We start from the raw sequence: 144179 nt of genomic DNA on the forward strand, positions 1-144179 counted from the left end.
AGTTTTGTGTGCCATCACAGGCCCAGATCATCGCACTTAAAGAAAACTTTAGATGTTAACTTTGTAGAAGTCATGCTGTCATTGGGACTCTGAGGCCGAGTGTCATTTACTTTCTGGGGATGTGAGCTTTTTAATCAGCCCCAGATGAGTTTTCATCCTATGGACAGAATAAATAGATGTATTTCATATTTCTCCCCTGGAATAATAGTCCTGTCAGCTCGATCAAAGCCTTAAAGCTGCCTTTGAACTGACATACTGAAAGATATAATTTTGGGAAAACCACAGCTGATCAGCTGAATGAGCCAATAAATGTAGAAAAGAAATGAGAAAACGCCACTGTCTCTGTTTGACGAGCTCTCAAAGTACAATGCGGTTTGTCAGATTTTAATAAGGGCTTCGGTGGAGGCAGCAACTCTGTTTTACTGAAAATTAGTCACTTCAGCTGCAGACGTCAGGTACTGAAGAATTTGGGGTTTTGCACTTTGAGAAATGTTTTCCTGGAAAACATCAAGTCATTCAAGATTCAGACACTAATATTATCACTGTACATGTAGCTACAGGGAAACTGGTCCAAAAATGGAAGAAACAGGGCAAAAAAGGTAACCACATATAGAATGCAAACATTTTCGCCAAACAGGCATCAATATCATGTTTTTACTTTCAAAAAGTTCAGTTGGAGTAGACAGACATCCATCCACTCAATTTAAACTCAGGTTTTTACATTTTGGAACCGGAGAAGCCTCAAACACACACAGAGAGAACAGAGAAGCACTCAACTAATATAAAGACTAGAAGAGACAAACTTATTCTCACATTTTAGTGCATTTTCTGAAAAAGAATCAGTTCAGTCAATAATTCTTGTAACAGATTGGCTGATTGATTTAAATTAAAAACAGGAATTGTACCCAGAATAAAAAAATAAAAAAAGAATAAGCTAAAACAAATCAATGCAATCATTTTACATTGCAGTTTTTAATCCAATTTAAACTGAATAAAAGTAGAATAGAAGTTACTCTCAAACACATACCCACACACACGCTCACAGGGGTAAGATGGGTCTACATGCATCCTGCCCCCTTCCCATCCATCCATCCATCCATCCATCCATCCTCCATCCCCACAGGGACCCCCGCCCGCCCGAGCTGACACTGGGCGAGAGGCGGCGGCTCGCCTGTCCATCACAGAGCTAACTCAGAGAGACAGAGAGTCTCTCTCTCACACACACACCGACCATTCTGACATAGATCTCTTTGGATTGTGGCAGGAAGCTGGAGAAACAGATGCAGGCACAAAGCAAACTGCACACAGAGCGGCTGTGGCCGGGTTTCAGTCCCCAACAATTCACTTGTTGTAAAGCGGCGCTGCCAACCACCGAGTCGCTGCTCTGCCAGTTCTTTCTCCAACAATCGCTGAATATTTTGCTGGAAATAATCATTACAGCAACAAGCTCAGAGAATGACAAAAAATACTGTTAGTTAAGTCTCTACCAGAAAACCTAAGATGTTTCAAATAAGTGGACTGTAATAAAAATGTCTGGAATTATAAAACACTAAACACCACTGTGAAAACATCTTCGTGAAATGTGTTCAGGAATGAATTCTGAATAAAATGTTTATGAGCTTCGCAATTCAAGAACATCTGATTTTCAATTCAAATCTTCCACATTTTCCCCACATTTTTGAAAGTGGAGTCGAGGAAGCTCATCCATAGTTAGCTTTGCACATTTTTACATTCAATCTGGATAATCTTATAAATAATTTAATACTAAAGGGGGTGAAAAATATGGCCTGCAGGCCAAACAAGCTCACCAGAAGGTCTTTTCAGCATGGTCTCTTGGATGACCTTGCAAACTGTGACAATTCCAATTTATTCACTGGTTTGACTCCAGTTTCAGTAAGAGTAGTGAATTCAACACAACAGAGTGGCTCAGTGTGAGGGAGCAGCCAGGCTGAAAAGCTAAAGGCTGCTGAGGCTGTGCAGCCTTGGAAGTGACAAGGCCTCTCAGCACATCGGGATGCTAAAATAAAGCACCAGGTCGGATATTTTCTTTTTTCTATCTTTGAATGCAGCCAAATTGAAAGAGAAAATTTGAGCTGTAAATGGAGTTTATGACAAGTTTTTATTTATTTTTATTTCTGCATTTATGCATTTCTCTCAGTATTACTGATAAACAAACTAACAGAACGCCATCAGACACTGAAGGAACGGGACTGAATGTGGGCACTCATCATTATCGTTTTATTATCTTTATTTCTTACTCGTGAAAGCTTGTTCGTCAATTACACCTTGTATTTTAAAATGTACTTATTAACTCTATTGATTAATGGAAATGTTAGACGGTGCTTTTAGTTGGTTATTTTGTTTTTATGTGCACTTTAAATGAATTGCAAAGTGTGAATGTTTAAGATGTTGACATCTAGTGAAGTTATTAAGCTAAGACTTAAAATACACTAAAAAGCATTAGAATCATGGCACAATGCTACTGTTTGGGTTGACTAACGATCAAGTTGTGCTGTGTGAGTAAAGAGCTCTGCTGTCTGATGGAGGCGGTCGAGGGAGCGGGGCGCCCGTTGACGTTGCCTCCTCGTCTACAAGGAACATCTAACTGCAGGAAGATCCCCAAAACAGTCATAAAGTCAACTGACTAATAACAGAGAGGGGTGGGTGTCCACACTTCCCAGGTCCTGTGATTGTGATTCTGGCGCCTCTACAGCCTGCGGTCTTTGCTTTATAACTGATTAATTCCAGTTGTTTGTGTGCCAGTGCATACCAGTGCAGAGCAGTGTCTTGCTCGTGTCACATGGGACAAGACTGCAAGAGTGTAGCTCCATTTCTACGGGAATAAATGAAACAAATCCTTCTCCCACGGCCGCCTCTCACTAGACCAGAATGCAGCAGCTCAGGCAGCGTCCATCCTTAAATCCTCACTTCCATTTCGGTTGTTCCAAAGTGACTACAGACAAAAGGTGGTGGAGTTTCTTTGGTCTGCCGGAGGAAATGAGGCTTCCAGAGCTACTGACTGGTTTTTAAATCTCTACTTAAGACACTTTCATTACGTTATTAGTCTCTTGGAAAACGCTATTTTACCCTTATGGTCAAATATATTTAATGATGCCATATATAATTGAATTGCAGTTAATCAGATTCTTTGTCTGAACAGTTCGTGAGCTTTGTCTTTAAGGTGCTTTGTAAGTTAAGAAACTATTATTATAAGTATGAATTAAATATGTTTCCATTGTATTTCTAGATGGTGGTTATAGTCAATCTTATTTAACATGGGCAAATTTAATCAAAACCATCAATTTTTTTTTCATTTACTAACCTTTTTTACATGCATTTTGCATATCGTTACTGTATACTTTACTTTTTTGAACTCTATAACATAGTGCAAGTGCTTAGAAAACAGACACCGCCAGACAAGCCTGGAAAATTAACTTAATAAGACATTTACACCTATAATATCCTAACTATTCTATTATGATAATAGAATAGTGAGTGCATAGAGAAAAAGTAGGTGTTCAGATTATGAAAAACAGTCACGTGCTGCTCATTAAGTCTCTATTTAGAAACCTAAGATGTTTCAAATAGGTGGATCATCTAATTAATTCATTTATGAATATATCCTGGCAATTGTGTTTAACCACTTGATTAACCATAAATAGACACTTCAGTTACAATTCATTGATGATAATAATTCAAACACGACTGTAACAAATTTTGAGTCACAGAAAATACAGTAGAACTCAGAGAAAACATGCAAACTCCACATAGAAAGGATTAGTGTAAACTCAAACCCATGAAGTTCGCAATATGAAGCAAGAGCTATATGTATGTATTTATTATATAAGCTTTAAATTTACACTCTGAGCATTTTCCTTGAGGTGGCACAGATTATACATTTTAAAAGAGTCAACATTTTTCGAAATCCGAATAGTGATTACCAAAAATTTCAATTATGTAAAATACAGTGAAATGTCCAAAGAAGCGCCGAGAGCGCCTTGGCAACGCGCGCACGCACTGAACCAGGGCCAGTGCACGCCACTGAAATGTACGTGCAGGGGGCTGGTAGAACGGCGAAGGGATTTGATTGGTCCACGCCGTACGATTGGAGTTTTTACTGTCCTGTGGCCGCTACAGTTGTCAGATTTTTTCCACACCTTTTTCCGTCCACATAATGTATTGAATTCTCCCAGGGGGCAAGGAGCATTTCAATCAGTATGACAAAAAGTGCTTTAAAAAAAAAAAAAATTAGTGCCATTACTGCAATCTTGACAATTTGATCAGTGGGTTTGCGGTCCGGATTGCATCCTCTCACGGGCCGGTTATGGCCCACAGGCCTTATGTTTGACACTCCTGATCTATATTTTGGAAGACAAATGAGATAAATAACTTAAAAGCTTCACAAGCCATGTCACAAACATTTTTTTTCAACTCTGCTGCTTCAGTGTGCGTGTTTGTTTAAATCCCTGACGAAGTGTTTATTTATCTTATTAATGGGAATTCCGCTGAGCCTGCTCTCCCTTGTGGGACTATTTGACGGGCGGTCCTTCATTCCGGCCGCGCGGAGTGATCCGCGTGTGTGAGCAGGCTCCGCTTGTCAGTCAGACTTTGAACTGTGCACTGGCGCTCATCGCCGCTAATCTCCGACCGCTGCCTGTCACCGCGCCGCCGCTGCTGCCGCCGCCGCTGACACTCATCACCGACCCGCTCAGATACTCAGATTAGGATGAACACTTGCTGAGGGAGCCGAGGAGAACCCGAGGGCAACACCGCAAGGGAGAGACGGACACTGAGCTGCGGCGTTTCACGTCCACGCTACTCGGGGAGTTGCGATGGTCCAGCCACGGGATATTTATCTCGCCTTGCTTCTTGTGGGCTGCACAGGTAAGAACAGGAGAAGAAGAAGAAGAAACCTTTTCATTTTGAACTCTTAACTCTGTAAAGCTCTGTTGTGGACATCCCGTCTGTGCACTCGCTGGACCGCAGGCATCCTCCTCCTCTCCTCCTGTCCTCCTGTCCTCCTCCTCCTCCTCCTCTTCCTCCTCCGCCCGCAGGCTCTGTTTAGCAGGTGCGACTGTAACATTGCTGCGCTGCTGCTAATTAGCTTACTGTGTCTTTTAAAACACGGTCGCACTATTTCCATACACTCAGCGGGGCATTGCGAGGCTCCTCTTCTCGCGTGACGAGCCCGCGCGCTGACTTTACACTATTGCACGTTAAATAAAATATGAGCTCCATGCTTTAAAAAAAAAAAAAAAAAAAAAAAAATGTCATCACGCGGATGAGGGGGGTGGGGGTGGGGGTGGCACAGGAGGCGCGAGGACGACATTTTTTTTTCTCGTCGCGTGAGGTCGTGTCGGTGTGGGCCGTGGGTCTGCCTGCACGGGACGTGTTGTTGTTGATGATGGGTAGTGATGCTGATGCGCGCACACACATCTACACACACACACACACACACACACACACAGCCTCCCGGGCTTACTCACCATCTCAGTTCATGTGTATATTTATGCGGAATAAAACGTATTTCGCTCGCACCTGTCCTTGTGCACAGGTGTGAGGACTGCACTGAGGAAGAGGAGGAGGAGGAGGAGGAGGAGATGTTGACAATGAATGCGCGTGTCAGGGGAGCTGGTGGTTTATTTCTCTGCGAACACAACTTCTACTCTGAATCATCTGTTATGTAATCCCATGCCACGATAAAGGCTTTGAAACGAGATCCTCTAAGTTGGTATAATGTGTCATTATGTAAGTTTAATTGGAGGAGTTTTGTGCGAAATTGCTTCTTTTTTTTTTTTTTTTTTTTTTTAATAACGTCTCGTGCCATTTGATTAAGGTCGGTGAATTGAGGGTCGAGGTGTTTGGAGTGGTTACCTTCAGCCTTGTTCAGCTCAGCTTTGTCGTGGGATAGCCTTTTAATCCTTCATGTACAAGCCGATATGCACAGGGGTGTTCCTCACTGCATCCTAACCGTAATACCACCTCCCTGCCTTTAATGGGAAGCGCCATGCACCTGCACGTCCTCCTTCACTGGACTGGGAAGATTGTTCAACTGTTTTGTTGCACATCTCCTCATCTAGACACACTGAAATATACCAGTCTTATAAATGACAGCTTGCAAATGAACATCTAGACTGATGAAAGCACCACATGCTTCAGAGGCTTCAGACTGTAAAAATATTCTATTCTGTTGGCGAGAGATTGCCTTTTGAAGTTTGTGTGCGGCTGATACTCCCGCCTGTATATCTGCAGCGGTGAGAAATAACTACCAGTCCTGTGATTAGAGTCGCACCAAATTGAGTATGTTGTTATTGTGGTTGTACAATAGCTGAAGAAATCAAAAACGTCAGCTCTGCCGGTATCGATTTTTCTACACAAACAACATTCAAAATGAGATTCAGAATCAAATGAGCCATTAAATGTCTTGTGTACAATTTATTGAAAAAAAAAAGTCATGGAGTATCTCGGGACTGGGATGTTTTGTGCTTGAAGAATTTACTTGTCAGACTTTGTAAATTAGCTGCGAAAATCTTCTCATCATTTCTTTGAAGTGCTTCCAGATTGGGTAGCTGTACTAATCAGTCGTAAGCGGATTTAAAGGTTTCTTTCCATTTCCATTATACATGTTGAAGATGGTTTACCTGAATCATGTCGGAGGCGGTGACCTATATACAGTAGGTATGAGTTCTGAAGCTCCGGTCTCCAGCGGATTTTGTTTCTGAGTGAGACAAAAGGCTCATGATGCTCATATGGTCATGATCTCAGGAAGCTATTTACCTGTAAAGTGGATTACCTTGATTCAGAGCTGGATTATTAACTACCCCACCTTCTGTAGTGACCGCTTTGCGTTGCTAACTCATTAGAGAGGAAAACTATTTATGGAATATCTGCTGCTGCAGCTGACTGGGGCTGAACCCAACGCTATCATTCCACATCTGGCACTGTGTGTAGAGTTAAAAAAAAAAAAAGCCAGGCACAGAGGTAGATGGACAATGTGGGCGTGGTCCTTCGTTTTATCTGCAATCTGCAACCTATGATTTAGGTGCAGCGACGGTATCGTCTTGATCGTGGCAGCATTTCCCCCGACAGTCCCATCGGGAAGGTTGTCGGAGCAGTCGCACGCTGAGGTGTAGCAGGATGTTAATCTTGTCAAAAGATGATCTCAGGCTATCTGTTTTTACAAGATTGTCACCACTGCTTTTTGCAAGCACCCCTCATGGCGTGACTTAAGACCTCAATTTTCATGTCACAACAAGAGATATTGTCACAACTGCTCGTATATTGACTGGGGCTGAGCAGAATCAAACTTGATGGCTTTTAGCAATTTCCTGTTGTGTCTCAACTTCACAGCACATACAACAAATGCTGAAAATGACAGCTGAGAGCATTAGTGAAAATATCTGGTACATAAACAGGTCTTTATCACTTGTGGGCTCACCTCTTTGGGGTGGTCCAGACGGCTCGTCAAGTGGCTACTCAGCTATGCCGAGCATGACCATGCCCCTGAAAGCTGGAGGATGTTAGTGGCCTTCTGGGTCCAATAAAGTCAAATAAAGCTGCTAAATTTAGCATTCACTCCTGAGCTCAGAGTTGTTGACATTTCAGTGAGGCTGCACTTTGGCTTACCGGGGCGTTATTTCAGCACCATTAAAGGACACGCCTCTGCATTTCAGAGCAGGGAATATGGCCCTTTTTTTAATTTTAAACATCATTTTTGACACATAATTTCCATCCTTAAATCTCCTGATCATGCGGATGGTTCCCCTGTCATGTGACTCGGTGCAGACACCTTAGTATGAAATCTGGCGTCATGGCAGAGATTATTTACAGTCTCTACTTGGCAGCGTGTTTAACAAGCAGTTAATTTTCCCATTCAGTGTATCTGTGTTTTGCAGGCGGCACAGGGGAGTTTACCTTTAATAAACTGCTGACACGTAACACATTCGCCATCACTGCCACGAAAATGTTTCAGCAGTCCTTTAATTGAAATGCCTTTTGTTGCGTGTGTAATTCTGTACACAAAACAATGTAAACAGTATATTAAATGGTATTCATATGATCTTTCCCAGTTTAACATGGATTAAAAAAATCCATGTTTAAATAGATGATTATAAGGCACGGTTGCAGTATTAACGATAGCACTGAGATTCAGAAAGGATTAACCCTCTAGCTCAATCCGCTCCCCGTTCTGATGGCTGCATGCTCAGCAGGTCTGTTGAGACTCTTGACATAATTATTAATTGTTTCTCTTTGAACTGATAGCTGGAGTATGGAATAATTTCAGGAAATGAAATATAGCCCGCAGAAATCCAAGAGAGAGAAATTAAACAAAACTAGGCGAGATAGGAGATGAGTCACAGATGACAGCTAGACTGATTAATGACGTGCGGCTCTGCATCTTATCGTATGCATAGCTCTTCCAAACAGGGCGCTGCGTCTCTCTACTTTACAGCAGGATTGTTTTATTTAGCCTGCGTTACATCATCCCTCAGATCATGTGGAAATGATGACGTAGTCCTCGGCTGCTCCATTTACAAAGATGGAGCATGTCTGACAGCAGGACGACTTACTGGAGCTCACACATTTTTTTACTCACCACTTTGTTTTTATTTTTTATTTTTGTGAGGATGGAAAATCAACACAGCCAAAAGCAACAGCTACACGTCCAACAACTCCAACTTGATGAAGCAGTGCTTTGAGGGGAGCGTGTGCACATTGTGTGCTGGCAGCGCCGCTTCTCATATTGAGAATTTATTTGGGAGGACTACCAAAATATACTCCTTTCACCCAAAACACACACAATGTCTTTTAAAAACTGTTGATTGCTCTTCAGCTGACTGCGAGAGCACTACCAATCATCTTGTGCAATTGCATAACCCCAATGAGTACAGGGGCCTTTACAGTTTGTCCCTGGCTGAATGGAACCCATAGTACTTCAGCTCAGTATGTTCCTACCTCACAATGAGGCGTCAGTAGAAAAAAAAAGTTTTTTTTGCTTCAAGCTTACAGATTAACGGGAATATTTTACAGAATTTATCTTACTTTTTTATTTATAACTCACCAAAACTGGTGATTCATGATTTTTTCTGGCACCGGAAACTCATGAAATCACACAGTTTGAAATGTAAACAAGATAACATGCGTTTCTTTCCAGATCTAAGCTGCAGTTATACAAGCATACTGAGAGTATTTCCCATGGTTAGGTGTCATGAGCTGCACATTTAGCAGATCGGCTGCAGGAGCGGGTGCTGTTTCTGCGCGTTTACAGAGGATGCCCTGAGGTACAATGTTGAGTGCAGGTCACTTGCATTTTCACAGAGTCCTTAGAGAATGATACACAAAGACTGCAGCTATGCCTGTAAAAAATAGAACCGCCAGAAAAAAAATGCTTCAGATAATTCCTTCAAAGAACTGGAAAATCAACAGAACCCACCAAATTCATAACATAACTGCAACCAAACAACTATTATGAGTCAGAATAACAACTATTCTGAAATATTGTGGATTATTATTCATCAAATTTGAAATACTGCCTCGCAGAATTGTTCAAATTGTATTCACTCACCATATTATTAGACAGTTTCTGGTGATGAAATGCTCTCCTAACTGGAAAACACTGCCGTTCCTGAAGGAATGAAAACAGAATTTTAAAAAGCCTGAAAAAGCCCAGCGTTACTGCTTTTCCATTTGTGCAAACAGAAACAATCATCAAATGCCTAATTTGACAAGCTGAAGCCATGCTTGAGTTTAGTCGGTCGTTTCATCTTCGCCCGGCTCTACATATGCGCCGTAACGCTGTTCGTGTTGTGCTGGTCCAGTCAGACAAACATTTCATCATCCTCCTGAAAAACACCCAGATATCAAACGTCCGCAGCGTCTCTGAACGTTTGACGTGTGGCGTCGAGACATACTTTTTGAAATTTTATTAAAACTTACATTTTGAGAAAACATATCGCAAAAAAAAAGAAGCAACGAAAGTGAGTAAAAGTTTTATCTCAGCTTTTCAACTACTATTTCTGTTATTTTTGTTTTGTCTTATCAAATAACTAAAGCTGCCAGCATGAGAGTGTCTCCTGACAAGCTGCCGCTAAGCTGTGGAGGATGTTTATTGAACCAGAATCTGTTTCAGAATGTAACAGATGATGGAGACAAACAGCTGTTGCAGTGGGAGACAATTTCAAGAAAACAACTGTCAGCGCTTCACGTTTGAAGTGCTCCAGTATTTTATCTATTCAGACCACACATGTTTAAAAAAATGCTGCTAACTGTGTCACGGTTAACATAACATATAAATCAAACCGCAGCCCCTGTGGCTCTCTCGTGTCTCGCAGTTGATTTTCAACAATCAGGCAAAGTCCAAGGTTTTCATCCGGAATTAGGAAGTGGGGAAGCGAGAGGGCTGCTGCGGTTTTGTTCTCGTCAGGATCATTTGACGGTTTGTTGACGGGGAGCGGATGAGACAGATCCAGGTCTGAGAGGGTTGAGAGGAGATTCACTGCCCAAGGACGCTAAAAAGATGACATTACACGTGCACGTGACCCGGAGAGGCTCTGTAGGAGGAGCGTCAACATCCTTTCCTCGGGGTTGGCTCACAGGAGCTGGCTGTGGGCTTGGCAGTCGTCTCTTTCACTGATTAGCTTCTGCTGTGATTGCATCCTCATGCCTTATCCCTGTGAGGTTTGACTTATTATAACAGGGATTTATATTAATCGGGTTTAATTTGGGAGTATGAAACAGGTTAAACATAGCAATGAACAGAGGCGCCTGGGAGACGAGCGCCCTGTGTGTCTTGTTTCCACTCTATTTGAACACCGAAAGCCCACTTTTCACCTGGAGTTTAGAAAATATGAGAGGACGAGCCCCCCCTCAGAGCTGGAAGCACATTGTGCACATCCCCCAATTCTCAAGGGACACATGCTTTGTCTCACAGTGATGTTTTCGTGCTGGCCTTCCTAATGTTTTTCAGATTTTTGGGATCCATAGGCAAGAGAAAGCATGACTGTTCAAATCTGTCTATGTTTCTTGCAGCCGTCTCAACAAAATGATAAATTGATAAGCGGTATGTTTTACCAAACACTCATTCCTTTTTCATGATTTTCTTTCTAAAATATTTAAATGGAGAAATTCGTGTAGGGAAAAGGCACGATCCAGATCCTGTGGTTTCCCCTGCTGCTGCCCCCCAGCGAACCTCCCCCAGAAGATATCCACTGATCGAACCGCTTCTCAGGTGGTGATTCTCATCCTCGCAGATCCACTTTCCGATCGCTCCTGGCCAAATGAAAAACATGCTTCGGTTCTAAGAGTCTCGGGAAATTAGAGCAGGACGTCCTTGTCATTCATCAAATTAAAAAAAAAAAGAGGCCAGCAGTGTGAACGCTGGGTCCCATTGGACCTGCAGCCCCATACCGATGAGCGTTTAGGCTTCAGACTCATTAAGCTCATCTTTGAAGCTGTTTCTTTGTTTGACAGAAAGAAGGATTATTTCAGATCGGAAAAGTTTTGTTAATTATCAATTTATTTGCCTGGAATGTGGAAACAGCTTAACGCTGATAGTGTTGTTTTAAGTGGTGCTTTCAGTCAGATATGCTTATTAAAAACCTTTTTTTTTTTGAACGACTTCTCTTCACTCGGAATGATTAACGCTGGAAATGACTTTGAACTTTGTCAGCGCTGCAGTTTTAATTTTCATCCTAAGTCTGCCAAAGGTTGGACCAGCCCCTCTCATCATCGCTTGGTGCACTTACAAAATGTTACCTGTCCTCTCTTCAGGCTGAAAATACAGAGAGATTTCTTCTTCTGCTCGAGCTGTGAAGAAGTGAGAACACCTCGCGGCTCGCTTTGGCTTTTCTGGGTCTTATTTGGCAGTGAGAGAAGCAGGAAAGGACAAGACTCCTGTGGCCCAAACTAAGTCATCACAGGCTTGACTGTGGCCCCTGTGGCCCCCTGGAAAAGGAGATGAGTTCATAATCATGTCACCATCGACGTCCGGAGGAGCGGTGTCCCACTTTAGACACGCTGGAGTCTTCTCAAGTCGAGCTTACTGGGTCTTACTGAGCTTACAGTATGTCTGATATAAGGAAAATGAGTGGCTAATCTTACGGAAATAAAGCAACACGCTGTTGGCTAGGATTTAGCTCCCCACTTCTTTTGTGCGGTGTGAAGGGAAGCAGTGTGTGTGACTCCTCATGCATACATGCACCTCATGCTGCATTCATTACTGAGACACTGTAGGATGCAGCATGCATGGAGCAGTGCAAATCTGAATTGCTTTGCCTCGCCTCGGGCTTTCTTTTCATGCAGTCGCTGTAGTGTGTCACCCACTAGCATTATACTTCTCTGCAGGCTCCGCCACCGCCAGGCAACTTCGGTACACTTGTAACATAAGATATTTTGAAATAAATCTATCACACAGGTCCCACTAGGATTGTCTAATTGTTTGGCTTCATTTGGGAACGGTGTCTGTTCAGGATGTAAAAGTTGTAGTTAGGGTGGGTTTTTTTTTTTTTAATTGTTGTTAGAGTCCTTTGAAATCAAACAGAGCAGATGATTTGTGAACCAGGTGTGTGTGTAGGTGTGATGAATAAATGACAGGGGGATGTGAAATGCTGTTTTCCATCGCAGTGTTGTGAATTCACGATAAACATTTGATCTGTCACCAAATATATTTACACTTGCTGAAAAACTAACACGCGCGCACACGCACGCACGCACACACACACACACACACACACACACACACACACACACACACACACACACGCAGTCAGCTTTATCCATCATTGGTTTTCAGTATAGAGTAGATTTCCTTATATTTTAGTGTATGAGGTGAAGACAGACGTAGAGGTTGATACTGGAGATTCACATGGGGTTTGATTCATTCTGGAGTTCAGGCTGCTTTTAAACCCCTCATGTGGCATGACGTCTGTACGCACAGCGTTATTGTTTAACACACCAACACACTGACTTCATTTCACACCAATCCCTCCATCTTCTATACTAATTCATTCAACTCGGGGTCATGGCGTGCTGGAACTGGTCCTACCTGACTCTGGGTGAAAAGGCAGGTTACACAGCGGACAGGTGCATCACAGAGCAAACACAGAGACAAATGATCATATATGTTCGCAGCTCTGGTCAATTTCAAGCCACCAGTTGACCTCAGATACCATGTTTTAAGACTGTGGAAGGAAATCTTCTGTGTCATGGAAGAGAAAAACCTCACACACTGACAGCAAGAACATGCAAACTCCATACAGAGAGGCGTAAAAGACCGAAGTCAAACTGGGGATCTTGTTGCTGCGGGGAGGGAGGCAGCGCTAACGACTACAACACCATGCAGCCCACTTCATTGCACAATCTTGCATAATATTCCCATTATGCTGTGAAGGCCTGCAATTCTACATTGCGCTCTGTATGTAAATAGTCATTATGAAAACGACGAATGGTAAAAATAGGTTGACTTATGAAAAGAAAAAAAAAAAAAGGCTTGAAACGGACAAGACTAATTCCAAATGCAAACCACATGACATTTGGAAAAACTGCGGAGTGAGTCATTAAAGTCCAAGCTGGTGTTGCTCAAGACAGAATGTCAAAGCTGAAGTGGTTGCGCGTAAGTCGCAACTGTTGCTCACAAATAGTGCTTTCCGTTCTGCCCGCCGCGCTCCACGTCGCCACTTTAGCTTCCAACATGCCCCCTATCCTTCATACTCCAGCAAGCACATCTTGTACCTGCTCCCCGGCCGCAAGACGAGGAACGCCAACAATCCCATTTAAACAGAAGAAAAATCACAGTGCTAAAGAAATGCTGCAACTTTAATGTCGGAAAGGGAAGTTGAACTGGCAACCAGGCCGCTGTCTTTCTGCAGCAGCGTGCAGATTTAGATAAGACGGAGACAGAGGCTTTCAGGTCAAATGGGGGCATGTGGGATTCGATTCTGACCCGGGATCACTTCTCAATCGGTTGTGGAAGACATGGATCTGTCAGTTACTTTGTATTGTTGTGACCTTGCTGCGGAGGGGTTTGATGTAACCTCATTTTGTAGCTTTGTATCTATTATAGAAGAGAATCCAGATATCTCCTCACCGGACCTGCCCCCACTCCCAAAGGTGTTTCAGAGCCACGACAACAATATTCCAACCCAAGAGTTGTAGAAGCTTGGAAAACATGAATAAAATGGCCTGTCCTTTGTGTCTCTGATTGTTAGATGAGTAATTCATCTGAAGTGGGAGGATGAAACACTGCCCACCCATACACAGCACATCAGAGATCTATTGCTGATGAACTCCAAAGAGGATCTACCCACTAATTTCATAATGCCTGGCAGTGTTTTATCATGCATGTTGACAACTGCAAATTAGATCTATCATTGTGAGCGTGACGCTGTCTGGGTGAATGATGCTGGAACGTGCTGTGAAACGGTTAATATTTAATGTCGTCCATGCATCTTGTATAAACGCGCCGTCACAAAGGTGGGCTTGCGGAGAATTAATGCTTCTTAACTCTTTTTCCCTCGCATTAACACGTAACCTGGTGAAGTTATTGATTAGGGATGTGCTTATTGACTAATTTCTCTGAGGCCTGACTAGTGGAGGGCAGCTGCAATGACAGGTAATTGAGCAACCTTGAATGAAATTATGGTTCTAAATGTTTCTGGTAGAAAACCAGCAATTATTTGGAAGTTTAATCATTTACTCCATCAATTGCACACATCCCTGTTATTGAGAAAATATGAACAGTAAACAATGTCTGTGTGTCCAAAAAGTGGCCGACTGAAAGTCTGTCCCTAAATTAGTGCAGTGAAAAACTTGGTTTTAATCTCTAATTAGATCACACTGAGACGGCGCTATCTCCTGGGAAGCATTAGCAGCAATAGCTCTATCTCATCCATTCAACAAGCCCGATCCAGTGCTGAAAGGACGGCAGTGAGTCCCACACAGACCAGACCCGGCCCGCCTGTAGAAGACACCGTTCGACGCGTTCACACCAGTGCAACGTGCCATCATGTTCACTAATTTAAAGCAGTGAATTAAGAGTATGAGTACCCAAATGACTCGTGGTTTTCATGAAAATCACTTTTTATTCATGGGAAATGTGCCGACTCACCACAAGATAACCAGCTTTTTTTTTTTTTTTTGTAAGTTTATTAGCCTGGAGCTGCAGGGATGAGCAATGTGTCACACCATTATCAAGTTGATAGTGTTTTATGGGTAAATGTTTTAGCATTAGGACTTCTTAAAGCACTCGAAGGAGTAGAAGAATGTAGAAAGCGATATCACTGCAGCTGGGATTTAACCTCATTTCATTCTCATTCACACGCAGTAATCGAAAAATTATGTAATGAACATGTCCAAAGATAGCGAGGAGGAACTGCTTTTAATATCAAAACTCAAAACTCAGTGTCAGACACATCAGCATCAGACACTACTGCCATAATATGTGAACATTTCGGTTGTATTTTAACACTTTTTTTTTTCTGTGATTTGATTGATACTCCTCTGTGCAGCGACTCCCGTGCGTATATGTCTAAAGACTGGGCTGTTCTGGAGATTTCACACAGTCAAATTACATTTTGCCACAGTAATAATCCTGACACGCAGCTCAGCCTGAGATCTAAGCATCCACTTTGACCTTTTCTATCTGGACAGCACATGCAGGCCTGCGGTGATTGATCCCACTGAATAATGAATGAGTAATATGAAGGAAATTACACCATCCCCTCTGCATTATCCTTATTACTGCCTGGACTCTCGCAACAGGAGTGTTTTTCCTATTTTGATGAGCACTCCACTTTAAATTAAGGTTTTTTGCAACTTGTAACAGAAATGTATTCAGCCGTGTTTCCTCTCTCGCTCTCTCTCTCTCTCACACACACACACAGATTAACAGTCTTGTTTTTTCCTAGAAAAGCAGCATCACGAGCAAGGTGTAACACATAAAGAGATTCCCTCTGTCTACCGGGGACCTTCAATGCACAGGTATCGAAGCCAATTAGACGTAACTGCTGGTGTTTAGGCGTCGGGTAATTTTCAGAGGCTGTGAAGCATCAGTTGAAGGTGTTTTTATCTGGAAGCCCGGATTTCCAACATTAACCATCGGTATCATTAGGAGCAGAAAACAGGACTCCTCTGATTGGCTGGAAGATTCAATAGTCTATTTCAGAGTCGGGGGAGACTGGAGGAGTCCAGTTATGTCCTCGGTGGCAGGCTGCAGGTGATGGATGGGATTTGCTCTGAAATGCTGAGGGCTGTTTGGATGTGGTCGGGCTTGGTAGCAGCTTTTCTGAACCACTGCACGACTGCTTCTTTCTTCCTTCAGCAGGACTGCAGCTAATGGAAGTTTTTTCATTATGGCGTAGTCTGCTGGCGGTTCTCTCATTTAAAATGTCAGAGAAGGTGTTGAAAATTTAAACTGCAACCAAAGTCCTGGATTGCCATGCAACCTGTGTGCTGTTATCATACAAACGTGATATAAAGAGACTTAGAAAATGTGATTTTTCATTGTTGACTGAATCTGCCTGTGAACAGCTTGAGTGATGAGTGCAGCCCAGATTTTAGATTTTTTTTTTCAGCCCACTTGAAGGTGATGAAAATGACCTTGTGGCTGCTGCTGAACCTCAGATTCAAATGTGTGGAAGAGTTGCTCTTCTTTAACCCCCTGACCATGTTTGGAAGGGTTCACAGGAGCGTCTCTCCACCTTCTCACCGACCTCGTGAGAAGTTGCTGCATCTGGACTATCGAGTGTGTGCAGTACTTACTGTCGAGTAAACAGCCGTGGTGCCGATGGGGTCGCTCGGCCTGCAGGGCGCTGAACTGTTCTTGAAGAAGGAGCGAGGAATTCTTTTCACTCATGAATTCATTTCCTCGCTGATGGCACATGTCCATGTGCGAGGGTTCAGCAGTTGTACAGGGAAAACTGGGTGAACCAAAAATTTATGGTTCAAAACTACTGCCTATTTGTAGACTTAAAAATTCTTGAGTTCAAAGGTACAAACAATTGCCTCTCTCTCTCTGGGAAATTGTAGCTGTAGCAGCACTTTCTTCATTCACCAGAAAACATTTGATGTTGTGAACACTTATCTACTCCCCTGTCAAACTTCCAAAAAATATGGTGTTGTGTTTGTTCCAGGAGAGTTCTGTTTTCTTTCCAGAGTGGTAAAATACTGTCAGCATCTTGTGTTTTCCTCTCCGTGTGGCTCAGGTGCTGCGTAAAAACAGCCAGGCAGGACGCCAAAGTCTTCCGCTGGTCGGTGAAATCCTGCACGTATCCCATCCTGCCAGGGTTCACACATGAGTCTGCGTCCTGCAGGCTCTGCCATGGATGACGGCGCCCAGCATACTGGACATTTCTGACACGGTCCTCATAAAAATGAAGATACAATTACATAAATCACCGTGATGGGAGTCTTTTGGCGGTCTCACAGCTGAATTGTTCTCACTGTCATGGTTAAATTTAGAGTTGACTCTTTATTCAATTATGCAGTGCGATGTGCGTCAAAACTCTCAAACCTCACCTCAGCTGTAGCACCACACTGGATCGCTGTCCATGTTTCATCTTTATAAATGCAAACCTCATAACCTTACGGATTTATCCTCCTATCAGCCCTCACATTAAAACTTTTGATGTGATCAAGCAGCTTGATGCCGCTGACTGTGATTAATTGTGTAAACTTTCTTGTTGCTTGGTGTAGTAGTACTCCATAATAAAGCACCATCATTACAACCAAATTGATCCTGGTTATTAAATATTGTGATAATGGTTATTAATCGCAGTAATACCTGTAAAAGCCATTAACCTTCATTCTTTTCCTTCACGTAATCTAAATTAATCATGAATTAGCAGCTGTTGATAAAGAGTAGCAGATGAGTTGAGGAACAATTCTTCACCCCTGAGACAAGTGATACGACAAATCCATTACTTAATTGAATAGGATGGTCCAAGTGTGATATTAAAATTAAAAAAAAAAAAACACTTTACAGATGAGTCATCGGAGCACTACTTTTTCTTTGAATTCTTCTTCAGAGTCTCTTGGTTGTACTGTTTTGGAAACCAGCGCCATGTCGAAATGTTAGTTCTAAACCCTCATGATATCAGTTCATAGTTTAAGTATTAGATGAGAAAATGGAAAGAGCAGATAAAAGAGAAGGAAGGATGGGAAAAACTGTGCAAGGTCACATACTTATGTGAAACATTCAGCTGAATGGGTGTATTTTGTGGACCACTTAGTCGATCCAAGATGGTTTCTTTTCATTGAAAGGAGCCGCCTGAACATGGAATATGCAAACAGCACTTTCACAATGCTCTGCCGTCTTTTTGAGCTCAACATGTTTTTGGAGTGTACGCTGTGTATTTGGCCTCTTGTCTGCTTGTCTGTCTCGGTCTATTTTACCATGTCTCTCACGCTCCTCCCTGAAGGATCTCCTCTCAGTATGACTCATTGACTTCCACTGCCTGAAAGCCCGTCTTGCTCTCTTTGCCAGCAGAAGCCGGATGTGTCATGAACCCCATCGTGCATCTTTTGCCTGGATGTCACAGAGCGCACAAGTAGATGACAGGCCCCTCCGAAGCAAACAAAACTATCTCCCATCAGCAGTCCCAGTGACCATCGGGTTGAGGTTATCTAAGCACCATTAAAAATCTTGGAAAATGAGAAGAAAAAGCCAAATGGACATGAACTTCATTCATTTGACGATGTCTCTGCAGGTTTAGTTTGATCGAAACGAGCTCCGATGTGGTGACTCTCTTAATGCAGTTCATGGGTGGAAGAATAGACATCAGTATCAAATCCTGGTGGGTGCAGAATAACCACCACTTAGTTAGATCGAGGTGTGAAACTGAGCAAAAAAGGAAATGACCAAGAATGGTATCCGACAGCTTGCTGCATATCTTCTTCTGTGACACTCTCGTGTGTTTTATAATCTCTGATAATGCTCAGATGGTCATAAAATCACCAAAGTTGTTCCACAGTTGTATTAAGTATAGCATTGTGTGATTATTCCATCAGATAATACTGTAGATGCTATCTCTGTTTTGAATTTTTTTTTTGTCAGATATTTAAAATATTAATGCAAAATCTTAATTTTTCTTATGTAGCCCTGAGCAAATATTCTGTTTGGTTAAAGCAGAGACTTTCCCCAGACCTCGGTAGGGCTTTTTTTTTTTTTTTCTTCCCAATACTGTTCAGTGTAGAATCGTACTTTTTGATAACCCTCGTACACTCTCCTCCACACTTTTTTTCCAGTGCGAGTGACATAAACGTTTATCTGTCCATTGCTACTTCAGCAGAAAAACCTCTTAAAGTTTAACATTATTCCAAACAGTAATGGGATACATATAGAATAAAGTGGATGGTAGCAGACTTTTACTGAAAAATGGAGTTGAATACAAGTTTATATGAAGCCCTGCAGCTGAAAATGGTTGTTTTTTTTGTTTTTTTTTGTTGTCTTCATCACTTTCACATTACGTTACAGCAATAACAAAAATCACATTTATTTTCATGTGATCACAATTTAGATTTGTTTTAAAATCTATTAATTAATTTTTTAAAATTCCGTAGGACAGTTTGTGCTGGGGAAACGTCTCCCCCCGACCGCCCTCCCCTTCCTGGAAACATCACTCCCTCTGGTTTTGTCACAAATCGCGCCTCGGGTGAAACGCTATTTTCCTCACATCTTATCGCTCTAATTAGGCTTTCTTGTGCTTAAGACAAGTCCAGGCAGAGGAAGGCTGTGCACGATACCAGGCATTTTAATGAATCACCATTTGGATAAATGTTGATCTAATAGAATCCGTGGCCGTGCCACTTGTCAGCTGTTAGCAAACACTAATCATCCGCTGTATCCTCAATGGCACGCTGGCGACTTGCGTATCGACTCCCACCGGAGATTCCTTCACAACAGCCACCATTAGTGCAGAGAGAGGCTGTGAAGGACTGTTCCCCGTCGTGTGACAGCACATGGCTGCTTTCTCTGCCTCAGTGGCTGCGGCAACGCGCCGCTAAAACACATTTTGACTGAACAGGGTCAGGGCGCGGTTTCACCACTGGATCTGAGTTACTGTGCCGAAGCACTGAAGATGTCTGACATCAGCTGCGCCGGCGTTCAGAGCGCCGGCCGGTCTCCAGCATATTGGAAAATATGTTCATGCAGGGTTACTGCTATATTGATACAATAGGGAGGCTGAGTCACAGAGATAAGCAACTATCTCTGTCATATTTTGCCAGGGATTCACTTTGAGTGTTATATTGCAATATTTATAGGATTCAGAAGTGTTTATTACATCCCTCTCTGCCAGGTATATCACAGTAGCCTGCTGGTTTTCCCATTACTTAGGAAAAACTGGCTTTGTTGTGTTGGGTTCTTCTGTATATTCTCATCGATTCACTGTATGTCAAAACTATTGAACGTGTTAATGAATAATGTGTGAAAAATCACATTGAAGAAATTAATCACTTTAGTTGTATTATCTGTTCCAATCATGGAAACTTGATGTGTTAAAATGTTCCACTGTTGTTTGTACCCTAATTTTCTCATGGAAATTAATTAGGAAATTAGCTCAGAGGAACGTTCTGTTGAAATCCTGTCGCAACATGTGACATTGTGTTCGCGGAGCTGCTGTGTTGCCCCGGGCAGTGGCTATTTATTCAATGATAAGGTGACATGTTTTCCAACTCTTCCGGCACGCGCCGAGCCGTGACTGCTGTGGTTAGTTGGTTAGTGTCTCAAAGAGATCACAGTTTAAACAAGCAGAGGACAGCTGCTTTCTGGAAGCAGCGGCGTGCACGCAGGGGTACGATGCACGCCGTGTTTACTCACACAAAATAATTGGGCTCAGGTCTTCTCGAGTTAATCTGTTTACATGCACATTTGATCGGCCGTGGCTGTGTGTCTCTGGCTGCAGGTTACTGCTCTCAGAACAGTGCGGTCGGGACAGAAAAAGCTATCGGCTGCTCACTCACTTTGACCGCTCGTCTGAAATTTCTGCATTTACACATGAAAATTGGGGGAGTAATGAAATTATTTGTGTTTTCACCAAATCACACAGAGAGATTGCATATATAACCCTGCATCATTTTATCCAGGAAACTCAGACGAACATGAGCTGCTCTGAAAACTGTTGTTATTCCTGTAAGTTTGATAATAGATAATAGTAGGGAAAGGTTAATGCTGGAGTGCTCACCTTCAGCTGGGTCAAACCACGTTGTTTTTCTCATTCTTTATTTCCTAGAATGTTCAGGGTTTCTGCTAAAATTTCCAGTTCAGCTGAAGGGAATGAAACGTTTCTCCTCTAAGTTCAGATCGGAACTTTTGGACATTTAAAAATTTTAATAGTATCACTTCTGCAATTTCATTTAGCAGACGCTTTTGTCCAAAGCGACGTATCACTTGCAATGAAAAGATTAAATGAGACTAAACACTTGTTAACAGACACAAATCACTTATCAGATACAATAATATTAATAATTTTCTTTGATGTTGTCAACTCCTTTGGTTTCCTGTAGCTTCCATGTTCAAATTTTTTAGTAATCTTGTGTGTTGGGGCTGAAGTCCAGGCTGTCTTTTAGTGTGAGCCTCTTTGTTTTGGTTGGCAGTTGCAGATGATAAATAGTGTGAAGCTGCTTTTCATGCAGACTATACCACTGTGTAGCAGCCCAGAAGTACAGGTGGTGTTGTGTTGTGAATCCCTACTCCCCGAACCGAACCCAAACCAGGGTATAAGCTGGAAAACTACCTGACTTTGAAAGCACAGCTCATTATTAGGCTTGAGTTGCTATTACGACTTCTGTTTGGTGAAGTTCTTCTTAATATTCCAGGCTGCACTCATTTATAATAAACTGAAATATTACATATTGTAGATTTAAGACCTTGTGAACAGATGATACCCGCATTTACATGAAAACTTCAGCTGAGTACATTGTGCTACGAAGAATAACTTGATTTTTTGGGGGGGTTTGTGAGTTTCCTGGGCTCTTTATTCCCGACAGCATTATTTCAGTCTTGCAGCTCACAGGATTTGTAAGAGAACATGCAGCGGACTGAGGCTCAAACGTGCAGCGTATATTATGTTGGCTCTACCTCAGACTTGAGCTTGCAGGGTTTAGCAGGAAGCGATGTGGAGCTGTTACTTTCAGACGAAGAACTGTAATCACAAGGTCAGATTAATAACATACATTGCAAATTTAGTAATCACCTCCAAATGGTTTTGCATTTCATCAGTTCATGTTCCTAAATATGACCCTCAAATCCATGCGTGTCCACTGATAATTCAATTATTTCAGACCACTTAACTGAAGCTGGACCTTAGCGAGAGTCCTATTACTTGTATAATGAGTAGGCGTACGGGCAGAAAGAAAGGATTACCCCTGTGTAATTTATCACAAACCTGTTTTCTAAGTGCCTGGATTAATGGCAGTGGCTGTCTTTCCTCTCTGTCGACGTCTCTGGAGATTCCAGCCCCAAGAAACAGAGTAGTTAGCTCTCCAGAGGCTAGTCCTGTCCCAGTGTCTATTTTTACCGATCAGCCTCTCATTGGCCAATAAGGTGTGTGTGTGTGTGCGTGTGCGTGTGTGTGTCTGTGTGTGCGTGTGTGCGTGGAGGCTCTCGTTGTGTCATAAGGTGCCTCCGTGCCATCTGTCGTCCTCCGTGGAGCTGTTGTGAAGACCGACCACGCCTCGCCAGTCTGTCTCAAAGAATGCAAAGCACAACCTTGGGCTTTCCTTGCTCTTTTTGTATGGACAGCGATAGCAGGAAGGCTTGTAATGAAACCAAGTGAATGAAAACAGCCGTTTCAAGAAGAAAAGTAGCCCCTTTTCTGGTAGGAGACTGGAAATCGTGCACTGGTTATGTGTTGGTGCATTTGATATGCAGAGAAATGATAAGCTGATGTTGCAGGCAAACGGTAAATACGGAGGGATTTGCTTGGCAGGTGTAGTAACAGGTTGCCCATGAGTCACTGCTTGTCTCGTCCATGAGTGGATTATGATGATGTTGTTGTGCTCGAAGTGCTAAATGACTAAATCACAACATTTGTGTGATCCGTTCATGGCTGACTGAAGAACTTTATCATATTTAACTGACCGCCGTGTGTCATAACTGCATAAAGGCCCTCTGCTTCAGAGGTTTCCCCCAAACATTTGTTTGTGTTTCTCAGGGTAATCATTCTTGATAATATCGTCTCAGTTTATAGATGATGGGAAAAGTTCATCCAAGAAAACAACAGTTCGTGGAGGTAATTATGGCACAGCGTAATGATCAGAGTGGGTAGAATGCTAAAAAGATCTCAGTATTTACCAACCAGGTGACCAGGTTTTCAATGAGTTTCACTTTGAATATAGACCCTTTGATTTCTGACTCACTTTTGCATCCTCTCCAGCCACGACCGTCACTGTCAGCTGCATTCAAGCACACCCTGTTCACGCAGCTGCTTCGTCTGTATCTCTCCGCATCACGTCCACAACCAGAGTTCAGGAAGTGTCACATTAAACAACCACAGGAAAACTATATTTAACGCTATTTTAGCTAACTTGCAATTAGCTTTCCGATCACATGCGTGCGGGAGCGCAGGCTGGAATCCGTACAGATCACGGATCAGATGTGATTTGTTCCCCATCTGGTAACATCGGCGGCGTGACGTTTCAACGGGGAAACAAATAGCCGTCACTGAAAAAAGAGGGCGAGCGCACAGAGCTTCGGTTTCCGTGGTGCTCACCTGGACTAAAAACACCTTAAATCCGTTGAAGAAGGCTCAGCACAGAGGACTGCGCGCCTCGCTCTCCCGTCTTATAGCCTGCTGATTCATTTCTGCTCAGCTACTTGATGAACAGGAGGAGCTACCGCTGCACTTTGTGGCTCTCCATCTGCAGAGAAATGAGCAGGAAGGACCTGCAGCAAGCCGCTATTTCATCTCAGAGACATTTAAACTGACCGAATACTAAAGAAGACCAGGCGTATTTTGACTCGAGCCGCGGCAGACTTCATCTGTTCTCCCTGGAAAGAGATACCCGATCTTAAAAACTACAATAAAGAAAGAAAGAAAGAAAAACACAAAAAAAGCCAAACCAGTCACCAAAAAGCACAGCCTGTATTTAAGACTTGAAGTGCTCGAGCTCTCCCTTGATTTTAATTTGTACTATTCATTGATTTTTGTTTATTATATATTTTATTAATTTCACTTTTGGAGCTGCTACATGTTTGTAGTTGTTTATCCAATGATGAGAATTTCTCCTCTGATTCTGAAAGCAGCTATTTATTTTCCACTATGTGAATTACAAATATTAATCTTTGCAATTTACAAACTGAGGAATGTTTTCTGACTAAGTGCAGGCGAGCTGATTAGTTTCTGCTGAGGTACAGCACCATAACAGATATGCTGTTGCACTTTTCAGTATTGTGTCATTTCATCAGTGATATTCAGACATCGGGATTAGAGATTTTTCTGACAAAAACATGTTGAAAGGCCTTCATATTCTTTCAGATAAATATCTCCCAACCCCAGGTGTTATCAGTTCTCATCCATCCTGCCTGCAGGGTCTCTAATTAGTTAGCAAACGGGAAATAGTTTGGAAGAATGTGGCGCTGTTGCTTGGGAATGCAAATGATCCCGGTGTTATGGCTTAGCACAATTAGATGTGGCATGGATTATTAAAGGACATGAGGGATGGCCTTGAATAACATAAACATGCACCTGGAGTACAAAGCATGTCCTTTCCAGAGCGACTCAAAAGCCCTTTTCAATCGTCACAGACGACTGAATGTGAAGCAAGAATTCATGATATGACCCTGGATGGAAATATTACTAGCAAGCTGTTAAATATGTTACGTTGGTGCTTAAATTCCACACATTTTTTTAAGGCCAAAAGGATATTTCAATTCATGATTCTCTCATGTGAATAGTTACCACTGCAGCCTCATAGTGGTTACTTACAATGCTATCCCCATGTGCTCCAGTTTCCAAGCCCTCAGACCTTCACATTAGTTATTCGGATTGGGCTGACCAAGGCGCCGGCCTCAGAACTGCAGCCAGTCCCACGGCAATGCGCCGTCCCTCTGATTGTGTTCAGACCGGTCACATTCAGAGGACGGATCTCCTAAAGGGAGCTGATGCAGTATGTGTAATATTAAACGGGATGAAACAAATGAGTTTCTTTGCAGGGCACAGATGACTCCTGTGTTGTGATCATAGGACTTTATTCTGATATCGTTAGCAAGAGGCCAATTTTTTCTTCAGTGAAATGCGTTGCACGTACACATCAGAAAGATGAATGAACTGAAGGCATTTCAGTGGGAGCTGTCTGCTTAGCGAGATAGGGAGAGGTCTCGTGCATATAGATTTCATGAGCGCACAAAACAGGTGGCTGAAAGAGTGCGTTTCTCAGTAAGTACGTGAGGGTGAACAAGGAGGGAAATATTCTCCAGGAATATTGTTTTTGTGCAGGGCATTTCGATAATAAAAATCAGTACACAATAGAGTCAGTGTGGGCTAGAAATATACCTTTAGCCACAAGGTGGCCAACATAATGGCACAATATCTTCTGATTATTTTGTTCTCAAAGAATTCAACACCAAAAATATAACCCTCAGAAGTTATTTTATATCTGCAGTCCGATGATTTTTTTTCTCTAATTGAGCTTGTATATCTGAATGTATCCTCATTTCTCTCTGTCGAGGTTGAAGCACAGTTTGGATTAATCTTATAGTGAGTTAATTTGAGCAATTAAAGATAGATAGGACTGAGTTTATTGGTCCACCTGCACAGAACAGTGTGATTTTGCCTTATTGACTTTAAGGTTTAGCTTTGGATGTTTAAATGACTGTCAAGGTATGTTTTGAAGTTTGGAACTTGTTTATTTTTTCCTTCCATTTTGTGAATGTTTCCTTGCTGAAGATGTCCTGGGCTCTGGTGCTTCCTGAGCCGTGGGTGACCGACACGCGGAGCTGTCCTTGAATGCCTCTTCAGCTGTCAGTGTTGCTGCTGCTTAACAAGCTGCTCATGCTGGATGACACCAAAAACAAAAAGAGACTCTCAGCAGACGACTTTTCTGATCATTTGGTGCTCAGTGAAGAGAAATCCATTTTTCATCTCAAGATCAGGCGATGTGAGTGGAACTGTAGTTTCATACTTTCATAATGCAGTGTTCTGTCAACAAATCCTGCAGATTACGTGATACAGGATTTGAATATATAGGGATATTATGGACAATATCCCTCAAAGCACACGCCTCAAACTACTATTTAGATTCCTTCAACACTTGTTTTAACTGTCAGCATAAAAATAAAAATGTCATATAAGATATATCATATTTAACGAAGTGTGACTATTAAGTGTAGTAAATGCCTTCGGGGGGGCTGTGTACTCCACAGTTAATATTCCCACTGCTATGTTTTTACATAGATGTGGCATTCGCAGGACTTGTTTTCCTTGATTTCTTCTGTAGCGCCAGCTAGATAGATACAGGTACATCTTCACTCTTCACTGCATTTCAGAAACACACGTGTCCAAAGTAGGTGTTTTAATGTCTGATTTATTCATTTTTACTTGGAGTGTTTCTGTTTCCATGCCATGATTTATTTCTGTATGGTGCTATTTTTTTGTATGCGCCTTCTGTTTTGTTTACTTTCCACCTCACTGCAGAACAAATTCACAATCTCTGAGAAAGAAATATGTATTTGGTGTTTGGTCAGATTCTCAGTCCTGAACCTGGTCTCAATATTAAGCAGAGCCTGGTTGATTTACTTGTTGTGTAGTTCAATTCCATATTAACTCAGTGCAGTGAAACTCAGCTTCTGCCTCTCTTCTTATCTGAAAACATTTTTTTTGTCTCAAACATAACAGATTACATCTTACTGAATCAGCACAAAATAAACAGGTAAATAACATAAAGTTCATTGTCTGTGTGTGAAATGACAAGATGAAGCAAAAAGCTTATCTGTTCGAGTCCTGTGCTTACAACATACACACTCCTGCAAGAAAAAAGCAAAACGGATTTTATCTTAATCCCTCAAGTGTCGTTGACTCTTTCCATCTGATTTCATCACAAAATATCTCTTTAAAGTTCCCACTTACAATGGGAATAAATACAGTTTAGCCAAAAACAGTTTTCAGAGGAAATGTTTTCATGATGTCTGGTGTTCCTTCTCTGTCTGCAGCTATTCGTTAGGCTGATGTAACCTCTGTGTTTGAGTTTCAGGGCTGTAGTTTGTCACCCTCTGCTCATACTGTAAGACTTCCTGGTTTCTGTATGGGGTTTGCACATTCTCCCTGTGCATCTGTTAAGTTTCTCCTAGATGAAGTAGACTGGTTTGATGAATGGAGGTTCTTTTCTGCAATATGACATGCATGTTCTTTTTTGGTTGTTTTGTTGCGCAGGATCCTCTCGATGTAACGGAGCTGCCTGCAACACAAACATTTCCACTGTTCATTTTTTCATGTTCCGTATTAAGTGAGGAACATTAAAAAAAAAATCAGTCACGAGATGAGCAGCTGGAGGGTGCTTCATTTCAAACTCGGTCACTCCGTGGTGCAGCACGCCTTTTTGTCATTCTTATTCGACGTACCGCACCCGCCTTTTTTTTTTTTTTCTAGTAGCTGTCTGTAAGCTCGTGCTTGGCTGGGAAATCATTGCGTCAACTGGGAAATAACAGCTTAGAAGCTTTTTGTCGAGCCAGCAAAAGAGAGCGCTAATCAGAAACCTGTTTGATGCTCAGCCAGTGTTTGTGCTTTGGTTTGATTGGCTTATGGATACACAAAGTGTGTAGCCGGGTCAGCAGGGACGTAATCTGAAGACAGGAGAAGACCAGCTGAGGCGTCATCGCCTTGGCCGCTGTGGTGGGCGACCCTTGTTTATGTACTGGCAGCGACGGATTTCTCTGGCATTTGATAGTTGGCAGGTGTTAGAGACTCTGTTAGTGTGTGTGTGGGGGGGGGTGGACATCAGTGTGTGATTGACTGCTGGTGGGTGATGTCCAAATGCTCAGCTGCAGCCAACTGTTTCCATGCCAGCAGAGCAGAGAGGAAGAGATGGCCGTGGAGAACATGGTCCAATATTTATCTGGTCAACAGAGGAGGTTCGATCTCCCGGCGATGGCTCTCTGTGCTCGCCGCACGCTCGCCCTCCTCAGCTCCGTCACCTTGATGAAGACACGCTCGTGCCAGGTTTTGTTTTCATTAGCGCTTTAATCCAATTACCGTGTGGTCTGCTCTAATCTGTGAGAGGTTTGCGTCGTCCTCCCCCCATTCATAGACGACTCCAGAAGTGGCTGCACACGCTGTGTCATCCTACACACCATAATGAGTACTCAAGTGCCGCTCTGCCTCCCCGCCCTGCCCCTGGCTCTGTCTGGCTGTATCCGAAATGGAGCGTTCCCTCCTATTGATCCTCTTCCTGGTGGAGTCACGGGCAGGCTTATCCGGCTCGTCCCGGCTTGTCTGCTCTCTGAATGGTCACACAGAGAGCGCTGTGTGTGCGTGCCAGGCTTCGCGGCTCCGTGTAGTCACAGGCATCTTGTGGCTGAGTGGTCATTCTGGCTCCCTCCCTCCAGACCTCCTGCCCTCCCAGTCAACTATTATTTGCCTCTTTGTTGTTACAGTAATGATTAGAAATGCATAAAACTCGCGGCAGTTAGCCCGGCCTCAGTGTGCTCCATTGTGCTAATCCTTAATGGCTTCCTCACAAGGAGCTTGCAGGGTGGCTGCGTTGTGGCTCTTTCATGAGAGCGTGTCGTGACGAGCAGGAACAGCGAAGCCACTAGAGAGCTACTGTAGTGATTAATCTGGAAGAATGGGCCTTTTTTTTTTCTTTGTTTCTTTTTGCTTTGTTTATGACAGGATGTGGTGATTCAGTGTGTGTACAGAGATGTTACCATTTCAGTCCAACTCATTTTTTTATATATATATATATTTCCCAAGCAAGATATGAAAAGGAAAAAAAAAAAAAAAAAACCTTTGCTGAGTCCCCAGAACTTAGCCTCCAAGAATCTTTCCATGTCACTGATTATGCATGTCTTTTTTAGACATAGTGACAGACGGCTCTGCCTCGGTATTTGTACAGGTTGTTCTTCCCCCGCCGAAGCTTTAAAAGGAAGAAAAATCAAACTGTGTGTTTAGAAGTTTTCATTATCTCTGTGTTGTGTGTCGATGGCAAAGCTTGTTTGCGTCCAAAGAATTAACACAATTGCCGCGGCGAGTTATCAATCCACTTCTTGTCTTTAGATTGGAAGCGCCCGTAGCCGCACGACGTCTGCGTTTTCCCCTGGCCTCGTTTTCAACCTTCTGAACACTGACTCATTACAGGAGTACACAGCGTAGCATGATGGGTCACAGACGCTCAGCCCGCCGCCTCCCTGGGCTTTTGTTGTGCGGCACACAGCTGAGGCAGATGCTGAGGGCCACTCACACTAAATTGCCTGAACGAGGGCAAATTCTGTCGGCCAGTGAAGTGGAGTGCAGCGCAGCTCATTGAGTCACAGCTTATCTTCAACACAGACAGGAACAGGAGTGCAGTTCGGAGCGCCGTACACCCATTAGAGAGACAGATTGTTTGAGTGTGTATTTTTGGCTTCAGTTTGAGTCATTTCGTTACCTAAAGATCTTATAGCTCCGTGGCGGTGTTTGCCTCAGTCTTGTGTTTTATATGTGTGCTTTGTCATTGTTATTATTTTTTTTTTCCTTCTTCACTGAAAAACACACTCGTGAGTGCCGTGTCTGGGAGCAAGGTACATTCATGTGCAGCTGGGTAAACTGAAAACATCTCTACCCAAGTGGAAATTATCTCATGAATACATATCATGCATTGCAAATACATTGCAAAAAAAAAAGTAGCCAGAATATGGAAAACGCTACATTGTGCTATATTGGTATTAAAGAACAAAAAAACAAAACATGTGCAGTGCTGATATTTAAATTAACATTTTACCATTATACGACTTAGTTATACATTAAATATTTGATATAAAAATAGCAGTGTTTTATTGATTTGATGAAATTCTTTCGAGGATAGTACAGCATGGTAAATCTCATCATCTGCAGCATTGTTCGAAAAGTGTAGGTAGTGCCTTCCCTGGGGGGGCGCTCAGGAACTTTACAGAAGGGCTGAGAGACTTTCCTACATTCTGATAGAAACATGCCCGACGATTTTGTCGCTACCGAGCTGAACTGTTTCAAATTCCTGCTGTCTAACAACCATCCGACGCTGCTTCTCAGATAAGACATCATACATGCAAAGTATAAAAACCCACTAAAGGTTTTTCTTTTTCAGTAAAAGCAACTGCTCTTCCGAATTTGTCCACGGGGTATCAAAATGTTTTAGTGGAAATCACATCAGGCAGAGATCCCATAACAGGCTGAGTTTATGAAAACATGCTCGCCGCATGCTGAGAAGTGACATGCTTTTACAAACATCAGCGTGGAGAGAAACACTGGCAAAAGTGCATTTGGTCGGAACATTTTCAAGATGCATTTGTACTTTTTGAGCTGTAACTAAGGATGTATTTTGCAGCTGTTGGTTTTTACAGCTTCTCATGCTGATGTTACCAGTCCGGCTCATTTACAGTCAAATTGGGCTGCATTTGAGCTGAAATGAGTCCACGTCTCAGCTTTAAAGCTCTAAATGACTGAATTCGTGAGAAAGATATTCTTTGGGGGATAAAGCAGTTTTTGTTATTGTGGGGGAGCTCATTGTCCTACATGCTACAAACCTCTGATCTGCAGTATAATGTGGAGGTTCTTTGTCACGACAGTACGACAGTATGATAAAGTTAATGTGACGCACAGTGTGACTTATTCCGCCATGCTTCAACGTCACTGCCGAACACCTTTTAAATGGCCACTCTTCAGCAACAGATACAAGTTTAAATCATCTTAACTGTGGCAGCTCAGCTTGGGCTGCCTCCGCCTCTTATTTTAATGTGCGCTGCCCTATTACATAACTCATAAATATGACCATTACGTCAGTATTTCAAGTGATATTTTACACCCTCCTATTTTTTAACATGTACCATTCTGCCGCCATAAAATAAATCCTGTCATCGGCTGACAGTTATTACACTGATTGAATATTTTCTTAGTTTTTTTTCCAGATGAAATTAGCCAGGTATAACTCATAAAAAGGCTCTAAGGAAGTGTGGATTACATTGTAAAGCTCCTTGAGAGCTTATAGATGCCACGGAGAGAAGATTTGGAAATAAGATTTCAAATTTCACAAGGGCAAATTGGACCGGACACTTTGAAATGGATATAATTAAGAAGCGGTCGGCTTCTTTGTGGCAGTGGATCCTTTTGGGCTGCTGCAGCAGCTTTTCTTTCAAAGTTACTGCACAGAGACTTACTGTAAGCTGCCGGCCATCTGTTATGCAGTCTTATGGTTAGAAAGTAATGCATAAACGAAATGCCCCCTGTGTCTGAAAGCTGGTAGATATTGATGCCTCAGCTCGGGGCTATAATAAAGGAAGCGCCAGCTGAGACTCCAGTGAATAGTTAAAATATGCTCTTTAAACATTGTGTTATTTCACTGAATAACAGTGGACAGAGGGTTGGATTTATTGGTTAATGCGGTGCGCCTTTTACTGCCGCAGACACGGGATGCACTGCGCCACCACTGGCTCAGCCACTGGAGGAAGTCCTGGCAATCAGTTAAAATCGTGCGCGTTGTTTTGACAGCGTCTTCAGTGTAAATAGTCACTCCTCGGAGGTTACACTGCTGCGTCCAATCAGACAGCCATACGAGAGAGGGAGCGAGCGGGGAGCGGGAAGGGAGCGAGCGGTGATGTCAAAATGAGAGGAGAGGGGAGAGCTGGGGAACACGTTTCCATGGCAACTGGTAGAAATGAGTATAACTGTGGTTGAGAGGCATGAGCAGCAAGCAAATACTTAGTTCTTCCTTATAACTAGTAAGACCTGAATGCAGGCGCTTTGGCTGGGCGCTGCCACTTTAAGACCGGGATCTCAATGCTCGGTTTGTCCTGAATTACATGCTCTCTAATTCATTTCTTAAAGATTTTTCTCATGAATGCTCAATGTGTGAAGGTCTTGTGCACTCAAACAGTGGAATTATGATTGTGTGTGTGCCGCCATACAACGCACACCTGTTTTTAAAACATAAGTGTCATCCAGCTTTTACTGCAGTTTCCAAAAAGCTTGTTTGTTACAACCGGGATGTGAGAAATGTGTGTTTAGAATTTTAGATTCACAGTGAGGAATCCAATAGCGTAAATGGTGTTATTGGCTCTCTCTCTCTCTCCCTCTCTCTCTGTCTCTCTCTCTCTCTCTCTCTCTCAGGGCATGAGATCAATTATCAATAAATTGTGATGTATTGCGAGTCACCCTCTTGCTGTGCCTTATAAACACAGTGGTGCGTGTCCTCACCGAGGCTGACATGCTTTATTCAACGAGACGTTTGAATCGTGAAATCATGAGAAACTGCTGCTTGAAGACTGTCCCACGGTGGCTTTACATGCACGTTATTTTGCTGTGTGTGTGTCTGAACATTGGTTTTGGACACATCCTGTATTCCAGAAACCTCTGCGTTGTTACCAGAAATATAAAAAAATATGATTTTTAAATATATATTTTTTTTAGTTACGTTGTATGAATTTCTGTTCCCGGGGCTTTTTGCTATTTATTCAGTTTCTTTGAAGGACAGATCAGGCCTTTTGTTTATTTTAGATCGCAGATAGTAAGCTGTGGAATATAACTGTGACCGACAATTTGGCAGGCTTAACTTTAAGAGGTTGGGAATGTGTGTGGGTCTGTGTGTGTGTGTGTGTGTATGTGTCTGTGTTTACGCTGGCAGAATAGATAATGAGCTTAATCCCACATGGCAAGTGAGGCGAGTCACGGCTCGGGTCGAAGCTTACTACAACATCCAGCAGCCCAGGCTGCAGCACCCGAGGTGTTCTCAGATAACCGCGGAGGCTGAAGGAAAAAGGCTGGGCGCTGCATAAACTCACATCTATATGGTGTCCTTGGCCTTCATATCTTATCGGCTCCTTCCCAAATAACAGGGTATTCCTGTGGGCCTTTTACTTTTAAGATACAACCCAAGCCAGTTCAAGCAACGTTGCCCTCTTTAAAGCTCTCCCGCTGCAGCCGCTGATTACGATAGCTCAAGGACATCAATGCACATGATTTCCATTCATGAAATACCCTCCTTCCACCATCATGGCCGGATTGACACTCCCACACACGTGCCAGCACATGTGCATGTACTGATATTAAGTGGTACAATGCCTTGTGGCTGTGCTGAGGAAATCATGAACACAAGCCTTAAATAGACACACACACACACACACACACACACACACACACACACACACACACACACACACACACACACACACACACACACACACACACACACACACACACACACACACCAGTATACTGCAAAGTGGGTATTCTGGAGTGCCTACTGATCCCAGACTAGGCTTTTATTCAGATCTAAATAGTGCTTCATCAATGTTGACGTATTTTGTTCCATGTTACTATAGATCTCACCAGATTATTCTACTACGGAAACCACCAAGGATTTGTTGATGCCTCACAGCAGCATGAATTATTGACACTGCAAGCTGTCTCCTATAGTCATGATCACCCTGCATCCTAAAATGACATTGCCCACAGCCACAGGAAATGTTACACTACAAACGACCCGCTAATGTCAGCCTCGGTAATTTTGTCGGGTTCAAATGTGCCTGTTTGGATACAATAACAGAGACAGACGTTTATCACCTGGGAGTTTGGGGTAATTTTGGCAAGCCATCTTTCCGTGCTCATACGTCACTTATCAAGTTTATTTAACAGAAAAAAGAATATTTTTGACTTAGATCAACATTTCTCAGCCTTTTTTTGCCAGCTGATTGGCAAATTTAAAATATTTCTTGTTTCCATAAATGACACATTTTCAAAATAATGATTATTTCATCAAATTATGCGTTTTTATCTTTGTTCCTTAACTTCCTTTATGAATCAAGCCATCAGCGTGAAAACTGTCTTCTGTGATAACGCTAACAGCGCGATAGCATCATGTTCAAGACTTCATTTATGGAATTTCCGGGGGTCAGTACCACTGACTAGGACAGCCCCCTCCCCAATGGGGATTTTTTTCCTCTCTTTTATCTTCAGTTTTAGCACAACAAGCAGCATGATGGTTAACTGCAGGGAGATTAAGCATTTTCTCAGAAGTAGGTCACTCTTATCTACTTGAATTGTTTATTCCTCAGTAGGTTTCTCTGCCAGCCTGCTGTTGAGGGTCTTGGGAACTGGGGACTTAAGCACAGGTTTAGATATGTGGTGTATATATTTCTTCTGATTCACGTCTTCCTGATTTGTGGTACATACCACCTAATATTCTGCAGTTTGGCCTTTACAGAATTTAATTTTACAGATTTAATTTCGTTGCTAGCGGCTCACAAACACATCGATGCTGTTAAACAGTTTTAACATAACAGCAAAGAGTAAATTTGAGAATATACCTAATATTTCAATCTCACTTTCAGCCTCACATTGTTTTTTGTAGAAATAAGATTTAGGCTTGGACAGTTTCAAACAGCATGTGTCGTGACTGAAGCATTTATAGTCTCAGAAGAAACGGTGGGAGATGATACTGCTTTCTCAGCAAGCCTCGGAGTTACTGACACACCCTTAATTTTAAGTATTGATTGTCAAATGGAAAAGCAATTACTCATCAGAATTTCAAGCAGTGAGCGAGCAAGACTTTGAGGCCCATTTTACCTTCTAATAGACATGCTCTAACACTCATGGCAAAAGTGCACCTGTGCACAAAGTAGGGTGCATGGTTTAAAGAGGCTGTGCTTACTCTTTTGAATTTGAAATTACAGGCGTGTTCTGGGAGTAATGATAAATAAACCAGAGACAGAGTGCCCTTTTCCGCTCCTTTTTAGGAGCCAGGTGCACCTGCACCCTGGCACTCTGCTATTACGGGATCACTGAGGAGTGGAGAAGAATGCTTTCAAGTGCATAAGTAAGATGGAGCAGGTCTGCTACTCCATGAAGTCGAACCAGCGGCTGTGATGGAGCCGAGGACTGAGGACGATGGGAAATGTAGACGGCTCACCTGTCTCAAAGGGAAGAGTTATCTATATCGGTGACTGTTGGATCGTGTTGATTGATGTTGTTTTATGGGATAATTTCTCACGCTGTTAATAAAGTCACCGGCGATGTGACCTGTAAATGAACGAGCACGACTGCTGTGTCCTGTAGATGCACATACTGTACACATCCTGCTGCCGTCTGATGCCGCAGGTATTAGATAAACTCGGAGAAATGGTTCTCGCAAACAGCTGGAGGCAACAAGCACAAAATTGTAAAATTTCACAGCGATCCATAGCTGTGAGCGACATTTCACTCGATCCTACAAATACAGGGCAAGGGGAATACAGATATTCACATTAAAGTCACCGCAAAGTCGGCGAATGTTTACAACAATCAGCTATGTTGATTTTATTACAGCAAAGTGAAAAGTTGCTGTAATCGTCAGTGGAATTCTTTCAGCATGGAGTTCATGACCCTGCCCAGCTGTTGTTCAGATAACTTAATGTGGACCAAACATGGTTGACTCACCAGAACAGCATGCCGTGAGCTCGGCTAAAAATACCACCCTAAATAAGGGAATTAAGAAAATAGCAGGTGTCTCATATCAGCAAAGCATGGTTGAAATGCGGACTTCAAAAGTCCAAGATTAAAAGAAGCATTTTCTTGTGTAATGTTGCTCCATTTTTCACTTGCCCGCATCTGTGGTGATGCGATGCGTCGATCCCCGAGCTGTTCCAGCCTTAAGTGAGTTTGGAAATGAAACATTCGGGATTCATATGGAGATTGAATTTCTACACCGAGCATTTTCTTTTTTGTAATTCGACCACCCCCTGCCTTGAAAGAGTTTTTGCCCTTTAACAAGACTTAAACTACAGTAGCTTGTTAGCCCCTTTAATATATGAAAAGTGAGCTGTTGGTTGGAGAGCAATTACCCTGTCTTCATAACTCTCAGCAAAGAGGAGCCAGGGCTCTGCCTTCAGTCTGAAAGAACCAATTAGTGCTTGGCCTACGGAATAATTTAATTTGGAAAACTCTCAGAGTCTGCAGGTGTGCTGCTGTTGTATTGAAACACTGTACACAGAAATAGAAGAATGAGAAGAAAAGCAGTTAGTGGGGAATGGGCTACAGGATCATGCCATGGAAATCCCCCGGGGGACTTTCATCTTCTCTGAGTGTCAGCTTGCTCTGAGGATATGAGAACGGTTTTGCATTGTTGGTTTTAATGGGAAGCTCAGCATTGTGAAGTATACTGACAGCTTTTGGAATGTGGTTTGCTGCCTTCTGACTCTGTGGCATTAATTCAACGCTCATATTTGATGTAGTTAGATGAAGGGATGCCATTTCTTTACACTTAAAAGTACGACTTCAGAACTTCTTCGCTCTGCTGTTTGCATTTTAACAGCTTTCATTTCATAAATGCTTTCTGATCCAGCAGTTTTAGGGAATACATTATGTGCTCTCTTACAGATTTAGCAGCACACATTCACCTTCCGCTTACCAGCTGTGGCGTTACAACTACTGACGGGTAAAATGAAGTGAACGTCTCGCTCTGAGAGTTGATATGTTGGAAGCAGGAAAGATGGGCAGGTGTCAGGGCTTGAGCAGGCTGACAGCACTGTAGCTGTTGTAGAGTTTAGCTGGTCTTAAATGTCTATCTAAAGTGGTCCAAGGATGGAAACGAGGTAAAAGGATCATTGTAGATGTGAAGCAGTTTGATTTGGCTCATTGGTGAAATTTAATATCCACACAAAGTTGCCTTGCCCTGTGATCTTTGCTCAAAGGCTGAAGGCCGGCCTGTGTGGGCCGACATTCAAGTGACTGCAGAAGTCAATTCTCATTCTGATAGAAAGAAAGAGGTGAGAATATCTACTACAAGCAACTGTACTGCATAAGTTTTGAGTTGTGTAACTGCAGACTAGTCAGGGTCCCCATTCTGACCCCCGTTCAATACTAAAAACACAACGGACATCAACGCGGGACCGTAGAGCAGTGAAAGACGGTGGTCCAGTCTGATAAATCACTTTCAATTTGCTTACCGGTGGAACATAAGGCACAATAATGCTTTATGGAGAGAAGGTCAGCTGGCAGAGGTATTGTGAATCTCTGGGACAGGTTTGCTGGGTAACCTTGAGTCCTGTCATATTGTTGGCTGTTACTTTAAAGTGTTTGACCAACATGTACCACTAAGCATTGCTGCAGACCTTGTACATCCCTCCCATGAGAACTGCATTCCCTGATGGCAGTGGCCTGTGGCCTGTTTCAGCAGGATATTGTGCACTGCCACAAAGGAAAGATGGATTTAAAATGTTTTGAGCAACACAACAGCAAGGTTTCGACGCTGACCTGGCCTCCAAGTTCTCCACATCTCAGTCCGAACAAACGTCCGTGGGATACGCTGAACATAAATAATAAGATAAGCCTTCATTTATCTCCTAGTGGAGAAATTGTCAAAATCACATCCATAGAAGCTCCAAATGGAAACTTCAGGTCTTTAGGGCACTTGGTGCCAGACATCCCAGCACAGCTTGGAGGTCTAATGGAGTTTCAGTAGAGAAAGTAGCATTATACATGGGGTCGTAATGGTCAGGGTGGTTTATGTAAACTCAAACTGAGTACGTCAGTGTTGGCTGTAGTTGGTGCTGCTCTGTTGATTTGTGCTGTTTTACCGAGGGCTAGGGTGCATCAACATAAACATTTCCAGAATATTGGTTTGATTGGGTGCTAAAAGTGTTACCATCCATGCAAAAACAATACATACAAAATATTGAAGCGATATGAGGTGATTTAGAGGTGGAACGTTGCGTCTGGTTTTATGGCATAAGGGGGTAACAGGAACTGTGTCCCTTCGCTCTGCCCTGCTCGCACATGGCCTGCTGTTTAGTGTGTGTGTGTGTGTGTGCGCGTTGCTGCAACATTATTACATTTCAAGCCCGGAGACCTGTATATTCCAATATTCTCGCACATTTTACCCTCTGTTTTGCGAGAACTATTCTATTTTCCCGCACCTGCATAAAAAGGGGGGGGGGGGGTTGTCTATATAAAGCTTTGCCTGTGTAGCTCAGTCGCTGAGTCAATTCCCTCAACACCACCATCACACACCACAGGATCCAGCTCTCACAAGATGGCCTTAAGCCCCCGCCAGAGCAACCGCACCCTGGTTTTTGGTCTGGGGGCCAGCATCACCGGTGCAGATGCCATCATTACTGGCGCCGAGCTGCCAAGTGGTCGCCAGATCTTGCGGTGCTTGCTGTATCACTGCGACACACAACTGCACGCAAAGCGACCAGGTTTGACTGTAAATGGTAAACGGACCGCACTCATATAGCCCAAAGCGCTTCACACTGCAATATCAGATTCACCCATTCACTCCATACTGCGTGGTGGCAAGCTACTACTGCAGCCACAGCTGTCCTGGGGCAAACTGACGGAAGCGAGGCTGCCAACCATTCACTCTCATGCTACTTTCAAACTTGGGCAAGGAGGGTGAAGTGTCTTGCGCAAGGGCCCAATGACAGTTTTACGCCTGCGGGAGCGGGGATCTGGTTCCTTGGTATTTTTTATGTTTTTATACATGCTTCTACATGCTTTATAAAGAATATTTCTAGAAGCAAGCACATCATTACATGCAGTGCAGGTTGTTTCAGAGAGTGACTTCTATGTTCTATTCAAAATAAATGTTCTAAAAATCGATTTCTTGTTGTTTTTGAGATTGCCTTGGCATGTTACGCAAGAAATCAACCAAAAATGCCCATTTGGTATTTTTCACATGCTGTGTTCCACCTCTAAATCTCAAGTAATTTCCCCAAAACTTTGCACAAATCATTTTTATGTGTGTCCGAACAAAATGCAACCCCAATCAGATTGATATGATAATGGTGCTAATCTTAAACAAATACATAAAAAATATTACGCTCAACAAATCTCTAGTATAGGGCAGGCAAGGGGGGCTCTGCTGTTGCGAGGTCACCACCGCCGAGCAGTAGACTCCCAATTCTTGTCTTTTTAATGCACAGCACAGGACACTTTGCAAAGGGTGGTACTGTTGCCTTAGGACTGACCCCCTCTGGCAGCAGGTCCACATAACACCTGGACCTTTGACATCACAAATCTCACCTCTGCTATGCACTAGCAAAATTAATGCTTAAAATAAAGATAAATATAAACTATTAGCACCATTGACTATTGACATATTGAGTATAATTACTGGTGATATTCCACTATATGTTGATATGTGTTGAAGATGTGATAAGGGCGGTGGTGTTGATAATGGTAATAGTAACATTTTTGGATGTATGTGTGTGTGTATTTGTGTGTATATATATATATATATATATATATATATATATATATATATATATATATATATATATATATATATATATATATATATATATATATATATACACACAATGGGGGAAATAAGTATTGAACGCATTAACTGTTTTGTCATTACAATTTATTTCCAAAGATGCAATTCATGTGACATTTCTTCTAGACACTGGTATTAACTCAAATAATACACACATGAAAAGAAATCACAACATTCAAATCCATAAATAGTGATTATGTGGAATTAAGTGCAATAACACAGGAAAAAAGTATTGAACACACCATGGGAAAGCTGTATAGTTTGTCAAGGAAAGGCACCATACCATCTCACACCTGAAAGTAATTAGTCTTTGTACTTCCTATAAGTGCAAACCAACATCAGCTGGGTTAGTGCTAATTGATGGCCCTATAAACAGGTTGTTTTTTCACCAAGTAGTCAAACAAGACACATCTCATGATGGGTAAAAGCAAGGAGCTCTCTCAAGACCTTCGCAGCCTGATTGTTGCTCAGCATCAGAATGGAACTGGTTACAGACTTATCTCAAAGAATCTGAGTATTCCAGTAAGCACCGTTGGGGCCATTATCCGCAAGTGGAAGAAGCATCACCTTATCATCAACAGGCCGCGCACAGGAGCTCCTCGCAAGATTTCTGACCAGGGAGTCAGAAAGATGGTCAGAAGAGTTCTCAAAGAGCCAAGGACCACCCGGAAAGCACTCCAGCAAGACATGGAGGCAGCAGGTACAAGTGTTACAGAGAAAACGATAGGCAATGCACTCCACCGCCATGGCCTCTATGGACGCTCAGCCCGCAAGACTCCGTTCCTCAAAAAAAGGCATGTTGAAGCTCGTCTAAAGTTTGCTAAACAGCATCTGGATAAGCCTGTGGAATACTGGGAGAATGTTGTCTGGTCAGATGAGACCAAAATTGAACTTTTTGGCTGTCATACTACACACCATGTTTGGAGGAGAAATGGCACTGCACATCACCCAAATAACACTATACCAACAGTGAAGTTTGGTGGTGGAAACATCATGGCATGGGGTTGTTTCTCATCTCGTGGTACTGGCAGACTTCACATAATTGAAGGAGCAATGAATGGAAACATCTATCGGCAAATTCTTGAGATGAACCTCCTGCCATCCACCAGGATGATGAAGATGAGACGGGGCTGGACCTTTCAACAGGACAACGATCCGAAGCACACGGCAAAGTTGACTCTCGAATGGTTTAAAAAAAAGAAAATCAATGTGTTAGAATGGCCCAGTCAATCATCTGACTTAAATCCGATCGAACATTTGTGGAAAGAACTAAAGATAAGGGTTCACCAGAGGGCACCAAAGAATATTCAGGATTTGAAGACAATCTGTGCGGAGGAATGGGCAAAAATCACACCTGGGCAGTGTGGGCGATTAGTTCATACATACAACAAGCGTCTGGAAGCAGTCATTGCAAACAAAGGCTTCTCCACAAAGTATTAAACGAGTCTCAGATAGAGTGTTCAATACTTTTTTCCTGTGTTATTGCACTTAATTCCACATAATCACTATTTATGGATTTGAATGTTGTGATTTCTTTTCATGTGTGGATTATTTGAGTTAATACCAGTGTCTGGAAGAAATGTCACATGAATTGCATCTTTGGAAATAAATGTAATGACAAAACAGTTAATGCGTTCAATACTTATTTCCCCCATTGTATATATATATATATATATATATATATATGTGTGTGTGTGTGTGTGTGTATGTATGTATATATGTGTATATGTAGGTATGTATATATGTCTATACTAAATGCACTTAATTCATCAATTATGGCAACCTAAAGATGTGAAGGATGACAAGGGGTGGGAGTTCATAAGTTATCTTCATCAGACTCCTTTTCGAGGTACACTCATCAAATTGAATACAACACATGTCTAGTTTTTATTTATTTTTTTCTTCTGTTGTTTTTCTTATATACTACTTCTATATAATCTGTTTTTTTCCCCTGCCCAGTGTGGGGAATTTTGTGTTAAGTATTGTTCAGTGTATTTATTTTGTGTTGTTTTTCCTGTGCTTCGAAACAAATGCATTCATTCATTCATTCATTCATATGTTGGGATTTCATTTTTGCATTGCAATTTGATGCACCCTACTGAGGGCTGCTTGTAATGCAGGTCTGGCTTCATTATAAATGGGATGGGAGGAAGCGTTTCACACGGCTGTTCTGTTGCATTAATCTCTGTGTTGAATGGCATACAAACTTAAACATGATAAGTTACTTTTGCACTTAATTCGCCCCTCAAAGACAATGCTGCGGTAGGCTTTTAGCTTGTTATTAATGATTCTGCAGCATCTGCATTTCTGTGACACAATACAGGAAAAACCTCGGTTAGTTATCTCCCCTCCTCCTTAACTGCACCGTTTGTCTCGTCCCAGCAGAAATGTCAGAGGAAATAATTGTCTCCCCACACAGAGTCTGCCTATTTCAGTCAGTTTGATTAACATTAGTAGATTCTTGTGATGGTGGTGGTTCTGTGACATTCCCGCTTTGTAATGTAAAACCATCATCTCCTTCTAATTGCCACTTCTCCCCCCCTCCCCCGACACAAGCTCTTTTCATGGCTTTATCTCTGGGGCTTATCCGTTCAACCTTCAGTGAACCGTCTCACTGTATTGGACTCGTTATCAGAGGGTTCATCACGTCAGTGCTGAACCTGTTTTGGTTTTTCTCCCTCTGATCTCTGTGGTCTGATTTTTGTGTTTTTATTCCCCTGAAAGGCTGAGGCTTCTCATCCTTGTTTGAGATGGTTTTTTTTTTTTTTTTTTTTTTTTTGTGGGTTTAGGATGTTTTGCTGACTTAGCTCTGCTTATGTTGGAAACTATTCCGGTTGTAAAACACTTTCATGTACGGAGTGTGATAATGGGCCATAAAAATAAATTTCTCGACTTGAACAATCATCATCAGTTTACATCCTCTGCTGAAGAGTTGAATGGTTGTTTGCTTAAATGAATACCAACCACATTTTTTTTTTCACAGTCCAATTAAAAAGCTAAATCCATGAACCGTCTCTGTAAAATTAGCATAACATTGTTCTCATTAGTGTCTCGTAGCAGACAGAAATCTGAGCGCCGATGTCAGAGTTTGATGTTCCGTCACTTTGAACATCAAGTACGGATGATGAAAATGAAAATAGTTGGACTCATTTAAAAATAAAAACCTTCATAACCATCGATTAAAAAGCTTTGTGGTACATTGACTTAAAATAATCAGACGATGCCAGCAGCTGTGATTTCCACATTATAAATCCAAGTGGTACTGAAGGAAACTGTAGTAAAGACTTTGTTCTGCAGAGCTATAACCCTCGCTAATTACATTTTGTTTACAGTCCTTGGAAGTCAATCATTGCAAAGCTTGCTTTATAAATTTTTAACCAGAAAGAGCAGGCTTTTCCAGATCGGGGTCCAAGACTATAGCTGCCGTTGTCAACAGCATATTTCACGTTTTCCCTTTATCACACGTAAAAGACCAGCCGGGATGCGTGAGACTAGTTGGCTAAAGCATTAAAGATCTGCCGGTTTTCTCCAGATGTAGTAGCTGGTGAGCATTTCATCCGTCCACAGCTTAACTTTCATGCAGTTGGGGCTCCACAGGCATCAGCCAGCGGTCGTCTGGCTCACAGCACACGGCAGTCTGAAATACAGAGATGTTGCTCTGTTAAGCCAGCTGGATTTGTTAGTACATTAAAGTGTAAAATGAAAACCAGGGTAAGAGCAAAAACGAGTTACTGTTACTCCACTGGCGCAATGGACAACCACATTCATGGAAACCTTTTTTTTTAATTTTTTTTTTTATGTTAACCTGCAGCAACCGACGGCTACTGCTGCTACTAGTTGTGCTAACTGGCAACACTCAGGCTTGCCTGACAATGTTTAGCCTCTTTTCTTGGCCGTCCTGTGAAGATAATGGAGACACAGGACCTTCCACGCTACTGAGTCGAAGGTAACAGCTTCAAACAGATAAAGGTAAACGTTGAGACTGAACATGCGGAGCTCACTGTGCACAGTACCCTCTAGAGTGCTGCCTGCTACAGAGCTTCTGCTACGGAATTAGCATTTAAAATCTGATGCAATGCACACAATATCTTCCAGGGACAGCGATTCCAAAACTTTACTGTGGCAAATTCTGACTGTTTTCCCTTTTTTTTTTTATCCATTCAGTTTGCGTGTAGGCAGCTTACCTAAGTCACACAGGACACCAAGATGCATCATGGAAAGAAGGCAAGCCAGCAGAAGCAGTGTGATGGCTTGGACTGTATTCAGACAGGAAACCTTCCTCCCATCCATCTGGATGTTACTTTCACCCCGACCAGCTCCCTAATCACTAGTGCAGAACATGAACATCTTCTCCATGGAAATGGCGTCATTGATCTGTCTCAGCCATCAGGATAATTAGAGTGGTTTGACGAACGCAACCATCAGTTTAAGGTCTTGATTTGACCTCTGAATTCTGATTCTGGATTCCAGAGCGAATATCTCACAGCTACCAGCGCTAAACGCTCCAGAGGTCTGGTGGACTCCTTGCCTTAATAGATCAGGACGATATGGAAATAAAAGGGTGACAGGAACATCATTTTAATCAGGCAGCCGTGAACATGGATACCCACAGCGATTTACACGAGGGAATTTGGCTCTGATTAAAATTAAACATGCAAAGAGAGAAGTGGTAAACTCCAGACAGAAAACTCCTCCAGCACAGAACTGAACCTGGGTTCTTCTCGCTGTGAGGCGAACGTGCCCTCCGCGTCACCATCCCGCCATCCTCAGACAAATCTGAAAGAAGAAATTAGGTGAAAGAGTTCCAATTAAAATCTGATTTAGTGAATTAAACGGAGCAAAGTCCTGACACAGTTTCAATGTTCTAGTTTAATAAAGACGAAGAACGTGGGATTAGCAAAGGATTCGGTGTTCTTTAACCTTTGGCTGAGCTTCCATTCACGGGTGAAGCTTTCATATTTCAGCGAATGTCAGTTTTTGAAAAGTCTCGAAAGTGGCTGTCTGAAATAAATCAATGTCCGCACATTCTGTCCAAGATTTGTCTTTGCAGAAATCACTCTGCCTTCCGGCTGCAGACGTTGTGATTAGACTTCCTTGCCCTTGTTCCCTGGTGTCGCTGGACGACCCCGCGTGTCCCCGCTCGCCGTGACCTCCGCTGCGGCGCAGACGTTCGCACGGGCCCCTTCCCCGCTTGAATAATGGAGAGCAGCATTTTGGGCCCGTTTAGTCACACTCCTTAGTCAACCCTGACTGCTCCCTTGGGAGCTTCTGCAGGAAACAAGTGACGCTTTGTTCTAATTAGGCACAGAAGTGTTTCAGGCCATACTTCAGTCCGTGTCAGATAATAGAAATGTGTCTTATTCATCCACTCTCTGATTAAGTGCAGGATCTCACCCAGAGACACAGTGCATTTATCTAGCCAGCCAGACAGCGTGATTTCTAAGAAATTTTGAAAGCGTTGTAAAAATAATTTCTCTGAAGGTACGTTTGGAGCGCGGTGCTGATTCTCACCAGCCGCTGAATTTAAACTGAGTAATTGCAGTGCGGGCTTGATTTTATTCCTTTTGAAAGGAAAGGAAGACTGCAGGCGGCAGACGAATAGGAAATGACCATTTCTTCAGAAACGGGGCTTGAAGGGCCAACACTTACACCGTGCGTCTCCTGACGTGCGCGTGCGCAGCTCTCCACGGGGGTCGGCTTCCAGCTGCCTCCTCGTTTGCGGCGAAAACGTTGACGCGCGTTGAAAAATGTGGATGCCGCCACCTACAGGCACAGATGATTAAAGTTGCACCAAACTTTTCCATCAATACCTCCGTCCGTCTGCTGCAGCAGCTCGAGTTGTATTGCAGCTGGAATCAATCCCGGCTGACACTGGGTGAAAGGCAGAGTACAGGCTGTCGGCTGTCGGTCTATCACAGGGCTAACACAGTCCTCACAGGAAAGCAACACACACACACACACACACACACGCAGATGGGAGATCATGCAGCTCTACACACAACTGGAGTCACTCAATCAGTTGAATAATGGACTATCTGATCACAACTACCGTCACTTTCCAAGCCCACATTTATCAGTATGATTTGGTCTCCAGTCCCTTTCAAGCCATTTACTTTATTTTGCAGACGCAGCTCAAATGTGCATTTCCTCTTTATTACAAACAAAATTCCGCCACACCTCATCCTGCAGTGCCTTAAATAATTAAAGAGAAGGTCTACTTGGGACTGTAAAAGCTGCTGGTACAAACTGCAGTTGGAATCTCAATTATAGAGAACAAACAAATCACAAAGCTACACTTAAGAAGTCCGCTCACTTCCTGGTAATTAGTGAACCGGAGTTCAGTTGAATGACTGAAAATAAAAAAATTCACATCACTGAGATCGTGTCTGTAGATGGTCTGGAACTGGAGGAATTTATCAGACTTCACACTGTGGAACATGCTTCTGTCTTTTTGATCTCTGTGTTTCTGATGTTATGTTGTGGTTTTCTCGTTTGTGTCGTAGTTTCACTGGAAGTGCAGATCACGCCGACTCAGGGTGAGATCAGTCTCGGAGAGTCCAAATTCTTCATGTGTGAAGGTAAGTTTTGACTAAATCTTCTTTTACGTTTTCATACTTTGTACCTTTTTACAGTTGAAATGTTCTCTTGAATGGAGTTGTGACCCTTTGGAGCAATTCCACGTTTGGCTGCATTACATTACATTCTGTTCTTGATAGTTTTGTTGAACTGTTTTCAGTTTGAATCTTATTTGTTTCTGTCTCTTCATGAGAAAAAGGGGTAAAAAACATGGCCGATGTTATTGGCTTCTGTGTTTCCGTGTTATTTTTCTGACTTCTTGTTTGCGTTCACAGATCAAATACATAAACTGCCACCTCCGGCATTCCGTCTGTGGCCACAGGTTGACTCCGGCATGCTCTGTTCTCACATCCGCTGCTCTCTCCGCCGCTCTCAGTTGTAGGCGTCGCCAAGCACATAGACTGGTACGGGCCGAGCGGGGACAGGATAGAGCCGAACAGGCCGGACATCACGGTAACCCGGAACGATGAGTCATCCTCCACCCTCACGCTCTACAAAGCCGGGGCCGACAACGCGGGGACGTACAAGTGCGTCGCCACCGCCGGCAACCAGCAAGCGGAGTCCACCGTCAAAGTGAAAATATTCCGTAAGGCTGCCGCTCACCTTGAACACCTCGCTCTCCAAATTATACAACGGCATGATCGCAGAGGAAAAAGAGAGCCCTGTTTATTGAACTCATAGTATTTTATTGACTGCTCAAGGGCAACACATTACTCTTTTTCTTTTCAAGTGAGGATGGATTTTTCATCAGTTCAATAAACGGTCGGAAGACCATTAGAGGGCTGCTTAATGATCCTGTCTGTTGTGCAGTTCTCATGAGTAATGGCTTTTATTTTCCATGAATGCCAAGCATCAGCAATTGTCCATCAGAGATGAAATCCTGCTCCGAACAGAACTTTCCTCTTGTTATTCCACTGCTGATTTGGACTTTCTATTAGATCTGATCGTCCATGTAGACATTACATGTTAAAATCAATGCCGGCTTGTGTTTCTTCATACGGAATAAGTTTCCAGTCTTTTTTGTTATTTAATAAACTGTTGTTTTTGGCTCAATATGTTCTGAGAAAATAGATTTTTTAACATCATTATTAGTATTGTTTAACCTTTTATACGCTAAGTGGCCATTTATATTAAGATTCTTATTATTTTTTCACATTTCTTCCAAATCAGCTGTAGAAAGTTAACCATTAAATATGTGATATACTGAAGTATCTCTCACCTGCTTCTAAATATGGAAAAAAAAAAAATAACTGTTACACTTTGGTACTTGATATAAGCCATAAGAGATAATATAACTTCTCTCGTAATTCGTGTTTGCTTTATTTTCTGCTAATTTCACCCCTGCCGTGCTTGTATTAGTCACTGTAAAGCCTTTACGTGGCAATTTTATTTAATTGCATCCTGTCTTCTTTGATATTTGCCTTTCTACTCTATTAATTCTGTGTGGAGTAACACTGTGAACAAAAATTCCTCTGGGATTAATAAAGTGTTTCTATCCTATTACAAATGAAGTATTCACAGTAATCCCACTCAAAATATATAACTTACTTAATTTTGTTTTCGCCTAATTTTACCATTCACCAGCTCACATCGTTTACATTATTTATGAATACTGTAACATATATTGGCACTTTTCAGTCATTACATGTTCTATCGGGACTGAAAGTGCTGCGATTGCTCACTTTTACTCAGACAGTGTCATCAAGCTCTGGTCTCAGCGGTTTCACACACGCCAGCAAGAAGAAAGGAAGCAGCAATTTGCACATCTACTGCAGTGTCACCTCCTGTAATAGAAATAAATAATAACACATATTGCGAGATCATTACGTGTGGCCCCTGCAGGTAATGAGTTCCGTGGGAGTCGATGCTACATGAAAAGTTTTGTTACTCGTTTCCACAAATGAGCTGCGCATTATGTCTCAGTCCGCGCTGGTATGTTTAGTCTCTATTGAGAGGGGAAATTGAATGTAGCTCTTTAGCTCGCACCCTGATTCCAGTCAGTAATTTAACAATCCGGCTCTTTATGCCGCGAACAGCTCCGAGCGATTAGCCGGGTAGTTCTGGAAACGACTGCAGATCACTCAGTGGAACCGTCAGGGGAGGATGTTTAGATGGAGGTGAACTTTGAAATCATGTTATAGAGAGTTTAAATAGATGTAGCCGTGCTTAGGAAGGAAGGGAATAAAACACATTTCCTTCTTCGGGATTTATTGATGTTTGTGCAGCTGAATAAAACATGCGATTCCTGTTTGATTGCAGAAAGAATCACCTTCACCAACGCGCCCTCGCCCCAGGAGTTCAACGAAGGAGACAACGCCAACATCGTGTGTGACGTGGTCAGTTCACCTCCCCCCACCGTCATCTGGAAATACAAAGGCGCAAAGATACAAATGGAGAAAGACGGTGAGGCTTCTCAGAATATTGATTTCAGCTGTGATCGGGTGTGTTAATGTATTCACTTCTGAAGGTTTCTCTAATCTTCCCGTGCTCCGACGAATTCGTCTTTATAACTACACAGACAAAAGTTCTTACAAGTACAACGCCGCCATCACATTTCCATCACACGGACATTCCTGGCCTCTTCAAAACTGCATTTTTCAAAAAGACAAGGTGCTTCAGATGAGTGCAGAGAGCACGTTTGATGCTGGAACGCCACCCAGGGTCATCGCCACGCGTCTGAATGTGCAGCACTCAACAAGCCCCACAAGAGAGCAATGCAAAGCTCATATGAATTAGATCAAAAACAAGATACATTGCTTAATATAATCCTGTTCACTCGATGCTGCGTTTCATAAAATCTATAACTCAGCTGTGTAAAAATGAACGCGACTGTAACCCAGTTCGATTGTAAGGCTGCAGTTTTCAGGAGTGAAATCTAAAAACAGAGCTCACATCACATCCGTCCCTAAAGCCTGGGTGGCAGTGTCAGTAATTTACTGTGAGTTTCTTGGAGATAGAGCGCACGTTCATAATGAAAGCACAGAGACACCCAAAGACAAGCTGCTTAATAATGCATATGCAGATGTAGCACCATCACAGACTTGAAATTGCTCGTGCCCTCCTTTTGTTGCCATTCTTCTGCGGGGTTTAGCCCGGGCTTTTCAGAGGAAAAATTAATTTGGTTTTGAATTTGAAAATACAACTGACACCCTGCTACTCACCCCCTGACACAGAGCAATATAATAATGCGAATGGTGGTGTTGGTGTTGCTCACCGGAAAATAATAACAGGCGCTCATGTGTGGGTTGTAATAGTATTCTGGATTATTACATGATTAAATTTATTCGTTTCACATTTCATCTGGAACTGACGGAGTTCATGGGGGCTTTAGCCATATTCCTCTTTTGGTGGAAGGACTGTCAGACACACTGATAGGAATTTGACAAAGAGAAAATTGCAACCCTCTCCAAAAAATAGCTGCGTTTCCTCAGCCTCTCTCTGCTAAAATTATCTGTCAGTCTAAGAAAAATATAGCACGTACCTCTCACTAATGGATTCAGATGTTCTCATTTTCATATATTTGTCATAGTAACATAGCAGGCATGTCAGAAACTCGAGACATCACCGTTGAATTGTTTGTGTAATCAAACCGAATCTTTCACTGGTCAATTAATTCAGACAAGAGTTTGCTTTATTTATTGTGCTGTTTAATGTGCTTGTTAGCTCGGCTACAGCTGTTTATCATTAAATACTGAGTCACTGCTGCTGTAAAGTTGCCAAGCCTCCTCACTGATTTATCCTCTGCTTCCTTTTAGTCCGATTTAAGCTACTGAGCAACAATCACCTTCAAATCCGCGGCATAAAGAAGACAGATGAGGGCTTGTATACCTGCGAGGGTCGCCTCATGACTCGCGGCGAGATTGATCTGCGTGTCATCAAGGTCGTTGTGAATGGTTAGCACTCTTTTCCTCACACACACACACACACACACTCCACTTCCTGTCCTTTTTTTTTTTTTTTTTTTTTGTCCCTGTTTGTGCGGCAGGTGTCCCACGATGCTTAGAAAAAAGCTGCAGATCCTCAGAGGCGGACCAGGCTCGGCATCAATGTGGAAAACAGTTGCCCAGAGCAACCGTGTATCAAAGATGCTCCATGCTAATGAAGTCTGTTTCCTGCAACTTCTGAGCCCAGCAAATGAGTGTGCCTAAAATAAGTGTTCTGAATTTGTCACAGCTTCTGTTCCTGTTTTTCTTCTCGCCGTCTATCTCATATCTGTATGACTGTCTGTCCATATGCGAGCCTCTCTCCCGCGCTGTGTTGCGGTATTTATACGCCTCTCTGTGCCACAGTGGTCCCGACCATCAGGATATGGCAGTCGGAGGTAAATGCCACAGCAGATGTCGGGCAGCCTGCCATCTTGACCTGCGCGGTTGACGGCTATCCTGAACCCATGGTGACCTGGACGAGGTAAAAGCTGCAGAGACAAACGCGCCTCTGCTTTTCTGTCGCGGTGAAGAAACCTGCAGCTGGGCGGGACAAAGCACGCAGTACAGGCAGAGCAGTTCCTTTGGATGGCAGTGAGGATGTTGTGTTCTGCGGGGAGCGGGAGGAACCGGATCACTGAGGCAGGAGGTCTGCGTGTGAGGAACAGGCTGTAAAGCTGAATTCAACACGGACACAACAGGAGTTGCCTTTTAAATGGCTGTTTTACTCCATGTGTTTTTATTATCTTCCTATCTCAGAAAAAAAACAAGATTTGGTCCCCCGCCCAAAAAAAAGAAAGAAAGAAGAAAGAAAACCCACCGCCGTCTCACATCCGGACGAACGGAGCACATCTGAATTCTGGCCCGACGCTTCCACCAGATCAGATTTCATTTTGAAGGCTACATAATTGTGTATGTAAAATCATCCTCAAGACATTTCACTTTCAATGAAAATGTCTTAAACCAAATTTAATTAGTAATCAGACAGTTGTCAGCGAGCTGGATGATGAGAAGCATACAGAGTAATATTTTGATCCAGTGAGCCACGGCGCTGTGGTTTCACTTCACAATGCCGATTGTCACCAACCACACAAAGGCCTGTTGACACGTTACGTCAGGAGAGGTAATGGCTGGCAGTCGCAGGCTAATGAGGCAGGACTAATCAAAAATAATGAGCTGTGTGTGTTCTACATATACGAATCAAGCGAACACAAACGCGAGTGTGTTTCCCCCAACATCACACACGTCTGCAGAAAGCCTGCCTTCAGTAATGTCTCTGCTGGGATGCATTTCCCCGATGCTATCTTAAAGATTACATCCACCTTCAGAAGGATGCACTCTTCAGCCTTTCATTTGAAAGAAAACAGTGTCGTGAAGCTCACCGGCTCAAAGGGTGAAGAAAATAAGTTTCAGTCATGTTTTCCGCTCGGAGATGATGAATGCGGCGGAAGCAGAAAGTGCAGTGACTCATACATCCACATTTACGAGCTAAATGAAATGGACCAGATCAGCAAACTGAATTAGCAACTATAATTACAATACGCACGGAGAGTGGCTAATAATTACTTTCAGTGATAGGCGGGCATCCCTGCTGACAGTCGCTATCTGCAGGACGAGAAGACGAAATCCTCAGAGAAGATATTGAAACTCTGATTTCACCAGATCTAAGGGAGACAAAACGAGCTCTGAACAGGCAGAAGAAAACCACATCCGTTTATACGGCAACGGCAGAAACACCGAAAACCATGTAGAGTTTATGTTGAGCCACTAGTTGGCGCTGTTGTTTGTTTTTGTAATGAGACAACACTCCAATTTTCAAAATGATGAGAAACTGTAGACCGTATTAGACTTAGCCGTCGCGATGAAGCTGAGGAGAAGAGCTGCAGAACCACACGGAGACTTGTTTCCTGTTTGAAGCTCGCACAATATCATGAGCTGAAAGTCAGGGAGATCGATCGAGAAGTGAAAATACACAGCCTTCCTACAGAAAGTACAGGTTACGCTTTAAAAATAGTCTGCAGGTTCGGTTTGTTTTCTTCCTCAGTTTCTACCCTCGGCTCCTGTTCACGCGGTCAGGCGATTCTAACACGGTAAAATATAAATCCCGCGGCAGCAAATCCACACCCTGAACGATGTCTGTATGCAGGAATATGACATGCAGTGTCTCAATCAACCTGAGCTCAAGGTGCTGATACTCCAGTGTGCTTGTTATACAGGGAGACAGCCAAGGTTATTTGGGATATTCTCTTGTCTGATTTATTCATAGCAATACGATACTTAAACACAGTGTGTCTAAGGTACACATAAACAGTGAAACCTGAGGATGTGCATGGCCACAATGGCCGCTCTATTCAGTGTCCCTGAATGCAGCCATTGATAGGCTCCTGCTTTGTTAAACTCTGACTGTTCATCTCGTTTCCAAGACAGCAGGTAACTCTGTAGACCACTCACACTCACACTCACACGGCCGGGCAGCCACTCTTGAACCTGCTTTTCGGTTGTTATTTGTCACATTTTCACAGTGCGATTTGTTTAAAAAGCTCTGAGTCACAAAGCAGATGATCACACTCGGTCGAGTCAAGGACGCCGAAATAATGTTCTTATTTACATGGATGTGAAACGGTGACAAACTCCTGTTTTTCCTGCAGGATCAGATGAAATTCTGTCGATATCAACTGTAAATATGAAATATCCAAAAGGCTGCAGTCTGAATGTTTTGCGGGATTCAGTTGTTCTTCATCAGTGGTCTTCCTCCCTTTGTCCTTCAGTGATCGAGAAACGACTATATTTTGTAAAGACCTGGGGATTAATTTTTTTTTTTCTTCTTTTTTTGAGCCTTGCAGGCTGACGCAGGTGAAGAATGGCCTCTGAAATTGATGATGTGAGATGAATGTATTGTTTAATCCTCCCATTCTGCAGGAATGAAGTGGAGCTGGAGGCCGGGCAGAAGTACAGCTTTAATGAAGACGGCTCGGAGATGACGATAACGGACGTTTCCAAACTGGACGAAGGAGAGTACACCTGCATCGCCAGGAACAAGGCTGGGGAGAGCGAGAAGGAGCTCAGCCTGAAAGTGTTCGGTGAGGCGCAGTCTCTCATATACGTACAGTACCAGCAATACGAAGCGGTTCCAACCGTGTGGGAGTGATGTATATGAGCGCGGAGGCGGAGGAAGAACAATAGTATGGGTTTTGTGTCTGTTTTCTAAGGCGTACAAGATAAGGTGTTGTTTCGCTGTGGGTTGTGATTGTTTCATGGTGAAGGATTTTCAGAGCCGGCCAAGTGGGATGAGCACAGCGCAACTCTTTGAAGATTTTGTTCTCTTCCTAGCTCGCTGTTCCGCCGTCTCAATAGCGGTGATTTCATTCCCAGCCGCGGTTGGAGTTGCTGTCGTGTCAGTGGGTTTCTTCCCTGGGCTAACAGGTGCAGATTATTTTCTCGGCTCCATAGAGCTCAACAGGTGAACGGTTGTCATGAAAATACCCGGGATGGCTTTTAACACACATTGTTTACCTCATTATCGCAAATGTTTTCTCACCCTCTCAGCGCTGCGGTTCCCTCACGTCAATTTGCGACGAGCGCTGTGTTTCATTACGAATGTCTACCACCGCTTATTAAAACTGTAAATATGGAATTCCGGTGTTGTTGTGGACTTTCTGCTGAACCTGAATCAGTCAGTCTTAAGTGCTGGCCTTTGCTGTGTTTGGTTGTTTATATTTACTGCATGAATACAGAGTGAGTGGGGACGTTTCATGTTGTGTCTGTGTGAGCCAAGGTTTTCCTCTGGTTTTAAATTGGTGTCTAAATTGACCACAGGATGTGTGTGTGTTTGCCTTGTGTTGGACTGGCGACCAGCCTCCACCCACTCCACCCTTCCATAGCTTTTTTTATGTCTTAAAATATGTGTATGTATTCATTTATGTCACAAAACTACGAAGTTTAGGCACTTACATCAAAGGTGTAAATGTTTTGATCAAAAATGGCGTCATGTCCAGCTAAATAGAAAGATGAATCAGTCGAAAAGGGAAAAAAATAGTGTACCCCAGCATTACATTGATGGAATATGAGCAAAATCAGAGCTGAATTTATCTTTTGCAGAGAAAAACTGGAGGATGAAAGTTTGAAACTGCAAGCTGAAGTGACACCAGTCCACCAAACCCCCCCCCAGACGGAGTGTCAGCCCAAAGAGTTATTGGAACTTTACTGAATTTAACAAAGAAGCTGTATTTCAACTTCCTACCTTCAACTTTTTTTGGAGGGGGGGGTTAAAATTTGGGTTACTCAGGAAAACGGTTGAGAATGACTGGACTAAAAAGCTCCGTACTGGTTGATGTAGTTCACTCGACTGTCGTGCAGCATCCCGCCACTAGTTGGTGCTGCAGAGGCGTCAGGGAGCAGTCCCCCTCCCCGCAGCACTGCTCGGGTAGGCTGCAGCTATGAAACTGTGCAGTGGGAAGTTGGAGAGATGGCTGCAGTTTGGCAGTACTTTGATCTCCAGGATTAAAACAAAGCAGCATATAGGCTGTGTCAGGGAAAAAAAAAAACTCTGCTGGAACAAAGTGCAACTGCGTTCAACTCAAGCATTTGATGTTAACCTGCGCGGGACAAAGACTGCTGCTGCTGCTGCTGCTAGTCAGTCTTATGTCTGTTCGCCAGCAGATGCTCATATCCCACCTAGTCTGTGAGTTCAACAGATCATCACACCATCCATGATGAAACATGTTGATCCAGAATACATTTCGACTCATCATTCCACTGGTCTTGTCTAACACACATGATGTATATCTGTTTAACTGTTGTTCCCCTTTACGGCGGTGCCAAAGGTCACAGAGAGGACTGCAGGGTTGAGCACTCGCACATGTAAAAGAAAAAACGAAACATCAGCCAATTCCTCCAATCTCCAGGAACCTGGGAAAGCTGCCCGTAGCGTTTATTTCGGAGGTTTTCTGCTTTTGTACGTTGCTGAGAGTGGGCGTATTAGGGCTGACAGCCTGTCTTAGCGTACCAGGGGGGCTTCAAGGAAAAATGCTTCACACCATTTATGATTAATAACTAAATATAAAAGAAAGAGCAGCACTATTATCGATCAAACATTTGACCCTAGAAATACTTGAGGTGCCTGAACCGGCAGCTTTTAGGATTCAGCTGAAGGTAACAGGCGGCAGACAGAAACAAAAAATGGTTTTATTTTCTTGTGTGAAATGGCCAAAACATGCAGATCACCGCATGTTCTCTCATATCATAAAACCTCAAAGTACGATTCAGACTGAGAGAGTAGATTTTCGTGGCTTTAAAGCAGGGTGACATTAGTGAAGCAAATGGTTTCTGCACTGATTACCTCTGAATGCACACAATATGTGAGCGGCGGTAGCTGCGAGGCCTGGCAGCGTATTATTTGTTTGTGCTCGTCCAGGATCCTCTCTCTCCCTCTCTCTCTCTCTCTCAGCGCTGTCTCCCAAGCATCCGACGTTAATGAACAAAGGACTGCAATCGGTCAGGGCTCACACAGCCTCTTTAAAGAATACCAGCCTGGATTCCAATCCTGCAGTTTATTCACACCTTCAGATGCTACATATGCAAGTATTTAATTAGGGAAAACAAATACAAACCACAGCTGTTGCTTTGTTCATCAAATAATTACCAATAATGGTTTTTAAACAACAAACTGTTTTTGGATTTTTTTTTTTTTTTTTTTTTTTAATTTCGTCTCGCTGAATATTTAAAATTAACGTCGCCGTGTTGTTGTTGAAAAAGCTTACGCTCTATCAAATGCTCTGCCTAATCCATGCGTTCATCCTTCATGGAGTGAAATGGAAAAGACGAGTCCGCAGAGCAATGCTTGACTGCGCGCTTCAGAAGCTGCTCTTCAATTTGTTCGGCTGCGCTCGTGTCTCCGGCGCTCGGGCACCCCGCTGCGCTTTCCGGGGAACTCAGGTGTGCTGGAACTTGACAGTTTGCTCATAACTGTAAACAAGAACGAAGGCCGGCTCCTTTGAGATAGGCTCAATAAATTATTACACAAATTACGTTTGCATCCGCACATGGTTATCGCCGCCTCGCCCCTGTTGGGGACCCGGAAAGCTTAAATACACTTTTTGTTGCCATAAGAGAAAAAAAAAAATCCCCCTCACCTGTCAGCCGCTGATCCTCAGCCTCCCTTTGAACTCTTCCCAAATCCGCCAAGTTGCTCTTTTACTTCTTGTGTTCTACTTTGTGCTGCCGAGACACCTTCCTGTCAAGTCACGCCTCCGTTCTCCTGTCCTACAGTGAAGCCGAAGATCACGTACATCGTGAACCAGAGCACCTCGGAGATGGAGGAGCAGGTGACGCTGACCTGCGAAGCCTCAGGAGATCCGACTCCCACCATCAGCTGGAGCTACGGCGACCGCGTCTTCACAGAAGGAGAGCAGGTAAAATGGATGCGGCGGTGGGAAAGAACTCTCTGAGCTCGCCACCAGTGTCCTGCAAGGACTTTTTTATTTTATTTTTTATTTTTTTCTTGTTTCAGGTAATGACTGAGAAACTCAGTGTCCCTGTTGCTTTAGATGAGGGGTGTGTTCACGCTCGCTACGTGTGGTCCGGTTGAAATGGACCCCGGTACGTTTATTGTGTTAGTGCGCTCCATTTAAAGATCCTGACAGCTCATTGGTTTGCAGCTGACTGGCGGTGCAGAGCAAAGAGCCTCGAGGAACCAAAAGCATGTCGTGATACTGCAGTTGAGTTAGATTTTTGCACAGATAGAGGAATTCCTCTTTCTGCTTTGACTCTTTTTTTTTTTTTTTACATTTTGTTGGCGATCAAGTAATCCGACATATTGTTCCATGTAGCCGTGCACAAACTAGGAAGTCACAGAATAAAACAGCTGTTCAGCCTCTGTTTTATTCACATTTTTGGTCCAGTGTTAGAAAATGCCACTGCGAGAGCAAAATAAACCACATTCAGCCTTTTTTCTTTCTTCAGTCTTTGTTCATATCAGTGAACTGCACCCCAAGTGGGAACACTGCCTGAGTCTAAATGTCAGTTTTTTTAAAAAAAAAAAAATCTGTACACACTGGGAAACCCTCATAACTAAAGAATAAAGAGGGAAGCTGTGTCAAGTAATCCTTGAAAACACGAATTTTGTGCAGTTTGCAGTAACTCTGAATTGGAAATTGAAGTTTTAGTTCAGTGGAAGCTGGTTTCTCCTGCGATCTTGATGTCTTCCTTTTTTTTTTTTTTGTACAAGAAGAAAAAAGTTCATTTCTTTCATGGCAGCTCCTTCGCGGTCGTGCATGAGCGTATGAAGCAGAACTGGGACACAGTTAGTACTAACCACCAGGGAGAAACTCAAACCTGCAGGACACTGGTGAGCAAAGGGGAAAAATTGAATAACCTTGAACTAAATCCATGTGTTATATTGATTACGTGCAGGTAGGGGGGCCTTTGTGCAGGTTCACTGCTGAAAACCCTCAGCAAGAGTTTTTTGTACTGCTGGTCTTTTACCTGAAATTAGCAGCTACTTTGAGATGGCCCAGTGGATTTCAGCTAATTAGCTCGGCGATAATCAGCCAATATTATGGAGCACAATTAGATTCTTCTACCCAAACTTCAAGAAAATCCGCACCAGAAACCCAATTACACCGGCTTCCCAAAATAGGCACGTCAATAAAGATAAGCAATTAAACTTTGCCTGCTTCTTATTGTAATTGCAAGAATGACACTTGAATAGTCAAGTGTCGGCTGAGCATTTTCAATCACTGTTGCCATTATTCTGCTCATGCCAGTGATTGAAATTTTTAAATACGAAACTGTTAAAAAATCACTCTTCTCAGTGGGTAATCCGCTGCCATCTTTTCAATTTGCTTTGGCGCTGCGGTGGCGAAACGCCGGCTTCTTGCCTTCCATTACATCCTAATACTGTTTGTTCCCTTGGTAACATCGTGCACATGTTTCCAAACCATCGGAGTCATTGAATACCGGCTCGGTATTCTGGTGCATCTTTTGCCCACATGGCTTGGTTCTCCAAAGTCTTGGTGTCTTGCTACACTTGTGAGGTAATGAGGGTGAAACTGCTTGAGAGATATACTTTAAGCTCATGGAGGAATTCTGGAGCCAGTCCATTACATGCGCTACATTTTCTTCCTACAGGCACATCTAAACAGGATCTATCAGGTATGAAATCCACGTGGCACAGAAATGCACTAGAGTAGTGTTACAAACTATGCCTCCAGATACGACATAAAAGAAATTCCTCTGAAATCAAATCTCGCCTTTTTATTGAGAAATTTCCCAGTTTCTTTTTGAAAAAAAAAAAAACCCCAAGGAATGATCTCATCAGAGTTCATGAAATCGATTTGACCGCTTGCATGCTTTCCAAACACAGCCTGAAAACTTCACTGATCTGGCGACGGGAAGCGTGGCGAGCTTATCCAAACCAGATCAGATGAAAACTCGGTTAATGGCATAATAATAGCGGTGATAATAATAACAATTAGGGAGACACCATTTCTGTGTCGCTGTTGCCTGATCATCTCAAACTTTCCATCACAGCATGCGGTGGCCTGGATTCAAGCCCGGCTCAGTTTGTCTCTCATCTCCATGATACTGTAGATTGTCTAACATTTATGTCGGTGTCACTTGAAATCTGGGGACAAAAGCGCTCCGCCTCAAATCTGTTTAAGTATCAAACACTGCAATCTTTGTCACTGGTGATCAATGTGGCCAACGGAGGAGTGGATTCCATTCCAGGAATTTTTATTGAAATTTTATTGGAACTTTATTGCCACTGATGTGAATCCAAAAGGCTCAAAGGAAACTCTTTACCACCTGTCAAGCTGTTTGATATTTAAAAATACATTTTGAGTGGAGCCTCACTCGCATGTGCAAAACACACTGCTGCCACGTGACGCACGCCGGGACGGTCCTGCTGCCCCGCTCAGAGCCGCACTGGAGCCAACACGCCGCCCAGTTAGCAGTTTGCGCCTCAGACCTGCTATCCGTGAGAAACGGCACTTCTTCATCGAACACGTCTCTCAGCTGCCTCTTTCTGCCTGCGCCAGGTCGGCTTGTTTTGTGTTGTGGAAGCGGCTCTAATGGACGAGGAGGGACCCCTCGCCGCGCCTAAAAAACACTCCGTTCCACAGCCCAGACTCTCGCCATTATATCTTATAAAAGACACTACCTGGAAAGCTATATTGTAGGTGTGAAGGCCGACTGCGCAGGGTGTTTGGCAGAGGAAATAAATAACTCACACCAGAGATTTGGTCTTTACCAAAAAAGAGGGAAGCACAGTGTGCGTTACTTACCGGGTTTTGAAGAGTGCCGCACCGCGGACCTTCGCAGGATGCCCAGCTGTGCAGTGGTTGGACGCAGTGTGTTTTGTACCCTAGTCGGCACTACGCTCCGTGACCTGTGGCATTTCTTCACAGCCGTCTTTAAAAAGAAATGATTAGCAGCCTGACTGAGTCACGTAGCGGTAGATTTCTAAAATTTAATCCTGACTTTCAATCATCAGCAGGAGAACAGACTGGTCACCAGGACATGGCTGCTAATCGTTTGATCTGTCGTTCTGTCTGTTCATCTGATGTCCGTCCATCATGCTAATCATCGCAACAGCTGTATTTCATCTGGGGTGAATGTGAAAAATGTGACAGCATTCATTTTTTGGGTGAACACGGTGAATTGCGAACAGGATATTTTGCCATGAGTATTTGGACGTGATATTTTTTTTCATTTCTGGTCAGAAAAGCAGCCCAGATCTCCGTGTGCCGAGCCTCTTTAGATGTGTGGTGGTGACGACGGCGCAGAATTAATTAGCTGATTTCTGAGTGTTTTTCACTTCCCTGGCTCCCTTGTTGCTCAGCCTCTTTCAGTTCTTGTTAAAAAGAAAAAGTGCTGCTGTGTCCTTTTTACATGCTGAATTCTCTCATCATGGATTGATTTATTTCCATGATGTTCTTCACCCAGATATACTGATTTTCATCTTGCAGATGTGTTTTTTTTTTTTTTTTAATTTTATTTTATAAGACACTATAAAAGAGCACGGCTGTACACGTGCGATCATAGTGGATGGTGAAGAATAAAAGTTACAATAGTAACAATACTCAACGTTCAATTCAACAGTTGATAGAATAGGTGAAGCTGCTATGTTTACCAGAATCTTTTCCATTATGTAGTTTTGTGCATTCAAAGGAGGTTTAAGTTGTCTTGGTGCTTTAATGCTTTCTTTAAATACTGTCAGAAGCGTGAAGGTGAAGGTGTATTTTAGCTTGTTTCCATTTTTAAATCCCGGATACAACCTTGCGGATCCCTTATGAGGAGAGATATTTAAGGTTTGTGTTTACATTGAGTGCTACCAAACAAAACACATTCTGTTTCCCTGGAGCCCTGACTAATGCGTTAAGTGCGTGGCCTTCTGAAACCTCGAAACGTGTGCCGCCGCTTGCGTTTGTTGATGCATTACTGCCAATCGTGGATCAGTAAAATAACTAGATGGTAGTAATGTATATACATGTTCACAGGTGAGGAGAAACAAGTGTGTGCCCACCTGCAAAAACATCGCCACATGCTAGGTTTGATCAAAACTTTGTGTTACTGTACCTGAGAGAGAGAGGTAAAAAAAAAAAAAAACCCAGCAGTGAAGCCGATTCATATTCGGCCACCGTGCCCTTTGAAGTAGTCACCTTGTGCAGCCGCTTCGTGCTCTCAGTGCTCCTGTCACGCTTTGAACGCTCCCTGGAAGTTCAGGGAGCTGTTTTTTCCTTTTTTTTTTTTTTTTTTGTCATACATTTCTACCGTCTGCAGAATCCCCTCCGCTGCTTCAAAACAGTGCACCTTCCTCTTGAAAGAGGAAGAAGAGGTAGGGAGCCAGAGCGCAGTAAAGTGAGGATGGCAGGGAGCAACTATTGTGTTAGTGCAGTGAAAAAACTTGAGGCTTACGCCTCTTTGCATCCTGTTAGCAGACACGTTATTGAGAAGCTAAAAGCCAGTATGACACATCTCAGGTTGTTTGCGCTGAATGCTGTCTCTCAGGCGGCGGGAACGTCGATGCAGAAACTCACAGTGCGGGACGGCATGAATGGTGGAGAGAATAATAAGCACCCTCTGCGTCTCCCTCCTGACCCGCCTCGCCTCGCCTCATTCACACGCCCAAGATTGCTGTTGGTTCCTGCATTGTAGCTGTAACCGCCGCTCTCACGAGGAGCGAGCCACTCCGGGAGAGTTTGGAGACACAGTTTGCGCTCGTGCCTCAGACGGCGGGTCCACGCTGGGAGGTTTTGGTCCGTCCGAGGGCAGTTGAACTTACTGCCGTACCCAATGCTATAAATCCACGGCGCTCAGCGGAGCCGGTTCTGGAGTACTGAAATCTAACCCCTCACAGGGCGACAGAAGTTTTTGTTTGCACTTTCAGTGTTGTGCTACTTGCAGTTAAAATCTCCCCAGGGTGCATTCTAAATAAGTTTGGTGCTTTAATAAAAGCCAGCCTTCAGTTGCTGGGCTGACTCTTGAACATGCCTCCAGTAGAAAGGGTCAGGATTTTTAATTATGTTCGGCCCTTCATGAAAACCGCGATGCAGGATTCGGAGGGATTTGTAGCTCAAAATGCGGAGCTGCTGTTTAGTGTTTAAGCAAAAGAAGAGATGGGGATTAGAGGACACTTTTTGATTCTGTTTTTCAATCATTGCCGAAACAAAGAGGGTTTACATGCAGACCAACAAATTCTGCTAAAGATTAGCTTTCATTGTCGGGCCCCTTTCGACTGTTCCTGCTCTGTGGCGGTGTCAGGTTGTGAAGGTTAAAGAAGAGACTAATTCAGTCTGAAAAACCTCCCACACACAGTCTAAAGTGTCGGCAGACAAAAGCCTTGTGCGCTAACCGTGAGGAAAAGGAAAGCCCATTGTGGGGATTGAGAGAGATTATTGTATCGTACAATAAGACACGGCGGTTCTGTACATGAAACGGAATGAGAGGAAGGTCTGATCACAAACTGTTGCACAACTGTGGGAAACGGCATCAAACAGCTGCTTGTGGAAGGCCTGTTCTGGTTCTGTTTATGTGTCTATTAAAGTTTATATTTATATATAAGCTTTAATCAACTCTCCACTTGGTGTTTGCGTCTCGCAGTTCTTTGAATCCATTCGCTCCAAATCACTGCAGATAAGTGTGTTTGTTTAATAAGTGAAAATGTAAATGAACTGTTTATCCATGCTTTGTACATTATCTACATAATGAGTTGTTTTGCTTATTTGAATACATATTAAACATTCTGCTTGATGCAGACTTTTCAAGCCGCAAATATCTGAGAATATTTTGGGAACTAAAGAGAAACGGGAGAAAAGAGAAACCATCGTCTGGCTGCGCCCGAGCCGTTTCCTGAACGGGGCTGAGTTTCCCAGACCAACTGAAGTGCTCTGCAGTCCTGGAGGTGTTCAGTCATAATCCCGCAGACTGTAGCCTCGCATCCGGCGAGCACGGACACCAAATGTCTGAACGTTTGGTTCCTCTCGTACTGAGCAGGATTACTATTGCAACAACTCATCACCCGTTCCCTATTAGAGAGTGAACACGAGATAGTCAGCGTTGCTATAAACCCCAGCGGTCCGTTATTCCTGCTCTGAATGTTGTGTGAGCTCCTAAAGCCCAGTGAATGCAGAGGACTGGGTGGCCTTGCTTCAGCTGTCTGTGTTCATTCTGAAAATCCAGATCAAGGAAGCTGCCCTGCTCCGCAGGAGGGCTCTGCCCTCCCCGGGCTCGCCTCAGGACTCCTGCATTAACGTCTGACAGTCAAACGCCCCACCTGTCACTGTCTCCGGGCGGGGCCGGGCGATAGATCGAAATCATGCATGCAAAGAGAGAAACTGCAGACTTCATACAGTCCACTACTCCGCAGCCTTTCAGGTCAGAAGATACACTTATAGATAAAATTCATTCTCCCAACCGGAGCTTAAGCACTGTAGAATATAAATGATTGGTTGCTGATTGAGGTAATTAGACGCTAAGAGGAAATGATTTGTAATTAATGTTGTGTGGCCGCGGAGCAGGGAGGCCATATGAAACACGGGCGAGCTTCACGTGTTGCATGACAATGCAAAGAGGAGCACTGTTTCCCCCACAAACACAAAGCTCCACTCATCCGCGGCTCGCCCGTGGCGTGAGGGCGTCTGAAAGCACCGCTCGGTCGTCTGCCAGTCCGACGGCCGGTGACGACACGCGTGAGCGTGGCGTCACCGTGCGAGGAGAAGCCCTGCGTTTGTCTCCCTTCTCTTCACGCTGACATTACAATTCATGTCAGAACAAAAAAGCGAGGATAATTCTGGATGGGAGCGAATAACAATGGGCTGGAGGAACGATAAGTCCCAGGGGAAGCGTCTCCATATTGTTCTCGCCGGGAAAAGTGATTGTGCCGCGGTGTCTTCTATTTTGCGTTTTCACATCTGCTGTTGTTCGCTGTCCCTTTGTCTTAAACAAACACCTGCCACAGATATGACAGCCACACTTGACGGCTCACTTTACAGCCGAGGCGGCGCTGCAGACGAGCGTGAGCGCGAGGAGCCCGTGTTCCACTCCGCTAGGCTGCTCCTTTTAATTGGCCTGCTGCTCTTTTCTCGGCACTCGGATTATCTGCAGCCAAGTGCTGTTTGTAATAACGCCGGTGTGTTTGACAGTGGAGGACTTCCACCGCACCCGAGTAAATGTGGATCTGCACTCATGCGTTGATCTCTTCATGTGATTCTCTTAATAACTGTTCAGCTGTCATTTTTTTTTTTTTTCCCCAAGCAAAGGACGGCGGAGGCTCGTCAGCGGTATTAGATACCTAACGAACTGAGACCAGATAAATTCACACAAACCATATGTCCTGTCGCGTTCATAAACCTCCTGCTCTGATTATAAGGCAGGAAACCTCGCGGTTGCCTTTAGATGTGAGCGCTGATGGTTTGATTCACTGTTTTGCCCTGCAATCATTCCAGCAGATTGCTTTCATTTACTCGCCATTTTCTCGCCGTTGCACCTGATGAAATGGCTGTTTATCATTTTGTTTGTTTCGCCTCAGTACTCCTTCACTACGTAGGCCCATCGCATCCCATCGCCATGCTTAACATGTTCCTCCATAGAGCATGCCGCCCGGAGCGCTTCCTGTCCCGTGGAGTCGGGTTCTTGGCTGTTTGTGATTTTAACGTCATGTAGCATGTTGGTGGAGCAAAGTTCAGAGTGTCTGTTGATCCAGAGTGTTTACTGTTTATCATCCATGGTGTGGAAAATGATTTTCTACTCAGGAGGATGTTTTGTTGTAACTGAGATGCCATTTATCTCAGTCGTTTTTTTTTTTCTTTCCTGAACCTCAGAAAACATCATAATGTATTAAAATGTTCAAGTCAAGGTTTCCGAAAGCTTAAATACATGAAAAAAACCTAAATCATAATTCCTGTTTGAAAGCTCTCTGTCATCCAGGTAGTGCTACATTTTCATTTTAATAACTGATGAAGCCTTGCAGATCTTTAAAACTTCAATAATAGGAACCGACGACAAAAAAAAAAAAAAAATGAAATGCAAATATATATATATTTTTAATTTCTATCTGTATTTCTCAAAATAATTACATTTCTAAATGAGTTTCGAGCTCCATGGCCTCACCTTGATGAAGAAAAGCACATTGAGTGAAACTCATATTCAACTGAAATCACACACTGAGAGTAGGCTAGTCATGAACAAATGTTTGGAGCTGCTCATTCACAACAAGTATTGACAAAATGGAAACTTTTCCTGGACAACTTCACTGATTTATATACAGTACAGTGTTGTGCAAAAGTTTCAGGCTGGATTCTGGGTGGGAATCCTGCAGGAGTGCTCTCCAAAACAGTGTTATCGTTATATAGTAGAATAATGTAATTCAAACTTCTGGGTGACTTTTCAGGAGCTACAGCAGCAGCTGCTGTAGTTTAATGCTGTGCAGAATCATTTCTCAGCGCAACTGAAGCATAACAGTAGAAACGAAGGCAGGAATTATCTGAATCTGTAGCGAACTGCTGCAAACAGCATCATAAGACAAGGCTGCATGGAGACACACGTCTATTCTCATGTAACAGCAAGCTGCAGCAGTCGTCCTCATTAAAATCTTCACTTCATGTTGACAAACAGTCGTGTTCAGTGACTTAATTGATCGAGCTTCTGATATTTCTTTGTGTCGTGAATTGCTTTTCTTTGTATTCATAAATAAAGACAGCGGTCCAGGAGTTAATCCAGCTTTATTGGCTTTTTTTAAAGTCAATATCACTTGGAGCCGCAAAAATGGGTTGCAAGTCGATAATTGCTGCGCTGCTTTTAGTAGAGACGGCTGACATATCTCTGCTGCTGTAGTTGTAATGGAGTCACCCCGTCCTGATAAACCAACACCCTTCTTATCAGGAAGCAACTGTGCCGTCCTGATGCCGGTAAACTTCATTGTTGGAGCAGGAATTCACACGGAGTGAAAATCCCTCCCAAAATTCACCTCTGAAAGAAAACGCTGGGTTGTCACCTAATAAACGTCCTGGAGAGGAAGCACAAAGCATACCAATTAGGCTATTTGCAGACTGGCAGCGAATTCAGACATTCAGCTCAGGTATGGTGGCTGCACAGAAAGTAAAGTGGAGTCCTAATACAGGCTCAGCGTGCAGCATCCCAGCTTCACCTGCATGAGGATTGCTTTCTAAGAACTGCTCTGCCTTTTGTTTGTTGTCTCTCTGTCTTCTGCAGGCTTCATGGACTCGGCCTGAGCAGCACAAGGTATTCTAAATGCATGACTTTTCCCTACACCCATCCATCTTTCATGTCACAGGAGCCCAATTCAATTCTGGATGGATGCAGATCAGCGCTGGTGATCAAAGCAGGGTCGGGAGGAGTGCAAACTGAAAATGATGCTGTAGCAAAACAGGCCCGTGCCAGGCTGTCTGTCTCTGCTTTACTTCTTTCACATCAGGTCGACACGCTGTAGCCTCTCCAGATTACGCTTTCTGGTTTGTTTTGTTTTTTTTACCTTTTAAAGATCCTGTTACAGGGAACAATACACTCCTTTTTCTTTGAACACGCATGATGCTACAATTAGGACTTGCATGTAGTTTCTCTGGAGATTGATTTTCTTTTTTTCCTAAAAGGTAAAGCACATCAAAGATCTCTCTGTTCTTCCACCCACATCTCCCAAGTTCTGCCTCAGACCACTGCCAGATCTTAAGTATAACTCTAAAGGGTATTTTTGATATCAGTATGTGGTTTACAGTTTGTTGGAGGGGAGATGGATGAATTATGTGGGCTACATAAGAGGAAAAAAAAAAAATGAAAGGAGTCTGAGTGTGAGAACAAGAGCCTTCTTTTCAGAGAGAGTGAGAATTGGCCTTAGAAGGCGCTGCCCACAGACGCTTCTCTGCAGCTCCCTTCACCAGCAGAAGAGACTTTTTTACATATGTGTGAAATTTGGTGAGAAGCACTTTGCCAGACCCAACAGTAGTGCTGCGAGCACTGAACTGATGCTTCCATCCATCTTCTGTACAGCCCGATCCAAGGCGCGCGTGCACACGCACGCACGTGAGCAACCCATGCATGAACGGGGAAAACATATAAACTCCACTCAGAAGATCTCCAGACTGGAATTCAATCACGTTTTTTTTTTTTCCGTCACCATGCCGCTTATATAACACACCTTTAAAACGTCTTCTCACAGTGAGACCGTCTTTTAGACTTTCTGCTTTTAGCTAATTAAAACACTGTTCCCCTGATGAAAACATCAGACACGTATAAATTCAGTACTGAATGCAATTAACCTCAAATGCATTATTTTAAAGAGTGAGATTAAACAAGAGAACCCAGAGAAAAACCGTCGCTCATGCAGGGAGAAGAGCCAAACTCTGCACAGAAACTCTCCCGCCTCGGGACCTGCAGGACTGATAACCTCCACGGCGCCGATTCATCGTCAGGATTCAAAGCGTAACTGAGCAAACCGAGAAAAGATCACAAATTAGGGTTGCCACTGTTATTTATAAATATATCTTTTAGCATTTACCAGTGTTTATTTATAGAGCGTTCACTTCTTCAAATAGCTGTTCTATTTTGGACTCAAAGGGAGCGACGCTCGAGAATAGAATTGGTCTTTTCCTTTTACTCGTTGCTTTAATTTTGTTTTTAAGAATGGCTCCTTTTCACGCCTTTTGACAATGTTTTATGATGTTAGCTGTCGATATTGAGGCGATATAGTCGTTTGTTATGCATTCGTCACTAAACGCTTAACAAAAAAGAAAAAGTACATAATCACAGAGCCTCGCTGCAGGAGGGCAGGAAGAACCTTTCTCATCAAGCCCATGCTGACAGTAATTACTGGCTTTGTGTAAAACTGATTTACACTCGGTTGCCCGAGCTTTTTTTCCTGCATTAACAATAATAAACTGTCAAAGTAGCGACGCCTCCTGTCGAGCTTTTCTATTCAGCCTCACTCCGCCTGTCTGGATGAAACAAACCGCTTCGGACGTTTGGTGAGTGATCAGCTGATCGGAGGCGAACGAGCCAAACCGGATCCTCTGAGTTTTCAGAGCAGTTTTAAGGAAGATGATCCGGAGCCAAGAGGCACTTTTCTCTAAAACAGGAACGAACGCATGACTCACAAATTACACCTCAGCGGCGCGTCTCCCGGCACATCTCTGGCTTCAGGTTGTGAGTGCGCTGCTTTCCATTAACGGATAAGGCAATAATAATTTTCACTCTCTGACATAATGATACGGTTTTAAAGTTGACCCGCGCTTTGAATTGATCCGTGCGAATCTCCCGGCAAGACATCCCATTATGAGGCGCGCGGCGCGGAGGAGTGCGAGCGTGGAGCTGTGCAGGCATGCTGGGCATGTTTGTTGCAAACACCCAGGAAGCTGAGTGTTCATTTGACGAGCCGGGGAAAAGAAACGTGCCATTTTTATGCAAAAAGCCATTTTTTTTCTGTTGAGACGTCAGTTAAACATGTCTTCAGTGTAATCTGTGACGCCGATGGCACTGCAGACCGGTCTTTTAAAGATCCCTCCCGTCAGTTTGGTTTCTCCCGTGAGGGATTATTCCCATCTCTCCCCTGATTTATTCCAGATTTTCACTCAGACATGTAAAGCAGGTTTACGCTGTTTTACAAGTGCATAAAAAAAGTCTGTAAATAGCTGTAAAGGGTGTTTGCAGCAGACCGCTGGTCCGGTGCGTTGCAAAATCAGCCTGAAATTCCATTGTCATAAAACATGCATGAATCACTACATTACATTACAGTGAACGCATAAATTTGTCTGGCTGATGATAATATTCATTTCTGGCTTTATGTAGGAAGTCGGAGGCTGCAGACCCCCCGGAAATAACCCAGATGTCGTTTCTTTGAAGAAACTTTTAAATTCCTCTTTCCTAAAAGTAGGAGAACCGTGTTAAAATGTCACGTCAGCGCAGTCCGCTCTCTAACAAGGACGTTGTGGTATACCGGCCATACTGTGGCATGTTGCACAGATGCAGGAGTGGGAAACAGTGGTACAGGAGATGAGAGGGATGCTGCAGGCGCGGGGGTCAGAATGAAAGGCTAGTGTGTTATGTAAGTCTCTCCCTGGTCCTGCGACCCGCCGTGCATAATGAATGCCCCAGACATGCTTTGTCTATTGAATTTGAATACAAAACTAAGCAGGGTTTCTCTTACATGGCCGCCCCGGCCGGGCCCTAATTCAATATGTGTAAAAGCATTCGGCCATTGTTTCGCCTGCAGACTGGATCGCAGCCATGAAAGCAGCTTAGATATTCTCTATGCAGCACCTTGTTGAAGGGAAGATCCTCAGAAGCACCAAAGCGAGCTGCACACATGGTTTGAAAGCATGTCCCAAATCCATAAATTAAGTATGACAGTTTCACATAGATGAGATTCGATGTGTCATTAGTCGCTCAAATTGAAACGATATTTTGAAGTTTAGTCAGCTCGCCTGTGAAAGCAAAACACGATTAGAGTCTGTATGAAATGTTGTAATGAGGAAGATCCTGTCGGGGGAAACGTCTTCTGAAAAAGGTGAAACTCGGCTCGTCTGAAAGCCGATATTCTGGTGTCACACCGCAAACACAACAGCAAGGAAGCGACATATGTTAGGAAGCTTTAACTGTGAGGAGAGCGGGTTTGAAACCGGAGCGGGAAGGTCACTTACACGTCTCATTAGCCAGCTGTCTGTTGTTATTTGTCTGCTTCCCGATGCTACGTGACGAGTCACGTGCCTTTCATGACTGAGGACCGGTTCAGGCAGCGCCGCAGCCCGGCGCTAACCCAGTCATTAACCCAGAAGATTTACTTTAAAAGAATAAACGGGGACGTGCGCGGGGACACTCAATCAAACGCTTTTGGCGTAAAAGTGCAAGTGAGGCAGATAAAGGCGGCGCTGTGCCGTTCGCCGTCATGCATCAGCGTATTTCTCCGGCTGGTGATGAGGCCTCGCAGTGAAGAGCTCGAGATGGTTTCTAGTGCTTTCTGACATCAATTATTGATCGACTCCCCTGCACTGTCAACCCTGTCCTTACATTTCCACACCTTCGCTGAGCCTCTCTCTCTTTAATGAAATGTTCATTAAATGCGGGCCGTCCTGGGTGGATCTCTTCTTCAGGTTGCACGTCTCTCTGCAGAAATGCCTCTCTGTACATGTGGGTGTGGAAAGTGGCACTAATAACGGAGCGGGACGCTTCATTTCTCCCTAACCGGACTCGTTTTCTGCCGCCATTCAGAGCCTGGATGGGATTGTAGTGGTGAGGAGTGATGCCCGTGTGTCTTCCCTCACCCTCAAGTACGTCAAGTACACCGACGCCGGTCAATACCTCTGCAGTGCGCGCAGCGCCATCGGAGAGGATGATCAGACGGCGTATCTGGAGGTCCGCTGTAAGTGTTTCCTCCTCTTAATGTGAGTGCGTGACACTAGAAATGAGTACGCTGTGGTTGTATTCTGAAAAAAGAAAGGATTTTTTTTTTTTTTTTTTTTTTTCTGTAAAAATGTACTTTTATTCCCTAGATGCGCCTAAGATCCACGGCACGGTGGCGGTGTACACCTGGGAGGGGAATCCGGTCAACGTGAGCTGCGAGGTGAAGGCCCATCCCAGTGACGTGTCCATCGTGTGGCTGAGAGACGGACTGCAGCTGCCCAACGCCAACGCCACCAACACCAAGGTGTACAGGACGCCCTCAGCCAGCTACCTGCAGGTACGCCCTCCAGGCACACCCTAATGTACACAAAGAGCACACACACACACACGCATGCAGAGGTCGCCCACGTGCACGCGCTCACACAAACGTGCACCCCCCGTTTCATCAAGATTTCATGAGCACCGACTTGAAGAGGAGGGTTTTCTTTCAGCTTCATTGTGGGGGGAAAATCTGATGAATTATTCAGCAGCGGGAAAGCTCACAGCAACAAATAAAAATAGGCTACTCAGACGGATAAAAAGGTCACCTTCAGAGTGTTTGACACACAAGTTTGTGCGTCTGTTTTGGTACACTGCCCTTCATAGATTAAATGCTTTATTTCTTTTCCTTTTTTTTTCTCCCTCTCTCTCTTTTTCTCTCTTTCTGTCTCCCTCCCCTCTAGATAACCCCTGAGTCTGAAAATGACTTTGGGAGCTATAACTGCACTGCTTCAAATGAGATGGGCACCGAGTCCAAGGAGTTCCTGCTCATTCAGGCCGGTCAGTGAAGAGGCTGCCGTTCAAAGCGGCCGGTCCGCTTCCCACCCTCAGTCCGACTGGCTGCAAACATTATGACGTCTGATGACTGATAGCAGCGTTATCGCACGGCGGATTGAAAAGCTATTTAAAAACTCACACAATAAGCAATAAAGGTGTAGGTATTGTAAATTTCATTAGAGCCTCGCCGCGTCAACCGAGAGTGGTGCTCCAGGTTTTCTTCTGCTTCTTTAACGACATTCAAAATGTGACAAAAAGAAAAAAAAAACAGCATCATCTAACGCAGCAATTTGAGACCACACAGAAGAGAGTTTGTCCGGAGGGGTAATAAATTCATCCTGCAATGTAAGTGTGGTGAGTTAATTTACTCCCCCACTCCTCCCCTCCCCTCCGCTGCTGCTTTTACACCAGCAGCACCTCCAACAAGTTACTGTGCTGAAAAAAGAAGAGTCAACAACACTTAGTCAAAGTTCCGGCCTGGTGTTCCAGCATCTGATTCCCTCCAGTCGTCACGGCAGCCATTAGGTAAATGGAAGCCAGAGCACACAGATAAAGCCACTCCAACGCCACCGTTGGAAGAAAATGAATTGAAATCGCCACATTCTTCTCTCAGGGCTGAAAACACGGGCAACTGCGGTAATTACAGCGTGACTTTTTGTACCCGGGATTAAAGCGATGCCACACAGGAGCCTGCACACACACCGGAGTGTGTGAACCGGCTGTGATAGGGACCATCTCAGCAGGTTAAATGCTTCTGATAATGTAACGTCGTCTAAAAGAGGAGCTGCAGCAGCCGATCAACTAGAAACCAGTTGTCAGGAGTTTTTCAGAGAGCGTGAATTAATCACAAATTATATATAAAGTTAAATCTTCTGCTGTGGTGTGTTTTCAGCCGTTTTCCAGATCAGCTCCGGCCCACGCAAACGCAATTTGTGTATGAAGATGAAATGATGAATCCTCTCCCCGTATAATGATTTGATTGTTTGATTCTCGCCTGTGCACAGCTTTGTCATGTTTTATTCTCTGGCTTTAGGCAAAGCGTAATATGAAAAATACAGAAGTCTTTCATTGTAACCAGATTAGCATATTCTTTATTCCCAGCTGTTTCCAGTTTCAACATGTTTACTTTATACATTAGGCTGTTCTCAACTGACTGCAAGGAGCTCGACTTCGTCTATAATCCTTTTTTAAGCTTATTAAACTCAAAGTCTCTTTCGCTTTTGTTTTCTTCTCTTTTCGTCGTTTTTCCATGTACAGTTTTCTTTTAAAGGAATAACTTGAATCAGTAGGCCGTCCAAACCTTTATATTCCCCCCCTTTTCATGATTCATATTTTTCTCAAATAATGTCAAAAGTGTGCAGGCTTCAGCGCAAAGAAAAGCAGCCTCCCTGTCAGAAGTCATAGATTTCCTGCGAAGATGAGCCGGTGTTTAGGTGCATTTTGGAGCCATTAGGAGCTGCGAGCGCAGTCTGTTACTGTAAAGGAACAATGGACTCTGACAGCGCCGCGCCGGCCTGCAATCTCCAACTTTTTTTGGCAGTAATTGCGCTCATTTTTTTTTTTTGTCCCGTCACCAGAGGTTCCATCAGCCCCGTCCATCGACGAGGTGCGGCCGTTCTCCACCACTGCACAGATCCTGTTCACCGAGCCCGAGTCCACCGGGGGCGTCCCCGTCCTGAAGTACAGAGCCGAGTGGAAGCTGCAGGGCGGCAGAGGCGGCTGGGTGCACCGCGTCTTCGAAGCCAAAGACGGTAACGACGGCCGGGCTCAAGCCGGCGCGCCGCTGTATGAAATTACTTAATGAAAATCAATAGCAGCAAACGGAATGGGCCAAATGAGACAAAACAACAAGCCAAGGTTGTTGTTTTTGTGGAGCATCAGTGGATTCACATTCTTTCTTACGTGTTTCAGCATCTTGCATGGAAATTTTTTTTGATAAATCATAAAAAATGTGCAAACTAGTGGTGAGACACTGTTATCATTAACAGGATGATGACAAATGGGCTTTTTGTTTGAAATGAGAAGCAAATATTTTTTCAAAACTTGTGTCACGAGCAGATGCATTCTGTACATTTAGACAGAGGCGGCAGTCATATTTGACACAGCTGTGATTTCTATTTCTGTGTGTCTGGTTTTAGGCCGTCTCCAAATAGATTAATCGCTTGTTTAAACACTGTAGGGATGAAATGAGAATGGAGCTGATCAGTGTTTGCTTGTGATGTGAATTAATGATGCAGGTATTGTTGGAGCGGGTTTGTTTTAGGGCTCATCAGAGCCGCGGAGGCGTTTTCACCCGGGTTCGCTCTGCCTCTGATATCGTAACAGGCGCCGCCGGCGAGGTGACCATCACCGACCTGAAGCCGGACACCGGCTACAAGGTGAAGCTGTCGGCCGTCAACGGGAAGGGCGAAGGTGAAAGCAGCCCCGTGGAGGCCTTCAACACGGAGCCCGTCCGTAAGTGAGACGCACCGCGGCGTCGGGAGCACACGGTGAAAGCTTCTCTCTGACCCGCCCGACCTCCAGACACATCGCCCGAGGAGCGAATCCTCACCGAGGAGAAGAGTGGCAGCACCGAGATGAGCCGGACGCCGTCGCATTTTAACTTATTTACCTGATTGATCTTTGATTTCCAGTAGAAAACTCCTCATAATAAAGGGGGCGTGTTCCAGATCAAGCGCCACACTCTGCACTGCTTTAAACTGGCTCACTCGTTTCACACCCACTTGGCTCTGCCGGCAGAGTTTCTCTAAATTCTTGTTTTTACAGAATTAATATTTTAAGGCTCGTCTCATCACAACTCAAGCAGCTCCAAATATTAGAATGTCACTGAAGAATTTCATTACTTTTAAATGGTTTCTTTACTCATAAATGAAACGCTCCTCTAAAGATTAGAATTGTGATGACTGTGGCCTGTAATAATGGCCATACAGTGAAGACAGTTGCACTGTCTGAGGAAACAGGAGGTCCGCCTGCATCCCGGCTCCATCAGTGAGCTTTCACTGCCCTCTGTTGGTCGGAGGCTTGTCTCTTTTGAGGAGGACGATTTCAGCTCGTCTTCATCTGGTCGTGTCTTTTTCAGTTCATCGCTTTAATCACACTTTTCTTTCCCCCTCCGTTCATTTCCTCACCTGTCTGATGTCTCATCAGGCCACACTTACAAAAGTAAGTGATTCATTCTTCTCCCATCTCAGTGACAATTTCAAGCTTTCAGAGCATCAAACCAAATACGACCCCAGGTTTTATTGAAATGTGTTTTTGGTGCTGAAATTTTTTGAAATTGCAATTTTGGGAAATCAGTTTAACCTCCAACACAAAACTATGGAGTAACTACATTTTGCTGAAAACTTTTTCAAGGAAATCAAACTTGAACTTAAAGTCGCTGTTGAAACAGCTTTTGGATGCAGGCTTTCTCTTTATTTGATCTACCTTCTTCTATCATTCTGAATGCAGCGATCGGCTGTAAAATGTCTTGTTTTTCAGGCTCCTGTCTGTCGAGCGTGTTATTACAGAGACTTCAGGTGGTCATTTGTGCAGACAACTGATTTTGATTGCCTCTGTTCTCTTGTATGTCCCCAGACGACATGTTTCAGTTTGTCACTGAAGACGCAGGTTTGTGCCGTAGTGGAGAATAATGGCAGATTAGTTGTTTTTTCTCTCTAGTTTCTCTCCCTGCAGAATAACCCCGTCACACCTCCTGATTACCTGCGTTTGTAATAACTTTTAATGCGTTGAGAGAGGTGGATAGTTCCCCTGCAAGCTGCGACCCCGTGTGCCCGGATCACGGCTGCAGACTCCTCTGGGTCTGCTCCGTAGACGAGATTTTATTTTACTTACTCCCGATGAGTTCACAGCCGATTTATCCCGCTATGAATATTAATTGGGAGTCTTGATTTGCAGCCGGTAAATTAATTGGCTCAATGACAGTATTAGGAAACTGTGCCAGATTTCGGCATTTCAGAAGCTGCACATCCTCCCCGTGGCTTCAGGTGTTCGGTGTAGCGTGTGCATGTTTACCTTTGGATTAGCCCCGTGAGCTTTGATCAGTCGGCTGCTTTAAAGCGTAGCGTCCCTGAAGTCACGGGGAAGAACGTCTGCGGCTCAGTCGGTGTCTCTCAGTCGGCCCGTCAGTCACTCCGTGTTGTCTCTCCTGTCCCTCCTCCATTTCCTGTGTCTGTGACTCTCTGGCGGCTTGCATGGCGCCGACGCCTCCCTCCACACCGCAGAAGGTAAAAGTCACTGATGGCGATCCCCAACTGCAGCGGGAGAAGCCCTCCATTAACAGCGCTGCTGCGGCCACGTAACACATTAATCCGTCATGTAAGCGTTGGCCTCAGCGGGACAGATGACGGCGATCCAGAGCCGCCTTCAGTCGCTGCAGAGTCTTCCTGTCTGAAGGGCGTCACTCCAGCGAGGCCAAACTCTGGAGGAAACCCCCACATGTGACGCGGCTCCTTCTAATAACCGAGAGAGGAACGGAGTCGGTCTCCTCTCTCTGACTGCGGTTCACTCCGCTTATGTTTCCACGCTGAGGGCTGAAGCTACATGACCGTTCCCATAAATATCGTGGTTAACATCGGCTTTAATTTCATGCTCCATTGGTTCAATCAGCTAACGATACCCGACCCCATCAAGAAATTCTGTGAATCTGAGGAATAAACCCAGACGCTGCACACGGCTTTGTTTAGCAGGTACAAGGCTTCAAGTGTTCAGATGTTTGAGTTAATAAATGTGGTCAGAAGATCTCTGGAAAGCCATTATTCAATGTTCCAACTCGCCACAGGTGAGAGTTTCCCGCTGCTCTGATGTTCAACCTGCTTTGTGCTCTGAAGTGATGATCAGGCACAACTCTGATATCTTTACAGAAGTGAAAATAAATGTTTAGCAGAAGAATAAATTGAGTATACTGGAGGAGAACAAATCAATAGAAAGGTGGAGAGAGTTCTCTGTACTATGGAAGTCCGTACAACACCGGCTCACCCCATTAATCTTTCAGTGTTGCATAAAACCTTAAAAAGTTTGATTTCTTTTTTTTTTTTTTTTTCATTTGGGTCTCTTTTTGGAGTCGTGACCGGTGCCTGCAGCACAACTAAACAGTATTTCTGTAGTTATTTTCAAGTGTAGCTGCGCAGCGACTTGTTAAGTTAAGCAGCCAGCACATTTCAATCACCAGCGCGGAGCAGTAAATAAAGGATGACATTTCGATCTGTTTGTGAAGAAGAGAGGCTGTGAACTTCAGCCGTACATCTATCTTCTGTTAAAAAAAAAGAAAGAAAGATTCTGTCCATAACAGGGTTAACGCAGAGAGGCAGAAGCACAGAGTCTCCAATTAACCTAAAGAGCCCGGCGGCGGAGGAAGAAACACCAGGCAGAAGCAAATGATGCACATGTGGACATGAATGTCGGATCAGGCCTGATCTGAAGCTTTGTGTGACACTGCTGCCGTGTTAGTCAGCATTTTTAGCGCCAGCTAAATGTCACTCAGCAACAGCAGAAACCCGGAGAACCTCAGATGAGTCAGACAAGCATGTGGCCGTGTGTCACTTCCTAATGAGTCTGACTCCAGGCCGGCAATTAAGGAAGGACGAGTGAACGCAGAGGACGGCGACGGGAAGACTTCCTCTCTCCTATCACAGCCTCAGAGTCTCCTCACCTTTCACCTCTGCTTTCCCAAAAACAAGCTGCAGGATCTCAGGATACTTTCAATGAGCCTCTAAATGACCTCTGACCTCTGACCTCCTCCTGTGTGCCTGCAGGGAGTCCCAACCCTCCCAAACTGGACCGAGCTCTTCAGCCCAAAGGAAACTCGCTGAAAGTCAGCTGGGTGAAGCAGGACGACGGCGGCTCGCCCATCTTACATTACCTCGTCCGCTACAAACCAGTGAGTCTGGGACGTGAGCCCAAAGCGGCCCGCTTCTTTAACAGACGTTTCCTCATTACGTACAGGTTTCCACTCAGTCTCCATCTTCGCCAAAGCTTTTAACAGCATCTTAAACTGGAAAAAAAATCTTTATATCTTATATCTGAAACACATACTCAAGATTGTTTGAGCAAAATGTTGACATTGTGATGGTTTTTATCTTGAAACGGCCTCTTCCAGCTTTAAATACGCTCGGTGTGTTTCCTGTGTGTGTGTGTGTGTGTGTGTGTGTGTGTGTGTGTGTGTGTGTGTGTGTGTGTGTGTGTGTGTGTGTGTGTGTGTGTGTGTGTGTATAGATACAGGCGTCAGACTTCAAGCCAGAGATCCGGCTGCCCAGCGACAGCGAGCACGTGGTCCTCAGAGGCCTGGAGTGGGACACCGAGTACAACGTCTTCGTGGTGGCGGAGAACCACAAAGGCAAATCCGAGGCGGCGAGCATGTCGTTCAGGACGTCCTCGGAGCCGGACGCCATCCCAGGTACCGCCCCCTCTTAACTAAAACAACTAAACCCGCCCAGAGCCCAGGAGCCAAACTCAGAGCTGAGAACAGCCCAGACGGGCGCCGCCGTCTATTTTTAACTCTGCGGCCCTGAAAGGTGAATGACAACTAAATAAATCTAAAGAAGAAGAAGGAAAAAAAGAGATTTCCTGGACGGCGGCGAGCCAGAAATGATTTTCCGGCTGAATTTTCTCGCTTTAAAGTTTTGACAGGCAGAGCTAAATGAGCTCGAGTTTGTGCTGGGAGAAGTGGGCCAGGCGCTCTGCACAGAGGGAGGAAGTGATTTCCTCTGAATGAACGTCGCTTCCTCTCCGGCGTTAGAATAGCGGCTTCGGAGAAGCGTCCGCCTTCAGGAGGAGCCCAATAACAGCAGATTAACGTTGACCCGGGGTCTTCTGATTGTACTGACCGCAGGAGCCCCTCGCCGCCAGACGCCGTCACGCCTTCCTCTCGCTTCTCTCTAACTCATCTCCCCAAACTGAAGCATCCTCCACTCACCCACTCACCATCAGTGGCGTCGCCCCCCTCTTTCTTTGTGCCTTTTGCTTTGATGTGTTGCTGTATTGTTTCCTCCCTCGATACATAAAAAAAAAAAAGAATTATTTTTTTCCACTTTTGGTTTCCAGACCTGACACATTTTCACTTTCTCTCTTCCTGTGTTTTCCCCGCCCTTCTCTTTTTTTCCTCTTCATTTCCCCCTCTCTTCCTCCTCTTTCTCTCTCTCTCTCTCTCTCTCTCTCTCTCTCGATGTTCCTGCTGTCTTGCCCGGTCCTGGACATCATTGGTGTGGTGGCCCACCTGAACCTGTGTGCCCTGTGGTGTGCTCTGGGTGGCGCTGTGTCCGCCCCCCCCCCCACTCAGCCACTCAGGGCTGCTCATCTGTGACGTGCACTGTGGCATCACTCATCCTGTCCCTCATCACTCTGCTCCTGCTCTCATAGCGCTCGCCTCGCCTCGCTCTCCGGCCCGGCCGCCTCCCCGGGAAAAATCAAATCAGACTTTCTCGCCCGCAGGCAGACGCGATAGACGCGTCTCCGTCCCGGGCGACAAAAAAGGAAGAGACCAGACAGACGTATCGAACCAAAGGCAGTGGAAATCCTCCGCCTCCCACAGACTCACTGCTCAGAATAGGCACAGCTCGTCGTCAGAGGGGAGGGAGAGTTTACAGTCGGCCCACCGATATGAGCAGGAGTGAGAAGAGTCAGATCTGACACGTTTACATGCACTGTAGAAGAACAGACCCCGGTTTACACCTTTCACTGCTCTGGTTCGACTTTCAGCACGTCGCTCTTTTCGTCTTTTGTCTCCGCCTCACGTTGTGACCAGACCAGCTCTGTTTTCTACCTTTCGTTTTTAAGGAACTAAACAAATCGGATGAAACGAAACATATCGCTCTTCCATGGTCAGGTGAATAATCAGACTCCAGTGTGCATGTGATCGGGCTCAGTGATGAGCCTTTTACTTAGACTGACCCGGATCCGTCCCGTTGAAGCACTGTAAACGTTTATAACATTAACACTGCAGCGAAGTGTCTAACTAAAAAAATAAAAGACGTATTTGTAAAGTTTATATTGGTCCAGATTGACCGACCGTAACAAAGACAGACTTATTTTTGTGCGCATTACTAAGAAATGTTAAGATTTACTGTCATGCATGTGGAGTTTAGAGGTCACTGAGTTCTGTAGTTGTTTTTCTACATTTTTAATGAGAAGGTGCTTCACTCAGCTGCATTTCGCCGTCGAGCAGACCTTGTTTACTTCAATCCGCAGAGTTAAATGTGCGTAGTGTACATTACTGTGCAAAGTTTTACGCCTGTTGATTCCATCAGCGATCTGTGTTCCAGCAGAGAACAATCGTCTCAGACAAACAGCCAACGTAGTAGAGTACTGTTATGAATATGAATCAGGATTCTGGGAGGTTAGTGGACGGACGACTGAAGAATTAGAGCCAGAAAAGATCTGCTGAGTTCCTTCAAATTCTGTAAAATTAAAGAGTGATTAGTGTTTTTAGTGCAAAGTTTTACGTTCTTCATTCACCTTGACGTGTGTCGAGTGCAGAATCAACCACTAACTCCTTTATTTTCAGAGTGTTCCTACAGAGGTTATTTTACAGAGTTTATTCTGATTTAATTGAAATGGATTTTACATAGATCTTTTTTTTTTTTTTTTTTTGTCATATCTGCAAAATGCCTGACATTATTTTCTGTCCACACCGCCTCCTGCATGCCTGGGTAACTAGCAGCACACTGTATGCTTTGGTTTGCTCTTCTTTCTAATACCAAATAAAAGAGTTGAATATATTTTTCATGTTATTTTTTTTTTTTTCCATCTTTCTTTTCCTGAGGACGGCCGCTCGCATACAAATGCCTCCATTTAAAATGAAGTTATGTAAATAATTGAACACACAGACGCAACACACTGCATCCATAATCACAGCCAGACAGCTGAAGCTATCAGAGCAGGTGAGTTCTGTCTGATTTATGGACGTGTTTGTGCTTTCAGTAGCGTAGCAGCACTTTCCTCTCTCAGCGTTTTACTTGTTTTTTTTGTTTTTTCGAGCCGTCCAGGCGTCCCGCCGCAGCCCGCTCAGCTCTCCGTCTTTCTCCTGGCAGACATGGGCGACGAGGCGGCGCTCTCCATGGGCATCATGCTGTGGGCGGGGATCCTGGTGGTGGTCTTCGTGGTCCTGCTGCTCGCCGTGGACGTCACCTGCTACTTCGTCAACAAGTGCGGCCTCATCATGTGCCTGTGCGGCAAGTCGGGCACGGGGACCAAAGGGCACAACCTGGAGGAGGGCAAGGCGGCGTTCGTGTGAGTGTCTGAGCTCCGGCTGTCGGTAACGCCGCCGTGTTGAGGTCCAATCAGGGAATACTCTCAAATCAGCCGTCTGCTCAGAAAACTTCCAATTCCACACCGAATAAGACTTATTCAGTTACCATCATTAAAAGTGACGGTAGAATAAAGTTAAACGTTGCCATAATAACCTTTAAAACTTTTTCTTTGTTGTTACAGACGTTGAAAATGTCTTTAGTTTTACAAAACCAAACAATTACTACAGAAAATGTCTGCGCTCTACATAAGACCAGTTTTTATGAAACCTTCTGGTATAAGGTAGATATTACAAAATGCTTCTCCTGTAGCTGTTGCATTATGCATGTTTTTGTTATTTCAAACAAAGAATTTTATTTTTTAAATCAATGTTTTCTGTGAAATTTTTGCAATTTCCGCTGTGATTTCTTGGGCCGAATTACAGCTTCTTTTGGTCCGTTTTGGAACCCAGGGCCTTATTTTTGGCACCACAACATAAAAGAAATTTGTAATTGGGGCTAAAATTCATTTGGGCAGTTTTTTAAACACAGATGGTGAAATATGTTTAGATTTTAGTCCATTTTATATGACTTTAAAAGATATTTCATGATATAATTATCCTGTAATAATTTATCTTCATTGTCACTCAAAAGTCTTGAAGTGAAGAAACACGTTTCTTCATTTTAGTGTTAAAATTCTCACTTTATTTATTTATTTATTTATTTATTTATTTATTTATGTTACTCTGGTTCAGTTTAGAAGCTGTTTTTTCTCTGTGAAAAGCTCTGAATGTTTAACATTGTGAAACATGCAGCGGCTCAGGAGACCAGCAGCAGATATCAAAGATCAGCTGCTGATCAGACGATACAAATCAATACGCCTGCTGTCAATTATTCACACAGTGTCAACAGTCCTCCCTGCCTGCGTATCTTCCACAGCACGGATTAGTCTTGTCCTGTGTTGGATTTTGTGGCCGTAGTGTATTTAAGGTACGATTTAGTTTTTCAGTTTGTTTGTCTTTGTTTTCACATTTGCTAAAAGAGGAATTATTTTTCTGGAAATGTTCCAAAAAACCTTTCAGGAACTCTCATTGCAGATAATAGGCTGATTTTTTTTTTTTTTTTTTTTGCTGAAGTCTTTATAAATCGAGAAATCTGAGCAAATGTTTTCCATTACACCTAAAAATAAAATGAAATAAAAATAAAAGGAGGGCCTCTTGAGCAAAATAAACACGTCTTTAGTCTTGTCGCTGCAGTGCATCAGAATCCACTGAGAAATATATCTATGAATAGAAGCAGAGAGCGACTGAATTACAGGAATTTTCTCCTTTTTGAGGATGTTTGGTTGAACAAATCCTTTTCATGGCAGGTTTGAGTAATTCTGAGTGAGAAGCGACTTTGTCACTCAGATGAGTCTTAATATGCAGAGACCGGGACAGAATCAGCGTCCTCTGCTTTTAAAACATGAAGAAAATGTGTCTCGGTGCACAGAGACCTTGCAGTATTGATAGAAGTCAGATCTCGACGGGACGTTTGAACCGGCGCCTTGCTTCTGCCCCGCAGCAAAGACGAGTCCAAAGAGCCGATCGTGGAGGTGAGGACGGAGGACGAGTGCACGGCCAATCACAACGCGGCGGGACCGACGGAGCCCAACGAGACCACGCCGCTGACGGAGCCAGAGTGAGTGCCCGCCGGGCGCCGGCGCCCCGTCGCAGCGCCGCAGTCCTCCGAGCTGTCGTACACTGCACTCCACTGCCAAGAATCAGGCCGTTACTCGACGGGACGCAATTCGACCCTCTGAACCGTCTGCGAAGAGTTGAGGTCATTCTTGAGTGGAGTCCACTGGACCGTGTTGCTTTTCTGTTTCCGCGCCCCTTTCCGAGGGACCGCTGTACTTTGTGTTCCTCCTCCAGCCTCCTGGAGATTTTCTGTCTCATTTATACGAAGGTTGAAGCAATACCAGTCAGAGACACAGAAAGGCTGTAGTCCTCTCGAGTGTGGTCAACTCATGACGCCATTTGACAACCTCAGCCAGCCATCTGTCACCTGAGACACTCTGCTTTATGAGACTGCCACTGGTACTGTTTAACCCTTGTCGGTGGTTCTGCGTGGTGCTGTGGTTTTCTGCAGGAAGGCCGGTGCCGTTTCTTTCTAACACATGCGTTTTTGAGTCGCTGTACTGTGCTCCATGTCGGTGTGTGTATGAGACGTATCCTTTAATGTCCACTCACAGCATGACGCCCTTTTCTTTTTCTTTTCTCTGCTTTCGTTTCCTCACTAGGCGTTAGCAGCCGCTGGTCTTCTTCCTGAGTTGCTTCAGTCTGTGTTTGTGTGATTTTTTTTTTTTTTTCTTTCAAGCCAGCTGACCCCCGTGCATGCGGCCGTGCGGACCACCCTGTCACCCTGGTGTCTAGTCTGTGTGTCTCTGTTCTCTCCCTGCTCTCTCAGGCTGGCGGCTTACACTGCTGCTCTGGCTCAGGACACCCTCTCCTCCGTAGCCACCAACTCTGACACGGCCACCGCGACCCTTGACCTCGCTCAGGACAGCCCCTCTAGCGAGACCACCACCCTGACGTGTAGCCTGTCCACCCCGGCCGCCGAGCCCTCGCCCGCCCCCGTCCCGGCCGCCGAGCCCGAAACGCCGCCGCCGCCGCCGCCGCCGCCGACTCCCCCCGTCGACGCCGTGCCGCCGCCGTCGGTAGAGCGGAGGCGGAGTAACGCCCCGGAAGAGCCGGAGAAGCTGAGCACCCCGCCTCCCACCCCCGACCAGATCCGGCCGCAGAAGGCCGGCACGCCCATCCCGCCCAAGCGCCGCCACTCCCCGAAGCTCGCCGCTCTGAACGCGAGGAGTAGCCCGCCTGTGTCGCCCCTCGCCGCGTCCTCTCCATCGCCGTCTCCCACTCTCGACACTAAGAAACCCGCTCCGAGGCCGCCGGTCAGCGGCCGGCCGCCCACGGTCGCCATAGAAACAGACGCTCCGGTGCAAACCGCCTCCAGCAGAGCGGCCGCCGCCGCCGCCCCGCCCAGCACACACCCAGACCTAAACCCTGCCGCTCCGGATCCCGGCGCGTGCGGGCCCCCCGCCTTCGACACGGACCGACCGACGCCCGCCTCCACGGCGGCGGCCGGCGGCACTCTGCAGGACCTGGACGACTCCCCGGTTGCGTTACCCGTCACCGCGATCCCCCCCTCCCACGGCCCCGCCGGGCTCCAGGCGCCGCTTTCAAACGACCTGCTCACGTCGCCGTCGGACACGTACGACTTACTGACCCCCGACGCGGCGCCCCAACACGCCGGCCTAGACTTAGAGCTGACGAACGGGACGGAGGGACCCTCGCCGCCGCCGCCCGCTGACCTCATTAGCCTAGACAGCCCGCCCGCGGCCCCCTCTCTGCCCAACGGGGACGGAGCAGACCCCCCCTCAGGCCCAGTCCTGGAGGCGTCAGAGACTCTGGCCAAGACCGCTCCTGTCAACGATGAGTACGGCTCCCTCTAGAGGTTTATCTGTGTGTGTGTGTGTGTGTGTGTGTGTGTGTGTTCGTGTGCGAGTGTAACTTGTACGCCCATTCATTCACCACCGCATCTTGCCATTGACCACACAATATGAAATATTGTAATGGTAAATCGTGGTAATGACACTGGGATAGTCACTGTTGTGGAGAGAGGAGCGATATGATGTTTTTTTTTGTTATTTTAATGCCTGCGTGTGAAACTTTCCCATTGTGAGGTCTCGACTTCTGCAACATTCACCACAAACGTAGTTGAGGCTGTTTTCAGACGTGCAGCATCGCAGAGACACAAACCAGCCGCTCCGGTCTCGACTCAGCCTCATCGGAATGTGGATTTGTTAGAGCCGATTGTAAAAGTCAGTGGGAGATTCTTTATAAAAGTTCTGACAACAAAAAAAGTGAGATTTAAAAGAAAATTAGGAACCAAAAAAACATAAATCAATATTTTTTTTTTTAAATTTGAGTCCAAGAATTAGATGATGAAAAAAAAATCAGGATTGCAGTGAACAAATTAAAACTTTCATTAATACATTTCAGTGTTTTTTTTTTACACTGTGAGCTTCATTCTTGACTCTTTCTTCTATCCTTGAAATGAAAAATAATAAAATATCAGTAATAAACTCATGTGCAGCCACTGAGGCTAATAGTCTCGTCTCAGATTAGGCTGATTTAACTTTAAATCCCTCGAGTCTCAGACTGAACGCTTTCATTATTTAGTGAAACCAGCCACTCGAAAACTGAATTTATAGATTATGTGCCGTCAGTATGAGAAACATAATATTCGGTAATCATCATTTCAGATGCAGAAAACAAACGTCACAGGTGAAAACTAGAAAGCGTCAAGTCATGGTGGAAACCAAAACGTCTGACAGGACAGTTCCCACAGTGTAAAGCTGGAGTAACTTAAAGCCCCGTCGTCCTGCGCCAGTGGAGCCACGGCCAGCAGCTCTGGAGGGTTTCCGTGTCTGAACTTTGACCTTTGTGAAGCACAAAGTGTTTAGTCTCCTGGCCTGTGAGTGTTGCCTGCTGTGAAGACAGTGGAGCTGCAGCAGCAGCAGCAGCAGCTCGGGGCTCTTTCCCTTTTCCCGCCACAGTCTCTCTGAAGTCCAGCTAAACTCACTCAGGAGAAAACTCGCTGTAGTGGAGCAGCGCAGGATGAAGTGTTGGGAAACGTCATTATCTGTTTACTGACTGTCGTCAAGGTGGTGAAGAAATATGTAAGAAGGTGTGTCCACTCACAGCGTCTTCTTACATATTGGGTGAAGCTGTCATTGAGAATAACTGTGTTCGGCTCCAGTGTTTGCTGAGGTCTGATTCATTTGTCCGCCGCCCGCCACCGTCCGGGTCTCTAACTTGGCGTTTTCTCTTCTCTCCACTTTGCAGGAAGATTTTTTGCGATGAGAAGGGCAAACTGGAGGAGGCAGACTTACCAAACACCCTGATCACTGCAGATCACAACAGTGTCACACAGACAAACCCCACCGAGAGCAAAGCATGATGGGCCGGGGAAACCCTCCCCTCCCCCCTCCCTCCCCCACAGGGCCCCATCCGAAACATTGTGCAGCAGCAGAGAGCCAGAAACACTGCAGGAGTTTTGATTTCCAGTGCCCTTAACTTCACACACGATCGGTCATTTCTAGTCCCATTCATGAAACGACACACGCACACACACACACACACACACATACACACACACACGAGGATTTTACCTTCAGCTCATCAGAGATTTATTTTATTTTTTTATTCTGATTTTATTTAAGCAGTCGGGACTTTTCAGAACAATCTCTTTCATTACGATGATGGTAAATATATGAAGCTAGACTTGACTTTCTGTTGTGCTTAGAGTTTTCATTGCAGTTGCACACAAGTATTGAATTATTATGAGAAATGTAAATGTAAAAAAAAAAAAAAAGAAACAAGTGACTATATATAGAAATTATTTTTCTTATTTTCATGTTCTAATACGAAACTGTTGGCTTTATTTTTTTGAGTTGGACTTTGATTTTCTTTTTCTGTTAAATAGCTTGTTCTGCATGTCTGACCTGCGAGTGGTTGTATAAGTTTTTGTTTACGAGGTTCATTGTTTCCACTGTGTGTCTGTTTTGGGGAGGTTTCGTCTCTCAGACATGCTGGCGTTGAGAGGTCACAGTTGTTATGGGGATCTTGAAGTACAGGACGAACCCACAGCCAGCTGCAGGGGGGGTGTGGGGGGGGGGGGGGGGGGGGGGGGGCGACACCACGGTGTCAGATTTGGACTCTTTTAGGATGAAACCATTCAGTCTGTCACTGCCTTACCACGGTTCATACGTTCATGAAATCGCTCTGAAGAGGAGGTGGCTCATCCAACACAAACTTCCAGCAGAACTGCTGATTCTCAGCCAAGGGGTGAAGAACCGCGGATCAAGTGAATGTCTCATGATCTGGAGCTAAATATACACCTCATGTTTGTTTGGGGTTGGGATGGGGGGGGGGCAACAACTACCACCGCTATAGCTTCTTCCTCCTCACATCTTCAGAGATCAGAAGGTCTGGCTTCAGAGTTTCAGTTGTGCGCTTGAAGCAAAAGAGTAAATAAAAAGCATTTTTGTACTATTTAAAAACTACAAAGATTTCTTTTCCATTCCTGCCTGCAAGCTTGTGCACTGTGCCTGTGTGTCGATAGATTGTCTCGTCATCAGTTTCTATGATAATCTGCATTGCTTTGTCGTGAGAGATTTTAGCCTATTCTTCCTTTTTTTTTTTTCTTCTTTTTTTTGGTGTATTATTAGAAGAAAAGTATGATAAGTGAACTAATGTGGTCATTATAACACGTGTAGTGTAAAAAAAAAAGAAGAAAAGAATAAATAAAAAAAGATGTGCGTCTCTGGTCACAGCACTATGTATTGCCAGCTGTAGTGAAGGAAGGTGTGTTGAGCCTCGGCATGAATCCAGTCAGTACTTCATAACTATAACTACCAGGCAGATAGACGTGCCCGTGTTTGTATGGGGCTAATAGTTCTCATATGATTTCATGAGTGTTACCTTTTGGGGCTTGTTCTGGCATAAATTACACAATGCTTCAGTTCGGTTTTTTTCTCCCCCCAGTTGTTATTCAAGTGTTCTGTAATGTGGTTCTTGGATTTCTTTTATAGTTTTTGTCTTTTTGTACAAAAATCACTCACTGGGAGCGGATCCCGTGGACGGGGAGCAGGGCGGCCCGGCTGAAAACCGTCAAACTTTAAGACAGCAGGTGCAAAAAATACCCAGAGCAGATTTGAAGTTTAATACAGATTTTAAAAGACAAGAAGAAGCTTTAGCGGCTGCTGCCCGGCCGGCCTGCTGCCTCCTCTCTGGACGCTCCTCTTGGTTTGATTGGGTGAAGCTCAGAACATCTCTGTAGTGTTCAGTCTGAGTGCGAACCCGTTTACAAATAAAAACAATGATTTCTCAGTCTGACCTCTGTCATCACTGTTTCTTTGGGGGCTGCAGCGGCGCGTGGCGGCCAGCAGGTGGCGCCACCGCACCGCGGTTTTCTTTTCGCCTCGTCATGGACGCTCGGGACTGTTTACTGAAAGGTTACAGTGCACGCGGGTCATTTCGGGGCAGGAGCCGCCCCGGGCCGCGGGGGTGGGATGGACGATAAAGGGGGCAAATAAACACGTGTTACATAAGACGAGCGCGCGCAGGAGTAAACTTAACACTTCCCGGCTCGGATGTCGAAAACAGACGGCGAAGAAGCACCGGGAGCGGAATGTCAACAACCGCGGTGAGCGGCTGAGGCCTCGCCCGGGTCAGCTGACCCCTTCTCCCCGCCCCCCGGCTCCGTGCGGACCCGCCGGGTCCGGGAGTCCGCTCCCCGGCGGCGGAGCCCGCTGCCCGGGAGAAGAAGTCTGGAGCGCCGCCGTGACGTCGCTCCGCTCCGGAGGGTTTTCATCCAATCAAGTGAGCGGCAGTCAGGCGCGAGCACGAGCCAGGCCGCCTTCAAAGTAAAGGAGGAAAACGTCAAAGGGAACCGAGCGCGAGGCCGTGGATCCAGAGAGGAGCAGCTCCACATACATCCATTACTCTTTGAACACACACTCAGTTCAAATAAATACACAAAGTACACAATCATCTAAACTCAAGGGAAATTAGCACGAATTAAAAAGTTAATTCAACATTTTGGTCTTATTGAAAGCCCAGCCTAGTTTTGTTTATTTGTTGATTTCAGTATCTGCCTTTATCAGTTTTTTTATTGGCATTTTAAGGGCTCTGTTATTTACCTTTTATTTCTGTCTGTGAGCACCTGTCGGTCGGTGATGGTTTCACTGTCCTGTGTTTTTAAATGTCAGTCTGAGTTTTCAGAATCCCTCTGATGCTACTGCTCAATAAATCTACCTCCAGGCACCAATAAAGTCACCTTGAATCATGGACCAAGGTCACAAAGCAGGAACTCTTCCATCTCTGCAGCAAACAATAATGGAGTCATTTTGGCCATGCAACCTGATCTCACAGAAATGCGTGAAATGAGCAGGCATTGTTAGAACCAGAGGGTCCCAGATTGCGTGCTCCTGTCACACAAAGTGCTGAAAATGCGTGCTGTCACCACGCAAACAGTCTCCACTAAAAGTCAATTAGAATCCGTGGCGTGGTGGAGACACGCATTCTCAGCTTCAAAGACGTCGCTCCGTGGGTGTCGTTTCAGAGATCCCGGAAGTGCAAATGTAGACTGATCAATATTCTGAAGAAAGATGTGATTATTGTCCAAACTAGGGCTGAACGATATATCGTTATCATATCGATATCGGGATATGAACATTCAGGACATTAGTTTGTCAAAATCGACGATATCAAGATTTCCCCTGCATGTAAGCTTGCCCGTGCACAGGTCAGGCCAGCCAACCACAAACCTCGTTTACTGGTTGACAGCTGATGGCAGCCAATGAGAAACATCACAGGGAGGAGCAGGAGGGAGACGACACACACTCACATGTGCTACAAGCAGCGGAGAAAGCAAAACAACAACATGAGTGCTGAAGAGAGCGCGGTTGCAGAATCTGCACAAACGAATTTGGTGGTAGTGGCAGTGAGTTCTCATAAAAAAAACTGCTTTTTTTTTTTTTTTTACATCCTTTTGTATTATCAGGGCGCGAAATTCCCTATAAAATGGCGGCGGGGACCGATTGAGATGGAATCTCCGCCGGTTTAGGCGCCATATAAGCAGGTCCTTTTTTTTTTATCTTTTTTTTTATCATGAAAATGCGTCGTTTCTCTTTTAATGAATCAATCATAACCAACACGCCTCGTAACTCTGGGATTCCATTTTTACATTCTTCTTCTCTGTGCTTCACGCTGCACCATGCATCTAACAATTACAATGCGCCCTCTGCTGGACTGCTGGATTCAGGCGCTGCTGTGAACTCCAAACAACAAATACTTCAGAACACGATGACAGCAGTGGGTGTAAACAGTAGTAACTGTAAATATGCAAATCTGCCAAAACAGTTAATGATTTACTGTGATACTACAGTTCTCCACTCCTGAATGAGGCAACCGCAGCTGCAGGCATGGCCGCAAAAACAGAACATCAGTGAACATCAGTGAGAGAGGTCCTCCAGGGTCTGATACATACACAGACAAAACCTGGTCAGATTAAGAACTGAATAGAATTAGAATCTACACTGACATTCACAGCCATCAGCAGGATCTCAGCTAAAATACTTTTTCAACTGTTTCAATTGGGTGCAACTACATTATATGAAATGTGATTTGTGCTGGTATGGATTCTAGGGTTAATGTGCCACCACCACCAAAGGAACTTTTCAAAGCTGGGATGCTTCAATCAGCAATTAGCAACATGCATACCTGCAGCAAAATAAATAAAAATCATTTTATAAATTTGCAGCTTAGGGTGGGCCATATAGCATAAGAAGATCTACCATCCCAGACACAATGCAGCAAATAGATATAAACAGAACTAAACAAGTACAACAAAATACAACAGTTTAATTTAAAAATTATTGTTGGATCCTGTTTTTGATCAACATTTTACGAAATTGAAAATTAAGGACCTGTTAAAACTTGTGAGGAACTGTTAAAATGTTCCGAGGACCTGCTGAAAAAACTTGGAGGGCCTGTTAAAATTTTGACGAATTTCATGCCCTGTATTATGTTTTTATTTTTCTGAAAAATGCTTAACTTTCACTGAAATCATTGTAATATATCGTATCGATATCGAGATATCTGACATGGATATCGAGATATGAAATTTTGCCCATATCGTTCAGCCCTAGTCCAAACCAGTGCAGCCATCCGAGGCAGGCTGTGTAGCAGTGGTATGTGCTTCTGCTGAGTCAAAAAGCACCGCGAAATATCAACTCTATTTTAAGAAAACACGTTTTATTGTCAACGTAACATCACGGAGAAGCACTATAATACCCATAATCCTCATGTTTAACATCGACGTTTCTGATTGGTCCAGCCTGCAAAATAAATAATAGCTTTTATCTTATTCCTATGGTTCTTTTCGTTTTCAACATTGATTTTTCGCTTTCTAATTCAATGAGTGAAATGTTCTTTTTTTTAATCTGATAAACACTAGTGTTTCTCGTTGCTTAGGTAACGCTGTCGGCGTATCCGCATGGGGTGGTGACAGAAAGAGAGCGAAACATTTATTTCCCGGTCCTGGTCATTATATGTTCTGAATTACACATGCGATGTTTGTGGAATTAAATGATACTTTGTCGTGTTGAGAGTTTGATGGTTTGTTGCTCTGATTGGTTCCCTCCACTCGCTCGCGCTCGGTGCAGGACGGTCGGAGCATGACGTCACACATGCCACTTGGAATTTGGCTTTTCCCTCAAACTTTACAAAGCGATCGGCGAAGCAAACTTCAAACTCTCAACGCGAAAACGGATCATTTAATCCCACAAACATCATGTGTAATCCAGGATATATAATGACTGGGACCAGGAAATAAATATTTTTATTATTCGAGAGGACCCATGGGCTCCAGCGGAAGGCTTCGCCACTCGCCGTTTTCACCTCGATTCAGACGAGGGCTGTTTTGGAGCTATTATTTCCCTCCTGATGTCTTTCTAACATACCTGTTTTTCATGGGATTTTTTTTCAGAGCGGCTCCAACGTGATCTGCCATCAGAGAAAACAGCTGGAACTTCTGCACTGTGCGTCTTGATCTCCATGGAAACCAAGACGCAATTCTGGATCATCTGGAAGTGATTACAACATTATGGTTCTTAGCTGTTGTTTATTTTGATAAAATAAATGTGTATTTACCCTGGCAGTGGGCTGCATGCTCCTCATTACTTCCACATCGCGAAAAGTCCTTCAAAAGGACCACATAGCTCATTAATTCATATACAAATATGAATTCATGATCCAAATTACGACCAAGAGCTACATTTTAAAATCAAGTGTCTCCTATTGGTCATGTAAATATTATCACGGAGCATCAAGGACTGAAGGAGTGGGGTTTTTTTTCGTCCTTTTTATTTTTTTTATTTTTTTTTACAGAGAATGTTGCTCTGAGAAATAGTTAGTTTTAATAAATGTACATTTTATCTTCATATTTTCCACTCTGTTTTTGGATGTGATCTGTTGTTTTTTGTTTCAACACACAATCTGTCTATTTTGCCTGCTGAACTGCCGCCAGATTGGTTGTTAGGCTGTTGCTAAGGACTCTGACCCCCGAACCGGAAGGAAGGTGATGTGCGTCACCGACAGCTTTTTTTTTTTTAAGAACGGAGCGAGGTTTTGCTCTTAAACTAATTATATTTGTCTACAAATACGCTTCTGTGCATTATATAACAAGTTCTATTTAATTTTAAAAATATTTATTTTGAATCAGATGTGTGTATTTATCTTCATACACACATTTGCTTAAACAAGTTTGTTATAAATCAGTCAATCAAACAATAAATCGATCACTCTGTCTGTCTGCATTTATGTATTATAACATTAAGATCATGCATTTTCAATTGTTTTAATTGTATTCCAGTAGATTATGAAGTATTGACGTAATGACGACAAAGAAGAAAAAGGTGATAAATCAACTCATTTCTTTTAGATAGATAGAACTTAATTCATCCCTTTGGCGTGTACCTGAGGGAAATGTCAATCTAAAAGCAGCACAACACCACCAGCGCCGTGTGTGTGCAGAGGAAAAGTAGCTCTGAAAAATGAACTTTTCTGAGCTGTTAACATGGTCAGTGTGTGATTAGCTCACGAAAACTTCTTTTTGGTTGATGTTTCTCTTCATTCAGGCATACTTGAGTATTCTGTAAGAATAATTAGTTTAAGCTCCGGCTCCCTTCACACCACTGTCTTCCCACCGGTTTATGCCGGTCTGTGTGGCACCAACCATGACAAGCCAAATACGTGTGCGCAGCATGGTAGCGTACTCCAACATGAAGGAGAACTTCTTAACATAGATGTGCATTGCTGAGACTTAGAGGTTTCAAACATCCTTATCTCATTTTAAAATCAGTCTCAACAAAAGATCCACCAGACGGAGCTGCAGAGGCCTTCTCTCCAGGTCACTGTGGGTCCATGTATAAAAAATACACACTACAAGGCCTGTTTATTTCCTTCATGCTGTGAGAGCTGGATCATTGTCAGACAGTCCTTTGGAGGTGCCCCATAAAGTCACTAAACCCTCTGAGGCCTTCTCTGAGACATGAAGCCTGTTCTGACCTTTGACCTCTGTTGCTCTATTGCTCTTATTTGACCTCTACAGCAGATACAGACCTGAAACCTGAACTGCGAGGCCTCTGGGAGTTATAAAATCATGACCTGTTGGATTTTTTTTCATAAGCTCCTCACAAACAGGAAGTAGCTTCAGGAAGGAGGCGAGGCTTTGAAATTCTGCATTTGACTTTCTGGCAGTGGTGTGAACACATTCCGCAAATCTCAGCTTATGTGGAGCAAATCTGACCAAATGATGGTGCTTAATTGATTCTTTTAACTGGACACTGCCGCGCCCTGTACGGGCAGCAGAAAGGACTTAGTGGAGCTTAAACTAATTATTCTTACAGAATACTCAAATATGCCTGAATGAAGAGAAACATCAACCAAAAAGAAGTTTTCGTGAGCTAATCACACACTGACCATGTTAACAGCTCAGAAAAGTTCATTTTTCAGAGCTACTTTTCCTCTGCACACACACGGCGCTGGTGGTGTTGTGCTGTTCTTAGATTGAAATTTCCCTCAGGTACACACCAAAGGGATGAATTAAGTTCTATCTATCTAAAAGAAATGAGTTGATTTATCACCTTTTTCTTCTTTGTCGTCATTACGTCAATACTTCATAATCTACTGGAATACAATTAAAACAATTGAAAATGCATGATCTTAATGTTATAATACATAAATGCAGACAGACAGAGTGATCGATTTATTGTTTGATTGACTGATTTATAACAAACTTGTTTAAGCAAATGTGTGTGTGAAGATAAATACACACATCTGATTCAAAATAAATATTTTTAAAATTAAATAGAACTTGTTATATAATGCACAGAAGCGTATTTGTAGACAAATATAATTAGTTTAAGAGCAAAACCTCGCTCCGTTCTTAAAAAAAAAAAAGCTGTCGGTGACGCACATCACCTTCCTTCCGGTTCGGGGGTCAGAGTCCTTAGCAACAGCCTAACAACCAATCTGGCGGCAGTTCAGCAGGCAAAATAGACAGATTGTGTGTTGAAACAAAAAACAACAGATCACATCCAAAAACCGAGTGGAAAATATGAAGATAAAATGTACATTTATTAAAACTAACTATTTCTCAGAGCAACGTTCTCTATAAAAAACAAAAAAAAAAGAGCGAAAAAACCCCCCACTCCTTCAGTCCTTGATGCTCCGTGATAATATTTACATGACCAATAGGAGACACTTGATTTTAAAATGTAGCTCTTGGTCGTAATTTGGATCATGAATTCATATATGTATATGAATTAATGAGCTATGTGGTCCTTTTGAAGGATTTTTCGCGATGTGGAAGTAATGAGGAGCATGCAGCCCACTGCGATGGTAAATACACATTTATTTTATCAAAATAAACAACAGCTAAGAACCATAATGTTGTAATCACTTCCAGATGATCCAGTGCAGAAGCTGCAGCTGTCTTCTCTGGTGGCAGATCACGTTGGAGCCGCTCTGAAAAAAAATCCCCTGAAAAACCGGTACGTTAGAAAGACATCAGGAGGGAAATAATAGCTCCAAAACAGCCCTCGTCTGAATCGAGGTGAAAACGGCGAGTGGCGAAGCCTTCCGCTGGAGCCCATGGGTCCTCTCGAATAATAAAAATATTTATTTCCTGGTCCCAGTCATTATATATCCTGGATTACACATGATGTTTGTGGGATTAAATGATCCGTTTTCGCGTTGAGAGTTTGAAGTTTGCTTCGCCGATCGCTTTGTAAAGTTTGAGGGAAAAGCCAAATTCCAAGTGGCATGTGTGACGTCATGCTCCGACCGTCCTGCACCGAGCGCGAGCGAGTGGAGGGAACCAATCAGAGCAACAAACCATCAAACTCTCAACACGACAAAGTATCATTTAATTCCACAAACATCGCATGTGTAATTCAGAACATATAATGACCAGGACCGGGAAATAAATGTTTCACTCTCTTTCTGTCACCACCCCATGCAGATATGCCGACAGCGTTACCTAAGCAACGGGAAACGCCAGTGTTTTTCAGATTAAAAAAAAGAACATTTCACTCATTGAATTAGAAAGCGAAAAATCAATGTTGAAAACAAAAAGAACCATCGGAATAAGATAAAAGCTATTATTTATTTTGCAGGCTGGACCAATCAGAAACGTCGATGTTAAACGATTATGGGTATTGTAGTGCTTCTCCGTGATGTTACGTTGACAATAAAACGTGTTTTCTTAAAATAGAGTTGATATTTCACGGGGCTTTTTGACTCAGCAGAAGCACATATCACTGCTACACAGCCTGCCTCGGATGGCTGCACTGGTTTGGATAATAATCACATCTTTCTTCAGAATATCGATCAGTCTACATTTGCACTTCCGGGATCTCTGAAACAGCACCCACGGAGCGACGTCGTTGAAGCTGAGAATGCGTGTCTCCACCACGCCACAGATTCTAATTGACTTTGAGTGGAGACTGTTTGCTTGGTGACAGCACGCAATTTCAGCACTTTGCGTGACAGGAGCACGCAATCTGGGACCCTCTGGTTCTAACGATGCGTGCTCATTTCACGCATTTCTGTGAGATCAGGTTGGTAATTAAACCCAATATCTTGACTGTTTAAATACTGAAAAAGGTGTTCAAGGTCCTGTTTACGCGACGTTTCTAGTGAAAACACATCGTTGAAAACGATGCGACACAGCAGAAACCTGAAAATGATGTAGAGGACAATAAACATTTACAATCAGAGAACACGGACATTCAAATATACACAGACCACCATGTTGGGTTGTTATTATGGTGACTGTCAACTGTAAAACTACCAGGACCAGCAGAGTCTGGACTGGGACCAGGACGGGGTTGACTCCTAAAAGTCCCTGAACTGAAACTAACGGTTAGGCTAAGGGTTAACCCTAACCCTAACTCTAACCTTTTACAGTTCTGATCTAAATTGATGAAGAACATCACTGTGAGTAAAGTTCCCCAAAACAGAGCAAAAGTTAAATATTGTTTTTGAACGCATCAGGTTGGTACTAAATAAATTCAGTGCTAGATGCTGACTCTTTGTGGATTGATTTCTAATTACTTTTTGACATAATTTCAGTGAAAGGTACCATATCGTTGGAGGTTTTCCAGTGTGTACAGGTCAGTCTGTGATCCACACATGAAACTTAACCATGAAGGCAGAAATGTTCCGTTGGTAGAAAGGTTTAATGCGGATATCGGCTGATGCCAATGCAGATGGATTATGTTAATAATTCATAGAGAGAGCTCCCAGGAAACACAGAGAGAAACAATTACATGCATCAAAAGTGCAGAGAGGGACTGAACAACAGTGGTTTGATCAAACTGTTGCACCTGTACAGTATCAGCTGACTCTGATCCAGAGCCTGCTAAACAGAGCTGAATCCAGAGAGAAAAGAAGAGCATGAATTTTCAACTAATGTGGGATTAAAGGTGAGATCAAGAGAACAGTCAAAACACACAGAAAGGTACAATGATGAGAGCCAACACAGGAATGAGTCTGAAGGCCTGAGGCTGCAGGGTCAGCAGTGACTCACCCTCTCACCTCACGACGAGGGTGTCCCGGGTTCGAGTCTGGACGTGGAGACGGTGCTGTCAGCATTCTGCACGGCTCTCCTCGGCGTTAATCGCTGTCTGTTTGCCCCGTGACGGCCCGGCGGCCTGTCCTCCTGCTCCCGAACGCTGGCCAAGCACTAAACCTGTCTGCGCTTCTTTATCTCTTCAGGGAGAATGAGCCAAAGTCGAGGAATCCAGAGCAGAGTGGAGGAAAGAAACCTGAGGATCTGAACCAGACGGTTCAAAGAGGCAGGACAGAGATTGATTATTGATCAGGTACGTCTACAGACATGACACACGCATGTCTGTATGACCGGGGAAGAAGCTTCACTCATTTTACTCGTGTCCGGCGTCCTCTCGATGAACCAGAACGTCTCCGCAAACCAGACGGTGCAGGAAAACCGCGGAGAGGATCAACACGAGCAGGTTTCTGATCCTGGAGTCTGACGGTTGTATCATTCTGGAACTGACTGCAGTTCATTAGCAGAGAAAACTCTGTTGTTTCAGCATCAGTGTGCCATGTCAAGAGAGGCATATTAAGTCAGACGCGTCACCTCACGGCGTTTATGCTGCTTGAGACCAAAGGAAACCTGAACATTTCTCATTTCCTATGATTTATTTAGAGGAGAGCGCCTCAATTTCCCTCTCTAAAATCACTTCAGCAGCGCGGAGGCCCAGAACCGACCAGGCGCCATTAGAGTTCGACAAAGTGCAATTTTAAGTTTTCGTTCTTAAATAAGGAAAAGTCATTTCTGAACTTTTCGTTTAATGCATTATTATTTCAGAGGACATGCAAACCCTCAAAAAATTACCCAATCTCTGTGAAATGATTATTTCTAAATGGGGCTAATCAAGTCATCAGTCTTCAAATTTTTTTATTCTCTTACTACAAGAAAACCACCACGTTGTTGATCCATTCATGCATTCATTCATCCATCTTCAACCGCTGAGTGTTCATTTTGAAAAAAAAAAAAACATGCTGCATAAAAATGTAAAGTGATTTATTGAATCACCTCTGGAACGTGTCGTTTCACTTTGGGATTAGAGGAACTACAGCTGATGCAGATGATGGAGTTCTGCTACATTTTCACACACACTGTATTGCGTTGTCGTGTGAACGCGGCCTGAGTGGGACTGCTTCACTGACTCCAGGTCAAACGATGCATCTGCTTTAACACACATGCAACAAGTCAAACGGCGGTTTAAAGCGAGACGTGGTGGACTAAAAGCGCACAAACAAGCAAAGAAGCGTCAGCCTGTTTGAGACGGCGGACGGACTTTGACTCCTGGCCTCCGTAGCGGGTATCTTATCCTCCACACTTTCTCTTTTCACTCCGGCGCTCCTGGAAAACAAACGACAGCAGCAAACGTCGGCGTGCATGAGAGGCGCTCATGGCTCTGCGAGCGCAGGTCTGGAGCCTGGAGGTCATCTGATCCACGGCCCGTTTCCACCGCCGACCCGTCTGTTCAGACGCCACGCAGCATGGGGATCACCGAGCCGCCCCCCCTCCGCCCCCCTCCGCCCCCCCAGCTCACACACCAAAGAGCCAGGACCACATTTTTTGGGTTGACTTCAGAGACAGAAGTGTCCTGTTGCACACTGTTCCTGAACAAACTCACGTTCTGCGTCAGAAATGTGCAAAATATTAAATCCATTTCTTTCTCTTTGTATGAGTTTGTAACATGTTCTGAGTTCATCAGGAGTTAAATTCCTGCTGAAGAGAATATTTTTATCTCCACATTAGAGCACACGTTTACAGAACTGTGGAAACATTTTACACGAGTCTGGAAGGATTTCAAAGATTTAACTTTGGTCACAGTTTGGCACCATTATTTTTAGAAGACACTCATTATTCAAAGAGAAGTTCTGGTGTTATTTCATGTGGATGTGGACAACCATAACACACTAAACATTTATTAATATGGGAATTAAAGGTAATGGTATTTTATAAAAGAGATTTAACTTGATTTTTTTCTGTAACCAAAAAAAAAACTTCTTACACGGTTACAGATTTCTCCATTTTGAATATAACATTAAAATTTCATTCCTAAAATGGCAGATAATAAAAGTTGAGTTGTGCTATCTGAGATATTTAAAGTACATTGTCTTGAATAAAAATGCTTTGGAGATTTTATTTCCATTTTATTCTTGAGATTTGGCAAAATATTTCAATAAAATATTAGGAGATGGAAAAAGTTAACATTATAGTTGTGCGAGTGGAGAAATAATAAAACCTTGATACCTGTATTAAAACATTGATTTGGAAATATAAAACTCTGAGTTCGTCAATCGGCTCAGTTTTTTTTTTAAGGCTGTCACCTGAACTCTTAACTGCTTCAGTAGTAGAAAATTGATTTGCTGTCGTCACACTCAGACACGGCGGTGACGGCCGTCATGGAAAATGACTGAGCTCAGTCAGACCAGAAGAAGGGGGATCGAACCGCTGACCTCAGGATAGAGGGACGACAGGCGCCGATGAACAGTCGTGTAGTGGTTTAGTGTTTTTGACTGGGCAGGAGTCGGCAGGACTCCAGGTCCGGGTCCGGGTCTGAGGTGGTCTCTGAAGGGAACTGCCAGTCCGCACTGTGCTGGACCGGCGGTGCGTTCAGGCTGTACCCTGACCCTCCACCGAGCTCAGCATGGATCAGCTTCACGACCTTTAACCTCTGGTCACTTTCCCAGTTTGTCCAAATCTGTCCAAATGTCCAAACTGTTCCAAATCCAGATCTGTGAAGTGTGAGTCCCTCCCAGTCAGATGATGTTACTGATGAGACGGTTGGACGAGCGTCTCCTTTCCAGACACTCCTCCGCTGCTGGACAGTCGTGTTTTGGGTTGTTCCATCAGCGATTCATCCTGATCCTAGTCTGGAACGTCCTGAACCGGTCCGTCACACGGAGAACTCTCGCCCCGACGGCCAGTAACAGAGCCACCCATTAACCTCAAACACTTGCTTCTGGACTGTGAGGGGAAACGTGTGCACAAGGAGGGAACTGACCCAGGCTCCAGCTCAGGGAGAACAGGAAGACCCTGTCTGGCCCACCCGGACCTGAACCGGAGATCTCCATCTGTGAGGAGCGACTGCAAACCACTGCACAACTTTGCAGCAATTCAAGGTCATTTATTGCGAATCACGCTTCATGTAGCGGGACAGTCAGCATTCAATAGTGTGCGATTAATCTGTTAAAACATAAATCCATCTTTTTATTACAGCCTTTATTTTTGTATCCAGTCATTACAACTGAATGTTGCATGCTTGATGTATGTTTGCATGTTTATTGCTGTTTCTATTGTCTACATGCTGCTGCACACCAAAGATCGATAAACTAAATCAATCTAATGAAGAGTGTTGAACTGAAATGTTATTATAAGCAGTTTAATGCTTTTATACACATTTATAACGGTTTCTAAACACTCGCCAGAGGTGGGCATCATAAGGTCCGGGGGCTACATGTGGCCCTGGAGCTCTGCTTGACTCTGGTTCTGCAGGTTTCTCTTCCTGTTCAAAGTGAGTTTTCTTCTCCACCCTCTGCTCTGCTTCTCAGAGGGAACTCATGTTTTTCATCTGTCCAGAGTGTCTGGAAATGACAGCTTTATTTTAACAGAGCTGCAGTGTTTTCCCTGCCGGCGCTGCAGTCAGGCTGCGCTAAAAGTGTTTCTCACTCCTGCTGCAGAAGAAAGAAAGAAAGAAAGAAAGAAAGAAGAAGAAAAGTAAGGGACAGCGTCTCCATTTGGACCTGATCAGTGTGTGTGTGTCTACCGTGAGCTCCTCGTGCAGTGGCGCGCTCACGCCCCTCTTGCTGGGAGCGAGCACGTGGCTCGGGGCCGGGCTTTAATGTGAAGGCTCCTCCCGGAAGTGCGGCTGCGCTCGCGGAGGCTTGACGGCGCCGCCGCGTCTTGATTTGTCTGCTCGGAGCGGCAGTGAGTTTGGAGCGGGTTCTGTGAAATGTGGAGGCAGGATGGTGGCTGGATAACCAGCAGCACGGCAGCGCGCACAGGTAGGAGCCTCTCCACTCCCCCTCTGACACTTTTTCCTGCCTTTTACTTATTCACATTTTGGATAATATCTGTTTGCTTTGTTTTGTTTTTCTGCTTTTTTTAAATAAAAAAAAAATTCTCAATAGACAAGTGAGGAAAAAGACTGAAGTTTTCGTGTCAGCCTATTTTCTCCAAACTTGATGAGTGTCAGACTGAAGCAGACAGTTCACTCCACCGTGACAGCCTCCGGATTATTCGGGGATAAATTGGGTCTGTTTCATTTCGGACGCGTTTTTTTTTTCTTCCTTTCTTTTGATTTTTTTTTTTTTTTTTTTTTTTTTTTTTTTGTGTGTGAGCGCGGTGAATTTGTCGCAATGTGCGCGTCTGGCCGCGGGTTTGGAGGAGCGGAGCGTCTGGAGCGTCTGGAGCGCCCGCACCTGATGCGCTCCTCTGCTCTCCTCTCCTCTGCTCCTCTCCTCCTCCTCTCCTCCTCCTCCTCTCCTCCTCCACCTCCTCTCCTCTCCTCCTCCTTCTCCTCCGCGGCGCGGTGAGTTGAGGATGCCGCCTGTCAGCCTCTCCCGGGGAGGTCCGGCCGTCCAGCCCGACGCGCCGGGCTTTAACCAGCATCCAGACGCCCCGAGACGAGGAGGGAAAATAAATTAAAGACAGTCTCCCCCCCGTGTGTGGATTGCGCCTCTTTTCCAGGGTTTCATCATTTCGGTAGTTTGATAACTTATTGGAGGATTTCTTTTTTTTTTCTGGCGGAGCGGCTTAATTGTCTCTTAACACATCTAATCATGGACGTGCGCAGCCTAAATGAACTAATCAGCCCTTCAAGGCGTTTGTTAATGGCAGGCCTACCTGTTGAGGGCACGGATGTGTGTGTGAGGAGCTTGATAAATTGAACCGTCACCTCTCAGTATGCAGACGTTATTCCAGCGACGTGCCCGCTCTCAAAGAGACCTCAGACTAATCACCTGCTCCAGAAACTGTTGCTCCGCCAGTATCGACCTGTTGTTTGCCTTTGCTTCCTAATTAAAATACATAAACATGTAGGGAGCATCAAATAAAATAAAATGAAAGAAAAAACCCAGGAGGAAACATTGGAGGGGCTTAAATTTCACAGGATGAGTGTCTTATTTCTGATTATTTTGAAGATTATTCCTTTTGATTAGGGATGAAAGTGTTGGGTGGAGTTGAACCGGGTGCATTTGCACGGTGCTCCGCTGATCCTCTCTCCTCTGACCTGGGTCCACAGCAGATCTGCAGCTGAAGCCCAGTCAAGCCGGCGGGACAGCCACACCTCATGCGTGGCCTCGGCGAGGGTCCGAGCCGATACGGGTCTGACAACCATGGGTGTGCTCCAGCTCCACAACCCCAGCCACTCCGGCACGCTGCTGCAGCGGGCCAATCAGATGCGGCTGAGCGGCACGCTGTGCGACGTCATCATCACGGTGGACGGCCAGGAGTTCCCGGCGCACCGCACCGTCCTGGCCTGCACCAGCAAGATGTTTGAGATCCTGTTCCACCGCAGCAGCCTGCGCTACGCCCTGGACTTCCTGTCCCCCAAGACCTTCCAGCAGATCCTGGAGTACGCCTACACGGCGTCGCTGCAGGCCACCGCCGAGGACCTGGACGACCTGCTGTACGCCGCCGAGATCCTGGAGATCGAGTACCTGGAGGAGCAGTGCCTGAAGGTGCTGGAGACCATCCAGGCGGAGGAGAACGAGGACGTGGCGGTGAGGAACCACGGCGCCGGAGACCACAGCGAGCACAGCCGCGCCCGGCACTGGAGGCACATGCTGATGTCCAAGAAGCATTCCATCCAGGACGGCCCCGCCCGCACCACGCCCAGCGCCCTGCACCACCTGGCGCTCTACCACATGGCCGACAGGAGCTCCCCCGGCCCGGGGCCCGACGCGGCGCCCGGGTCCAGCCCCCGGCCGGACGGCGAGCTGGACGCCGAGGGCTCCCGGCAGCTGCAGGCCCGGGGCGCGGCGCTGGCCCAGGACTCCGCCCTGGACCCCGCCAGAAACATCAAATGCGAGCGCATGCAGGTGGACGACGCCAACGGGTACGAGGGCAGGGCGTCCAGCGCCGGGGAGGGCAGCTGCGTGTCCGACCAGCCCCGAGACGAGGGTCCGGGGACGCCCCTGAGGGGCAGCGTGATCACCAGCGCCCGAGAGCTGCAGACCAGCCCCGAGGACGGGGGACACATGGCGGCCGGCGCCCTGGACTGCTTCCCCGGCATCGCCGACAAACACCTGGCGTCCATCTACTCCGTGGCCCCCAGCCACGCGGGGGAGGGCCTGCCCGTGCCCGTGTCCGTGGCGCCGTCGCTGGGCGTGCAGCTGGACCCCCGGGCGTACGGCGGCCTGCTGCACCAGGGCCTGCTGCACCGCGAGCTCCTGAGCCGGCTGGGCCAGTTCGCGGCGGGGATGCGGCACGAGGGCCAGGCGCCGGGCCAGCAGTGCTGCGGCGAGTGCGGGCTGCAGCTGCACAGCCGGCAGGCCGCCGAGCAGCACAGGTAACGCACCCAGACACCCGTCGCTCCCGCCGCCGCCGCCGCCGCCGCCGCACCGCCGTGTGCTCCCAGCCCCGCTGTCACGCAACGTTTTAAACCCAAATGAAAATTCACATCCACATCCAAACCTAATAATAATCACATCTAATCACATAATCACTTATTAAAAAAGACTCCATAATTTCAGTCTGCTCCAGGAAAACAGCCTGCCGCACACTGCGCCTGTTTGTACAGACAAATGTTGGTTGATTAAAGGATGCATGACAGAGATATGCAGGTGCATGCAGGTGCATGCGGTATGCAGCGGAGGATTATGCCGGACACGTGTCTCCTGTACTGAACTGTTCTTCTCGGGACTTTTAAAAAATTGCAGCCCGTTTCAAAGCTGGAAGGAGCAACAGCAGACATGTTCGTTTCTTCTCAGGGACGCCTGCACTCACGTCTCAACCGTGCGGGGAAGTTCTCAGTCGGGTCCTTGTGATTGGGTTTGATATAAAGAGGCCTTGGTGTCGGTAACGCTCTTATTTACAGAGCCTTATTCTCCGCATTCTGTTTGATTGTCTGCGCAGACGTGCGGCCGTTTGCCGCCTGTTTGATATGCATTCCTGTGCATCAGCGGAGGGGAGCCGCTCAGCGGGAAGCAGGCTGGACGCTCCGGCCGGGTGATGGAGAAGTGCTGCTTCCCCACCCCTCGTCTTGTTTGTTGTTGTTTGCGTTTCTTTTATTTTTATTTATGAGCTTGTCACTTCATATCTTGTCATGGCACACACACACACTCACACACACACACACACACTAAAAAAAAAAGCACTTCCCAGCCGGCCGGATGACAGCCCTCATTAACTTGATTGCAGATGTTTGTGATTGTGAGCGCTCGCCGTCGTTTGACTCATCACCAATCATTAGAAACCAAAGAAAATCCTCAAGTCCGAAGTCCTGACGTGCGGCGAGCTCCTGATTAGGATCGCACCCCCCCCCTCCCCCGTCCTCCCCCGCCCCCCGCCCGTCCTCGTCTGAGCCCGTGGCTGACATTTCAGCCTCGTGCCACTCCACGGCTCTGCTGAAACGGAGCATCCTGTGGGATATTTAGTGAAGCGCGCTGCTTACTCACGGAGACAGGCGGACGTCCGCGGGTCGGAGGAGCTGCCTCGGTGGCCCTGCTGCAGGACGCGATGGAGTTGCTGTAGGTGTGTAACCAGGTCACTGAGCATACACCTGGTCTGCACGCTGACATTTCCCAGTGTCGCTGGAGAAGCCACTCCTGGCGCAGTTTTAGCATGTAACACTGCAGGACTGGTTTTCTTTTTTTAAATAAGAGCCGAATTTAACAGGTGATGAGCTCGATGCTGCTGCATTAAAATCCCAGTGTTTCAGTCAGTTTCAGGGGATGTTCATAAATGTTTAAAATGCACTGCCTTTTAATCGCACTTTTTAAAATGTTAATTAGCCTCAGATAATTCACTGGCTTTGTATCAATGTCAGTAAAGCAAGCAGATAAAAACTGAGGATGAGGCAAAAAAAAAAAAAAAAAAAACAAGCAACAATTGTCCCCAGCTGGACTGAAACTGGAAACATTGTGATTTCATGGTCAGTGCCTTAAACCCCCGGGCCACCGGGACACTCTCCATTTATCCCTTTCAATCAATACGTGACAGCGGTGAGAAAAATCAGCCGTATTGTTCACACCTCGGAGTGGCCCGACCAGCAGGACGTGGAAAATAAGAACCAATAAGTCTCGCATGAGCGCTGGAATAAAATATCCTCACCACAAGTTGGTCAAATTTGAAAAATAATGAAGATGACTTCCTGCGCTCGCAGCTCCGAAGTGAGTCATTGTCCTTAAAATGTTAATGTGGATTCCATGTGTGTTGGATTCCATTCAGGCCTCATTCATTCTGACCACACAGGGAGTTTAACCACACACTCTTCTCAGGCCGTTTGCCGTGCGGCTGGCGGGGTGATGTGAGGATAACAGTACAGATGCCTCGCATGCTCGGATGTGTGTGATATGATATGATAGGTTCTGCTGCCGGCGGAGCTCCAGCGCATCGTCTTCTTTTCTCCTTTTCATTGCAGTTACAGGAGATGTGTGTGTGTGTGTGCGTGAGTGCATATTATATTCGGATGCGAGTGTGTGTGTGTGTGTGTGTGTGTGTGTGTGTGTGTGTGTGTGTGTGTGTGTGTGTGTGCCCAGTGTCTTGCAGTGCTGGCGGGTGGAGGCACGCGTATGTCTGCACTCTGAAATTAGCCAGATATCCTATTGTCTGTGTTCTTTTAGCATTCATGCGTTGTGATTCACAACTCCAAGGGCCTCTCACGCTAATGACGCCGCATTCAGCCAGGGATTCTTGCCGGAATTAAAACATGCTCCTCTTGTTATGAGGACAATGATGCTTCTAGGTCTGAGAAGACCTTACAGAGAGGGAAATGAAAGAGAAAGAAGCGGATACTTTTATGATCGACGAGAGCGGCGTGCCGTCTGGGTTAACACGCTCACGTCAGTGTTTGTCTTTCCACAGGAGGCTGCACAACGAGGAGAAGGGCAACGGCTGCGAATACTGTGGCAAACATTTCCAGGACAGCATGCGGCTGAGGATGCACATGCTGTCTCACACAGGTACTTACTGACTCTCACGCTCTCATCTCGCAGCATTCAGCGCTGATCAGCCCCCTTGATACAGTGGTGCAGCCTTTCACATGCACCTGTTCATACTATACACACACACACACACCCCTTCCTCCTCTTTTGCTCAAACAAGTTAGTGCTGCTCCGACTACTTGGATGATGCTTCCCTCACCATGCATAGGTCTGTGCACCTCTCTCTCTCTCTCTCTCGCTCCCTCCTCCTCGCTCCGTTTGAATCGTTTCTGTGTGTTTTCGGAGACTCTGGCGGCTCGCCAGCTCTGCCCCTTCTGAGTGATGACATCATGAGCTGCCGGCAGGCCTGGGTGTTCTGCCAGTGTTCCGAAGCGTGTGTGATGGCTCGCTCGCAGATGTGTGTCCAGGAACACACTGTACCCAAATGCAGACTTAATCAGACCTGACTGCTCTCCCAGCTACTTTATCCAAAATAGAGGAAGAGGAAGGAGGGGGGGCGGAGGAGGGTGGTGGTGGTGGTGGTGGTGGTGGTGGGGGGGGGGATCAGGGACTAAAAATGAAACTAAAACAGAAACCTCAGTCGGGATATGTGTAGAGACGAGGCGACGTCCCTGTCCTCCCTGCATGCTCTCTGAGGACGGTTGGGGGGATGACATACTGCTGACAGATGAGAGGGAATCTGCCGCTTTATACTTCACCTGACTCGCCCCCTTTCATTTCCCTCCTCCCTCCATACCCTCCGCATCACCCTAAACACTCATATTGTCTTGCATCGCTCGCCGACCGCCACCAAACGCTTTGATTTTCAATTCGCAGTGACATCCGTAACAGCGGCACCTTTAACCTAATTTGAATTTTTGCATAAACTCGGCCCATCCCGATGTGTCAGCCCATAATACTACAAAAAAAAAAGAGAGAGATGTGGATCTCATTTCTTTGTCACTGTGTATTTCGGTATAGCAGCCTTAGATCCCGCTGGTTGCTAAGGAGCGAGTGCTCCACCGCTCTAATGGGCTGATTTGGTATTCAGCTCGATGCTGGCTCTTATTTTGGTATGCCAGACAAAGTGTTTTGATGGAGGACGATTGCAGCCGCGTCTGGAGACAGTTTGATGGTTTATGGATGAGAGCACACTCCGTGCCTTTGACTGCACAAGACAATGCACTATGTTCTCTTCTTCCCTTATCACACAATCTCACACAACACAACACACCACACTGGACAGCGTCACACAACATCAGGATCTACAACACTGCTTCACTGTTACTACTATGCTAGCTCAACCAAGTTTCCTTTTTTTTTTTTTTTTTTTTCCATTATTTTTGTACCGTGTAACAAAACGCACAGTTCCAAAACAGTAACAGTTTGTTTTCAGAAATTGTTGTTTTTAGAAATGAACAGATTGAGGCCCTATTTTTTTGTTTTTTCGTTATTTGTGTGGCGCTCTGGGAACAGTGGCACACTGTCTGTGTGTAGAGGCATCGTAAGAGTTGAAAGAGGACCACATTTAGGCTGTAGCGCTCAGAGTTCCCAAAGCTTGTGGGTGTTTTAATGAGTCATTTTAACTTCATTTAAAGCCAGCTGAGCAGAAAATAGATCAGTGAATGAGCCCTGGGCCAGTATGGATCTGCAACCGATTTACATCTCTGTGAGAGCCAGCCCACATCCAAACAGCTGTGTGTGTGTGTGTGTGAGTGTGTGAGTGAGGGTAGCTCAGCGTGTGTGTGTGCACATGTCTGTCCTGTGTTGTTCTGCACTCACCTCACACCTGCACAGACAGATGAGGACGGAGCCTTTCTGCAAGCAGTATGCATACTCGTCTGTCTCATGTCTTCATCAGAGGAGACAAGGGCATCGCCGAGGTGAACTGGGAACTGTAGTTACAGTGTCTGCGATGGGATTCAGGGTGTTGACTCTGAAGTGTGTTGCTTTTTTTTTTTTTTTTTTTTTTTTTTTTTGATAAAGGGATGTGCCGCAGGCGGGAAGCGTCTGCTGTAGAGAGAACACCCAGTCCTTCTGTGGCCTCTCAGGCAGACAGTCTGCTCACTGTTCAGAGACTGATAACAGGGCACGGTAAATAAAACTCTTCAGCTCGGCTCTTTTTTGTCAAGAAGACGGGGCCATTGCACCCTGTCTGGTGCCTTTGTTTGTCCCCAGTTGAGTTTTTACGGCGCTTTCCTCTGCTCCATTGTACTCCGCGCATTTGCTTCCTTGTGTTAACACCTGAAAAGCACAAGTGTGTGACAAGCCAGACTGCTTTGGTGACTTTTTCAGAACGCCGCGTCTTTGTTCCCTCCCGTGTCGCCGTCTTTTCCGCAGTTGTCCCTAAATGCTAAATGAACTGACTCACTCTGCAATTACCGACACACACGCTTGTGTTTCTGTCTGATCAAGACGCGCTCTCATCAATTCCATTTTATCTACAGCTCCTGCCGAGGCGCTGGTGTGTGATCAGTGCGGAGCCACGTTCTCCTCAGAGGACGCTCTGGAAGCCCACCGGCAAACACACACAGGTACCTCACACACACACACACACACACACACACACGCTCAGAGTCTGTGTTTAACCTGGACAGCATGCATGGGGCTGTTGAGTAAGCCGTGACTCCAGGACTTGTGATCATGGGTCTAAACTTGCTTGTCATGCTGGCCGGGTTAAACTGTTCCTGTCATGATGCTCCATAATTTATCAAGCGGGAGGTGGGAGGCCCTCTCACATATCACCCACTAATATCTCCTGGCATCCTGGCCCACTGCATGCCACTTCTCCACAGCGCCGGCGCTGCAGCTTCACAGACATGCTATCCTCGCCTGCTTCCCGGCAGCGCCGGTGGAATTATTTACCTTACGCTGACGCACGCCACAACAAGCCCGACGCCCGTCCCTGTTTTTCAATGATCTCAAATCACCAAAAATGTTTGTATCGCATCCTCTCCGGCTCCGCTGAATGTGTGGCATTAACAGTTGGTACTAGGATGAGTCAAAATATTTTTTCTTAATAGGTTTCTTCTTGGTTTTTTTTCTTTTTCTTTTTTTTTTTTTCCCTTGGCGGAGTGGCAGCACAAACCTGGGCGGTGATTTGCAATCTGGGCTCTTAAGAGTTTGGAACAACTTGCCTGAGGAGCTGAAGTCGTAATCAAAGTTGGAAAGAGCTTTACAGACCGAAAAAAAGACAGGAGGACATAAAAAAGACAAACAAGACAAATATATATATTTATATATAAAAACCAAGGAGAGCAGAGTGTGTAACGGAGGACATAAAAAGCTGTAAAATCAGGAGGAAACCAAAGAAAACAGATGTTTTTTTAAAGCGCAGCATTTCCTCCGCGGTAAACTGGTGTTTGTATAATTAAGACAGACTTTAAGGAAGAGCTGTCACGAGCGACTATATGCTGGAAAAAATAAAAATGACATCCTGAGCATTCAAGTCAAATGTTCCCTGAACTTAAATATTTGAATTATACTCCCCCCCTCCTCCCCCCACAGCCAAAACCAGCACATTATTTAATTTATTTAGTTAAACAGGTTCATTAAAGTTTTAATGCATGAACTCCTGCACTCCATCCGTCCTGAGTTTGTCTGTCTCGATCATTTTTGGTGGTTTGCCTTCGCGTGCGCATCAGCCTGACGGTGCTCGTATGAACCGGTTGGATGCTTCCTGTTCTCCCTCGCTGCACGCTCCCCCCCCCCACGCCACCGATACGCACGGCAGACGCACCGACGCTGGAATCAGAGAAATTAGACTTTTAGGAGAGGTTAGACACAGCTTGATGGACTTTATTCTCAACAAGACAAAAAAAAAAAAAACATGTCACAGTGAAAAGGTCAGTCAAGTTCAGCCTCCACACTCACAGAGCTCCCATCACTTTAAATACGGTGAAACTGGGAAATTTGACCTTCATATTTGATTTGTTTTCTTTTGTATTTTTCTTAAGCTTGAAAAAATGTCAATTGTATCTGCAAGAAACTGCCTCAAAATATCACGTTTTATCTTAAATGTCTACACATGGGAGGAAAACTGTCTCCCTGAAGACGTTTTAAAGGTTTTACAGTTAGTGTGGAGCTTTGTCCTTCAATATATTGTGTTATTTGAGAAAAAAAAAAAAAAGTATTTGAAATATGACTTTTTGGGCTTGTGTGATAAAGGACATGCAGTTATTTGGTTAAATGTACTCTGTGGGTATTAGTGTGGTGTTAAAAAGGAAAAGCGTCATGATGAAGAGGGGGAGCAGGAGGGAAACTTAACTCAAAGGTAGTTTTAATGCTCCAGGTTGAAACGTTAGAAAACATCATCCTCAGAAAGGCTTACAGCTGCTTGATCGACGCAATTAATCAACTGAGTAACTATCTAATCATAATTTATTGATCACTTTGGGGAAGTTCCTTTTTCCCGCACATTGAGTCATCCTGTTCACATTACGGGGCTCCAGGGAGCTGGTGGGGGTCAAGGGTCATGCTCGGGGAGCCACGGTCCTGACACGTCAGCCGTGGGACTCGATATATAAACCCCGTCGACTGCTTAGAACTGAATGTGAGTTTTTCCTGCTGCAGCGTTTGTCAGACGGCACGTACGCCCGTCCGCGTCGGAGTCCACACCTTTTCTGCTACTGTCGGAGAAAGGCGAGAACCCTCTCAGGAGCACTGGCACGTAACTGTAACTCCAGGTGGCACACACACCATGAATACTTAATGGCTGTGGACATGGAGGGGTGTTAACGATGCCCAGAAGTTTCTACCCTCATCTGGCCGAGTTGTAAACATCCCGAGCTCGGTTTCAGTCTGGCAGCGGATCCGGAGCGGGGTACAGGAGAGCATTACTCTCTCATTTTGTCATGATCTCAGCTCGGCCCGCCGTGACGCATGGCGGCTCTTATCGCCGCCGCCGCCTTCCCTGCGAGCTGCAGGTAATTTAATCGGCCGCGTTGAGGTTGTACGGGGGAAATTATGACACATCTCAGCCCCGATGCAAAGATTCAGCTTCCGTGAAGCACCTGGAGTTTATTCCCTGTGCCGAAAACACACGGCGGGCCCTCAGCGCTGATCGAGTTGCCCCGGCTTTAATTTGCCATGTGGCATAACCAGTGAGCCAAATGAGTTTCCTCTCAGCAGATTAACACTTGTCAGACCTCAGCAGCTGCAGCGCTGCTGTCCACCTCCTCTGAGGGGGAATAATGCTGCTTTAGGGAGAGCGCTTTCTGAGGCCGTTCGGCTAAATTGGCTGCAGGGCTACTTTACAGTGAAAGTCTCTTTAGCCATTTTAATATGTCAGAGGTGAACGACCGTGGGTTGCACAAGTCAGAGATCAAAGCCAGGCGGGGGGGTGAACCGTGGCCTGTGAAGGGGGGGAGGGGGTATTTGAGGACTTCCTGAGGGCGAGAGGATTGCTGCTGGTGTTGGATGCCAGGACCGAGAGGAAAACAACATCATGTGCTGCTGTTTACTCCTCACCACAGCACTGTCATCGTCTCCTCTGACCTACTTGTCAGTGCCCAAAATAAAAGAATGGATCTGTCTCCGAATTGTGCTCACAACAAAGGGGTTTGTTTCAATCAGAGTAAGTCAAGGCTCTGGGGCAACCGGCTTTCAATTTTGGAAAACCCAAGACTGCGGCTTATCAACAGCACGCACACAAATTGACTGTATGTGCTTGAAACCAGCGCCGGCTGACCATTTTGCCACCTTGCCTTCAGGAGAAAGGCCATGAGAGTGCTGCCTTTGTGTACTCACAGCAGCTGCACTGTTTCCACACATTACAGGCTGCTTCATCAAGTGAATAATATTACCTTCTGTCCAAAGCCTAATTAAACAGTCCTGTAGTCTATTCAGATACAGCCCCGGCTTCTAATGCATCTCTCCTAATGCAGACCTTTTAGCTCGCCTAATTGCGTGTCCATCATCATACCGCCCGCTCCTGCTAATACCCAGTTGTAATTCGTATAAGCCTTAAACCGGACTGAACTGTCCTCTGTTTGGCCATTGTGCCTCCAGTGTTTATCTTTGCACCGACTGCTGGATACACAAAGCCTCAGGACACCCTGTCATTTAATGTAAAGTGCAAGGCGGCGGATACGGTCGAAACACCGTAAACGCTCCAGGAACGGGGGCGAGGGGCGGCCGCCAGTGACCTGAATGCACCGCTCCATGGAATGGTGGTTAAACACGAGCAACGTATCTCTTGTTGCATTAATTATTGAGTCGGTTGTTCCTCACTCGGGTAGATTAGCAGGCCACTGACGGGCGCCCGGGGTTGTTTAAGGTAGCGTTTGTGTATGCGCTGCTCTCCCGGCCACGTCGGCAGGGAGGCGTCCGCATGAGCACATACAGTAGTATGAATGCACGGGGTCGTGTGAGGTCCAGCACATAATGTGGCCTGCATGACTGTGGATGTTTAACCGGGCGATAGTGATGTGCCAGCAGACACTGAGTATATATGCCGAGCAAGGGGCCTCGAGGACGCAGCTTGATGGCGGCTTCACACCGCGGCTGGCGGACAGGAGCTGCTCCAGCTCACCAACCGGGAAATCTGTGTTAAAGTTTCAGCTGCATTTGACATCAGCGGGAGATCTGTTTAATCATTTATAGGACCCACGGTTATAAAAATGGAGAATATTTTACTGCTGGGTGTCACTGGGGGTTATAAATAGGCCTTAAAAAATGAAATCTGGTGACTTTTTCAACTACAATACACCGATTGTATCGAAAGAATCGGCCACATATTTCAGATTCATTAGCTGTGAAGATCTTTAGGACATTTCTGAACTGTTGTTTACATTAGTAAGAGGCGCGGTGTGCAGTGGTTCACACTGTCACCTCACAGACAGAGGGTTCCTGGTGTGAGTCCCGGGATGAGGGGCCTTTCTCTGTGGAGTCTGCATGTTGTCTCCAAAAGCCATGAGAGCCATTTGTGATTGTTTGAGTCTCTGGCTAGATTCACACTGCAGGTCTTAATGTTTGTGGCTGTTCACATTATAATTCAGTGTAACAACAGCGTGAAAAGGCCGCGGCCCTGAAGTGACGCTCAGAAAAAAAACTGATGAAACATCAAATAAATACGGCCGCTACATGTTCCAGTTCTGAAGTCCAACCACGAGATGCTTCTAGAAAATGTCTATAACGGGAACTTGCATTTTAAGTGTGACCAATCCTTAAATTGATTCTTTTATTGTCTTTTTGCCAAAGCAGAGAAACGAAACCCCATTATTGATGTTTTATGAGAGGTTTAAAGAAGAAGTGTCTGTTTACATTAATTCTCCGTTTGAAAGTATTTTACTCCTCTGCTCCGTCACTGGCAGCAACCTTTTGTTACTTAGAAATGCAGATAAATGGAGAAGTCGCGAAATGAAGCCGCTCGGTGAAAAGTCAACTTTGACTCGGTTGTCATTCACAATTTGCTGAAAGATCCTCACAGAGCCGACTCTGGAAGCATCATGGAATCAGACGCCATTTCCAGGTATTCCAGAAAACCGCGGCGATCTGATTTCTGCGGCGAGCTCTGGACTCGGTAGTCCAGATGAACACAGAGCACATTAGACAGATTTGTGCTCGTCGCTGATACAATCTCTTGTTCTATCTGCAGCGGGGTTTACTCCCAGATTCTCAGGGTGGGAAAACTTTTGTTTGTCGCTTGAAAAGAAACAGGCTGCGCTTATTTGTGAATGAACGGATTAGCTTGAACACTTCACCCCAACAAGGACCATGATCCTATCTGGTTGCCTGGACACGTGGTTTTGTTCCTCAGGCAGCGTGAGAGCCTGGCTGGCTCCCACCTCGGCTGGACTGAATAAGTGGCAGATGCATGAAGGCAGACCATGTTAAATCACATGAGCGTACGCGCCGTCCGTCTTGTTAGCCGCGAAACGCCAAACGCTCAGATCCTCCTCCGTCACTAATAAAACCGTGCATTAGCGGCTCGTCGCTGCGCCGTACGCAGTAAATGTTTATATTTTCTGCCGCTTAAGAAGGATTGCTTAGAAGTAAATCATTATTCCGGCTGTTCAAGCGCCCGCCCCCTAAACACAATGCACAGTCAACTTTTCAGCCTTTGAGGAATACCATTGATTACATGGTGTTTACCCCACTGAGGGCCAAAGGTCACAGGGTCATCCCGAGCCTTAAAGCCCAAATCCCAAGCCTATTGTCTGGTTAAGGGTGAGAAAGCAGGGGGCAATGACAGCCAACTTTAGGGCTTATTCTCTCATAAAGAAGCTCCTCTACACTTATTACCAAAGCTTACTGGAAAACTCTATGACCGCAGATCCTTTTTGTTTGAAAAGTTAACAGAGCGCAGAGAGGCGAAATGCCACCACTAACACACACAAACACTTCCTTGTCTCCAAAGGGTGGGAAGGTTTTTTTTTTTTTTTTTTTTTTCAGTTTTTGTTTACACTTCAAGATATTATTTGGTATTTTTATTTCCAGCGTCGGTTGCGCAGAATAAAACCGAGGGAAACGACTGCTGAGCTGATGTCACGTCGTGTCAACCTGAGATCAAGACTCACATTCTTGTGACAGAATATTTGTCATATCTCTGTTCTCAAGTTTGGGTATTGTTGGTGACAGAGGGATCAGGATATACATCTGTGAGCGTCTGCGAGTGTGTCAGGGAGTCGCGGTTTACCTCCGCAGAGAAGCTGGGATGTTCAACTTTCAGAGCGGCCTGAAAGGAAGACAAAGAAAACAAGAAGCGTGCGCGCCGCGCCGCATGGAAACGGGCGTTTACCATATATGATGGTTAATAAAGAGCAAGAGGAGGGAGGACAATTAAAGCAACTTTGAAGTGTCTACAAGGTGGGTAATGTGCTTTTCAGATGGTTAAGGGCTCTGCTCTGCCTGCAGCTACAGCAACACCAGCATGTAGGAACAGAAAGCACGCCCCCTGCTGGCTGATGGCAGGATGACTGGAGAAACCAGCTCCATAGGATGAGGGCTTCTTCTCAAGGCAGGTCATCCACAGACTGCATTTCCAGCTTCTTAAAAGTCTTTCTTCATCTCTCGGCACATCATTATCCGGGCTGTGCTGTTGCACCGTCGACCGGCATTAGTTAGCCGTGACTCAGGCAGAAAGCGAAGCTGGTCAGACGGTGAAAGGATTTCCTGTTTGGTCAGCGGATCAGCGGCGTTGGGGGGGGCGCCGAGGCGTTGAGAATGGAGGGTCTTTTGTGTACAACTAAAATATTGTGATCCGTGGGTGATAAAGGGCCGCGGTCATTAGACGGCCGCATAAAGACGGGGATTGTAGGAGTTGCGTGAGGAGCCTATGACTAATGGGCTTGGTCAATGAGGGCCCGGACCTCATTGTGCGCCCTTTGTGCAGGAGTCCACGGGCTAAAGCCTCTGAACAGGTGCAGCTCATTCCACTGGATCGCCTCCCTGTAGGACTGCTTAGATCAGGGAATGTCTTTTATCTCATCTTCTCGCTGTTAATGATTACAAATGATCACCACTGGCGATGATTTGGGGGGAAATTTCAGAAAACAGGTTGAAAAAGGAGCCCCGTTATTTAAAGTCTTTGTGCGTCCACGCCACACTGCAGTTATCTGTGAAATGTTGCGTCTATTAAAAAAAAAGAGAGAGGGAGAGGGAGAGAGAGAGCCTCTTTGTTCAAGCAGACTGTGATTCATGGATTAGTAAACAATGCTGGTTGAATGTTTTTGATTTATCCCTGAAAATGTGAATTTGCCTGATTTGTTTCTCTTTCTCTCTTCTTTGAACAGGCTTGTCTGTTAACTTGATTGAACCTAAAGCAAGTGTCTGACACTCTTCCCTCTTAGTATGAGTGTGCTGTATCCCTTTCCCTGCGTTAATTCCAATTTAATTGCCAGTTGCCTCAAGGCACTTCAATAACAGTAACAAATGATTTGATTTAGTGGACCTCATCAGACTGCATTTTAAATGCGACACAGCAACCCCACTTGAATTCCAATGAAGTGCTGGCACAGTCCTCTGTTTACTAATGATCCTCCGCTGGAGATGTCTGATTGAATCTGAGTCAGGAGCAATGGGACCTGCTAGCATTGTAAATGATCTGCAACCTGAGCAGACAGAGAAATAAGGACCTCATAATCTCACATTAAAGCCTCACTCTTCAGGACACGCACATTATGTCCAATGCCGCTGATTAACCAGTCCCTCGGTCTCGCCACACATATGAATTTGCATGGGTGAGAATGCCAGAATGGATTTGAGTGCTGGCGTACACAGCCTGTAGATCAAGTGTTGACTGTATGACAGCCAATGGATCTTCTTCACATAGCCATTTTGACTTAAACTACCCTGCCAGCGACTCCCTATCTGTATTCCTCCCCACACTCTGTGCAACAGGAAAGCAGCCCCAAAGAGATGCCAGGTCACACACAGGATTAAACTGGATTGTGTTTTTTCCTGCAGTCCTGCCTTTAATGGCTTGATATCACTACTTAACATTCTGCACGGAGCGCGTAGTGTAGGCATCATTTAGGGTGGAGCTACTATCAGCTGCTCTTTGAGCACAGAGACAGAGGACTTCACAGGCTGGAGCTGACTCCTGATGGGGAATGAAGAGAATAATTACACATCTAACACACCAGGAAGAAGCCATTGATTGTGTGATTGGCATGCCGTGCATTGTGTGGGAAATTCTTAAAGAAAACAATGACTTTCATGGTCTGAAATAGAACGTATAAAGACTCGCAGCTGAAAGTGCCTGTGGGCTTTTAGGGGAGTTAGTTTAGGTAGAGGCACTTGCTCTTTGAAAGAAGCTTTTCCCTCAGAGGACTCACACAAAGTTGAAGTGACCCAGTTTCCCCACTTAAGGCCCTGTCTGTGTACGGTACTGAAATAACTGTGCGTCTGTGTCTTGTGCCGTTCTCCAGGGACCGACATGGCGGTGTTCTGTCTGCTGTGTGCGAAGCGCTTCCAGACCCAGAAGGCCCTGCAGCAGCACATGGAGGTCCACGCGGGCATGCACAGCTACATCTGCAGCCACTGCGAGCGCCCCTTCCCCAGCCACACCACTCTCAAAAGACACTTGCGCTCGCACACGGGTAAGAGGCTGATCGCCGGCGCCGCCGCTCCGATCCACGGTGTCACCTCCTGTCAGGGAGACGTGAACGCGTCGCCGTCGAACGCGCTGCACGTGCCGAATCGGAGACAAAAGACGCAGCTTTATTTATTTCTGCGCACGGGTTAATTTCCCCGGGCCGTCGGCTTTAAGGTCTCGCTGGATTTGCATGCATCCTCTCCCGCCCTCCTCGTTCCCTCTCTATAAGATGATTCACCTCTCTGATGACAGCACTGTACCGTTATGGCCGGTGCATATTTTGGGCAATTTCATCCTGTTTATATTTTGGGTTCTTAGACAGCCTTTGGGCCTGTGCAATTCACGGCTGTCAGTTCTAGTGTGGTTCACCCAAAATGATAGAGGAAACCCAAATAAATATTGAAGGAAAAGCAAATGGAAATGACTTGTCTGTGTGTTCTACCGAGGGTGAGTCTTAGTGCCGCAGGAGACGGAGAGATATTTACTGAAAAGATGTCCCCCTTTCTTCTTTTACCTTAAATAACACTCCCAGCTGTCAGGATGGCTTGATGTCTAGACAGGAGAAATACATAATTGATGTGAAGAGACAGAAGTGAAGGGAGTTTTGGCCATGGCAGCGTATCTTGTTTGTATGCCATTCTGCTTGGAAGTAACATTTTGTAAATGTCATCTGCTCCGCAGTGGGGTGGGGGATTGGGGAGAATCGGCCTGTAATGAGGAGAGCAATGTATCCTCTGACTTGGCTGTTGCTGTGGACACTGAGATAATGAGGCACATAGGTCATTGGAGATGAGTCAAACCCTCAGCCTAGGAGAGAAATAGATTAACTACAGTATAGAGAACAGAGCAGCACATGCCTGGAAGACTTTTATTAGCTATTAGCAGACAGCCGAGAGGAGCGTCCTCGTGTCGTAACATTAGCAACGTCTGAAAGCACATCATTTCCCCGCCTCATCTGCATGTGCAGGAAGGCCCGTGTGACGATTTGACCTATGCGGCTACACGCGAGGACGAGCGTCGGCGCTTTAATGTTGCCGGCGACAGTAACGGGCCGCGCGTCGGCGTCGGCGGCCGCCGTTTGTGACACACGGCTGTGCTTTCAGGCGATCACCCGTTCGAGTGCGAGTTCTGCGGGAGCTGCTTCAGAGACGACGGCACGCTGAGGGGGCACAAGCGCATCCACACGGGGGAGAAGCCTTACGAGTGCAACGGCTGCGGCAAGAGGTTCAGCCTCAAGCACCAGCTGGAGACGCATTACCGCGTTCACACAGGTGAGAGGTCGCGCCGACTGCTGGACACATTCAACATCCTTCCTCTGTTTTACTGTAGCAAGAAACGATAAAACCAGCCGCTGCGAACTACCACGATCCGTCTGGCAGGACTCCAATGTCACACACACGTGGCACACGGTTCGATTCCACGCCATGTACATCATCCTCCTGCTGTCAGTAATCACTACACATGTATTAAATCACCCCCCACGAACACATTATCCACCCCTGTGTGAGCAACGTTTACTAAAAGTGGAGCGTCTCGCTATTATGGGAAATTATTCCTTTCAAAATATCAAATGAAAAAAAAAAAAAGGTAAATATTTGTGACCTGTTTTTCAAGGCTCACATTTTGAGTGGGAGTGTGACTGCCACCGACGGGGGAGGGAGTCAGAAAATAGACTGATGTGTTTCAGCTCGCGGCCCGATCGGGTGACTGCTGTCAAAGACGGCGAAATGAGACGCCTGCTTTTCCTCGTACATCGAGACATAAATGGTCTGCATCTATATTCTATAGCTCACTATATTCAGGCTGTGGAGCCCTGCAGAGGCTGTCAGTCTCTCGCGCTGCTCTCACACAAGAAACTGTCTTTAGACGGTGGAAGGAAGCCTGAATAACTGGGGAGAACATGCAAACTCCTCAGATAAAGGGCTTCAATGTAACTCTATAACAACCGTGCTAACCACTGCTCCACCGTGCTGCCTGCCATTTAGATGTTAACATTACAGCAGAATGCGTTTGTTTTTCTAAAATTATCATGAGAAAAGTTTTTTTTACTCAAAATAAAGCATTGATTAATAGAGTTTGGCGAACCAGCAACATCTAAAGGGATTTTAAAATGACATATAAACACTAATGAACAAATTAAATCAGTAAATTACAGACAAATAATATCAAGACAGAAGTCTGACCCAAACTCAGTTTTTCTATCCAATGAAGATTTCAGAACTGCATTATTAGATTATTTAGTCTTTTTTAGAACTGCGTGTAAGATAAACGTGATCAAGACTCATCTAAATTATAAACTGGAGCACAAAACCATGACTGCAACAAGTTCCTAAAAACGTCACCTCCCTCTCTCAAAGTAGCTCACTTCCAATAATGACTTTTATTTTCCTTTTCAAGAGTAATTATTAAGAAGTGCAGCATGTTTGTATGTGCTGTAAAGTTCCATATAGCTGGCAGTTGAGTGGATTTCCACATTATTTGATGTGTTTTGTCTGGTATGCTAGTAAGGTAGGAGGTAGACGTTACAGGCCTACCGGAAAAAAAAGTCAGTCCTCTCTTTACAAAAGGCAGCTGCCCTGTAATGTATAATAAATGTGGCCTATAGGTTGGATCCTGCAGCACAGTCAAACCGTGAAGTGAATCAGCGGCGAGCGCCGTCTCGCCCGGCGCCCGTCTGGCTCCGGGTCTACAAGGTTAATGCTGTATTGTTGAATTTTTTAGGTGAGAAGCCATTTGAGTGTAAGCTGTGTCACCAGCGGTCCAGAGACTACTCGGCCATGATCAAGCACCTGCGCACTCACAACGGAGCGTCTCCGTACCAGTGCACCATCTGCCAGGACTTCTGCCCCAGCCTGGCCGCCATGCAGAAGCACATGAAGGGCCACAAGCCCGAGGACGTGCCGGCCGACTGGAGGATAGAAAAGACTTACCTGTACGTCTGCTACGTCTGAGCGGGACTTGGACCGCCGCGCGCCGTCGCCCGACGCAAACACGCACACGCAAACTACTATCAAACTAGAAGCTGGTAGCTCCCGCGTCGCTGGTTTTTAATGCTGCTGGGGTTCCATGATCCTGTGAAGGTCTGAGGAAAAAAATAAAAAACTCTTTTATGATGAACTGAGGAGTGTATTGTGGAAAGCTGTTATTCTGGGAGAAACCAGAGGTTTTTATGAGACAACCGAGATGTGCAAGTGTGAATATCAATGTGTGTTCGCATCTGGGCTGCAACTGATGAGTAAACTCATTACTTTTACACTGTATAATGTCAGAAGGAGATAAACGCAGGCCGATCCAAAGAGATTCCGTTTGAAAAAGTCTGTTAGAAAACAGCAGAAATGTAGGATTTTTTTTTTTTTCCCCCCTGAAAATAACAAAAATTAAAAATTCTGGACGGGTTCCTAATGACTGTTTAAACCTGGTGCACACAGAGACACACACACACACACACACACACACACTCTTTGCACACAGTTTTGATAATAGCGGTAATTCTAATGAATCCACTGTGGCTGGAACGGATGCCGCCGCTGACCCGTGTGTGTGTCGCGGGAGCGTTCTGACCGAACCACCAGGCTGCCCGAGTCGTCTTCTATGATTGTGCGGTAGATGTCGAAAATAATTCCACGAAGGCTCGATTTGGATGAACTTTTGCAACGTTTTCTCCTCTAATTTCCCTCGACTTCTCTGGTTTGTTTTTCCCCTGCCGTTGGATTTTTGTTTGGGAGTTGTTTATTTTCTGCATGTTTTACTTGAACGGCTGCCACGTTTTGACCTCATGAGCTTGATCTCTTTAATTGCCTTGTCTTTCTTGCGGTGGGTGTTATTTGTTTCCAGGTAGCAGGCTCACAATTTGAGTTCCTCCTCTAATGTTTTTTCTTTCTTTTTTTTGCTATTTATATGTTGTTTATTTGTTACCAAATATGTGCTGGTTTTCATCACGCGTCCCGTCCGCGTCTCTTGGGATGATTTCTAGTAGAGCGAGCTCTACCTCTCCTCACTTCTCACCGTTTGTTTTCGATCCGCTGCAGCAGTTATTCATCCATCAATAGTTTTAATTTTCTAACCAAACAGCAGATCATTTCTGTGGTCGAACAGTGTGTAAAAAAAAATAATAAAAAAAAAGCGCCGAGCCTCCACGCGGCTTTTATGTGTAGTTTTCTATCATCAGCTATATATAGATGTCTTCTAAAAATCACAGAATCTGAATTTTCTAGGAGAAAATTAAAGAAAACGTGGAAAAAGTTGTTGTTTTTTTTAATAAAACATGAAAAGAAAATAGTGACATTGAATTACTATGAGCAGGTTATTGTCCGTCGTAGTGTAGCTGTAACGTACAAACTGTCCTGGTCTGTTATTCCCTTATGTGAGCCTAACACGGGCCTTATAGATTTAAACATGTTGTATTTTTGTATTACGGTAATTTGCTATCTGTTTACATTTGGTATGATTTGAGAAACATCTTAATGTGTGTGTTTTATAAGTCTCCGAATTGATTAAAATCCCTCCCTTGTGCCTCTTTTATAAGTAGAGCATCGATGTGCTTGAGTACATGGGTCTGTGCTATTGGTAGTTGTTTCTGGGTGTTTGTTTCTTGTTACTTAATTAAAGATAGACTGCCATGTAGATCCACTTTGTCTGAACATTGCAACTGGAAGCAACATACTGTGATAGTGGCTGATACTCTGATGCAAGTTCCAAGCAATTTTTGATGTAAAAAGTACACGCTTGTCTCAAATTGTTCCCTTCAAAGTGACAATGGACTGAGATCTCTGGATGAAAAAAAAAAAAATCATGTGTAAAGCAAATCTTGGCGTCTGCGGGCATTACCGATGCCTTCTTAAGTAGCCAACAACACTCAGTGCCATGAAAACACACATTCACTGTATCTATTCTACATGAACATGCACTATAAATGGATTTTCCTCGGTGGACCAAAAGAAATAGAGCACTTTTGTTTGAAAAGGGGTTTTTTTCTTTGATCTTTCTATGTTGTGATAATGCAGCTGTCTTTTATTTGATGTGTCCTAGAAGGATGTGATTAGCATTGTTTAGAATATGTCAATGTCTGTCTACCTCAGGGCCAGATCAAAGCTCGACCTGGTATCCAATCAGGGTTGTTCTTCTTGCCATGTGTGCAGTAAAATCCCTCTTCATTACAGCTTTGTAACACAGTGTGTGAAAGTGTTTTCTCAGTGTGGATTCAGGCACAACTCTGTATGCGTCAGTGTTCAGTGGCATGGTTAAAAAAAGAATAAAACAATTTACTATTTTATGCATTCTGTCTCATTTGCCTGTTGTTTCTGCCGTCTGCATGCAGATCTGATGCTCCGTCTGCCGGCGGCTCCAGACCCGTTTGATCTGACGCACCTTCACATCTTCCAGATGTGTGATGTGAATTTATTTTAAATTGGCTGGCGCTTAACCGCAGCCCATTATAGAGAAAGTAGATGCTGATCTCTGGTATTTACGGCACAGGCCTGAGATGTGGGTCTCTGTCACCTCCCACTGTACAGAAGTGAAGCTAAATCAGGTGAGAGGCGCCATCTTTCTCCTCCTCTGCCTCACTGCCGGTCGCAGAGCGACTCTTGAATCACAACAAACTTTCAAGACTTTCCTGTGAGTCAAACTTTGTAGAGCGGAGGAAGCCAACATGGTGGAGGATTGATATTCTCTGTGTGCTACAATCAGCAACGGGCTAAAATAAAATTAATAACAGCATAACACACAGGCACAAAACCCCAGGCCTGGGACTTTTTTATTAATTTAAATTAAAGGTGTAATACAACATTTTGATTTCCGGGTGGATCACCTAAATAATTGGTGGGTCTGTTTGTCAATCATTCTGACGATCTGCTTTCGTAAGGCGGTTCTCCGTGCTTGCGCCCAATCAGCTTCTCCCTTTTGCGCATGCGCATTCAGAGTGTTTATGTAGCCGGTGAGCTTCTGAGCTCGTACTTACCGATGGCGAGTCTGACATAATGAAACTGTAGCTGTTTCGGAAAAAAAAAGCTTTATTTATGAGCGAGGCGGATCGCAGAAACTGTACAGAGCCGTGCACGCCGGAGAAGAGGAGATCGCGCTCGTACACTTCCGTGTTTTCTGGGAGAAGCAGGAGAGCCGGGCGGATGGTCTGGCGCATGCGCGTTGTTCAAAAAGTGAGTAACAGACGTGGGGCTTCGTCTTTTCGAGAAAATGTTGTATTATACCTTTAATCATTTACTGGGAAAAATGTCATGTTAAAAAAAAGGAAGTAAAAATTGCTCCCATTTCCCAACTTTCTGGTTGCAACAGACAATAAATAAGCATACATGATTAGACTGGGTCTGTGACTGCGTCCAGTTTTTTCATTTCTATTGTGGAAGGAGGTTCAGTTGGATTTGTGACAAACAGCTGTAGCACCTAATCTCTGCCAACACACACACACACACACACACACACACACACACACACACACACACACACACACACACACAGATGTAAAGGAGCTGTACGCAGTGCAATCAGACTGGCTACGATGGCAGCAAACACAGAGTCTTCTGCCAGAGGGACGGTGATTATTCTGAGACGTGCCAAGTGTGGATCCCACGTCTGAGGTCGCTGACCCCATTCTAAACAGTAGTGGTTAAAACCAACCACAAAAAAATGATCTGACATTTGAGATTGCCTGAAAATGCACAAAAAATGTACCAGTTCTGATTTTTAATAAAATTAGAAACGAAGAGTTTTTCTACGTGTTTTAGACTGTGGCTTCGACCTGAACTGGTATTCCTGACCTGGCTGAACCCCCTTGTGGCGGGCTGGCTGGTACGGGGTTATATGTGAACAGTCAGAGATCAATCTTCAATGTGAGGCAAGAGTCTGGAAGATCATTTAGTAGTCATTCTGAAATCATATGAGATGTACGCTGTCGTTGGAAAACGAAAAAAGAAATCAGTTGATTTTGGATGACTGTAGTATTTTGTGAAACTGTTCAACAGGACTTTTATACTGTTTTATATTTTTACAAGGGGAAACCTGTATGGAATTTAGAGGGATCAGTGATGAGATCAATCCGCCCTCTGTCCACAGTGATGTGAGATTTAACCGAGATCAGACTGAATTACAGGAGAACAGAACGCCGTCTTGACGTAATGGATGACGTCTCTCTGCCAACTTGGCCAACTGTACGACATCGAACAGAGGTTTTACATGATCATATGGACACTGTATATATAGTCAGTCCTCCAGCACTGCACAGACACTCCACCAGTGATGCCAAATCAGTGCACAAACAAGAGTTCTTTTTCTTATTCAACAAGAATTCACTTTTCGTACTTATTTGTACATTGCGTGCTGCAGTCCGTGGGGATCTGTAGACCCGGCGGAATCGTCAGGGGTGTTAGCTACGTGCTGATTTCTACCAAAATACCAATATTTTTGACAACACGTGTGTTTGTTATGGATTGATTATGGTCTTGAAATATCTATATTATAATTAAAGTTACTATTTGCAGATAAATGTCATTTTCCCACAGCTGAAGGTGTTTACGCTGGCTCCAGATCCCATGTCATGCTGGTTAAAGTGTCTTCTTTCATCTGTTTTAATAGTGATAAAACATGGTAGTATGAGCGTCTCTCTCATGCCGCAGTTGAAAATCATCATGTCTGTTTTATAGTGGATGAGAACAGACAGCCATGAGATCAAGGGCAAAAATCAACACTTTTAATATGAAGTACGAAACAAATGAACCTTTAAACTCCTTTCTCTTACCACACACGCTGAGAGGTACTGTCACAGTTTAGGTTTCTGTATGAGGTGGCCAGCTGTAGTTTAACCTGTTTCAGTGTGAAAACTGAAGAGCGAGCCTGTTCTATTCAAACAATGCCTTAAAGACGTCACTAAACGTTTGACGCTGCAGACTTTTCCATAAGTGGTCTGGAGCGGTCTGCTGGGGCAGCAGCATCTCAGCTGCTGACGGGAGGAAGCTTGACCGGCCGATCAAGAAGGATAGCTCTGTCCTGGGGTGTCCCCTGGACCCAGTGGGGGTGGTGGACAGGGTCTCCCAGCCCATGCAGGACACCCCGAGGGCCCTGGAGAGCTGGGTGAGTGACAGGCTGCGTCACCCCAGGTGTGTGAAGGAGCATTACCTCCTTAGCAGGTCCTTCCTCCCTGCTGCCATCAGACTCTACAACCAGCACTGCTCCAACTAGACCAAACACCAGTGGCGGACCGTGCATTTCACACTAAGGCCTTCAGAACAGATCCGCCTGAACCAATCCACCTCTCAATAACTATTTTGTCTACAAAAAAAAAATCTTATTATGCAGATATGCACATAAAGAGTTGTTGCACAGCAGATAGATACCTGTGCATCCAGAATAAATGCCTTTGCTGAAGCGCACAATTCTCCTACTACATCTGTGCACATACAATGAGCATCAACAACTTAATAAAACAGCAATATTATTTAGGAAAAGAGGAACATTTTACTCACCAAAATCCCGATTATTTGAAAACAAAATACATCCTCCTTTCCTTCCTCAAAAAGAGTTCAACTGCTCTGTCATATAGATTATCCGTGCGTTTCAGTTCCATAAAGCCAGGGCTGAAAGTCCAGCTTGCCCTGTGGTATTTCTGGCGTAAGTTTTATTTCTCCTCAGGTCTTCTTCTTCTTTGGAATAATTGCGGTAGGCGACCAACAACTTAAGTGTATACCGCCACCTACTGTATCTCTTGGTGAATGTAAATCAGAGGGTCTGGATACGCTGTTGCTAGAAGCTAGAAGGCGCTGAGTCGCCAACTCGAAATCTGATTGGTTGAAGCAACTGTCTGATTGGTTGAAGCAACTGTCTGATTGGTTGAAGCAGGTGTCTGTTTGACGCTTCACTTTACTTCACTGCGCCATCGGGAACGGATAGCGAAGGCCTCGGGCAGATTTCTTTGACCCTAGCAACAGATGATGCCTGAAATCTGATTGGTTAAATGATTTAATGTGAAAAAAACATGTCTGGAAGCAGCGCAACCACGGGAAAACTATGAAAGGAACTGGAACATACCGTTTGGAATCATTTATTAATTATTTATGGACAAAATATAATTTACATCAGTCTGTAATTCAGATAATTTTTAGGCCAGCAGAGAAGGCTTTGCAGGCCCTGGGCCCACCACTGCCAAACACACACCACACGCTCTCCTAAACTAGACCAAACACACACCACACGCTCTCCTAAACTAGACCAAACACACACCACACGCTCTCCTAAACTAGACCAAACACACACCACATGCTCTCCTAAATGTCATGACAATCTGCATCCTTAATTTATCATGTGCAATCATCCATTCAGCTCTGTGAAACTCCTGTGTATATACGTTTTGCGTTTCTGACATTTTTTCTATTATATTGTACATATGTGTCTGTCTTAAATGTACATTTAAACGATATTTAATTTATATCTGCTAATGTATATCTTTTATTTATTTAATTATATCTGTCTTAAATTTGTATTTAAATGATATTTAATTATGTTGGTTAGTTTTTATCTGTTATTTAATTATATCTATCCTAAATTTATATTTGAAATATATTTAACTTTTTGGTAACACTTTACTTGAAGCACCCCTGTATAACACATTACAAATACATTACAGCACTGTATAACTATAGTTATAAACACTCATAACTGATCACAATGCTTAATAACATCAGGACCTAACCATAACCCTATGCTGTATAGTGGGTTATAAAGCATTATGATTATTTATGAGTTTTTATAACTACTTATAATGTGTTATACCAGGTGCTTCAAGTAAAGTGTTACCAACTTTTCTATGTATACACGTGGAAAACATTGCTGGTACCCTTTGTTTGATGAAAGAAAAATTCACGGTGGTCAGAGAAACAACTTGAATCTGGCAAAAGTAGTAATAAATAAAAATTCTGTGAAATTTAATCAATGAAAGTCAGGCATTGCTTTTCAACCATGCTTCAACAGAATTATTTAAAGAAAAATAAACTCATGAAACAGGCCTGGACAAAAATGATGGCACTCTTAACTTAATATTGAGTTGCACAACCTTTTGAGGCAATCACTGCAATCAAATGACTCCTGTAACTGTCAGTGAGACTTCTGCACCTTTCAGCGGGTATTTTGGTCCACTCCTCATGAGCAAACTGCTCCTGTTGCCTTTTCCAGACAGCATGTTTCAGCTCCTTCCAAAATTGTTGGATAGGATTTAGGTGAGGGCTCATAGAAGGCCACTGAGAATAGTCCAATATTTTCCTCTTAGCCATTCTTGGGTGTTTTTAGCTGTGTGTTTTGGGTCATCGTCCTTTTGCGAGACCCATGACCTGCGACTGAGACCAAGCTTTCTGACACTGACCAGCACATTTCTCTCTAGAATCCCTTGATAGTCTTGAGATTCCATTGTACCCTGCACAGATTCCAGACTCCCTGTGGCAGATGCAGCAAAGCAGGCCCAGAACATAACAGAACCTCCTCCGTGCTCCACAGTAGGGACAGTGTTCTTGTGTTGATATGCTTCATTTTTCCTTCTGTGAACATAGAGCTGATGTGCCTTGGCAAAAACTTCCATTTTTGTCTCATCTTTCCATAGGACATTCTCCTAGAAGCTTTGTGGCTTGTCAACATGTAGTTTGGCAAATTCCAGTCTGGCATTTTTATGATTTGTTTTTAATAATGGTCGTCTCCCATGAAGTCCACTTTGGTTCAAACAACAACGGATGGTGCGATCTGACACTGATGTTCCTTGAGCTTGAAGTTCACCTTTAATCTCTTTAGAAGTTTTTCTGGGCTCTTTTGTTACCATTCGTATTATCCGTCTCTGTGATTTGTCATCAATTTTCCTCCTGCAGCCACGTCCAGGAAGGTTGGCTACAGTCCCACGAATCCTTTTGAATGAATGAATCTGCTTCCTTTGGTCCATGTGACTACCTGTCGTCCTCTATATGAGCCACTGACTAATTACAAGATTGGAGACACCTGTGGTGCCGATTAGGACACACCTTGGACTGACATGTCCCTTTGGTCACATCATTTTCAGTCTTTTCTAGGGGTACCATCACTTTTGTCCAGGCCTGCTTCTTGAGTTTATTTTATCAAATAATTCTTTTGAAGCATGGTTGAAAGGCAACGTCTGACTTTCATTAAATTTCATAGAATTTTTTTTATTATTACTTTTGTCAGATTCAAGTTATGTCTCTTACCACTGTGAATTTTTCTTTTATTAAACAAAGGGTACCAACTGTAACCCACCTCCAGAAGGGTTAATAAATACAATCCATTAATTTGGAATCGTTATTTAATTATTTCTTTATGTTTAGAAGTGTTTTGTATTTTATTTTGAAAAACTGGAAGTTTATTTTGAAGACGGGAAGTAGTAGGCCGTGCTAGTGAAGCAACTTTACCTCACTAGTGCGCAGAAGGAGCACGCGTCTTCAGTTCCTTATGAGAAATAAAAATGGGGGAAAAGGTATGAAAACTGTACAATTTCGCGGTCAAACTGAGAAGTGAAGTAGTTGTTGATACCATGCTCCGAAAATTCCGTTGTAGAGAGAGGAAAAACCGCCGTTGAAGCACTTTCCAGCCGTGTTTCTCCTGAAAAAAACCCTTAGTAAGCTAGTCGTCACGTGTTGCAGTGTGTGTGTGTGTGTGTGTGTGTGTGTGTGTGTGTGTGTGTGTTCTCGTATTTCTATCCTTGTTGGGGCCAAATGTCCCCACAAGGATAGCAAAACGTGGAACGACGTGCCTTGTGGGGACCTTTTTCCGGTCCTAAGTAGGAGAAACAGTGTTTTCTTGACCATGTTGTTGTTACTGAAAACAGTAAAAGTGCAAAAACATTTCTTTAGGGTTAGGCTTTGTTGTGGTGTGGGTTAGGGTTAGGGTTAGGGTTAGGGGCTAGACATGAATGGGAGTCAATGGAAGGTCCCCACAAGGATAGAAATACGAGACTGTGTGTGTGTGTGTGTGTGTGTGTGTGGGGAGATGTCATGAGGCGACCATGCTGTTTCAATTAAGGGTGTTTTGTACGTTTTAAAGGGCCTTCAGGCAGCTTTACAAAATTTTCCTCAGTGCTGCCGCGACAGGTGTTGTGGGTAACTGCAGCCACCAGCCAAGGCTGCATGGGAGCACGCACAAACACTTTACAGACTGTCCGCTGGACTTTTTTTTTTTTTTGTGACTCACGAGATAACGCTGATAAAGTCCTTTTTCTCTTCGTGGTGGCACTTTTTTGTGGGCTTTGAGTGGATGCAGGTCATTTGATAGCTGCTGAAGAATCCATTTGTATCCCTGCAGTGTTTTAGTCTGTGTCCACGGCGGCCATGTTCTTCCTGTTCCAGAGCCGTCAGGAATGCGCATACAGCGTCAATTTACGTCACATCCCCACGATTGCACGGGAAATTCGGACCCCAAACTGCAACAAATTCTGTGGCACACAGCCTGTATAAGGCAACAGACAGATACGCGGATTGGCCTGTTAGTTTAGGTTTTTAATGCTTCACGACCCATTAGCATTGAATAAACTGGAAATGAAAAAAGTATGCTGTTCGAAATGACTAACGGCCTGGTCACAATCAACATTGACTCCAGGTGGACAGCAGACTAAAAAATTCAGCCTCAACAAACTGCCAATTTTTATTTTCACTATACTACAGTTTTCGAGCAATCAGATGCAAAAAAATTCATCCAGTAATCTTATTTGGTAGTAAAATGGTGATCAGTTAAAGATGTCGAGGTAAAATGGGGTATGGACTCTACATTAGCATGACTTGGATAGCATAACAAGACTTAAAACAGATGAAGAGCATCACTACAACTTAATAAACTCAGTTGTTTGTTTAATTTAATAAAATATATGAACAGAACTCTGCTTTATTGCCCATCAAATGACCACAAAAGACTCTATAACGTGCAAATGTGATGAAATATGTGGAAAATAAATTATCTTTTCTGCAAACTTAATATAAATGTCTGCACATACAATTTGCACATTGCTGGATTGCTGTACTTTGTTTCTTTACTGATTTGTATCAAATGAACAACAACAACTGCATTATTTCTGAAATCTTGACACTCAGAAGTTTGTAAAACGTCCTATCGGGCCGATGAATCGGCCAATCCAATGAACCGGTCGACCTCTAACTGGTAGTGCAGTGAAATAACATAAAGTCACTGAAATTGTTGTTTAAATTATCTGGCAATTACCATTACCAAATTTACCAAATGAGAATTTTCCCGTAGTATTATGCGAGTTATTCAAAAAGAGGAATTTTGGAATTCAAAGTCCTTGCTTCGATTCTCTGCGTTAGTTCTCTGTGGGTAAAAGATGTACTTTTAGGCAAATATGTTGTCTTGAGAGTTGTAGATAAATACACCCCTTTTCAACATGCTCACATAATATCAAGAATTTCAACTTCTAAGTGGAATAACAAAATGCGAGGGTATGGACACTACATGGGGTACGGACACTACAATTGCAAACAACAGATCCCATTTGCAACTGTTGTAATATTAATTGTGTGCACTATATCCACAACATATCATCATTCAAATAGTGCTACCCAGGTATATAAAATACAACATTCAGCTCAAGCCAAATACATAGTAGGAATGAGGAACTGGATAGGGGTACGGACACTACCGGAAATTCTGGACATCGAGATACTATATTAGTTCAGCCTTTGTAACTTCATAGATAGTATATTGCTGATGCTATTTTTGGTCAGAAACTGATCCAATACCATAATAGATATATTTTAGACATGGCCTTGGCTTATATTGTGCTTATTTAAAAAAATAAGTCTCCATTAAGTCAAAAATCAGCTGAAATAGAGAAATATATAACGAGTTGAGCTTCCAGCTTCGCGGAACACAGCTCGGCCCCCACAGCTCGAATTTGCACGAAACAACCTGCAAAATAAAACTAATCACATCCATTATCAAAAAACATCACAGTATTTCAATATATTTCTGATTTCCTTTGAAAATGAAGCTCCTAAAATTCAAACAATCTTGTTTTGACCAGATATAACGCCCTTTTTCCTACAAAAAACCTTACATCAAATCGTCTTGGTGAAGATGATCAATGAAACATGCAGAAATAAATGCATGTTGTTGTTTCAGTAAGCCATTGGCTGTCCAAACACACTCTCAAATGCATTCAAACACTAGCCTACACCCCATTAGAAGACAATAACAACACACACAATACATTTCACAGGAAGATTGTAACCAGGCCGTGAAACACGGAATGCTTCATGTTTCCAGTGATGGGACGGATAGTCTACAGTACCAGCGGCTTTGAAGGTGAGCTTTCTCCAGGTGGATGTCGGCCGATCAGGCCAACAAAAGGACAATGAAACTTTATTGAATTGAATTGAATTGTATTGAATTGAAAGTCCTTTATTTGTCCCATCATCTCCCTATGGGACAAATTGCAGTGTGCCAGCAGCACAGAGAAAAGAAAAATAAATATAAATAGATATGTGGAAATTTACAAAGTCCTACAATACACACGTGGACACAATTGTTGTGTAACCCAGTTCAGGGTATGCACACGTTGCATTCTAGGTCCGTAGGAGCTGAGTGAAACAATACCCACTGGACACATAGGCAGAATGATTTGAAACTCTTTTAGTTCCACAACTATCTGAACAATACAAAAAAACACAATACAATCTAGGGCCCATAAACTAAAAAAAAAAAAAAAAAAAAAATGTCCAAATGGGAATGTTCCTTGGTTGTTTGGATCCAATAGTCAAAAGTCAAGGATATTCGATGAAGGCTCTCGTTGGTGTCGGTCAGTTGGACTGACACAAATCCTACCACTGAATCCGTTGAGTGGTGTGGCGGAATTCAAAGTTCTACTCGAAGCATCGAAGGTCGACTGGGAGGCTCGTCATCAATTGGATCGCTCATCAGCTTCGTCAGACAGGAAAGCTGAAGCTTCACTCTTTACAAGCATCACAAAAAACCTGACCTGTATTTAGAAAACAGGTTTACAATCCAATTCAATGCATAGAACTTCTTCAAATGATCGAAGTGTTTGAAATGTTCAATTCCAGGTGGTTGTCCAACACTGAGATATCTTTATCAAACAGGAATCAAAATACTATGGTTTACATACTGAAAACCATAATCTTAACAATCAAGAGTTTATCATGCCAAAATTGATTGTTTTAATCAATTCAAATCAAAAGGAATAATGTTTTAAAGATTTCATTCAACCAGTGAATTCTTACTTCCCCATGAAGACATAACATGTGCTTCCTTGAGTGTTTCTCTCATTTAAACTCTTTCTTACCCCCGATGCACACTGGATGCGGTCTGGCTGCGGAACAACTGAGGTCCTGACACCGCAGCTAATCCGTAGTCATTAAAATCAATGCTGTGGTGCACACCGGCCGCGGTCCGGCTCCGGTCCGGCTACAGAGCCCTTGGGGAGCTCCAGTATCTTTCTGCAAGGATCCTATTTTTCCGGACGCCGGAGCCCTACCGTGTCAATCCAGACAGAAGCAAGTCGAGTGCCAGAATGAAACGCGATATATATTCCTAAACAAGTGACTTCAAAATAAAATCTGTGTCATGTTTTTGCCTCAATATTCTATTTTTTTACTTCTTCTGGTAGAATACAGAACAAACAACGTCATGTAGTCATTATACGAAGAATGAACGGTTTTGTACTTTGTCACTGCAGGAAAGTCAAATGACACCAAAACGGCAGAAAACAGCTCTATGACCGGAGCAGCTCTGTGGTGCCAGATTGGGCGGGTTTATGCAAAATCAATCTTCTTTTTTGAACACGTCGAACGGATTGATGTAGGGCTGGGCGATATGTGTGAATGGCGGCGCGTGCACACGCAGCGGCTCCTCTCTGTCCCGACCATACGGTGTTTCCGTGTTTTTTGTGCACCCCAAGGAGAACTTACTCCCGCAAGCTTCTGCTCGACATCCGCAGAATCATATTCAGAAACACATTCACGTCAGAGATTTCAGCGGACGTGGAAAAGCTCCGCTCCTACGGTCTGCTCCGGAGTCCCGCTCAACCCCCGACCCTCGCCCCTGCGGTGAGCCCACAGTGGAGGCGCCACAGGCGGAACAGGAGGAAGCAGAAGAGGGGTAAGCGCGGAGGTATCCGAGCTAGGCTAGCTGCTAGCCCTCATCGTCCGGCTATCCCCACCATCATCCTGGCTAACGTGCGCTCGCTGGATAACAAACTGGATTACATCCGCCTTCTTCGGACATCTGTAAAGACTGTGAGTGAGTGCTGTGTCCTTGTCTTCGTGGAAACATGGCTCAATGACAGCGTCCCGGACTGTGCTATCCAGCTAGAGCGGCTAACATGCTACCGGGCTGACAGAGCGCTCGTCGAGGGGGGGAAGACTCGCGGCGGGGGGCTCTGTGTTTACATCAGTGACGCCTGGTGCCGTGACGCCGTTGTCGTCTGTAAACACTGCTCACCGCTGGTGGAGTTTATGATCATCAAGTGCCGCCCATTCTTCCTGCCAAGAGAAATCACAGCTGTTTTACTGGCAGCAATATACATCCCCCCTGGCTCCACCAACAACAGGAGTGGGGCACTGAATGAACTCTATCAGCACATCAGTGAGCAGCAGACAGCCCATCCTGACGCCTTCCTCATCCTGGCTGGAGATTTCAACCACGCTAACCCAAAGAGCGTGTTTCCACAACTCCATGGACATATTAACTTTCCCACAAGAGGTGCTAATATCCTGGACAATGTTTTCACTACACACAGTGGTGCCTACAAAGCCACCCCCCTCCCCCACCTCGGGGCTTCAGACCACACTACTGTTATGCTCCTGCCAGCATACAGGCCGCTGGTTAAAATCAACAGACCAGCGAAGAAGACAATCCGTGTGTGGCCAGAGGGGTCGTCAGCGGCACTCCAGGACTGCTTCTCCACCACTGACTGGAGTGTGTTCAGACAGGCGGCCACCTTCAACGACACCATAGACCTCCAGGAGTACACAGAGACCGTCACTGCTTACATGAGGAAATGCATGGACGACGTCACGGTCTCCAGAACCATCTCCACTCACGCCAACCAGAAACCATGGCTGACAGGGGAAGTCCACAGACTTCTGAGGGCTCGGAATGCTGCCTTCAGAGCTGGGGATGAAGCAGGCCTAAGGACAGCCAGGGCTAACCTGTCACGAGGTATCAGAGTGGCCAAGAGACAGTACTCCAGGAGGATCGCAGATCGTTTCACTGACAGCAGAGACACCAGGAACCTGTGGCGAGGGATCCAGACCATCACGGATTATAAGCCCGCTCCACAGACCTGTGACAACTCCACCTCTCTGCTGAATCAACTGAACGACTTCTTTGCTCGCTTTGAGGCCGACAACAACACCCCAGCACAGAAAGCCCCACCTCCTCCTGACGACCAGGTGCTGAAACTGTCCCCGGACAGCGTGAGGAGATTCCTCAAAGGGACCAATGTACTGAAAGCCCCAGGTCCTGACAATATTCCTGGTCGTATCCTGAGAGACTGTGCTGAGGAGCTCACTGATGTTTTCACTGACATCTTTAACATCTCGTTGAGCCAGGCTGTTGTCCCCACATGCCTCAAAGCCACCACCATCATCCCGGTTCCTAAGAAGCCGTCTCCATCCCACTACAATGACTATCGCCCGGTCGCACTCACCCCCATCCTTATGAAGTGCTTTGAGCGGCTAGTCATGCAGCACATCAAGTCTGCCCTCCCATCCACCCTGGATCCCTACCAGTTTGCTTATCGGTCCAACCGCTCGACCGATGACGCCATCGCCACTGCTCTCCACTCAGCCCTGACCCACCTGGAGACCAAGAACTCATACGTCAGAATGCTGTTCATCGACTTCAGCTCAGCATTCAACACAATCATCCCCCAGCAGCTCATCTACAAACTGGACCGGCTGGGACTCAACACCACCTTGTGCAACTGGCTGCTGGACTTTCTGACAGGGAGACCACAAGCAGTTCGGGTTGGCAGCAACACCTCCGGCACCATCATTTTGAACACGGGGGCCCCCCAGGGATGTGTGCTGAGCCCCCTCCTCTTCACTCTGCTGACCCATGACTGCACACCCTCATCCAGCTCAAACCTCTTCATCAAGTTTGCTGATGACACGACCGTGGTGGGTCTCATCAACAATGACGATGAGACAACCTACCGGAGTGAGGTGAGCCGCCTGGCCACGTGGTGTCAGGACAACAATCTCCACCTGAACGTGGAGAAGACGAAGGAGATTGTTGTGGACTTCAGGAGAGAGCATTCCCAGCATGCTCCACTGACCATCAACGGTGCTGCTGTGGAGAGAGTGAGCAGCACCAAGTTTCTGGGTGTGCACATCTCTGAGGATCTTTCCTGGAACACCAACACCACATCACTGGCTAAAACAGCTCAACGGCGGCTCTACTTCCTCCGTAGACTGAGAAGAGCGAGAGCCCCGACCCCCATCATGACCACCTTTTACAGAGGCACTGTAGAGAGCATCCTGACCAGCTGCATCACGGTGTGGTACGGCGCCTGCACCGTGTCCTGCTGCAAGACCCTGCAGCGCATTGTGAGAGCAGCCGAGAAGATCATTGGTGTCTCTCTCCCCTCCCTCTCCTCTATTTACAACACCCGCCTCACCCGCACGGCCACCAGGATCGCAGGTGACCCCACTCACCCTGCCCACAGCCTCTTCAGCCTGCTGCCGTCGGCTAGGAGACTGCGGAGCCTCCGGGCCAGAACCAGCAGACTCAAGGACAGCTTTTTCCACCAGGCAGTCAGGAAGCTAAACTCCCTCCCTGCTCTGCCCCCACTCCCTGTCTCTGCCCCCCGCCACTGACCTCAGGCCTGAACTTTTCTGTGTTTTACTGTGTTATTAGTAAATTATTTTATTTATTTGTTTGTTGCACCGTGGGTCCGAGAGGACTGTAATTTCATTTGTGCTGTATGTGTTTATGTATGGCATATTTGACAAATAAACTAACTTTGACTTTGACTTTGACTTTTGATATGGCGAAAAAAATGATCACGATTTTTTTTTTCATATCATTCAATCTCGATTATAATCACGATATGTTATATTGTTTTTAAACCAGTTTTAAAACATCTGCACTGAAAACTAGAACTATAGAATAGTTTAACATTTTATTAACAAACCAAGCAAATAGCAATGCAAATTAAATAATATAAACATAGATAAATAGAGGCATATGAAATCCGTGTTAACGGAATCGCAGACGGAATCGCGGAAATGACCAATAAAAACAGAATTGGAATAAAACGCGGAATATTGCGGAATTCGTCCTAATCTGGTCTGAAATTCAGTTTTCGGGAGAAAATGGAACCTTATAGTGCAAAGCAAACATGCCGGGGGGACCGCCCGAGCTGCTGCAACGTGTACGTCACTTCCACAGCGCTGCTGACATGCTAAAGCTGCGTTCACAACGCCAAATGCTTTCCGCGATTTTGCGTCAAAATACAATTGAAAACAAATGTGAACGCGCGTTCCAGCCGCGACGAGACGCGACGCAACAACACGATGTCCAAGCGAGCTGCTCCCTCCCCTCTCACACATTCAAAAAAGTTATGAAACTCCACACTAAGCGCTAAATACAGAGCAGAACAGTACACAGACTTTTATGCCTCAGGGGAAAAGCTTTTTTGTAAATACTGTTAACGTACTGTGGACTGGACTCGCAAAGACGCATGCGACTAATTGAAAAGTATTTCTTTGTTGCAGGACTTTAAACATTAAATGGACTGTTATATCCTATTAAATTGTGGACATTTATTAATTTCCACTTACCAGACACCTTTTTTTATGGTAAAAATGAGCATAAAAAACAAAATACCAAATTCAGAAATATTAAAACGGAATTTGGGAAAAAATAAAACGGAATTGGGGAAAAAAAAAAACGGATTTCATATACCTCTAGATAAATATGCAGTGGCCTGAAAAGACGACACTGGCTACGTTTACGTGCAGTCAATATTCGTGTTAAGACAAATATTCTGGTTTCTGAAACATTTGGAATAACCCCAGAGAGATTCTCACCGTGCACAGACGACGCCATGACTGCATTTTCACTTCATGCCACTAGCTGTGCTGTTTGCACATACAACCTCATTTTACACAGACACCACAGAAGAAGAACGGCGCTGCAGACTCTCTCTGCATGTTGTTAGAAGAAGAGTGTCAGCGGCAAGACGTGGTAATATGTTCAATGATGCGATGCACCGTCATTTTCAGTAAAAGAGAAGAACTGAACGATCGTTAGTTAAACTGTATCACAAGTAGTTCCTGGACTCAAAAGACCAGATTCTTTGCGGATCGGTGTGTTAGCAGCGGTGTGCTCGCAGCGGTGCGGGTGGAGCAGCCTTTCCTGTCACCAGCAGCCTCATCTTCAGAAGATAACGCCGAGGCATGGCTGACTTCATCTGCTTCACTGCCCTCAGCTCCACATTCAGCTCCATCTGTTTACTTCTCAGACAACTTACAGGCGGAAGCTCAGCAGGAAAAAGTTGACTGTGATTGGCTGTGGTCAGGCACATTTTCTGCCATGTCTGATGGAGTAAATGTGCTCACAGCTGATCACCGTGATCGACTGGAAATTAATCGCGATCACCAATCACGATCATATAATCGCCCAGGCCTAGGTTGATGAAATGATTATTTGTTTATGATGTCTTTACTATACAAATACAGTTTCAACGTGTATTTTCAACCGAGATGGCGGTTTGGGCTGCTTTCTATTGAGTTAAACAGGTTTCATACTTTTTTCGGGGGACAGCGACAGATCTGGCAACCTCCTCCAGCGGACTGCAAAGATGCTCCAGGCGGTGTGAACCACAGTGCTGCTGTATACCAGACCGGAGATGGACCGCAGCTGGACCGCATCCAGTGCGCATCGGCCGTTAACATCAGAGAAGAGATTTTAACTGAAATACATCAGTTCTCATAGCATAAGCTACTTAAATGAACTTAAAGGGATACTTAAACATTTTGGCAAATTGGCCCATTTAGCGCAATTCCTTAAGCACTATGTCATTTGCTTTTTATCATATCATTAAAGCTTCAGTTGTTCCACATCCAAAAAGACAACTGTATGTTTACCCCTGAGATCCTCGCATCCTCCGGGAATCCGTCACGTGGTCCACCTCCTCCATCGTCCTCCGTCGTCCTTATGCAACCTGGATGCTTCCCTCTCACGGCCCGGCCTGTTGCCCGCACACAGGCAGGGCTGCTGATCTCCCTCAACAGTTTACTGGCTCCTGCCACGAACCTTCACAGTCTCAAGCTGTTTATAGATTTTGCGTATCATCTGGGCTGCTTGCAAACAGCTGGAGTCACTCCAGGCTCCGTGGTGACCTCTGATGGCGCTCTGCCAGAGCCACAGCTGGCCTGCATGCCGTCCCAGATGTGAAAGGAGTCGGCGTACCACGCTTGCTGCTGTTTGCTGTTCAACACAGCCAATGTGAGACCTCTTAATTACAAGACCTGGCAGCATTTACACTGCCATTCTTGATGTAGGATTTTTTTTTTCCCCCTCCGTCTGTTCCCCTGATGGCTTCGGGATTTAACAGGTTATCTTGCCGGTGCAATGTTTTCCGATTTGGTGTTTTCCTTTCCCCACCATAAAGCAGCCTCTGAGTAGACTGCGAATGTTTTATTGTGTAATCTATTTTCCAGCTATATGACTTCAAACCAGTCAGCTAAATACTCGCCTGCAGTGTTTACAGATTCTCTGTATAACGATCTCACACTCTTGTTTTCCGCTGCGCTGTGTTTTCAGCTCTCTCGGTTTCAAAGGGATTGTTTAAATTTCACTGAACTTACACGATCTAAACACGTTTCCGTTTGGGTCAGAAAACTGTGAACGTTTCAGCAAATGCTCAATAATGTAGAGGGAAAAAAAGAAAAAGGCTCATTCAGTAAAGCTCCAGAGAGGCTGATCAAGTTAACAGACACGTCTTTATATTTTTCTGGTGCTTCAAATGCATACAAAGCATCGCTTTCCAACAGGCGGCTCAGGACCACCTGAGGGGTCGCCACATCGGTCAAACTGTGTCGCTATAGCAACACAAAACTAAAGTGATCTTCCAACATGCATTGAGGTCTGATGAAGAAATTTTGTTTCGCTTTAAAGGAAAACTAAACACAGCGAGTGTGGTTGAGGAGGACGCCAAAGATCAAATTTACAATGCAATAATTATCTGAGTAAATAAAGACCCAGTGGTGCCGATCACACACACACTGGACGGATCTCAGAAAAATACTTGATGTTAAAATCACTCTCCATCCATTGCACGGGGTGGGGAGACTAATTCAGCAGGAGTTCCTGGAGAACAGACACAAGTTGAATAAAGCACACTGCTTAAAAGTGTCAAGTCTTTAGTTTTACGTCAGTTTACATCAATCTAAGAGAAGAAAAACCCAGTGGGTGGAACAACCTGTTAACCCATTAGAACCTGGAGCGGAGTGCATGCAAACCGCTCTCTGGAGAGTTGGAGGCAACATGAATGTGTCTCGGATGATGGCGGCGCTTTTGAGAGCCGTGAGGGACAAAATTCATCCCACTGTTCAGGAGCACGCAGGGCGTGCGTGCAAACCGCTCCCCTGAGAGTTGGAGGCAACATGAATGTGTCTCGGATGATGGCGGCGCTTTTGAGGGACGAAATGCACCCCGATGTTCAGGAGCACGCAGGGGAAAATGAGGAATCACGAAGCATCACGCTCTAAACACTGAACACACATGCAGCCAAGCAATTATGAAGGGATGCACACAAAGGTTGCCTCGGGTCCTTAAAGTCACAGTCAAAGTCAAAACCAGCTTCATGATATCAATGTCTGAGACTGTGTCTGAGACTGTATCTGTGTGGTCGGGATGAAGAGCCTCTCCTCTCTCTTCGGTCTCCCAGCCTTCAGCGCTCTGCTCCTCGGCTGGCCTGGGATCAGGTGACTTGACTCGGAGACAGGTCAAAGCTTCCTCACCCTGGGAAAGCTTTCCGGCCGCCTCGGTCCAGTGTTCAGTGTTGTTTTCCAGCGGACGGTTAAAATGTCATCCAGTGACTAGCGGTGCATTTCGCCGAATCTGAGCACACAAACACACTTCTGCTGTTTCCATCTGTGATAAAATCATCAATAAATGCCAGAGCACCGGTTCCACTGGCAGTCACACGGGTCCGGGAGATAACCAAAGCAGCTCGTCTGACAGATGAGCTTCGTGTCATGGCCGTTTAATATCTTCTTCTCTCCAACCTCTCCTCTCTCCATCATTCTGACGTGACTGGCGTCTTGCTCCTGGACACCAGCAGCTTCTTCCCTTTGTGTTTTTGACGCTGACCAGCGGTTCACATCTGGAAGCGAAACCTCTGTCTGCCAACCGGAAACAGGAACGTCTCCATCCTGGAGTGCATTCTTGACTTGCTGTGCAGCCATGAGGGATTTTTCTTCACTGTGTCAATAATTTTCCGGTCCACAACACTTTGTGCTCCTCCATCTACCGGCTCATTTCCCACTTCCCAGCTCTCCTGTGTATCCCTGCCTTTTTTTTTTTTTTTTTGGTGGAATGAATCCAACTGCTGACAAATGCTGTTAAAACTTTGATATCCACCTCCTCCTGACTGGCTCCGCCTTCATTATCATCAGTCTGGAATAAAATGAGACAAACTACGCTTAAGCTCAAACCCTTAACAAACCAAACATTTTATTTAGAATTCAAACCCAGACGTGTGTATCAGCGGCTGCCTGTCAGCAGTCAATAGCAAGAGACGCTGGTGTTCAGCTCTCTGATGCAGAGGTAAGTACATAAAAGATGCATGTGCATGAACAAACGGACCAAACACTCAGAAACAATGAAGTGGATCTGATGAAGTGAAAGCCAAAAATTGAGCCAGAAAATATAGTATTTCAGTAAAAATCATACAACATGTGGGCAGGCAGACATGATGAACTCCAGCCAGCAACTGTTGTGAAAGTCATCCACCTATTAGAAACTTCCAGAAAATAACTGAATGAGCCACGATGCTTGCTTTTTTTTTCCTTCTTCTTTTTTTTAATCACTTTCATGAAGTATAGCTATGAATCAATCAACACACCCAGCAGAGAAATAAGAACGTTTTGGATCACTTGAAGGCTGCTGCGAAGTTTTACAGGGAAAATATATGTATTTATATATTTCTACCTTTCAAAAAACCAAAAAAACTGTACAACTTGGGAAATGCGCAACAAAAGAACTTATTGTCAGAGTTGTTTTCAATTTCAAAACATGACCTGGAAATTGTGCAAGTGTCCATTTAATTATGTTATCCAGCCTTGGTTGCCAGGTAAAAGAATCAACTACAAAAGAAGCAGGAAGGAGGACAATTCTGTTTTAGCCATCATGAATACCTGGACTGAAGCATCAATCAAACTCAGCTGCCTGTTCGCTCTCTTCTCATAATGAGGGCAAAAAGGGAGGTTTTGATGTCACAAGGTCACAGAGAAGCAAAAATCAGAGAGCTAGGAAAAAAACATGATTGGGTGCAAACAAAAAACAACAACAACGAATTGATCTGTGATCTAAGTTTAGGATGTCATATAATTCTATATAAAGGTTCTGTACTCAGTGTAGCATGTTGTCACTGTCAGTGATGCACATGATTCTTTATCTTTTCATTTAATTGTGTTTTATTGACTGAATTCAAATATTCAGAAACAGAATGATTTAAAAAAAAAAAAATCCCATTACTGCTCGATGCTCAGTGATTTAGTTCTTTTGCAGACTAGATGATCCAAGTTAACCAAACCCGAGAGCTTTAAAGTGCATCCAGTTCAAAAAGTCACAACTACAGGAGAGTGTAATTTACTTTCAAAGGAATTAACTCGGAGTTAATGTGCAAGTTAGACGCCGTGAAAAACAAGAAAAAAAGACAATCACCTGTGTCGCCCCCTCCACCTCCACAGTGAACCCGGCCTTGGGTCCACAGCCACGCTCAGTGGAGGAGCAGATTGAGTGGGAGCCGTGCTAATGTAATCTCCTCTGTTTAATTAGAGTGAGCATGGTGGGCAGCTAAAGCAAAACCACATTACACACCATCTGCTGGGGAGCCCGTCTGCTCTTACCCACCCTCGCTATCATTAGCCCGGACCAGACAGGAGACAAACGCATACATGACAGGCCTTTATTCCTCCTGCCACTTCCAATACTGCAGCGACCGCGTGGCGTTTAGCGGCGATGATGAGGCTGCACTGCTCTGCACGCCCGTCACACGTGTATTGTCTAGTAATTACAATATGCTGCGCGACAAAGCATCCAAATCAAAACAGTTGTCCAAGAGAACTTGACAAGTGAAAAAACACACAAACTGTCCGGCGCCATGTGTCCAACAGAACAATGTGTGGCTGCTTCAGCCGAGGCTGAGGCACATCCAACACACTGACGGCGGGAACGACTCCATGAGCCAGACATCACACACTCTCACTGCTTCACTCTACAATCAGAGGAGGTTTTTAAGAGTGAAATAAGCTCTTAAACTACAAGGCTGCCCTCAGCAGAACCAGCAGCGAACCACAAGAGGGCAGTGTGATACTACAGCTGAGAGGAGGTGGAGGTGGAGCTCACCAGCCTCCAGCAGAGCAGAGAGAGGATCCCACACTCTGTGTGTGTGTGTGTGTGTGCTCCTCTATACTGGTGGGTACACAGGGATGAAACAAGTGAAATCCATTCAATTTTATCAGCAGCCGTGCTTTAATGTTAGATCATAATGGGGGTGATGATAGTTTAAAGCAGGTGTGCTATAAATACATGCAAATCGATCACATGTCCTCAAAACGCATGAAACCGGGCGTCATGCTGCTCTGCGATACCAGTAGGGACGTCGACATGATTGCACACCCATGGAGATTAATGAAGCTGATGTACGACAATAACTAAAGTCCCATTAGGGAAATTACAGACGAGCTTCTGAGTGAGACTCTGGCTGAGGCTACAGTCGGGTGTCACGCTTCAGTTCCCAGCAAATAAGATACGCAGCAAATAAATGTCCCTAAATGACATGCTAGAAACACACGTGTGTGTGTGTGTGTGTGTGTGTGTGTGTGTGTGTGTGTGTGTGTGTGTGTGTGTGTGTGTGTGTGTGTGTGTGTGTGTGTGTGTGTGTGTGTGTTGCCTTGTTCTTATGCAACAGAGGGGATCAAAACTGGATTAGACACCAACTGAAGGAGACTCGTGTCAATAAGGAGGAAAATAAAAAGAAGGCCCTCACTGGGAAAGTCAGCGTGTTTTCAAATCAGATTATAGTTTATATAAAGTAAGTTGTAGTTACATTAAAACACTAAATCTTCATCATTGCATGCATGTATTGTTCCCATAAGATAAATTGTGTGTGCAGAACCAGCATCTTAAGGTTTGATGTAACAAAATGAAAGCTCAGTTCAGTCACTTGTGTTGTGTTTTACTTTATTTGTCTCCATCTATCTAGACGAAGGTTTTAGCTCTTACAGCAGCACAGGGGTTACAGTTATTGATCCAAACCCCCTGATGGTCACAGCTGAGGTGAAGCCGAGGCTTTCTACACCACTGATCCTCCTCAAGCAGAGAAACACTGTCCCATCATCTCAAACACAGGCCAAACAGCGTAATAACACCACTTCAAGTTGTACAACTCAAGAACATCAAGGAACAATGAATCGGAAAAAGGTTTGAAGAAGAGCTGTGAGTCTTTTGGTGATAGATTGCCAAGTATGTCACTTCTCAAAACTCCCACAGTCTAAACAATGTTCCAACCTTGTGAGCTGCTTTTATTTATTTGCTGTTGCTTCAGCAGTTAGCACTCACGCCTCACAGTCAGCCCTGGGTTTGTGTGGAGTTTGCATGTTTTCACTGTGCTTACTCCAGTTTCCTCACACTGAATGAAGATGTGCTGAAGTTAAACTTCCATCACCCTGAAGCAGCTACACATTAAAGACACTCTTGCAGTATAAAAAGCCTGCATGTGACAAAAACATTTGGCGGAGAGATCAGGAAAACTCGTGTGTAAAAATAAAGTGGAACTAACACTGAAAAATAGCACAAAACCACTGAAGCAAATCACATTTCTTACAGAAATATTTGGTATTTCTACAGTCAGTGCAGGGGGAATACTGTAACACTTGTTTTTTAAAATTCAGCAGTATGAAAGGAACAGCTGTGACATTTCTGCAGAAATGCTTATTTGTTTCTTTACAAAGTTAGACCTCTGACACTTTCATTTCCATGCAAACAAACAGCAACCTATCAGCTTCCTTACAACCATTTATTTATAAATTCAGCTTTGCAGCTTTTCAACTGTATTCAGGATCCTTCCGGGTGTATATATAGAAATAAATATATATATAAGCGGTTGGTGGTTTGTGTTGCATATCAGCAGAGTACTCACCCATGTCGACACCAGCGTCCCGGGGGGGCTACGGCGGTCTGGCCAGCAGAGCCGACCGGAGCCACGAACTTCAACTTCTGCTGCTTTTGGGATTCGGAGCAGGGAGGCTCTGTAAACAGAGAGGAAAAGAGGCAGCTCAGGGTGCATCTCTGCTGGAGGAGAAGCTCTCAGGCTGGATGTGTCGTCCGTCTTTCAGGGGATTTGTGTTCGCTGAATTGCCGGCTTTGTACACCCAGAGGGATTGTTGCTGGACTCTCCAGCAGGTTGTTCTTCATCTGAACCATCAAGATCCAGGCTTTTGCACAAGATCTGCCTCCTCTTCACAAGGCAGAGATGTGCTGCACTCTCTCAAGCTTTGTCTTTGTCCTATGAGTTGCAGGCGCTGTGGTACGGCAACGTTTTTAACAAATTAGTGTTTGTTCACATTTGCTCACAATGGAAAAATACATTTTCAGATGAATGCTAATTAGTTGGGCTAATTAATGAGCTTCAGAAGGTTGAAGCTCCCCTGATTCTCACCTTCATGTGGATTCAAGCTCAGAGGAACCTATTTTTAGATTCCCATTTAGGTGGCAGATATAAATGTTCTCATTTACGGTTTGTCTTTGTGTGCGTCTCGGTTTGAAGAAGACAGCTGGTGTTCATCAAAACCTTTTTGAGCACTTTGAAAACACACTACAATGTTTCAGTGCATCTTTTTTCAGGTTCCTCTTTCTAAACATGAAGGCATCCCAACTCCAGTTGTCCATCTCCGTCCATCTCTCATCTCAAATAATGCAAATATCTCTGAATATATGTCTAAAAACAAAAAACTTAGAATATTGTTGAAAAGTTCAATATTGTTTGACTCATTTCAGAAAGGGAAACCCAGCTGTTATACAGATTCATCACACATATTAATATTTCAGGCCTTTATTTCTTGAAATTTGGATGATAATGGCTCACAGATAATAAAAAACCCAAGTTTCACTGACCCAGAAAATTAGAACGTTACATAAGATCAATAAGAGGCCAGGCTCCACAAGGCTCTGTGGATGTTATGAGTTCATTAAATGATCAGAGTGTGACTTTCCAATATTTAACTTTTTCACAATATTCCAATTTTCTGGGACAGTGAAGTTTGGGGTTTTATTATCTGTGAGG

At 44.7% G+C, this 144179-nt stretch overlaps 2 protein-coding genes across 14 annotated transcripts; both read left to right on the forward strand.

The window, feature by feature from the left end:
* Positions 1-4599: 4599 nt before the first annotated feature.
* Positions 4600-85508, forward strand: ncam1b (neural cell adhesion molecule 1b). 13 transcript variants are annotated; one of them, XM_030108493.1, is made up of 22 exons: positions 4600-4884; positions 45915-45989; positions 46364-46573; positions 48247-48390; positions 49743-49880; positions 50277-50394; positions 52830-52990; positions 56178-56320; positions 58038-58061; positions 65622-65651; positions 69627-69777; positions 69908-70095; positions 70481-70577; positions 72152-72325; positions 72900-73028; positions 74798-74800; positions 76328-76452; positions 76788-76968; positions 79598-79799; positions 81359-81475; positions 82244-83275; positions 84688-85508. In XM_030108493.1, the coding sequence occupies exons 1-22, from the start codon at positions 4833-4835 to the stop codon at positions 84800-84802; spliced, it is 3609 nt and encodes a 1202-aa protein (XP_029964353.1). In that variant the 5' UTR covers positions 4600-4832; the 3' UTR covers positions 84803-85508. The 13 variants fall into 13 exon arrangements, with proteins under 13 accessions (XP_029964353.1, XP_029964356.1, XP_029964359.1 ...); XM_030108495.1 differs by having other exon boundaries at positions 4601-4884; positions 79601-79799; XM_030108496.1 differs by lacking the exon at positions 58038-58061.
* Positions 85509-99439: 13931 nt separating this feature from the next.
* On the forward strand, positions 99440-120878 carry zbtb16b (zinc finger and BTB domain containing 16b). Its single transcript, XM_030108506.1, has 7 exons — positions 99440-99516; positions 100755-102023; positions 104540-104637; positions 107046-107132; positions 115470-115640; positions 116740-116907; positions 118358-120878. Exons 2-7 carry the CDS (start codon positions 100849-100851, stop codon positions 118585-118587), a joined length of 1929 nt encoding a protein of 642 aa, XP_029964366.1. The 5' UTR covers positions 99440-99516; positions 100755-100848; the 3' UTR covers positions 118588-120878.
* Positions 120879-144179: the final 23301 nt, after the last annotated feature.

The sequence above is a fragment of the Salarias fasciatus genome, chromosome 14 (genome assembly GCF_902148845.1).
Source record: "Salarias fasciatus chromosome 14, fSalaFa1.1, whole genome shotgun sequence".
NCBI lineage: Eukaryota > Metazoa > Chordata > Actinopteri > Blenniiformes > Blenniidae > Salarias > Salarias fasciatus.

Excerpts from the sequence above, each read along its gene's own strand:
- ncam1b (XM_030108493.1), top strand. The coding sequence starts at position 4,833 with ATGGTCCAGCCACGGGATATTTATCTCGCCTTGCTTCTTGTGGGCTGC. Across the intron at positions 48,391-49,742 it reads GATACAAATGGAGAAAGACG|TCCGATTTAAGCTACTGAGC; the intron begins GTGAGGCTTCTC and ends GCTTCCTTTTAG. Across the intron at positions 70,578-72,151 it reads GTTCCTGCTCATTCAGGCCG|AGGTTCCATCAGCCCCGTCC; the intron begins GTCAGTGAAGAG and ends TCCCGTCACCAG.
- zbtb16b (XM_030108506.1), top strand. The coding sequence starts at position 100,849 with ATGGGTGTGCTCCAGCTCCACAACCCCAGCCACTCCGGCACGCTGCTG. Across the intron at positions 107,133-115,469 it reads CCACCGGCAAACACACACAG|GGACCGACATGGCGGTGTTC; the intron begins GTACCTCACACA and ends GCCGTTCTCCAG. Across the intron at positions 115,641-116,739 it reads ACACTTGCGCTCGCACACGG|GCGATCACCCGTTCGAGTGC; the intron begins GTAAGAGGCTGA and ends CTGTGCTTTCAG.